Here is a 144,179-nt window from a genome sequence, read left to right on the forward strand (position 1 = left end):
CAAAACCCGAGGGCTTTGGATGTCTTCTCTGGGGTTCCTAAGCAACCTTGAGCTCCTGAGAGCGTGTAAAGTTACCTTCCAGCTTCTAGCCCAAGCAAGGTGAAGGAGAGGATTTGGAAAGCCTCCCAGGAAGCCCCTTGGTCCCCAGGCCCGCGGTTCAAGCTTTGGCATCCAGAGGCTGGTTGCTCTCTCTCGCACTCGGTGGGATCAGCTCAGGCTTGGAGTTTCGCTTCCTGCGAAGGTTGGCAGACCAGGGCTGGCTTCCAGCAGGGCCCGCGCACACCGAAGGCGAAGGTGGAGCTGCCGCTTGCGCCAAACGCGGAGGGAAAGAGGAGCTGGGCCTGGGGGAACAGGATTTCCTCGCCTCTTGGGCGCTGCCGCTCCGGGCCAGGCCACACAAGGCTCCCTTTGTGGAGGGGCCCTGCTCCTGCGCAGACCCAAGTCAGCGAACAATAGTGCAATGTTGCCGCCCGCCGGGCCCGGCTCTCCTGGCCACACCGCGGCGGCCGAAGGCGAGGAAACCGGGTGGCGCTTTTTTATAGTCACAAATATAAAATCGGGGCTTTCCCCCCTTTCGCTCGCCTCTTGCCCCAACGCCGATAGAAAGCAGATAAATTTATGAAGGGCGAGCTAAGAGAATAATTACAGGGTGAAGGCCGTTAAATTTTATTTCCAGTCCCAAAGGCAAAACCTGCGATTTTATTGCAAACATCTGGAAGGACCGAGAGGTGGGCACGCTGCTGGTTTAAAATAAAAATAGAAGATTTTATTTCGTGAAAACAAAAAAACATCATTAAAGACCTTTTGCCCCCACGGACTTTTATTTTTTAAAAGTGTGAGGGGGGTGGTTGAATCGTCAACGACGCACGACGGTCCCGCAGCTCTCAGGCGACCTGAACCAATCGGGCGACTGGAGATGCGGTCTACCAGAGTGGGCCCACGTCGTCGGCTGAACGGGCCTTGGGCTGGCGATTCCAGAAACCTACTCCCTCCCACTATGCCTGAGGGTCCCAGACCACGTTTGCCTACCGGTTTTATGCTCTTTTGTTGTTGGGGCGCTCCAGTTTGGGAAAAGAAGTGAAAAAAAAATGGGGGATGTTGCCTTCACATTCCAAGAAGATTTCGATCACAGCGATAATAAAGCCTCAAATGTGACCAGTCCCCGACCAATTTAGGACCTCTTCAGTCCCAGGTCCTGGAAACGGAGGCACTGGCCTGTTAATGGACTTGCCTAAGGTCACACAGTTTGGGGCCAAACCAAGCCTGGTCCTAGGCTCCGCTTCAATTTGGAGACCCGATTGTTTCTTCCCACCCCATAGTCGCCTCATAATGTTTTATACCTCCCATGATGGCCGAATTCATTACAATTCCCTTGCCCCCACAGGGTGTCCTGCCCACGCGTTTAGGAGCAGCCTAACACATCCTGCTGGTCAACTATTTTTAACTTTGTCTTCAATTACTCAATCAGAACTCCAATAGCAAAGCCTGCTGGTGGCTCACCTTAATATTGAGGCATTATCAGTGGTGGAATTTAAGGTGGTATTTTGGTGTGGGGTGATGGGGGGAAAAGACAGATATATGCAGGATGTGGGGTTTCCTATTTTGAGTTGTTTCTATGACTCTTGCCCTGATGATACAGAACTTTAAAAAAATCAGAATATATAGTCATGGCCAGTTTTAGGTGAGCAATCATTGTGCTGCCCTTTCTTTCCTGTGTTTTCTGCTGCTAGCATTAGGCCTGGGCTTCCATTCCTTCTGTCTATGCAGGGGGTCAGTGATACCCGGTGATCTCAGACTTTCCAGGTGCTCAACACCTAGTCTTGTTCTTTAGCATCCCTCGGGGGCTGGGGTGAGCCCTTGCCAATCAGTTTCAGGTCTAAAAAAGACTTGAAGTGAGCTCAACACCTACAGGATCCACAGAGGGCATAAGGTTGGTGCTTGTAGCTGGGAAACTTGGAGAGTGCCTAGACTATTAGCTTCATCTGGGGACTCCACTCATCCCTAAGGGTTAAAAGAGAAAGATACTAGGGTAAGGAGAGGATATTTTGAAAACTCTGTGAGTAATCAATAGAATAATAACAGACTACATTTTTATCTTCTTACATTTAATCCCTGCAACCTTCTTCCTATCCCCAACTGTATACTATCATACACTTGAGCCATACATATTGAACCATCCCTCTTAATCTCCTCCAGACCTTACTCTCCATCATCACAGAGTTATACACTAAGGAGTGTGTGTGTGTGTGGGGGGGGGAATCTTACATAACCCCTATACAGTGTCAGAATTTCACCTTCCCATTTACCTACAGGAAATCCCTATGTTCATGATTCTTTTAAGCCAGTATGTCTTCACTTGGGTCAGTTTTTGTGGCCTAACCTGAAATTGCAGGATATGTTGGAATGGGAGCAACACAAGTTCAACCTAAATAGAGGAGTGTAGGAATTCTTCCAGAACTCTGAGGTGCTTATGCTCTGGGTTAGGGTACTCAGGCAGACCAATGAAGGCACTGTTGTTCTTTGTATGTTTCTGGAACATTATGTCCAGGAACCCTTATATGTAGGTTCAGGCCTCCAGACTTGCCTTTTTGTTGGTGGGTAACCAAACTTTGTGCTTCTCTCTCTCTCTCTCTCATTGTTGTGGGCTCAGGGAAGAATGTGTGACCTGTGGTCTTTTTCTCAATCCAATTCAGGCCTGTGAGAAAGTAAGAAGGGGAGAAGCTGCCAGAAAAGTGGGGAGGGTGTGGTTTGAAGAAAGACCCAGGGAAGTTGAGAGGGCTGCTCTAGCCATTTCTCACCTGGCCTGGTCCAGGCAGGCTCTAATCTGGGCATTTGCCAGGCCAACAGTGGATCAGGAGTCCAGAGTGAGGCTGGAGCCTCTGGGGAAAGGAACTGCACATTTCTGGCCTTTCTTGTCTCCAGTAGTTTTGCTAAAGCCAGGTAATAGTGAAAGCAGTCACTTTTGGGGACAGCTAGTGCAAACAATTCAAGTGGTGATGGAGGTTGGAGACCCTGCACCCCCCCCCCCCACCTCCCAGGTTGCCAGAGTCTGCAAGTAGAGTGGCAGAAGTCATTAAGGGCTCAGTGCATGGTTTCCAGACTTCCTGGGTTCTTTCTCCTGGGGGATCTCCAAGTTTAAAACTCAGTTTCTTGGGGGAGGCCAGGCCTTGCTGGATCTCACTCATCCAGTGCTTTTCTTCCTCTGTAGTCGTAGTCATCGTAGTTGTCCTCATCATCATCATCTTGCATTTGCTGTTCTTCCAGCTTTCTCTCATTAAGGTTGGAGCCCAATTTGAGGGAGAACCCCAAGTATCCTTTTGCTTTCCTCCAAAGAGGCCCAAGTCAGAGTCACCACACTCCAGCTGCTAGCACCAGAGCACTTATTATAATAATAGCAAATACTATATTTCCCCCTGGCCCTTGACAGTAAGGTGGTGAATATGGCGTTTCAGAGGCCCCTTGGGTCGTCTTTTCTCGCCCCAAGGTCGGAGGAAATGTGGGAGCTGGTTCTCCGGGTCCTCTAACACACCGTGGATCCTCCACGTGGCCTAAACTTGTAGGTTTTCCGAACCTGCTCAAGGCCTGGCTGTTGGCGGTACTTACTTGCTTGTCCTCTTAATCCGTCGCCTGCCCCAAGGACCAGACTCTTTTTGGCTTCTTTGAGCGGGGATGGAACCGTGCGTCCTGACTGGAAGGCGAAGCTGTGTCCAGGCCGCCGCCAGCGAAACCGGAGACGTTTTTCCAGCTTGGCAGGACCAATTTCTCGGCCCTGAGCTTGCTGCGCACAAAACTGCGCTCGGGGTCTACTGCCACCCGCGACCAGTTGTAGAATGTGGGTGGGAATGTGGGAAACAGGAGTGTTTGGTAAGGGCCAGGAGTGTTGGATTTTAAATTCTGTAGCTATTCCCGATGAGAGTATAGTCCTAAGAGGTTAAAAAATAAAGGAGAAGGAAAATGATAAGCGGGGCGGAGAGCCAGGCTCTGGAGGTGACCCAATATGCAGAAAATTTTTGAAAAAGTGCCTCCTTAATTATTAAAGTTCCTAGCTGTCCTTGCCCGGCACCCCTCCGTGGGTTCTCTGGACTAAGAGTCCGGAATAGGCGAAGCGCAGCCCAGCGTCTGCGCTGCAGGGAAAGCGAGTATTTTCTGCATGTGGGCCCAGCGGAGAGATGCTTTCAGAGCGCGGTAAGCCAAACGCTCCACTGCGGGTCTCCAGCTCTCAGGGTGCTTGTGGATCCTCCTCCACCAGGTAGAGCTGGAAAGAAGAAACAGTGTTTGAATTTTCAGTTACAAGACCCTGGATAGTAACGGCACTTTTTTGTTTGTTTCGTTTTGCCTTAACCAGAGTCGCTCAGGAAACGTTAAATAGGAGCTTAGGAACCTGTGTGACGAAAACTGGGCAGAATCGGCAGGTCCGAAAGCACCTGGGGCGATTATTATATTATAACAAGAATTTTCTAGCGTTTTTTTGGACAGGTTAACATTTTGTTAGAGCTACACAAATTCAGATCTGCAACTAAAATGATTCTGGGCTTGGAGTATCTGTGAGATCCAGCAGATTTGAGAGGAAAATGTGCGGATTTGGTATTTGCAGGAATTTGTAACGGCGCAGATCAGACCTCAACTTCCAGTTCCCCTTCCCCCATCAAGTAACCTACGTGGACCGGACCGGGAAACCAGGGGTTAAAGCCGGCCCAGAAGCGTCCAGCCGACGACCCGCACGCAGCCTTGGCCCGAGCCTCAGTCTCTCCCCTTCCCTCATTGGCTCAAGCTCTCAGGGTTTCTCCTGTTCCTTTCTCGCTATTGGTTGGGGGCTGGCTTTTTCCCCCCTCAGTCTTTTTCTTCCTTCCCCCTCCCTCTCCCTCACCCCTCGGACTGGAGCGCACTGCCTGCCCCCAGTTCCTTGGGAAGGGAGGAATTTAGGAGAGGGAAAAAAAAAAAAAAAAACTTTCCCAGAAGTTTGGATCAGAGGAAGGACGGGAAGACGGAGAGGGGAAGAGGGAGAGGGAGGAGAGAAAGGGAGAGGGAGGAGAAAGAGAGGGAGAGAATTAAAAAAAAAAAAAAAATGAAGTCCAGTCGGCACAGCCTGTGAGCGCCTGCCCGGGTGGGTGGGAAGCAGGACTCCCGCGCTCATGCAGCTAGCGGGCGGCGCTCCGGGCGCTAGTTCCTAGAGGCTGGGGCAGCTGGGGGCGCGGATCCGATCCGGCGGCGAAGGGCGGGGGAGGACGCAGGGGGAGGGTACGGAGCCGCAGCTTCAGCCTCGGCCAGCTTTGCCGCCGCCTCTCTCGGGCCGGGCCCGGCGGGCGCTCGGAGCGTGAGGGCGCGGGCTGCTCCCTCAGTAGCGGGGGCGAGCAGAGGCCGGGGTGCGGGCGGCTAAAATGAGTGAAAGGAGAAGATCTGCAGTAGCCCTGAGCTCGCGAGCACATGCCTTCTCCGTTGAAGCCTTGATCGGCTCAAATAAAAAGCGGAAACTGCGAGACTGGGAGGAGAAGGGGCTGGACCTGTCCATGGAGGCGCTGAGCCCCACAGGCCCACTCGGAGACTCTGAGGACTCGGCGGCACAGGGCCTGGAGCCCCACCCGGGTGAGTGCGTCGGGCCAGAGTGCGCGAGGCGGGCAGAGAGGGGACGCCGAACAGCGTCCGCGGGTGTGGACTGAGGCCTCGCCGCTGACGCCCTGCCTGGCTCCAACACGGGTTTCTTTTCCTTGGAGCAAATGCTTTGAGCTTCCCTAAATTCGCCCGAACCAATTTGGGAGACTGGCCCGAGCCTTACATTTCGCCAGCTTCAAGCCAAGGAAACCTACTGACCCGCATCCCCTTCTAGAGGGGAGCTCAGAGTTTGGGTTGCCCTAAACGGAAGGGACCGCAGGCCCCTGGGTTAGGAAGTGCGGGGTCTAAGGCGATAGCGAGAGACGGAGGAGCCGGGGCTGGCTTTGGAACGCTCTGGAGGACTGGCGCGTGGTTCCCGGCACCGATACTTCAGTCTTTCTCCGGAAATGCCCATTTTAGCTTTCGGTCTCAGTCCTCACTCTTCTTCCAACTTTTAGATAGTGGAATGTAATGATATTTCTACCACGTTTGGAAACTGGAATGGATGTTAGACCCTCTTGTCCTGAGCTTGGATCAAATTCCACGGCCCATATCTGTGTAATTTGGCGGGGGGGGGGGATTCGATTAATTGGTGTCTCGATTTATGCGTATCCTATGCCTATAATGCACAGAGAACACGTAAAATGCAGGGCGGATGTCGATGTCTGATTTTTGCAGAACCCTAGAAAAGGGAAAAACAACTTAATGTTTTGTGTTAAGTGCCAAGATTTCAACTGTGCAAAACAGCCTGGGGGAACAGCTGTTGTCAGAAGAACTTCGTGCGCACGCAAACAGAACGCTCGCGGCTTGGTTTAGCGGTTTCAGAAAATTCCCAGCCCAGACTTCTATGACCATGCTGGAGGTGCTCTCGCTGACCAGCCGGGGCTGGGGAAATAGACTCAGGTCCATGTGCTGGCAAGAGCAGGGTAACGGGTCGGCGGCCCGCACAGTGGTAGGAGAGGCTATGGTCTCTGGAGCTTGGGGATCCCAGCCGAAACTCTGGCCAAACTCGAGGAGGGACAGCTGTCGCTTACATTTTCTCTTTATGCAGTGACAGTTCAATTTCCATGCTCCTGAGGCTAATAATAACGCGATTAGCAAGTGACCTGCAGAGACTGGGTTTTATGAATTCTGCGTGTTCTTGCGGCCCGTTACGGAATTTGGGTTTAGTGCTGGGGAATTATTTTTATTAGTCGATGAAAAGAAAATTAAAAGGAGATTTATTCCATCCATCCAAGTCTTTCTCTGTATTTGGATGCGGGTACAGGTCCATGCTGCGTGAATGATTCAGGAAGGAACAGCGTGGCTAATGTGTTTCCCTTCGATGGCCAGACCCAATTTCCTCACCTAATTTATCTGTTGTCAACATCTCACTAGGGCCTTCGTATCATTAGTGGAAGTTTTTGCAGGCCTTATACAATTTGCGATTGAGGAGGTTCTCTTTGATTTTCCCAATAAGTGGAAAAAGCAGACGTTATTTAACTGTGTACGGCAGCTGCCCTGTTCCGGGAGACTTCACTCTTGGAAGTCTGCAGGTCGCTGAGTCTGTCTAGGGTCTTATGTTCAAAAGGGACAATATGTGGGGTCATAATAAGGGACTGAGTTCATAGTTTCTTTTTCCGGCTCTCCTCACCTGGAAAGGAGGAGAGGAAAGTGAGGGGATCTGGGCAAAGAGAGAGGGGCAAGAACATTGGGAATTGGTTTTCAAAATTCTGTTCTATAGCTCCTGCCCTGTGGGGTTGGGGTTGGGTGGGGTGGAAGACCTAATATAGAACTAACTTTATGTAACAGAGTTCAGCCGGTCAGTTCCCTTACTCTATTACCTTTTTTTAAAAAAAAAAAAAAGATAAACATTTTGATTACAGAAAACAAAATATATTTAGGGGCAAGGGTCCAGGAGAAGGAAGAAACTGAAATCAGGAACACTTTTGCTGGCTTTCTGCAAAAAAAGAAAGCGATAGTCTGGCGATAGCTTGGTTAGGTTGGTTGAAGGCGGAGGAGATCCCCAAGTTGGAGCCCTGGCAATGGCTAAGGCTTTCTTACAGTGATCTGTATGAAAAAAAAAGTAGGATGAGGAAAGATCTTTAGGACTAAGGGCGTCATGGTGTCCTTGAGATGAGGCTGTTCAGGAGCAGGGGAGGCAGAGCTGCCAGGCTCTGGATTCAGACCAGGGATTGGGATCTTTTTCAGACCTTTGCTTTCTCCTCTAATATAGCGCCCTAACAGACACACAGGGCCACATTTAAAGATGTTTATATGAAAGAGTGGTGTATCCGACCCATTCTGTCCATGCCCTGCTGGACCTCACAATTCTGTTCAATTTGTTCCTCCAGGGCAGGGAGGTTGCTGTGAGGCTCACAGGCCTTAGGCCCATAGCAAGCTAGGAGCAGGGGGAAAAAATAAAATAAAACCAAAACAGACAGTGGGGATAAGGAAGGACCGCTGCCCCCTGAGCACACGGACAACCGCCTAGTGTAACTGCGTTTATCATTCTCATCTCCACACTCTTTTGACTGGTACCACCGTTTTCAGTCCTCCCTTCCGGAGCCTGAAAATCCCCAGGATCCTCAGACAACCCGAGGCTCAGATTGTAATGCTTAACTTTAATTCAAAGACGTGGCCTTCTGCTTTTTCACAGCCCCTTTTTCTTTCCGCGTCTGGACAGAGCTGGCTTTAGTTGGCGCCTGAGCACCCGCAGCCTGGGGCGCCAACCTGTAGCAGCGGGGGACCAGCCCGGCTTGCTGTAGGCACTCACCGTTCAGAGGACACAGTATGTATTTCAAAGATTTCCACCGAGTCTGGTGGCACCCCCCCCAAATTCCGAGGCCCGCCAGCTTGGGAGGGGGCTTATGAGGTACTCTTACTGTCATACCCACACCCACCCTCGCTGTCTTTTGGAGAAACCTCCGGGACTCAGCCACTACTGGCTGGAGAGGGTCTCAAGTACCATTTCGGAGGAATCTGGCTCTCGAGCCTACTCGCCCCCGCCTCTCGCTAAGCAACAGGAAACTTTCGAGCCAGGATCGGACAGAACAGCTGCTGTGACTGCGGCCTTAGAAGTGTATTTCGGGCTCGCGGAGGCGCCATCTGCGCCGGGGACCCCATCCCCAGCTCCACCCAGCCTCCCCAACTCTGGCTTGGGCCTTTCTCGCCTGAATCCTCAGCCGTGCGGCCGAGTCCGGGTCTCCTGCGGAGCGAAATAATTCAAACCTTCTGCGGAAGTATTTTCCCCTTCTGAGCTTGCAGGCCAAAACCTTGCAGCCGTGGCGCTATGTAGGCCTGAAGAGGTGGCAGCACACAGGGGTGAACACGCATAGACAGGCACCCTCAGTGACACGCAGGGGGGATTGGCACTTTGTGCCCAGGTGCACACGCGCAGGCTCCTGCATTTTCTCCTGTACCCACCCGCCCCTACGCTACAGAAAGGAGGCAGAAAAACAAAACAAAACAAGCTGAAGTCTATGCTGCCTCAAGGCACTTTCTTCTTCTGAGTTCCCGAGATCAACTGGTCACGTGAATTAATCTGCTAGTTTATATGTTGGTTCAGAGTAACATTCTGAGATTTTAATCCTGACATTACTTCTTTACCTACCCGACTTCCGACGGGGAAACTGGGTGAAACGGGGGAAGCGACTCTCAATCGATTAAGTAAGGATAATGAAAAGTGTTGGTTACAAGAAGCCAGTAGGGAAAACGTGTAGTGCCGGCATCAGTCAGGATACCCGGGGGCTCAAACTGCAGGGACAAGGTGTGTGGCACACTAGGCTATAGGCTTAGCCTTTGTCTAGGGTAGGGGCCGGGGCAAGGAACCATAGTAGTTCTCTGTGCTGCGTGTGCCTTTGCATGCAAGCAGGCTTCCAGGCTGCAGGGCCCCAAACCGCCAGTGAGTCAAGAAAGTGCCTGATGGACTTCTCCAAGGTTTTGGCCTGTTAGGTCAGAATGGCCTTCCGCAGAGGGCACCCATTTGGTAAGCGACTTTGTGTAAGGGAGGAGGTACCGTCTGAATTGGTCATCCATAGGTGAGGATGAGTGTTCGCGGGGGCGGGGGGGGGGGCATGGCTGTTAAGCGCCTTCTTCGAGTGCTGGTCAGACCCTGGCTAAAGAAGACCAGGGCTAGAGTAGAGCGGGGCTGGGCCAGAGCACGGCGAGGGCTCCCGGCCGTGGAGGGCAGGTTATGGAGACCTTCTGTGAGAAACTCCGGCCCTGGAACCGTGGCACCGTAGAAACCAGCAGAAAAAGGGAAGAAATTCTAAGCCGGCTCCATCTCTTAAGAAATGATGACAGTAAACCGCTGGAGGACAGGGAATCCGGGAAAACCCGGGTGCCCACACTTTGGGCTGTGATCCGGAGGAAGGTGAACTCTACTGTGGTTTGCACCTTCTGAGCTTCGTCCTTGCTTCAGAAGCTAGCAGGTTAGGCTCAGGGATAACCCAGGGGCGTGCGGGGGAAGGGTCTCTCGCTCAGCGGAGCCCCTCACCTGCCTCTGCCGCCCACTTAGCATTTCGGAGAGCTCCCTTACTCCTCCTGGAGTACCTAAAGCGAGGCAAAGGCTTTCATGAGCGGATCAGCACACAGTTTCCCCGGCACTTCAATTCTGAAGTTAATTCTTTCACCTCTCCACCCTCCAGCCAACGCTGTTTCTCATTGAACACTTGGTGGGAGTTCCCGGCTGGCCGCTTTGGGTTTACTGATTTTATACAAGGGATTTCCAGAAAGAAAAGTTCACGGAGCGATGTTTATGCAGGAAGGAAGGAAGTTTCTTAAAGTGGATTTTGGACTGTAATTGTATTAACACTGATCCAATGCTGTTTTTCTGACACACCCTCTTCCCTATACTAATTATTTTAAAGTTATAAAATTTTAAATTATGAAATTTAGTTAAAGCATTTTTAATAAATACATAGTAAGAGGATCCAGTGAAGAATGACAAGAAGTGAGGGTCAAAACTAAACTAAAAATATCGGGTATTGATGGTCTCTATAATTTCCTTTGTATGTGTGAACATAAATCGAATACAAGCAAGTCTCCTTAAACTGAGCCACAATGAGAAAAAGACAAATATGCTTTGGTTCAGAAGACATAAACATGATGTTTATACAAGCCTCTACTAGGGTGTTCATTACTATTACAAAAGAGCAGAATATTCCAAATCCATCATAATCGTTCTATTGACAAAAATTTATCATTATATATGATTAAAAAAACCCTTTTCATTTCCTGATTATGGGCTCTGATGAAACTTTATTATGTTGGAGAAAAAAACCAATTACCTTTTATATCTGTGAGTGAATTCTCAGGGTGGCTTCAGATGAAAGAAAGAAAGAAGGAAGGAAAGAAAAAAGGAAGGGAAGGAAGCAGGCCTGACTTGTGCAAATTCCACAGGGATAAAGAGCAGAGTGGCCTGATGTTTTCCTTCCTAGAAACGCAGAAATCTATTTGATGGTCATTCTGGAAGTATAGCTGATTATTGATTTCTTACTCTCAAAAGACTTAATACAGAGAATATTTAAGCAGTTTTCCCATCTGAGGCTTAAGTTTTGACCTTTTAGGATGCTTTTCACAAAAGGGAAAAGTAGAAAACTGGTGGAATGTGGGATCTCTTTTCCTTATTTCCTTCACCAGCGTGGTTTATTTTTGGCTTTCCTTTGGCTAGATTTTAGTAAGCCTGGAGTGCATGATTGTGATGCACAGGGGTCTGCATTGGGAACAGCAATTAGCAAATTTATAAATCAGAGTCTGTTTACACTTCTTTCCAGAAGGATAATCATTAGTTAATTTAAGTGAGGCCCATGCTCTGAGTATCCCCATGGAAAATGAGACTTGGTAGGGAGGACCCGCTGTGAAATGGTAAGAGGTGGGGAATTTAAGCAACTGGTGAGGACTAATCAACACTTACTTTGTGTCATTAATGGCTTCACTTTGAGAAAGTATATTTTGCTGACTACAAACTGGTGATGAACTTTTGATACCAAAAGTGAAAACAAGCATCGCATCCTCTACTTTTTTATTTTACATTAAAAAAACCATTCAGTGTCTAATTTTGTCCTTTAGAAAGAATTGTATAAAAAGTGTGTTTATATATAAATTTGTGCATGTGAACACCATAATACCACCAGAATGCTTTATCTACAAAATGCCCCCTTTGAGTGGAATATAGATAACATTTCAGAAACAAGAAACTACTGTGTGTGTGTGTGTGTGTGTGTGTGTGTGTGCGTGCGCACGCGCGTGTAGCCAATTTAACAAATTGAGAACACATAAAATTTGGGAGGCCAAAAGTTTTGTCACCTTTGGGTATTACTTGAAAATCCTAGAGAACCCCAGCTTTGAAACTTCTCAACACTATTTTTATTTAACTCTGAATTTCGCTGATGACTTTGACTAAAATCTCAGAGAAAACACCAGAAAATGAGCCTGGACAGGGACAGTTAAACTTTTTCTAATTGAAAATGAACAGGGACAGTGGAAATTTTTCTAACTAAATTAGGCATTTAATTTTGTGAATAACGCCATCTTTATTTTGGATAGACAAAATGCTGGTTTTAATTCTGAAGAGTAATTTCGTGTTCTGTCATGCAAAAAGGTAAACGGAATAGCTAAGAGAAATCTGGACAATAATTACGTGTATGGAAATAACCAGAGAAACATTACGATCTGGGGAAAGTAGTTTAAAAGCATAAGAAATACTATTCCCACTTATTTTATATTTTCTACAATATAGTCGCTGAGGCTCAAATGAGCTGTTTCCAGAAAGTTGCTGTATTCTTTAGGATTAAAAAACAAAGCAAAAACAAACTCAATAATTATCTCTGTAGTTTCCTTTCAAAAATTAGAGGTGCCTATTAGATACCCAGCCCGAGCCCTAGAATTTTAACGCCCACTTCTCCACTGTGTGCACTGATTTTCTTAATCCCACCATCGCTGCCTTCTCTACGGTCCGCAGCCAGGAACTCGGTTACCACCTCAGATAGGGTCTCAGAAAACAGCTACCCCCTTACTTTCTCCTCCCAAATTTCCTCCGCACACATTGAAAACGTCCTTCTCCTCCGCCCCCGTTCAAAAAGTTTGCAGATGATATTTCACCGCGGAAGGAACTGGGATTGCATCCCTTCCTGCTAACCCGTCCCTGGGAAAACAGGGCAGTTTGGGTGACCTTCACCAAGTCCAAGCTGGGCGATGGCAGCGTCTGCCCCGCGCTCTGCTCCCGCCCAGGCCTCCAGGCGCCTAGGGGCACGGGTGGGGACGGCCGGTGGGGTGGCCCGGCTGCGGGCCTGGGTGCGCCGGCCGCGAGGTCCTGCTCTGGGTCCTGGAGCGCGGCTCCCCGCCTGCCGGTCCCGGCCGTGAGCGCCGGAGACTGCGGTGAAGCCTTTGAAATCAGGGAGAATGGAATCCTGAGGGATGGTCTGTGCTCCTCTAACTCTAATTACATCCTGGGGAAATGTGGGGATGCTGGGGTAACCGGGAAGCCTTGGTAAAAGACATCGCCCCCCAAACAGACCCCCGAAAAAGAACAAATCCAAAAAAAAAAAAAAAAAAATCCCTAAACGGAACCCAAGGATCTTACACCTCAGCCCTGAGGGGAGTTTTGAGTTTTGCTTTCATCAGGCTAAACAAATTTCCGAGGAATCAAACTGACTTCAAACATTAGCAATTAGAAACCAAGAATCCCTCGGCCTGCCGAACTTTTAATCCCTAACCATTTCCAAATGGGTAATTCTAGGGTCAGTGAATATCATAGCCAGTCAGTTAAAAGGTAAGTCATTCTGCCATTCCGGTGGGACCCAGAGGATCCGCGGTTGCCTAAGAGGATCCTTAAAGGTAGAAATGCCCCAGTCGAAACTGGGAATCACCCACTGAGACAGAGGGAGGGTAAATGTCCCACTGTCCTTCATGCTGTTCTTGGAGACTAAAAACAAGGAAGTTATTATTTTCTTTAAAGAGAAACCACCAACTCTACAAAGTAGAATAAGTGACTACTAGTCACTGAGAAATGTCTTAGGTTCTGTAAGAAGCCAGCGCGAAGGATCTTCTCTCTGGACCTCAGATTAGTGGGGAGAGGCAAGCCCTATGCTAGGCACCCTCCTGGCTCCAAAGCCTCAGTCTCATCACTATGCAGGTCCCAGAATTGTAAACCTAGGGATTAAGTGACTTGTGGGGTTCTGAGCTTCCATTCTTGCTCCTGAAAAAAAAATGACTGATTTTCACAGTAGGGAGGGGCAATCAGCTGTGCCAATAAGCCATTGTGAGCATAGAAATGCTTTGCCTTGCTTCCAATAGTTTCCTCAAGTCAGAAGCTTAATTAATAATATGGTCTTTCTTTTTTTTGACCACGAACAGGGCAGAGGCTATATCTATTTACTATTTAGAAAAATGGTTTAGTTAGAAAAGTAAAGGTGTAAACAAGATTGAATAGGAATATTGAATGGTAAAACATTTCAGAAACCTTAGTTGCTTATGTGAATAACTATGAGTCTCTACTGCAAAACTTTCAACACAGACTCTTGTATTCTATGTCATATCTGTGTATTATGGTAGAAGTCTGCATTAGTTTAAATAAGGAGTCCTAGATTCTTATCACTTAGCACTTAGTAAAGTGCTAACTTTACCATTAATGTTGGAATCAAGGATATAAAGGCAGACATATTAATTTTGAAAAAAATGCTTTAAAATTGTTTCATAGCCACTATTCTTGGTTTGTGAGATGAGAGGGCTGGTCTTAAATGAAAACTGAGGCCCCTTTTTTATAAAATTCTTTTAACTTTTATTTTGATTATGTTAACTTTTGTTTTGTTTTTGAGTATTTTTACATATTCTCCCAGTGCACCTTGGCCATTACTTGACCCATTCCTTACTCTTTTGGAATGAGGAAAGTTTTATTGTGGTTGTAGAAAGTAATAGCAATAGCAACACAAAGCCAAAACAAAACAAAACAAAAACAACTTTTTTTTTTTTAGCTAAAATTAAGAGCTTTCATAAAGATCTTGAAAAAGATTTATATTAATATCACATGTTCAGAAAGTCCTGGATCAGTGATTTGCAGACTGTTGGTTTTGATGTAACCTATTGTCACCCACGTGAATGATGCTAAAAGCATTCTATAGCATGAGTGAATTGAAAGGAAATATAAGTTATTCATGTTTTGAACATTTTTTTGGTCCTTCCCATAAATAACTGTAAAAACTGTGTATTTGAAAAATGAGCATTAAAAAAAACACAACAACTTTGCAATTAGTGAAATTGATTTAATGGACCAAAAAGACAAATTGGTTACCCTCTATTACTATTGTAGACTGATGGAAGGCACTAGTAACTATTTTCCATGTCTAGTCTGCTAAGCCGAGATCTTGATCTGGCAGAGATGTGAGAATGCTAAAAGGATGACTTAGTAACAGGCAAAACGCTTGTCAACAAGATAGATCAGAAGACAGCTTAGCATTCAAGACCTCTATTCATAGCAGCTGAACTTGAGGGCAGGGTCAGATGCAAGACTGAGCCCAGCACACACCTAGGAGTGGGTCTCATGTTTCTGTCTTGTGAGGTTTCATTTCCTTACAGACTTCTGCAGCTGGGTTCAAACCCCAATGATGTCTCCCCACCCTCATTTGCTGATCCCATTTGGCAAAGCCCCTGCGCAGACCTCTGTAATCATGGAGTGTGTGGAGTTACTGGTTGCTTTCTCACTACTATTCTGTAAACTGCTGTAGGTCTGAGACCTAGTTGTCATTGCCTTGTTGTTTTAGAACTTAGTACAAGTGGCTGGCACACAGAAAGCATTTAATTAATAATAAAATATGATAATGATAATAGTACCATATGAAAATAACAAATAGCAACATTCATTGAACCTGTGCTATGTGCCAGCCATTGTGCTAAGCTTATTTTATATATGCACATATGCATTCTAATTAATAATATGTAGCAATTATATATAGTCAAACATTTTTGAAATACTCTTATAATATCATTTCTGTTTGGTGAAATGAGTGCATCAGTTATACAGTATGGTATTACAAACTCAGATTCTTGAGGTCAGTCTGCTTGTGTCTGAGCCCCAGTTCTAACACTTAATGGTCATATGACCTTGGGCAGGTTAATCCCCTTTAACTCCAGCTTCTGTAGCTTTGACATGGAATAATGAATGTGTTCATCAAATGGTAGACATGAGGATCAAATGAGATAGCATGCATATATATAAGAATAAAGGATTTAGCTCGTACCTGTTTTTTCTATCAGCTGGATTAATGATTACTCATCTTAGTGACCAGTTTGGATAAGAAATGTTTCCAAATTGTAATCTATAAGGAAACACTGCCCCTTTCCCTGTTCTTTGGCTTTAAGTGAGGGTTTGGGATTTGGAATGGCATCCTCATTCTGTTTATAAGATATGGTTAGAAGCAGTACTGAATTTGAGTACGTGTGGCTAATAAAGTGAAATAGAATGGAGAGCTGTTGCTATTCAAGTTGCAGTGAGGCAAAGAGCCAGAGCCTGAGTGGGCATCTAAGGGAGGGATGGTGTCCAAGGGTGGGGATCTGTGGCTAGCACATAGTAGGAGGAAGGGTTGGGCTGAAAATGGGGTTGGGGAGACTTCACTGACTCCCCAGGGACTGGCAATTCATGCGTTTCTAAGTACTGTTGATCTTTTAAAACTCAGTCCTCAATAAGAGGACTGAGGGGCCTTCTCGGTTGCAGGGACGTGGGATAATAGAAGCAGGTTTCTCTTTGATTAGTTTCTGATATTTCTACCTGAAGCTCAGAAATTCTCCAAAGGTCAGGTTTTGCCTAATAGGAAATAGAAAGATTCATTCTTTGTTTGTAAAGCCATATTCTGACGGAACCCCAGGATTCTGGACAAACTGAACCAGCTGTATCAACTGAGTCTGTAGTAAAGGATTCATGCATGTTCCGAGAGAGAGAGAGAGAGAGAGAGAGAGAGAGAGAGAGAGAGAGAGAGAGAAAGAGAGAGAAGGAAATAAATTAAGGAAAAACCTATAACTAAGCTGAAGAACTAAGGACAGAAGAGACTGGGGAAATCTTTTTAAAGAGAAACAGCAGATGTCCCAGTCTTGTGATAGAACTCACATCTGGCTGACTTGATTTGCCTACTTTTCTTCCTTCCAGAAAAAAGAAGCCTGAATTTGATTATTTATTATTATTATTATTATTATTATTATTATTATTAATTTAAAAACTTGTTACACCCTAGACTTTGTTTGTATTTTTTTTCTGGTAGCAGAGGGATAAGGTATCTCCCTCAGCAAAGAGGAAGAGAGAAGGAATCCTTCTCTTAGCCTCCTTGAAGCAGCCCCCTGCCCTTCACCACAAGCTCTCAGACCCCGACTCTCCACTGAAGGAAGCCACTCTTTCTTATAGGAATTGAGGTGTCAGGACAGATGTCCCTATACTGTCCCAATCTTATAAGTATCATCTTAGCTGAGAGTGTCCAAAACTCCAAACAAGCTTTTATGGACTGAGGGCACACTCTACGCCAGGTCCTGTGCTGGTGGTCTTATTCACATTCTCATTATATCCACTCAGTGGTGCTTGGGGGAAGTAATTGTTTCCCCATTTTACAGAGGAGGAAATTGATGTTCAATGAAATAACTTACTCACAGTCACCTAGCTCTGGTTCATTTTAAGTGATCCACCAGAATTAAAACAGCCTTGTGTGCCTACAGGGTGTGTGTGTGTGTGTGTGTGTGTGTGTGTGTATCTCTCTCTCTCTCTCTCTCTCTCTCTCTCTCTCTCTCTCTATATATATATATATATATATATATATATGTATGTTTGTGGGGGTACTGGGGATTGAACAAGGGGTACTTTAGCACTGAGCTACATCTCCATCCCTTTTTATTTTATATTTTGAGACAGGGTCTCACTAAATTGCCCAGGCTGGCCTTAGGCTTTGTGTTTCCTGCCTTAGCCTCTCTAGTCATGGGGATTACAGGTGTGTGCCACTGTGCCTAGCTCAGGGTAATAGTAACCATTTGAGTAGATTGCCTACCTGAAGATGACTCTTAAGTGCTCCAGGATGAATGCTTTGTGGAAGAAAATTCATGCTTTCTGCCTGTGCTGTCCCCAGCAGAAATTGTTCAATCATAAATGAGAGCTAATTTACAGTTTGTAGATCTCCCCACTTCTCCTTGTTATTGTTAGTCCTTATATCCCTAAAGTGATGTCTCCATATCTGCTAGTAGAGGGCACCCTGTGGCAGCAGTACACGGTTGAGTTTCCATGCCATGATGTTTGGAATGGGACATACACAGCCTTCCCAATGTGACTTGCATTTCTTTGACTTTAATGTTCAGAATTCTCAGTGTCTGAAGGGCAGTGGCTACATATTGAATTTGATCTAAAATCTCTCCATCCTAAATCCCCTTGTGCAGTGAAATTCAGGGGAAACTTTAACTGCTCTGTTTTACCCATTCCCTCCTCCATTCACAACGGGATGGATGGAATCTCATTGGTAATTGATTCAAAATGGAACAGCTTAGAAACATATCAGTTGCAGTGACTGGCAATTCGTGCATTTCTAAGTACTGTTGATTTTTTCAAACTCAGCAATCACAGCTGAAATCCCTTTGCCATGGATTGAATTTACAAAGGAAGAGATTCTGATTTCCACAGTGGCTTCTTTTTAATGCCTGAGGATTAGAAAACCGCCTTGAGGACCCACGGCAAGTACACCCGCTCTTAGAGTCACGGCTTTAACTTTAACCTCTGAGTGACTGCTCTGATTCATTTATTTTTTTTTTAACAGCTCTATTTAGAGCAGTCTTGTTTGGTATGGGATCAGTTATTTGCAGAAATCTCATTCCAACAAACACTTAAACTCTGTACTCCATTTTTCTTCTACCACTGAAAGATACCAGCAGTGAGTTTCAGAGAACTTAACAGCGGGTTTCTTTTCTTTTCTTTTTTTTTTTTTCCACCTGTTCACTGTCTTTCCATCACTTTTCCTCCCACTCCAAGCAACCTTCCTCTCTTAGGAAGTCTGATGTCTCCAGAAGGGATTTGGAGAAAATCTACACTCCCTACCCCGCAGATTTCCATGTGTGGACTTTTACCATTAATGCATTTCTTGGCTGTTAATTGTACAGTCTGCTGAATGCTTGTCTGTTGTGTCCAATGTTAGAAAATTGGCTTTTAGAAGCTAAAAGGAGAAAGATATAAAGTCCATCTCTGTTTTAAAGCTTTGCTTTCTCCTACTGCCAGCCCCACTCTGTGCAAGCAAGTGATTGATAGGATTTGATACACTCTTGCAGCAATAGAAGCATATGAATCTCTAAGCCTATTTCCTTTCCCAAGGAACTTATATGGAGCCAAACTCTTGAAATATAGAGTGTGGCAGAGGATGAGATCAATGCTGCAATCTTGAATGTTTTACTGGATCTCATCCATGAGATCTGTCCAATTAGAAATGTAGATTCTTTAAGAAGTGCAGCCAGTCAGGTCTTGGTGATTTCATTTTTTTTTTTTTTCTTCAGAGTTCAGAGCAGTAGTTGCATGACCAGCATTAATCCTTGGGAACATTAGATTCCATATGGTGCAACTGTGCATTACCCAGATTAGACTGTGACATCACAGAGATTTAAGGCATCTCTGTGATATTCAGACTGGGTGGTAGGTACTGCAGGAGGCACTCCCAACAGACACAGGCCAATCTGCTGAAGGGGGTGAGCAAATAGCCAAGTCTTGGTAAGTGTGCATGTGTGTGTGTGTGTACGTGTAGGGAAGGGCTGGGGGATGATGAAGGGTGTTATGGAGAGCTGGGTGTAACGGCTCCCCAGCCTGCGTGGGTGAATTGGTTCCGGATGTTAACATTTTTTCCTTGGGGCTTGACTACATTCTTCTTTTTCTTAGCCTGTCTGTTTTTCCTGCCCAAATTGTTAGGCCTCCACAGCTGTGGGGCTCATTGGTGGTGAATACTGAGTGGAAATATCTGCTTTATTCCACAGGCAAGTTTTGGGCACATGTATAGGTATAGACTCTTGGGGGGGGGTTCACTCAGCATCTTTTCTGGATTTTGAGGTCCTGAGGTCATTTGATGGCCTCTGTGGGGAGATGTGTACGAAATTGTTCTAGGAAGCAAATGGCTCTTTATATCCTAGAAGCAGAAGAAAAGATTTCCACTAGCTGGTGTGGAAATCCCAAACAGTGGAGGCAGTGGTGTGTGGTGGGGAAATGTGGGCTTTGGGTTTAGGGGGACTTGACTTGAGCACATGGTTCTGACAGTGTGACCTTGGGCAAGCCACTTAGCGGCTCTGTGCCTCCGTGGTGTACTAAAATGAGGGTAGTAACACCTGCTTCAGGACTCTTTGAGAATTAAGTGAGATAAATGTAAAATGCTGGGAACAGTGCCTGATGCAAGCAAAGTGCTCCCCATATTGTCATCTGTTTACCTTGCTCCTAATCATGCTTTTGGTAAGCTGAGGAAACTCAGAAACCCCTCCGGGTATTTATGAGAAACCATCTGGAGAGTGTTGGGCACAGGACTGCTCCCAGCTCCCCTTCTTTCCCTATCTGCCCTGCTGCTCTATCCGTGGCTCTCCTTCCTCACAGGCCCTCTTCCTCCGTTGCCACCCTCTCCTGCTGCTTCTGGAGCTTTCCTCCTCCTACTGTACCCCCTAAAATGCTGAAGAAAGTCCATCCTATTTTTCAAGACCCCTCCTAAGCACTCAATGTGACAGGAATATTCCAGATGGAGAAGGATAGGTGGATGTAAATGTTAATTGACATGATGTCCAAATAAAATGTGACAGCTTCAGAGAAGTATGTGCCCATGCAGATTTCACGCGTTGGAGTGTTACCATAATGGAGGAAAGTTCTTGGATGCTGCCAAATTTATCTTCACTGGGAGTCTGCTCTAGGGAGCTCCTTTATGAGGGGCTTCTCTGTGTCACCACGATGCCAGGGTGCTGGCTTGCAGGATTTTATGATCACAAGGGAGTCCTGGCTGGGTAATCTGCAACTTCCAAATGTGTATACAAATGCCAGGGTCTCCCTTAGGCTGCCAATATTAGAAAACTCTTAATGGGAAGGTCTTTTCTGAGCAAGGCTCTTCTCCTGTTTTGGTCTTCATAGAATAACTGCAAGCTTCCCACTACCAGCAATCTGCTCTTTCTTTGGCAATATACACACCTGTTAAATATTATTTTTGTCCTGTTAGATTGGCCTTAACATTTAAAACTATTTAATAATCAATGCTGATACCTACGGAGGCATTGGTTTGGGTGTTCTTTGTTCTGTGGCCATCTTCCTTCACATGTTAATCCATACACATGCAGTGCTTTCCATTGATCTTTTCAACGTTTTAGCATTGGTTCTTAGACATGTCAGTTAATTTCTCTATACCCTGAAGTCCCCATCTATAATTGGGATGAGAACACTGGATTTGAATAAGGAAGAAAGATTATCTAATTGTACTATTAGAAGGAATTTTTGTAGAGAGAAATTGCCGAATACTCTGCATGGCATTTGTTCTGGAGCTTTTGCCTGATGAGGTATCAGCATTTAGAATTAGTTTAATTAAAAAATTTAATTTAATTTAATATCAGCATTTAGAATTAGTTTAATTAGCACAATTAGGTTTGTGGGAGTATCTTTGTCCCATCTTTCCCTATTTTTTCAGACCTTGTAGCCACAGCAGCTTGTTTTCTGCCCGGCAAAGAAGAGAAAGAAGTAGAATAAAAGGAAATCTGAAAATCCCCAGTGTTAAACAGAAGTGTAAAAAATATCTCTAAATGAAAGACAGATTGCATATGTTTGCTTGAGAAGCAGAGTTGGGTTAAACTCAAACAGAATGATAGAAATTCTTTTTTTTTTTTTTCTTCCCATGAGTAGTAGGGGATATGTGAGTGAACTGACAGGAGGTCCCAGTTCAGGGCCTAGCTCCTCGATTGGGGGAAGGTAGGTTATTGGGAGAAAAAAGGAGAAAACTCCCCTGAAGCTCAAGGCTATCTTTGAGCAGGCTGAGGGGCTGAGGTGTGTGAGGCAGCTCTGAAAATGCATTTCAGAAACAGCACAGTCATAGAGAGTAAGGGGTGGGGATACACAGAGCGCCAGGTACTTTTTTTGTCCTCATCAAATACTGGGTCTGACTCAGATGGTCAAGGAAGAAAATAGTCTTGGATTTCTATTTCCTTTTGTCCTTTACATCTTCTGACCTAACTCACTGCTGCCTGTAGCTGAAACTTGCTATCGAAGAGTTCTCCAAACTTGCCTTTGGACTTTTAGCTACTGTGCCCACATTGGTGGTGGATTGTTGGGGGCTGATCCAGTGTCACTGTGGATTCTGCAGGGCTGGTGGCTCTCAAGTCATGGTTCTAAACATTGCAGAGTGGAGATAACCTTTGGGAGCCAAACTCCCCCAGCCTGACAGATCTGGGGGAGCTGATGCCTTAAGCTCCAAGCATGGGAAAAGAGTCTCTCTGCATTTTACATGTAAACAAGTAGGATGGCTGAGTCTTTCTCTAGTTGAGAGCCTTTGATCCTAAATTGTAAGAATATGTCTTCAAGATGCATCTCAAATGTCTTGATATCTTTTGAGAGCGCACCACTACAAAATGGCACTTAGTCTGGATCTCCTTTAAAAGGGAACTGTGACTAAGAATCTCAACCCAAGGAGAGGGGCACATTATTACTCCTCAAGGTCTAGCCGGAAACCCTAGAAGATCCCATTTGCCCATCTCTGAAGCAGAGTATTTTACATGCCAGAGCACATTGCAAGTACAATAGATGGTTCATAAAGATTTGAAAGTTCCTATTCATTCATCAGCATTCTGATTCTTCATTAAATTATAGGCTTCCTTTCAGGTTTCTCCTGGTTCAGAAAGTCAGGCTTGACCCCCACAAGGAGTAACACTAGAAGGTCCCTGCCTTGGGTTCCCGATAATAACCATACAGACTGAGACCCACTTTTCCCTGTTTCACAAAGATGTGGACCCTATTGAATAAGGGGGAAGATGGGATGAATCTGAGCTATCAGATTTTGAGAGAGGTCTGTCTTTTGAGCTGCATGATGTACAGAGAGTGAGTACATTTGCTCAGGGAATTGGTGCAGATACTTAGAGGAGAGAGATGTTCTGTACGTTGTGCCAGTTGCCTTACATGACTTGCTGAGGGGCCTCTCTTTAACCTAGATCTTTTCCATAGTCTGTGATAGATGATTATTGATTAGGACATTAGAGCCATTCTTTCTATCACAGGAAAAACTAAAAACTGACTTCCCAATCCCACTTACATTTGTACTTTCCAAAAGAGCTTGAAGTGCCTGGTACTCAAGATAGAGTTTTGAGACCTGATGTATTTATCTGAAAAGTAGTCAAGGCAAACAGGGAAGCTCTGTGTGCTTACTGCAGACTACGATCCAATATCCACCCCCTGTGCATATCTTCAGGTGGCAATAGTAGCACCAATATGCTGTTTTAGGAGCCCAAACCAGAACCACAAGACCCTCAAACTAGTTTCTATGCTAAGAGCTTTAGGGTCTTTTCTTCTTTACCCCCAAATATTGGCTAAACAGCCTACCTACCTATGAGTGTGAGATATTATCAGCACCAACTCTTCTGATATGCTTAGCACAGTATTTATAAAGATATCTGTATTTTATTTTCATCTGTGGGACTATGTTTAGGTACTACTGTATCTATTTTTGAAGTATATGCATTTTTACACAACGTATACATAGAATTTTTGGATGACAAAATTATTTTTCATTGCACAAGAATATTTCTTTTTTTTTTTTTTTTAAGGTCATCTAGAGTGAAATGCTCTTCAGGATAAAAAAACTTTTTTTTTTAATTGATAAAATGAACTCAAATGCCTGTTTAGGTAAAGCCAGATTTTTATACACCAAATTTGTTAGAAGCTGTGTTACGTTGAGTTTCATATTTTAGTTCAGGCTTGAAAATTGACTAATTTTGAATACTTGATGACTTGAATTTCACCTCCTGCTTTGCCAAGATCATATATTTAGTGAATTTTCAGTGTATTTCATATACTTAGTGAATTTTCAGTGTATTTCTGCTTGAAAATAAAATTGTCTACTCTCTTTCTTTGTTACTGGAGATTAAATCCAGGGTCTATTGTTTGTTGGTTTGTTTTGGTACTGGGGATTGAACCTAGGGGCACTTAACCACTGAGTCACATCCCCAGCTCTTTTTTATATTTTATTTAGAGACAGGGTCTCACTAAATTGCGTAAGTTCTTGATAAGTTGCTGAAGCTGGCCTTGAACTCACAATCCTCCTACCTTAGCTTCCAGAGCTCCTTGGATTACAGATATATGCCACTGTGCCCAGCTGAATCCAGGGCCTTGAACATGCCATTGAGCTGCATCCCAGCCCTTCGTGAAATGCGAAATACTTTTTAGAGGTGAACTTCTAAAACATTATTAAGTTGCGGTCAAGGAAAAGTCCCTACTTCCATTTTCATAGTACAATGTTAAATGGGAAGGCTCTTAAGAGGAAAAATTTCAGATACCTACTAGAAGCAGGAAGCTGACAATATATGTAAATCTTTTGCCTTCCAAGTCCTAGCTTCCTCTGTGTAAATGGAGAGTGCAGCATGCCATGAGTTCTCTCAGTGGTAGTGGGGAATAGTATTGCATGACAGAGATGGGCTCTGTTTCTTATTGCTCTCTTTTAGACAATTAAAATAAAAAACGTTTTATTATGAAAATTTCTAAACATGCAAGTACCATGAATCCTTATGAACCCATTATCTACCTTCAATGCCATCAATATTTTTGCCATGTTTGCCTCCAATCTCTCTTCTTTTTTCTTTATTTTTTTAATTCATGCATTTTAATCATATGTAATAGTGGGTTTTGTTATGCCATATTCATATGTGCATATAACATCGTGTGATCAATCCCATTCTCCAGTTCCTTCCCGCCTCTCTCTCTTCCCCCTCATCTGTTTGCTCTACTCTACTGATCTCCCTTCCATTATTATTATTATTATAATTTGTAAATTATAATTACCTAGAAAGGCAGGATTTATTGCAGAATATCCATAAATGGACATTTGTTGGAGCATTTTAAAGTGAACCTCAGTTATCATGAAATTTCATCACTAAATATTTCAGTACTTGAGTAGACTTCAAAAAAAAAAAGGTCATTTTCTGACTGAATCATAATACCATCATCCCACATAACATAGTTGGTACTAATTTCTTGATAACTATCTTAGTCCATGCTCGAATTTCCCTGATTTGTTCAGAAACTGTCAAGCACTGGGGCCACCAACTCTTCTGTTCTGATCTGCTTATGCAGTTCTTTTAAGGAGACCATTTAGGTGATGAGGGTCTATGTTAGTCTCACCACCAAACCTACCTGAAGTTACCTGAAGTGTGTGTTGCAGCACAGTTTTGGGGTCCTCATTTGTGCAGTATCCTTTGAGGAGATCTGGATGGGGAGGAAGGATTGAAGTCTTTCTTTTAGAAAAGTTCTTAGGTGATTTTGTTGAGCAGCAAGTTTTGGAAACCAGTATTCTGTGCCTATCCCTTCTTAGGGGTGCCTTGGGGACAAGGGACTGGAAAGTGCATGATCCGGAGTGCTCTGGAATCTGTATTTTTGAAGCTATGGTAACCGTTCTGTCAGCGCCCAAACAAATGTCAAAACTGAGAACATTCATTACTGTGGCAAGGTCAAAAACTTACTTTTTTGTTTTAATAAGAATGATTTGTGGCTATTGAAATAATGTGAGGCAGTGAGTAATATCTGATTACAGACTCCCTAGGCAAATGAGGCTCAGGATGTTTTTCTGGTTGTGGCAAATACAACTTGTAATTTTTCTAGAGGTCATGGAAAATGAGACTCCTTTAGGGTTTTAACATTGACAATTGAATACTATTCTGGAAGTGAATTAAATGAGAATGAAATCTAATTGTGTGCAGATTAACTCAGGGAACTCTGCCCCATGTTTGCAACTGTAGAATATTTAGACCTGAATGAAACACCAAATTGAATACCACACGAGTCTACAAGTGAAGCATTTTGGTTAACCTTTTCTTTTGTCTGCATAGTTCTCACAATTTTGTCACAAAGCTTCGACAATTTTATCTTCCCCCTCATCCTTGGTGCATAGAGGCGGTGGATGAGCTGTTGTTTGACAGAATACAATTGGTCAGGCACACAGAGGACCTAAAACTTGAGCTTGATGGTGCTGAACACATTATTTTAACTCATTTCAGTTGAATAATTTTCTAATAATGCTGCCACTTATAGGTCATTTTTATAATTCTAATACCCTATGAAATCTGAAATAACCTCAAATTATTGAGTCATGCTGGTCCTTCAGTTCTGGAATTATTCAATTAGATGCTTGGCTAAGTTGAAACAATGCTTAACAAACATGTTGATTAATATCTAGCTGCACAAAATTACTAAATAATTTTCAGATTCCATCAAGCAATAACTGTGTCCTCTGATGAACAGCTGTTATTAGTCTGTGTACCTCGATATTTGGTGAGTCTGTATATGGAGGTCAATATTACAGGGATCATGGGTCAGCCCTTTTTTCTTCTGGAGAACTTTGCTTGTACCTCTAATAGAATACTGCGGTGATGACATTGGAGTGTGACTATGTATTTGTCTATCCCCTTTACTGACTTTGTCTTTCCTACACATCAGGAGTCTGTCTTCTTTACCTGTGAATCTCTAGTTCTCACATTCCCCTTGGCTTGCAATAAACAATACATATGTGTGGCAATAAATGAATCAATCATATTTTGGGGTTTTGTTTTGTGTTGGGGTATCATATATACTGTTTTGATTGAACCAACTGAAAGGAAAATTTAGACAAACTGTTGTCTTTCTTCCAAAAAGATCATTTGTGTAATGCCACTAATATCACATTTGTATAGCAATTTATTTTCTCAAAGTACCGTTTGTCCCAGGATGGATAATCATACTAAGAATCATGTTCACACCCATAAAAAAAATGAAGCCACTAGTCATTTTATCTTAGATGTCGGAAAACAAATGAAGACTTGTCCAAACTGGCAGTCAGGTATGAACAGAGCTCTGGGGTAGATCTGTTGCTTCCCCATTAAGATGCCCAGCCTTGGTGTGTCCTCTTTCCTTACCATGACTCGTGGGTGTGGGAGGTTGAATGATGTGCTGGGGGAAGTCAGAATACCACTTTATTCTCTGAGAACCTCTGAAAGTGCAATAGGTTTTCTTCTAGTTTGGTAGGGGTCAAATTCAGGGCTGCAGCCATGTCATTACCTGCAGCCATGTAGTAATGACATGCAGAGTTTTGTTCACTTTTGTTCACTCTCAGTGACCATTAGGTTACCTCCTTCAGGGGATGAACCTCTGGCTGTCTTTACACCATTGGATTGCTATTTGCTTGTCAAGTGTATTCATAGGTTTTCTCTGAAAATCTGAATCAAAGCTTGAAATCACAAGATCAGTTTTATTCTTCTTTCCTATTTTTAGTTTTTATTTTTGATACTTAGGCCCAGAGCCTCCTGCATGAGTATTTTACCACTGAGCTATACCCTCAGCTCTTTTTATCTTATTTTGAGACAAGAGCTTGGTAATTTTCTCAGACTGTCCTTGAACTTGCCATGGTCCTGCCTCAGCCTTCTGAGTAGCTTGGATTCTAGATGTGCAGCACCACTGTGCCTGGCTGGTTCTATTCTTTCTTTTTCCTTTTCAAATACTAAAAGTCCCACCTCTGTGCCTTAGAAGATCATGTTGGCCTGTAGGTCTCCATTCTCTAATAAGCTGTGATAGGTCTTACGTATTCAGTTCTTTTCCTTATAAATTTTTAAAAATTCAGATAATTTGTACACATGTTAAAAAATTCAAACAGCCCAAAAAAAGAACTCACGGAAAAACATTAAGTGAAAATTAGTCTCCCATTCTGAGTCTCCTAGTTTATGGTCCTGGGATGACCAGTTACCAGTTTCTTTCGCATTATTCCAGGTGTATGCATCTCAGTCATTATATGAATGATGTATATGAAAAATTATATCCACACTCACATACATGTATATATACAATTTTTTTAAAGTGAAAACACAAATTGTGGCATGATATGTATAGTACTTTTATGGTTTAGTTTTGAGCTATTTAATTGGAAAGCCATACTTTAAACTTCTCTTCCCCATGTTTTAAAGGTCACAATGCATTACCTTTTGTTGGTCAATCATAATTTTTATCAATGTTATTTTAATGAGCTTTTAGGTTGTTTTCAATCCTTTGTTTCTTTACGTAAAGTTCCATGATTATTTTGAGTACTCTTGTTGTGGCATTTATAGAGTAAATTCTAGAAGTAGAGTTAAAGTTATCGAATTTAAAATTTTGATGGGAATTCCAGATTACCCTCCTCAAAGGGTATTCAATTTACACTTCCATCCATGGTGTGTGACGGACTATTTTCCTATCTGCTTGCCAATTATATATTAGAAAACATTTTCATCTTTGCTAACTAATATCCGTATCTTTGAAAAATGCTTACAAGTTGATTTTATCATAAATTTTCTGCTTTCTCACCAACTTTCCCATTTTCTTCCCCTAGATATTGAGTTTATAGAACTGTAAGACTATTCCTTCTCCCCTTCAAATAGGCACAGGGTTTGTTTAATCTCAAATTTCCCTGCTCCTCCATTTATTAACAATCATTACTTTAACTTATTCTTTTAGAATCCTGGGGTGCAAGTCTTCATTGCCAGAAGCCGTCAAGGTGTTGGGTAAATAAGAAATGGCAGCAAACATTTCTTATTAGCGAGGGAGAGAATAAAGGGCATGTCACTCAGAGTTTTTGGGTGCAACTTTGGTTCAATTATCTTCAGATGTTTAAAATCAAGGCTGTTTCCAGACCATTTCAAAGAATGGCAGGGCTGCCTGCTGAGACCTGTGTGAAATGAACACCCCGTTACAACTAATTAGTGTTACTGTTTTCCTTGCAGTTGGGGGTGAGAGGAAATATATGAAGGGTGTTTATCCCTTCCTGTAGTAGGAAAGAATTGGAAAAGCCTGGAGGGGACCCAGACAATGACTCCCACTGGCTGTTCCCACCCTACTCTGAAGAATGGCTGTAAGCAGTTATGAGCCTCATTGTGTGTTCCACCGAGTGCTTCAGCCTGCTTTGACCCATGTTCAAGTGCATCAGATTGTTTTTTGAATCCTGAGGCAAATAACCATTTGATTAAATTCCACAATTATTTACTGCTTACTTATAATATGTAGATGACTAAGGAATAGTCCCTGTTCTAAGAACTTTGAAACCTAGGTGCAAAAGATAATTGAGTAGGTCTTTAGAGCTGCTTCAGATTTTGAGGGCAAAATCTGGTGGTAAGAGCTTAGGCTGAGCTTGAATTGGGACTCTGTTCCTTACTAGCTCTGAAAATTCGGTTGCTTGACTTCTCTTGACCACAATTTCCTTATCTACAGAGATTTGTTCTCAAAAAATTATACAAAGTCACACACGGTTAACAATCCATTAATTTTAGTAAATATTATACGATTGGGGCTGCTCCTTAGGACAATTTCTGTGAGGGTAGTAAGATGCTAAAGCATGGAATGGGGGAAGGTAATAAATAGGTGGATCCTGGGGTGCAAGTCTTCATTGCCAGAGGCTGTCAAGGTGTTGGGTAAATAAGAAATGGCAGCAAACATTTCTTATTAACGAGGGAGAGATTAAAGGGCATGTGGCTCAGAGTTTTTGGGTGCAACTTTGGTTCAATTATCTTCAGATGCTTAAAATTAATGCTGGGGCTGGGGTTGTAGCTCAGTGGTAGAGCGCTTGCCTCCCATGGGTGAGGTCCTGGGTTCGATCTTCAGCACCACATAGAAATAAATAAATAAAGAAATCGTGTCCATCTGCAACTAAAAAATATTTTTAAAAAATAAATAAAATCAAGGCTGTTTCCAGGCCATTCAAATAATGGCTTAGTTCAGTTAGGTCTCTTGGCAGTGATGAACAAACCAGGAAGTCTTGGAAGCTGAATATTTATACGCTTATTTCTTCCCCTCTATTTCATTTATCAGTTGCTGCACTCAAATGACTTAAAATAGTGGAACACAACAACCATTTTATTTGTTCCTGCTTCTGTGGGTCAGGCGTTCAGAGCACATCATGCATCTTGCTGCATGATGTCTGGAGCTTTAGCTGGGGTATCTCAAGGGCTGGCTGAGAGGACGTAATGGGAAAATGTCTGTAGTCTCAGTTTTGGCTGCTGGAGGGTCTCCTCTGTTCTCCCTGTTCTTCCCTGTTGCTAGCTTGGGCTTCCTTATTGCATGGCAACTGGGCTTTGAGGGTATGTGTTCTAAGAGGAGAAGCTTTACTGTGCAAATACGTATCAAGCCTTGCATCATGTTTACAGAAACCTTCTTGGCTAAATCAAGTCTCATGACCAAACCCAGGGTCAGCATGGGAGAGATCTGCACAAGTAGAGTTCCTTCCTAAGGAACTTCCTTATGGACTGAAAGGGGAGGATTGATTCAATGAAAGAGTCCTTTAATTGCATGATTAATAAGAACTTAGATAAAATAACACTCTAAATCTTTCACCTTTCAGGGATATATTTTTTTTCACCTCATGAAAACACAATTTATATTTTTCTTCATCTCTTTAAGTTAATATTATGGCTGGGGTCTTCCTTCAAGGATGTGAAGTCCCCTCATGGCTTATTTCCTTGACTTAGACATATATTCTCTGTGGTTTCCCCCCACCCCCAGCAAATATTTAGCCTCCACAACATAAATCTTCAAAAGACTTTCAAAGATTCGACCATTTAGTGTCAAATGCAAATATTTAAACTTTTAAAAGAACTTGATTCTTATCTCTACTTTCCAGATAGCTCATCTTCCTGAGAAGTACTCCCTTAAAAGTCTTATTTTTTTCTTTTTTTCTGGAAAGTCTTGGGTTTGCTTGTTTGTTTGTTTTGTTTTGTTCTGGGGATGGAACTCAGAGGCATTTTACTATGACACTACATCCCCAGCATTATTTATTTATTTATTCAAAATAAATTAAAAAAAAATATTTTGAGCTAGGATCTTGCTAACTTGCCCAGGCTGGCTTTGAACTTGAGCTCGCTCCTCCTGCCTCGGCTATCTTAGCCACTGGTATTTGCAGGTGTGTGTGTGTGTGTGTACCCCCATGCTCAGCTGGAAAGCTTTAATCTTAATGGAGTGAAAGGATTGATATGAACTAGTTCTGCTTTTGAGATCTCTCCCATTCATGAAACAACCAAATTTATGTATCGCAAATTTATACACGTAACTGACACAATCGTTAGTGTTTCTGATTCATATTTCTCTAGAGATTGACACTGGCATCAACTTTACAGATTCTCTTTGAAGTAGGAATAGATATTGTGCTACCAAGGAGCAAATGAGCTGAGGAAACTGGAGAGGGGGAATAGAGAAATATCTAAAAACCCAGAGGTTGTCTGTTATGGGCCGTCAAAACTTCAGTTTAGACTTGGGACCCTTTTTGTGAGCGATGCATCAGTATTTCACAGCTGATTGGAGGTAGCGACATATCTCATGACAATTCATGGAGCTTCATCAGTTCTCTCATCTGTCTAGAAGATTTTGAGGCCTTGGGTCAAAGCTTCGTTGTCATTTGAATACACTGGGAAGGACTGGGCGTTGCTCTGGCCACAGAGACTACAATGGCAGCCTGGTTCATGTTTGTAGGGAGTGATGATAGTCATCCTTCTCATACCATCTGAATTGTCATTGTGTAGTGCTGGGGGTGGGGGTGGGGTGGGGGGGTGGGGTGACGAATAACTTGTGTACCTTGATACAGCAGAAATGGGAGCCGTTTATTGTAGGATCTGAGCGATATTTATACATTTTACACAGCTTATCTTAATTAGCATAAAATAGATACAGCAGTCAACCAATAAGGAATCTCCACACTTAATGGCTCGCTTTTGTTACTTCACAAACCACTCCCTCTGGCATTTTGCCAGGCACCATGCAGACTTGTTTACAGACCTTAACATTTCTTTGGCAAAATAACAGGTGCCAATCTGACTTGTTTACAGACCTTAACATTTCCCCCTTTTGTTTGATTTAAATAACGACAGTGTTTTTTACAGAAACACCATAAATAACCTGCTAGAAACAGAAAGGGAGGATACAAAATGTTACAATACCAAGCCAATTGATGGCTCCATGCAAGAAGCCTTTGGAAAAATTATACCAGCAATGACACCATTAGCAAAGATACCGAGTTACAATTTGTTGTAGATTACAGTTTGTTGTCTCAGTCCAGATAAAGCAGTGTCTCAATAGATTAACTCACAGTCCAGGTAAATCATAGTCCAGGTAAGTTCTGCAGGCAGCTAGCTTAAGTTGTAGCAGCAGAAACAGCAACAGCTCTGAAGTCTCCTCGGGTTCTCAGCTGAAGTTTCCTCAGGTTTTCAGCAACATTGTAAATTCTTTCACCTTTGTGTTCACCGGCACTGGGACTAAGGCAGGAACTCTGGATGGCTAAAGAAAATCCTGTAGCATTCTACTAAGAAAACAACCTTCTGAACAATTTAGTACATTATTTCAAGGTTTTTTTTACATTTGAAATAAGCCTTAATAGTGCTCATTACTCATCAGCCTCCAGGTGTGGGAGACCCATTGTAGTTACTGGCCTTGTAAATGATCAAACTTCAGGGATGCCAGTAGCGTCTTCTGTCAGCTGTAGCATCCCAGGCAGCCCCAGACGGCCCTGGGGAGAGTCCCAGATGCAAACTGCTTCTGGGCACAGGGAGCAAATGCTTGCAAGACTGTGCCTCCAGGTCAGGTCTAGATTTGGGCTCACAGTGGCGATCCGCTCCCCTGGGCAGGGGGGCGGGGAAGAGCCCGCAACTGCCGCTTGGAAAATTCTTGCTGCGCCCTGATCAGCTTGGGCAGGTGGCAGCCGCCTTGTCGTTTCACGCACCCTCCGATAACGAAAAGCATTCAGTAATAGCCTTTTGCTGTAACTTTTTTCCTGATAATCCTCCTTCTTCTGAACTTTCTTTTTCTTTCTGACTAGAGTTTCTGGGCTTTTATCAACACATGCCCTAACTATTCTTGGTTCCACTGGGGTGCCTTCTTCCCTTATCAATTTACTTCTCACCCCTTCCATATTTTCATCACAAAGACAATACAATACACTGAGACAAAACAAGACACAAACATACTGCATCAATCTTCTCCATTTTCTCGAAATGGCCATTTTTTCTCTCGCCCTATTTGCCTAGGGACGAGAAGATTGCTCCCGTCCTATCTATGGACGGGCAGCTTTTTTTGTCACTTACCCCCGAGTGTCCCGGGGCTCCCTATAACGGGCCACCATCTGCCGGGGGGGTGACGAATAACTTGTGTACCTTGATACAGCAGGAATGGGAGCCGTTTATTGTAGGACCTGAGCGATATTTATACATTCCACACAGCTTATCTTAATTAGCATAAAATAGATACAGCAGTCAACCAATAAGAAATCTCCACACTTAATGGCTCGCTTTTGTTACTTCACAAACCACTCCCTCTGGCATTTTGCCAGGCACCATGCAGACTTGTTTACAGACCTTAACATTTCTTTGGCAAAATAACAGGTGCCAATCTGACTTGTTTACAGACCTTAACAGGGTAGTGAGGGTGTGTGTGTACTATTTGGAATGGCGGAAACTCAAGGCTGCTTCTACACTTTACCTTGAAAAGCTACAGTCAATTTCTATTCATCTGAAATTGGAGAAATAATTGTAAGCTTACAGAGCTCAAATTTTTGGCCAATACTGGAGAGCAATATTTAAACTCTACATAATCTTCTTTACAGTTCTGAAAAACAAAAATTAACGTACCTTCTTTAGAACTCTGGCATCAAAGAAGAAAAGGTTTGGTGCTGTGGCACACATTGGTAATCCTAGTGATTTGGGAGGCTGTGGCAGGAGGATCTCAAGTTTAAGTCCAACCTGGGAAATTTAGCAAGACCCTGTATCAAAATAAAAAAATTTTAAAAAGGCCTGGAGGTATAATTCAGTGGTAGAGTGCCCCTGGGTTCAATCCCCAGTACCTAAAAAATTTTTTTATTTAGTAAGATTCAAGTTTACTGTATTAGACCTTTTTGAAAATTGGCATATCTTCATGATATAAATGTTAAACACATCTTATTCCTTATAGTGCTGAAAAAAGGGAAGTAGCCCATACTGAAAATGTGGTCTTCTGAACTTTACAAGTTAGATTTTCAGAGAGCCAGAGCTGGTGCCCTTTGCTTCAGCACAGGTCCATTAGTCTGCTGTGATAGTGGGAGTGAGTCTTAGCTCCTGGACTATACATACCTGGTCAGGGATTGAGCCACAACCATCCTTGCATTTCCCCCTCCAAGCTCAGCCAAGATTCTCCAGAGATGTTCACAGAGGTGACTCATCTTAACGTGACAAAGCCAGAATTAGATAGGAGACTTAGAACAAATCACTTGACTTTCCTAGGCCTCGAGATTCTTACATGTCAAATAAAGGGAGCTAGTGAGATGAAACTTTCGGTCCTTGTTAAGTCTCTATAGCCACGTTCTGCTTCAGAGAGTCAGAGGGAGGGCGCAGAAATCTGAATTTTAAGTAGTAACTGGGGCATTCTTCTGATTGCTCTCTTCCCCGCATGCACTTTGAATAATGAGCCTTTACCACCGGGAAGAGAGCTGCCTCATCCCAACTAGTGCTGTGCAGACATGAGGCTGATCTGCAGCTCAGCAGTCCCCTCCGTTTCAGTGGAGGGAATGAATCACACTTTCATCACAAATGAGTGTAATAAGGCTACACAATACTAGATCCTGAGCAGCACAGGATGGAAAAATGCAATCCCTGCTCTCAAGAAGACAGATGCATAATCAAATAAAGGTATTATAGGTTGATGGGTACCGCAGCAGGATATGGACAGAATCTGGGAGCGCAGAGTCTGGTCTAGGAAAGGGGAACTAAAAAGTCATTTTTAGTTTCCTGATTCCTACCAGGTTTCTCTGCAGTGGTGCCTGGATGAAGAAAGACACTCCAATCCCTGGGAGCCCTGTTGTTCTTTCAGCCCAGGAACCCCCCACCCGCTTCTCACCAGCCTTGCCTGCTATTGCTGCCTGCAAGATCTCCAGCTATGGCTGCCCAGGGTTGATGACAGCAGAAGTAACAAATTGCTCCTCTCTCACACCAAGAGGATAGGTTGGACCACATCCAGGATGATTAAATTGCACTTCCAGCTATGACTGTGTTGACCAGACCTCGGTCACTGCCCTCGCTCCTCCCTTCCAAGCAACGAGCAGCAAACATTCGGGATGATTGAGTCAGAGTGGCCACTTGTCCCTATTTCCTCACACCCTCTCAACTTCAGAACACGAAGCCCCGATCCTGAGGGAACCTGCCGGCTCACTCAACAGCCTGCTTGGGAGACTGTGTCATCTCCTATAAATGACAACCTTGTGCTTTCTGCCCTGGCATGCCTTCCCCACAGTGCTTCCCCTCCTTCTCCAACGTGGCCTTCTGGTCACCCTACCCTGTTGTGCAAACTTTGGCACTACTTGGGACTGGCTCCCTCTTCTGGGGTCCTGGGAAGCTAGTAGCTGTGGACATCAAAGCCTGGAGAAGCTCAGTTACTGAGTCTGGCCTCCCAAGTCTCCATCACCCCAGAGGTTAGATGTTGGCACTGGTGGTAAAGATGAAATGCAATGTAGTGGAGAGTTGCAGGTGTTCTGTAGGTCTGCTCTGCAGGCAGTTGTTTCCATTCAGTTGCAAAAATGTACAGAGCTCTTGAAACCAGAGCTTCATGGTGTGAATCAGATGAAACCTGAACTGAGCGGAAGGTGGCAGGTTTTCCAGTGCAAGCCTAGCGGGCCTACATTGGTGGAAAGTCACGTCAGGCCCATAAACACAGGGAGATGGAGAGGCCGCCAAAAGCAGAGGCAGAAATAGCTGGGGGTCCCTTATCCTGCCTCAGTCACACCACCAGCCTCTGCCAGACACAGTTCTCCCTTGCTCAGACCTTCCCCCTTCCTTTTCTTTGTTTCTCTCTCCAAGGTTTGTTTTTCTCCATGGATTCTTCAGCTTCCCTACAGGGCTTCAGTTGTCTTGCCAGTCTCCAGATTGCTGGACCTTTTCTTGGAATGCAGGAGAGATTCAGAGAAGCTGGTCACTAGATTCAGAGAGGCTGGTCTCCATCAAGGGCTTCTTTTCTCAGAGAAGCCACAGGAAACATGCTCCCTTATTCCATTCCCATGCAATATATTCCAGGTGTCTGTACGAGGAGGAGGAATTGGCTCCCAACTCCAATTTTAATCAGGGTGTTTTTGGATGTGTCGAGTTTATTGCAGATATTTGTGCTTATTCTGGTTTTTCAGGCAGATTTCATCCCTTTCTTATTCAGTCTCTATATATGCTCATTGCTTACTGAACTGAGTTCATCCACTACCTAATAATGATGAATTAAGGGGCTGGAATAGGACTGACATTGTTCTGGAAAACAAAGCTATTTTGCTAGTGCTCAGCATGTTAAGGTGATTTTAGGAGATGTGCAAACTCAAGAGTAATGAAACAGGTGCTGTGTGGCAGTAACTCCAGGGAGGGCTCAGCTCAACTTGGCAGGGATATTGTGTTTTTTTTTTTTTTCCAGTTACAGAGACTGGAGCCCCTACAGTGCTGACAGAGGTCAGGTACTGGAAATATCAAGGACCATCATCTCTCATGCACCAGCCCAAGACACCTCGTACATTTCATGTTCAGATGCAGAAACACTGAACACCTGGCAGAACACAGCCTTCTGTCTTCCAAAGGAATGCTGACGTCTCTCTCACAGATGTCTATAAATACAAACTCTTATTTGTCTGAAAGCTTTCTGGCAGAGGAGCAGAGTGCATCCTCCGAAGCCTAGCATTCAGAGTTGGGGAGGATTTGGTGAGGTAATGTGGGAAGCTTCTAGCATAGATCCTGGTGCAGAAGAGGTATTTAATTGTTGACCTTCCCCTCTCTCTTCCACAATCCCTTTTCTTACTTATTCCCACCTTCTGCCACAACTTGTGACCAGAACATTAATTTAATTTATCTATCTATCTATCTATCCATCCATCCATCTATTTATCTATCTATCTATCTATTATCTTTTTTTTGAGAGAGAGAGAGAGAGAGAGAGAGAGAGAGAGAGACAGAGAGAGAGAGAGTGTTTTAATATTTATTTTTAGTTATCGGCAGACACAACATCTTTGTTTGTATGTGGTGCTGAGGATCGAACCCGGGCCGCACACACGCCAGGGAGCGCGCTACCGCTTGAGCCACGTCCCCAGCCCTATCTATCTATTATCTATCTCATCTAATTTATCATCTATTGGAAGATGTTATACCATTTAATGACTGGTTGGGCTTCTCTCCATGGCAGAAACTTCCTATTAACTAGCATTTAAAATACTGGGACACTAATCATGATGTTCTATTCATCCCTTACTCATCTGCCCTCTTGATTACTATTCCAGCCTATATCTTTGATTCTCCAAATATGAGACAGCTATTTAATATTTTCTTTCTGTAGAACCAGGCAATTGGAAAGCAGAGTAGGTATTATGGGCCAAATGGAGTTGGATGGGTTTTTGTGAACACTTCAGCATGGCCTAACAGGATAAGACATTGGTAAACTGCAGGCCCAGAGACCATAGAGATTTGGGTACTTCTCTGTGAGAGATGGGACTGGTGGGCATATGTAAAGATATTAGGGTGTGTATGATTGAAGCCCTTGTGTGTGTTTCCTAGGGCAAGGGCAGAAACAGGGTGAAGCAAAACTCACTTCATTAATTAAGGAAAATGATATTTTAATGCAATCCTTAAAAAATTTAAATTAGAGGCTGGGGATGTGGCTCAGTGGTAGAGTGCTTACTTAGCATGTGTGAGGCACTGGATCCCATTATCAGCACCACATAAAAAATAATAAATAAAATAAAGGTATTGTGTTCATCTACAACTAAAAAATAAAAAAAAAATGTTAAAAAATCCACGATAAACAAATATCAAAATATAAGAGTGACATTAGAGCTTGAGGTAAAAGAAGAAATAAGTAATACTGATCCTATCTGTGTTAGCTTTCTCAGGCTATAACAAAATATAATAGACTAGGTAGCTTCAACAACAGAAACTCATAATTTTGGAGGCTTAAAGTCCCAGACCAAGGTCTAACAGGAGCCTGGTGAAGGCTCCTTTTCTGATTTGCAGACACAACCCTCTGGTTGTGTTCTCACATGGTAGAAATAGAAATAAACTCTTTGGTGTCTTTTCTTATAAGGGCACTAATTCCATTGGACCACATCCCATCCTCATGACTTCATCTAACCTGATTACCTCCCCAAAGTTCTGTTCCCCCAAATTGTCACATTGAGAGGTTAGGGATTGACCAAAGAATTTTGAGGAGACAAACACATTCAAGTCACAACACTGACTTTATTTAATATTTTGACAGTTTTGTTCATCACACATTTTCATATTTGACTTTAAAATTATTGCATTAAAATATCTTGATTACTGAATTTTATACACCACGCCAGTGTCTCAGTAATTTCACTCCACTCTTGGCTCTTCCCTAAGAAAACCCCAACTGCTAGACTTGGGGTGGGGACTGTGGATTAAGCCATCGCTCTGAGCTAAAAGGGCAAGGTCTGACCCCTCACTGGATTGGTCCAAAACTCCCCACGTTTTTCACTTCTTTTTTATTCTTTGCTTCATTTCAAGTGCATGGTTGCAATGTCCACACAATTAGTTTCATTGTTCTATAGGAATTTACCTTTTATCCACCACTGTAATAGTTGGGCAAATATAATAGTCAATAGCCAAGTCTAAGTTCTTAAAATTTCTCATATGAATAGAGGTAGGAAGGAACCAGAGAACCTAAATTTTCAGTTTTGTTAAGCAAGTGTTGTTGTGAATTCTGAAATTTTGGAGTGTTTGTGTATTTAATCTAATTTTAAAGACTTTCAAAGTTTTTAAGTTTCCAGATGATGTGGTTATGGTTTCAAAAATATTTTTGATGTTTTTCCAAAATGATTAGACATTTTCAAAAATTCATCTCATCCATACTCTGTATTTAAATTTTATTATTTGTCCTAATATTCATTACTAATATTCTTTTTTCCTGATCCAAGATCTAATCCAATGTTAATTGGATATTAATAGTAATCTTAATTCCTTTAGGACTGCTATAACTTAAACTCTGTGAACTGGGTAGATTATAAACAGGAATTTATTTCCTACAATTCCAAAGGCTAGAAAAGTCCAAGATCAAGGTACCGCAGATTCAGTATCTGGTAAACACTATTTCTTGTTCCATATCCGGGGCCTTCTCGTGGGTCCCCAGGTGGTAGAAGGGGCAGGACAGCTCTCTGGGGCCTCTTTTATAAAGGCGCTGATCCTATTCATGAGGGATCTGCCCTCATGACCTCATCACCTGCCAGGAATCCCACTTCTTAACACCATCATGTTGGCACTTAGGTTTCGACATATGCATCTTCAGGGGACATTCAGACCATAGATGACGCAATGTGTTAGATTTTCAAGTTTCTTTAGCCTCCTTTAATCTGAAAGAGTTCTGTGACCTTTCTTTGACTTTATTGATCATATTATTTATTTATTTGGTATTGGGGATTGAACCCAGAGGTGCTTTACCACAGAGCTACATTCCCAGCCTCTTTTTTTTTTTTTTTTTTTTGAGACAGGATCTTGCTACGTTGATGAAGATCTCACTAAATTGCCAGCAGCGCTGGCCATGAACTTGTGATCTTCTTGCCTCATCTTCCCAAGATGCTAGGATTACAGTCATGTGCCACCCCACCTGGTGATCGAGTTATAGTTTGAAGGGCAGAGACCAGTTATTTTGTAGACTGTCCCTTAATTTTTTTTTTTTTCCTGATGTTTTCTCATGTTTAGATTCTGGGTAGAAATATCTGAGCAGTATGTGAGGTGTCTTTAGTGCCCCATATCAAAGACTTGCATTGCTGGTTTATCCCAAATTCGATTATCTTAATTTGATAACTTAATTAAGCAGTGTCAACCAGTTCTCTCCACTGTAAAGGTAGTTTGTTATTGAAATTGATAAATAAGGAGGATATTTTTGGGAAATATTTTGATACCATGTAAACATCTTGTTCCTAATCATAGTGTCCACTGGTGTTTTTTGTCCCCATCATTCTGTCTATATTTATTAGTTGATCTTCCACTGTAAGGAACAGTCATTCCTTTGTATTTATTTCTTTGGAGTGGACTAAATGCGTTTCTATTTTACTTAACAGATTGTAGTCTGTCTTCTTTATTTTGATGCTCAAATTACCCCTGACTTGGTGGGAATCCTTTCAAATGACCCCCATTGTGCTCATTTGTGACACCAACATTCTTTGAGCACTTCCTCACCTTTTGGGGCCACAAAATATTCCAGGCTCACTTTTAATTTTTCAAAAATAATATTATTACATAGACCGTTTTCTTTTTATGGGAAGTTATTCAAGCAAAGAATGGGATTTGGGCAGTTGCTTGTCTGGATTCATCCGTCATGTTCACTGTACTAGGCAGCATATTCTCTATAAGAGGCCATCGGGATCCACCTTGAAGAGGCATCATCAGTGGGCCTTCTTGGAATCTGTTGTTTTGCTTTGGTTTTGTATCACAATCGTGGGTGTGATTCACACAGTTGTGTTCATGTATCACTTTAAAATTGTTGGTTTATTTGGGTGTGTTTGTTAAGAATTGCAATAAATTCCCAGAATACGCTTCTGTTGGTTTTGGGCTCAGCCTTTGTTGATTGTATAAAGGGTAAAAATGGATCTCTGCTCCTAGAAAGTTTACATTCTGGTAGGAAAGACAAGAAGAGCCTATAAGATGACAATGGCAAATCCCATCCGAGAATATATAGCTCTAAACCATATTATATGGGTGCCAACAGCAAGTCTATAACAGTTCTGAGGAGGAGGTTTTGCATGGAGAAGGCAGGCAAGATGCACAGCCATAACCATTAGGATGAGGGGTCTTTGTAGACCTAGGATGAATTCTGTGCCCATTGCTTTGTTGGAAGGATGAACTGTTTGGTAGATGACCTTTTATAACTGTACTATAAATATTTATGGGACACTCTTAGGGAAGAGTGGGCTAGCGTAACTAAGCCTTGGGTTCACTAAATTGCTGTCGACAAACAGTTCTTGGAACTTAGAACAGGGTCATGGATTAAATCAGAGGAGCATGACCCTGAGCCATTCTCTGACTTTTTTCACTCCCTCATGGCCCTAGAGCAGGGAGCTCTTACCTCTGGGTGGACAGCTGTGTTTCCAGAACCTAGCAGAAAGAGTATCGTGTAGCAGCAAAGCATGCCAGGATGTTTTTCTGGTCCAACAGTTTTATATTTCCACACTGTCTACACACTATATTGTAAATGCCTTGGGGGCAGGGCCCTGAATTATACTGACATTCCCCATTGTATGTGCTTAGTAAATTATTCATTGATTTTTTCTGGAACAGCCCCAACTGCTTTGGGGTGTGAGAGATGGGAGATAGAGTGAGATTTGTTGACTCATGTAAATATGAAGTTTTTGCTGTTTTAGGTTAACCTCATAGCCCTGGGGTAGGTCTGCACTTTCCTTTATAGAATCAAAATCACTATAGCAATTCCAGATTTGCCTTTTCCTAAACAAAAAAAAAAATTTAAAAAAATATTCTCCCTATTTAAAAGACAGATAGCCATTTAAAAGAATGGGTCTTCTATATATTAAAAGAATCCCTTTTAGGGGATGGGGTTGTGGCTTGGTGGTAGAGTGCGTGCCTAGCATGTGTAAGGCACTGGGTTCAATCCTTAGCACCATACGAAACATAAGCAAATAATACAAAGGCATGCCGTTAAAAAAGTCTCTTTTAAATATAAATAAAACTACAGCCTAGATGATCTTGCATCATGAGCTACAGGCAAACAGGCCATTTCTGACAACCATCACCCCTTGCTACCCATGAAAACGGACTCTGGAAAGATGTCCTACACTCTGGGCCTGATAAAACCTGAAGCTACATATCGTGTAATTCTTTCAACCAAGAAGGTGCTAGGACTCTGCCTCTTTATGATGGTGTAGGTTCTGGTGCGACTTGAGGCTGTCCTGAATAAGGACCTATGAGATCATGCAGTGAACCCGGCTGAGGTGCCCATGTACATTAATTATGGAAACCCAACAGTTGGATTAGGAAATCCCCCAACCTGAAATGAATATCAGCTTGAGTTTTTAATCCCAGAAATATTTCCTGTTTTTGAGATTTGCTGGTAGGTCATGCTTGCCTTAAGTTAAAGGGTCAGATTTTCCTGTAAGCACTTGAGCTCCCTTGCTATTTTGGGTACTCACCTCTCCACACACACATATGCTTAATCAGGAGCTGGAGCACAGTGAATTTCATCGACTTTGTTCTGAGCCTGCGGTAGAATCTCTTCCTGGGCCAAGTGAGTGCTCCATGAGTTTGCCCCTTCCTATGATCACGATGTAAGGCTCGAGTTGTATATAATTCCCCCATCATGTTAACAGGCTTTCTTCCAAGTGAGGACAAAATCTGGCTCATAGATGACAGCTCTGCCCCTGGGATCTCTTAGGGACAAGCTGGTGCTTTTAGAACTGCCTTGTGCCTTGATCTTAATTTATCTGTTGTATTCAATATCATTGGAAGCCAGGAAAAGGCCAAATACCTGACCTCCGTTCCAGGACTGTGATATTGCACCCACTCCAAACTCCCTTTGATCCTTGCTTTGGCAAGCGAAGCCAGGGAACTCCTTAGCTTTCCTTGGTCCCCAAAGCTTCATCTGACTTTGTCAGTTGTGATATTTAGTCTTCCTATTACAGTTTGATTTGATTGCAGGTTGAGGCTTTGACAGCCCATTGGAAAGTAGCTGATCAGAGCGATGCTCTTCCAAGTGTCCGTGTGAGAATTCGTGTTCCTTCCAGTAACTGCCTGAATGGTGACAAGTTTTGAGAACCTTGGCCTCATTTGGTCTTTCTGATTATGAGAACTTAGAAGGATGAATAGAGGTCACTATTGACAGCTTACAGTACTCACCTTGGGTCCACTCCCACTCCAAATACAGACAACCCCGTGATCCTGTTAATGTTAGACTATTTAGAACTACCTATCTCCTGAAATAATGTCTGCCTTTGAAGGGAGCAAGAAAATATTCATCGGTGTTTATCGAGAAATTTCATGTAATAGAGTATTGTTGACTTTCTTGAGTCAAGACCAATAGATTAAAAAAAAAAGAATAATAATAAGAAGAAGCTAAAAACTTTAAACGATCCTGTGTATAAAGTGTTCTGCATAGGAAGGCATGGGTTTCAGGTAATTCCTATAGTGTAAACTTACCCATAAGCACATGACCTTTCTTTCATCTCCACTTGAAATCATATGAGTCACGAAACAATGAGACTTCATTTTAAAAGTAGAATTTAGGGTAAGTCATCTTTACCTCTCTTTCTAGTTGGAGTGAAGCTCTGAGTGTCATGAAGTGTGGGGGACAGAAAGTTGGGAATTAATGAAACGGCAGAGATCCGTGTTTCTACTGGGCCTGTACAGCCCCAAGACTATTTTGTATCTCCTTATTTTTATATTCTATTTTATATTTATACTACATTTTGTGTTTTATATTTGGTTGGCTGACTAAATCAGGTGTTATAGAGAGTTGAAATAAAGGGGCGCATTGAGAGTGAATTAAAGTCCAGTGACTCATTTATGAGGGGAAGGTTTATAGGACAACCAAAATCTCACTAGTCTGAAAAATATCTTTAGAATATAAGACTAAATATGAATTTAGTCTTATAATCAAATCTCAAAGAGAATACCTTTAGTTAACCATACGTTTTTTTCCAGAAACCAATTCTTGGCAATGTGGAAAAATGTCAGCATTGAATCTATATATTAAAAAGAAAAAAGAAAGAAATGCCTTCTTTTGTAACTACTTTCCCTATTTATACACTGCTATAAGAGGTCTGAACTGAGGGAGGATCTAAATATGAAATGCACCATTTTTTTTTCAAGTGCTAAAGTTGTTTGGTGGAGGACACAGTCTTTTCTTGGTGGTTTCTTACACCTCATTTTCTGAGACAGCAGAATTTCGAGTAAAAGAACTGTTTGATTTCTGTCTTTTGTGGGTCCTGGTGCAGGATTTTGACCATGGAATGAAGTCCTTATTAGATTTCTGAGTCAAAGAGGAGCAATTATTCTATTTGCTGAGCCTCTTCTGGTTGGCCTGCTTGGGATGTTGAGCCAGACTTCATGTGGGTGCCCAGTCTGGTCATTGTGGGTGTGTAGAGAAGTACATTAAGGCAGACTGTCCAGGAGAAAGGGGTTAAATACCAGGAACTGATGGCTGATCCAGGACTACAAAGGGTCTTCTAAAAAGAGTGGGTCTGAGGCCACAGGTCTTAGCAGCACTCTGTGTGGGAGGAGAACTCATACCTAAAAGAATGGGGAATTGAGAATCTTAGTTTCTATCTGAAAACATAGCTGATTTTATCACAGAAAGTTATTTTTTAAAAAAATTTCACTCCTGTCATACACTTGTTTCATCTTCCACTGCAGCCCTACATTTCTGAGGCACCAAGAACCACATTCTGGTCTCTGACCTGGATGTGGGCAGGGTCCTCTCACATTTGCAGTGGGGGAAGGCCCCGGCCAGAGACATACCTTCTCATGGCTGGAGATGGGCAGAAGCAGCAAGCCCCCTCTGGGGACACGGGCCGCTGACCTCGAGCGGTTGACTTTTGGAGGACACCAGTGCAGGTTGTCAGGGGTGGGAGCAGGAAGCAATTTCAGCCCAGGTTAACCATGACCTTTAGGTTTTGCCACCTGGAATCAGGAACAATGGAGTGTTGCAACTTAGTCCACTGAGTGGAAGCAGAAAATAGCACCTGTGGTTGTAGCAAGTGAACTTTAAGGACTGCCAAGGAGAGCTCAAGAGCTGTGTGGAGACCCTGCCAGCCAGAGCAGGAGGACTAGGGCCTGGGATTCCATAGATCCTGCCCTGGGCCCAGAGCCAACGCCGGTTATTATTGTTACTCAGACCCCCACCCCCACGCACCCACCCACCCACCCAGTGGCCTTTCTCCAGCTGGGAGAAGGAGGTGGCACAGGTTACTCCTGTTCCTTAGCTGTCCCTGTTCCCTTCTCAGGAGAATTGCACATTAGCTGTTGTGTGTTTGTGAAACTCCACAGAGCTGAATGGAGGACTACTCTAAGAATTTAGAATACCAAGCAATTGGGGCGGTGGGGGGGGGATCTCCTACTGTAGAGAGGTAAACTTCTTCCCTATTATTTTATTATCCTGACAGTTGGAGTTGGAACATTTCAAGTCTCGGGTGAGCAGAATCTTTTCTTTCTTGTTGAGGAAATTTGTTCCAAACTTGGTGTTTGATGACATTGTAGATATAGTCATAGTTTTATAATTTCTAATTATTTGTTTTCTAGAGTGTTATGTTTTTTTTTAAACTTTTTTTTTTAGTTGTAGATGGACACAATCTCTTTGTTTTATTTATTTACTTTTTTTTATGTGGTGCTGAGGATTGAACCCAGTGCCTCGTGCACGCAAGGCACGCACTCAACCACTGAGCTACAACCCCAGACCAAGTGTTCTGTTCTTATTGCATATTACCACTCGGCTTTTGAATTGGGTAATGATTCTATTTGTTCTTCAGAGTTTAAACTTTTGCAGTATAAAGGTGGCTCACGTGAGTTGTGTTTTGGGGGACAGTAGGTGCCAGTACCTTTTCAGAGTGCCACAGGAATGTGCTGGACTTTTCTATCCTCGCTGCCTAATTTGGCAGGGAACCAAGAACACACCCTGATCTTCAGTACAAACCGACTGCTTCCCAGTGAGGAATATGAAGCATATTGTGTTGCTATACCAGCGAGCATGGAGTAAAAAAGACTTAAAAATAAGTCTTTATTTTTCTTATTTTCCTTGACCATCGTCTTTGAACTCTGGCATTCTGAGTAATATTTTTCCTGTTGCCGAAGGGTGAGGAGAGGCCCATCTTTATCAAGGCATGAGTATAGATAATCATTTAATAACAAAATAGCAACAACACAACCATGTTCGAGGTCCTGCAGTGCAGGCCCGTGCCACTCGCACAGGTTTCTCTGAGAAGGCAGCCATCTGGCCCTGAATTTGGAGTTTGGCCTGTGAGAAGGTGTCTACATATTTTCTTCTGCTGATATTGGCAAATACTTCAATGGTGCAACATATCTCTTGTCCTCATTTAAGCTGTATTGAAGACCAAAGCGAGGCCACATCCTGTGGGCTTCTGCCACGAAGGTGTCTGAGGAAGGGGTCGTCTTCATGCCGGTGCTGGCTCTTCATTAGCTGGCTTCAGCTTGGGTCCTTCTCCTCAATCCTTTCTTTGTCCCCGCCCAGGGAAATCAGACCTGGCCCTTCTCTGACGAAGCCTCGAATCAGCAGATATGAATGACTAGATGTCAAGACTGTCAGATCGTTACCCTGAAGGGGACTCTCCGTCTCCCAAGAGCAGTCCTGTAAAATTGTGAGGTTGTAACATTTCTTCCTTCATCCTCCCTATTCACTCCTCTGAGTTATACCATCTGGCCATAATTTTATCAAAGCTAAAAGCAAAGTATTTATTTATTTATTAAAATCTTTATTTCATCACTATAACTATAAGATTAGCTCTTTTAATTTTTTTAAAGAGGGGGGGGGAAGGAGAGGGAGAGAGAGAGAGAAAGAATTTTTAATATTTATTTTTTAGTTATCGGCGGACACAACATCTCTGTTTGTATGTGGTGCTGAGGATCGAACCTGGGCCGCACTCATGCCAGGCGAGTGCGCTACCGCTTGAGCCACATCCCCAGCCCCAAAGCAAAGTATTTATTGTGCACTCATACTGGGACTGTTTTTTCAAGCCAGTCATTGGAAGGTAGATGTATTTATTTTGTAATGATGCTGGGGATGGAAGAACCTAGGGACTTGCTCACGCTAGGCAAGTGCTCCCCCACTAATAGAATATTTTAAATCCAGATTTATCTTGAGGAATGGGGATTAGGAGTGTCTTGAAGAATATGGGTTGGATGATGGTTACAAAAATTGGTCACATAAAAGAAGTTTAAGGCCATTCGTGCCTTGTTTTGAGACTTGTGAAACTCACTGAGAGATCTGAAGACAGTGTGAGTTGTGGATCACAAGTTCAGAGCGTCTGTGTTTCCCTCCCATCTCCTCCAGTTCTCAGGGTCCCGGCAGGCTAGACCACCTTGAGCCACTGACCCAGTGCTGAAGAGGCAGGAGACAGCAGCTGCTTCTGTTAGCCTCAGACTTGAGGGCCTCGGCGAAGGGCCTCACGGCCAGGTTGCTGCCAAGGCCTTTGGCTTTCTTGAATGACTTGTTCCCACACTGATGTTTCAAGGCTGGGTGCTCCCCAGCTGGAGCCCTGAAAATGCTTGCATGGCATCTCTAGAGAAGGAAACTCACTTGAAAGAAACTCCCATAAAGTAAATCACCAGGACTGGATGGTTTTCATCCAAGAGTTGGGGAGGAAATGAAGTGTGAAATAGCACAGATACTGATGAAGACATTAGTTCTCCATTAAAACCACAACTGTGTCAGAGCAGAAATTTGCTAACATGATGACCTTATTGCTGGAGGAGAAAGATTAGTGGCTTCTCTGAGTCCCCTGGAAAACCTGGACCACTTGGAAAGAATAATATAAAGTACTACAGACACTACCATAATATTATGTCTTTACTCCCTGAAATCTGGTAAGAGGAACACCATGACAATTCAGGTATAGCAGCATTTTGATAGAAACCTGAGAAAGAATAGGATAGGGAATAGTCAACACATATGCTGCTATTCCTTCCTTCTCTGTTCATGGCAGACATCACTAATCAATCTAGAACTTTCCCCTCTAAGCTTGGATTGGGCCTCATTCTTCTCGGTTTTGTACTTTCAACTTCCACCATCAAATGATCAGAAACGACATCTATATTGAATCACATTTGCCCTCCCTGCCTAAGATGATATCGTTTATGGACTGCATTGGCTCATAACTAAATTACAAATAATGATAGGAAGGAAGTCTTCATACTTAGCTTAAGAACATGACAAGAAACATGTCACATTCTTTCTTCTTCCAAGGATTGAGTTAGAAGAACACCTGTCTCTAGAAATAAATAGTTTTGAGAGAACTGCATCCGCTTATGTCATCCCAATCCAAACCACCGTGGGGGTCTTTCTGGAGAGAAGGGAAATCAATCACTCTTGAGACAACAAGCAGCATTTTTCAGAAGATCCTTTTAAGAAATGAGAACCGGTGGTAACTTCTCTCACTAAGCAGACTCTGTGGGGCGAAGAAGAAGTGCTAAGACCCCAAAGAGAAAATACACGGGAATATTGGACCCGGAAAAACCTGAGTGACTTTATGGAAAATGAACCCGAGGTTCAGCGGGATAGAGTTTCCTTTCACACTAGGGGAGCAGAACGCCAGCTCTGCTCCGGCCTGGAATCCCATGGGCTTGTCCACGGAGCGCTTTGCCACTGCGTTGAGCAAAGCCTCCTATCACTTTTCGTGAGTAAAGCAGTTTGGTTAATTATAACCAAATTTTCCTGCTGCCTAGTGACCTCTCTATAAATGGGTACATCACAGAACTAATATCTTCAAACGAATTGCAGTCTGACCATTTGAAGAAATGTCTGCCTGCTCTCATTGGATAATGGGCTATTTTTCTTAATCAGTGATTAGTTTCGATATTTATTGATTAACAGAAAATCAAAATACATTAAAACCACTGGGGAGATGGCCAGATGCTGTGATTCAGAGGCCAAAGGAACAATGATAAGACAGGGTCTGTGGGTCAGCAGACCTGGCTACTAGTCCACACTCCACCACAAGATAACCCTTGACCTGGCTTAGTTACATCTTGCCGAACCATAGGCCAAGGGGAAAAAAAAAAACAAAAACATTCGGGAGGCCATTGTGTCTATATCTTTGATTCACAGGAGCAAGCAATGATCATTTTCATTTTAAAGACCAAACAATAGTTGCCCAGCAAGAGGAAATGAAGTAGCCAATCTGAGGGAGGTGTGGATGAGTGAGAGGAGAGAATCAGGCTCCCAGGGAACAGGACTTCTCACTTCACCACTTTGTTTCTCTGTTTCCTCATCTTTAATGGGCACTGCATGGATTCAGCACCATCTTTGGAGCCCGCAGAGAAAGTGCTGTGGGTTAAAAATGGGTCACTTGTAATGCTGATGACTTACATTTCTAAAGCACTTTATAGTTGACAAAGTGCTTTCCTCTGCATTATCTTACTCTGCTGGTGACTCATCCAGTTGGGTAGGCAGTGGGATTCCTTATCCACTGTTCACAAATGGGTCTACAGAGCCTCCTAAATGGCTTCTTCGGGGTGAAATGATGCTACAGAGAGTTAGAACCAGAGCTCACACTCTTGCTTTCAGATTTTGAATCGGGGTCTTTCCCCCATAGAATGACAAATAATGCAGAGTTGAGTCTATTTGTCATTCACATTAATGACAGCAGCGTGTCTTCAGAGTCACAGGGGGGGATAAAAATAGACATTTAGCTGCGAGGGCAGGGAGGTTCTCACAGCAAACAAACTGAGCTCACCAAAGTGTTCTCTCCCTTGGCAGACCAGGTCGCCGTGGCCTTTAGGAAAGGCTTGGTGTGGGCAACCTCGCTGACTGGCTGTGCTCTGCGCTCGGCTTTCCCGGGGGAGCTGCTTCTCTGCCCCAGTGCCAGATGCAGGCTCGGCCTCAGAGGACACAGGGCGAGGGATGTCTTCTGTGGGATGTGGACTACCGACAGACAGCACTCCCCAGGGAGAAGACTGGACTGTGTGTTCCCTGGACAGAAAACTTGCTGTGGTTTTAGCCTACATAGGAAGAAATGGCCTGGTGGGTGGAGGGTTTCTGTGCCACTAGTGTTTTTCTGAGACCAAGTGGGAAGGAGAGTGAGAGTAAAAGCAGCCAGGCTAAAGGAGAAACCCCATTTGTTATTATATATAAAAAATATATAATTTATAATCCATTGACTTCCCCAAAAGATGGGATGTGGGAATCATTCACCCTATTTCTATGCACATGTATGTATGGCTATCATAAAGATAAATTGGAAATAAGGAGACATGCAGAGAAAAAGAGGTGATCTCATGTGACTATTTAACAGTCACCGTCGCACAGGAAAACACAACCACTTCATTTTCACCAGGGAGAAAAAAAATGCATTTTTTATTAAGATGCACTGTCATATTATTTATGAAAAAAATAAATAAATATGGCTAAATAGTATGCTTCTCTTCGAGAACGCCATAACTCCGATGATGCATCCTCTTCCCAGAAAAATACAAGCTCTTACAAGTGACCATTTTAGGTGACACAGACCCTAAAGCTATCCATTGATTTTTAGGTTAACAACCTCTTGACTTAAATTAGAAATACTTATATAGAATAATTTTTCCTTTCAATAAATTCACTGCATCTGTTTCAGGTGATTGTGGTTAAATGCAGGTGGGGTGTCAGTGTCACAAAACATTCTGGTTTCTGTGAAATAATCTCACCTATTTAACATTTGTATTTTAAATATGAACCCATTTATAATTTTAACTTAGTCCTTTATTGCTTTTTTCAAAAGATTCTATAGAGTGTGTACTTCATTCTAGTTTGTATGATGACACTTGTGTAATACTCAGTATAAAAAGGAAAATCTGCTTCAGTGTTGGATCAATTTTGATTATACGTAGAATATAGTATATAAAGTAATACTTTAATATATACAACAGCTCATATGCCATCAATAAGATCTCATCCTCAGACTTGTGAATACTTGGAAAAAATTACTTCCACATGTTCCTAAAACTACTTAAAATATTTGACTGGTTGGTGGTCCATTGATTCTGAATATCTGACCTGTCAAAACGCCATCTTTAAACTTCAGTGATGCATAGAGACTTGGAATTAGCCAGGGCTGAATTTATTACAGAACAAAGGGAGGTGATGATTAACACACCCATCTGAGCAGTAGGGGGGAAAATAATCCTTGAATGGATTAGATGCCATGATCCTAAAACCACATTCTCTGAGTGTTGGGTCTTTGCCCAGAAATGGGAAGAGTCCAAACACTGATGCCTTTTAAATGACAGGGTGTCTCTATGGGACTCTGCTCAGGGACACTGGGACAGAGAGGTAGGGGTCAATCTTTCTTTCTCCTGTGACCTATCAGAGTTGGGAACCTGTGTGCAGAAACCCTTGAAACCGACAGCCCACCTGATTAGTGTTATACAGTTATCAGTATGCCTGTCTAGGTGGAGATTCTATTAAAGTATAAATAGATGAGACTTAGGTTTTTGTTTTTAACTGCTAATCAGAAATAGCTTGTCATTTTTTTCGGGGGGGGGGGACTCTCCTAGACTACTTTTAAGACTGCCTTTGAGGCTGCCAAGAAGATGAAGTAAATTATTATCACCATCTCATAAAGTGAAACCATGGACAGGATCTCTTTATTCACTGATAATGTCTGCTAGATTCTGAGCACCCCCAGAATGTATTTCTAGGGAAGTTTATCTTTGCAAGAAGAGTCCATGAACGCAACCCTGAACACATTTTCTGAATGATTTCCCCAGTATTCTCTGTTTCCCTGTCATGTGTTGTCAGCTGTATAAAAACTGTGGATTTAAAAAAACCATAGCATGATATAATAGTATTGATAGAGATTGATTCTGAGAATAGGTCTGCAGCAGAAGGCTAGCCTCGGGAGAAGAAAATAGATCATCAGAAGAAAGTCATTTTGACCCTCATTCCCTGGGAGGAGGAGTACTTGAATCACAAGCCCCGGTGCTCAGGAAATCTCCTGTCACTCTGAGATGGGCTGGAACAGGGTGCCATGTCTGAAGCTTCTAAATACAGTTCAGGCTGGGTCATCCTGCCAGATGCTGAACTGGCGCCACCTCGGGAATCGAAGTGGGAACTCTGACAGTGCTTAAATGCCATGGCCCCTGGGCTCAAAGTCTTCCGAGGCCGGGATGGGGAGAGGCAGTGCAGGGCCTTATGGGGAGGAGGGTAGGAGCAGCTTTGGCAGGGAACCCCCTGCTGCCTCGGTGACACCACCACTCCTTCTGAGGGCAACAGACACCCAAGAACACACCAGCTATTTTAGAAGCTGTCAGCTTCTGAATTGCTGACACACTTGGAGGACACTGTGTCTCCAAGGGTCATCCTGACCCGTCAAGGTAGGTAGGCCTGGGGGGAAGAACAGAGGCATGCTCTAGCCAAGGTGTTGACTTGGGAGCAGGTGGATTCAAGTGACCTGGTGAAGATGAAGGGAGTTAGAGATGGGAGTTAGGAATAACATGTTGACTTTGAAATTCCTAAACCAGCCTTCTACCTACAGAAGCACTTTCTACCTCACCCCACCCTGTCCTTGGCCAGCGGAAAAATCTACCCTGGCTTTACCTGGGGTTAGGATCCTTTGATGACTCATTCCCTTTTGGAAAAGGTTTTAGAAAGAAAAAAAAAAAAAAAACCAACAAGAGACATTCAAGAGGCAGAGTTTTACTGGAGGGTCTGGGACCATAGGATGTAAGGGTGGAATTCTAAATTTTGCAAGTGTCTTCAGCCGTTTGGGTGAGTTGTAAATTAAAAGAGAATTCTATTAATATCATTAATCCAGAGTATTTCTTTCACTCGTAGGGCTTACCCTGTGTCCTCGGAGTAGCCTCCTTTCTTCTGTGAAAGCATTTGATTTTAGGGTTTCCTGAGGGTGATGTGTGATGGTGGATGAGTTTCTAGTTTTGGGGGTAAAGAAAGACTTTGGGGGCCTTATTTTCTCTCAGATGTTTCTGGGTGGTGGTGCTCAGCGCGATAGCTTGTCTGAGTCTCAGTAATCTCACTGGTAAAAAATAGGGTTATACCACCCAATTCTTGGGCCTCCCCTTTCTGGCCCCTGGGAGCCTCACCTAAGCTCTGGATCTTTTCTGCCTCCCTAGTGTGTACTTCCCTCTCTCGAGGCAGGGAGTGAGTGCTCTGGACAACATAGCTGAGCTGGAGTCAGGGCACCCTACAGCCTCCCTGTTCCTTTTGGCCTCTCTGCCTCCCTAGAGAAGTGTTCTTGGATTGCTTCTTCAGCCTTAGACACTCTCCTTGCTTCTCTGTTCAAGGCTAGAGTTTGCCTCCCTGGCCACTTTCTTTAATGAAGATCCAACACAAGTCTTTCCTCAGCAGTCTGCCTCCATCTTTCTTCTTTCTAGACCTTCTCAAGCAGTGCAAACCAGGAGATAATCCCTTAAAAGTTCACACAAAACAGGCTTTCTTATGTGGGCATTTTCATTGTGTGTGTGTGTGGTTTTTTTTTTCTTTCTTTTTTTTTGTTGTATTCTTTTTGGCTTTTGCTCCTTCTGCCTTTTTACCATGTCTACTAATGCTATTCAATTTTAATGTGTTTTTTTCCCCCATTAAGCCCTGAATTATTTTTATTCTTTTTGCTTTGTGACATTTTCCCATTTCCCATTTTATATTTTCTTTATTGGGACATGTTTTTCTTCATTTAAAAGGACACACACTTTCTTTCTTCTTTTCAGAGATGAGTAGGAAAATTGATTGGAAAAAAAATGTAAATCTTACGGTCACCTCCCTTTCTAAACTATGGAAAGAATTAAATGTATTCCTATGCTGTGCAGGGACTTTCTTGAGAAGCATCAGTATCTCTTGGTTATTATTAGTCCCATTTTAGATGAGGAAAGTGGCTCGAAAAGGTAAGTTGCAGGGTAGTGAGTCCGTATGATTCTGAAGATGGTCCATGCTCTTTCCCATACCCCCGGCATCTCTGGAAATGCCATTTCACTGCAGACAGCAGGGATAGTCAAAGTGTCGGGGCCTGGGGTGCAGCAGCTGTTTATCAGGAGTCCCTGTGAACCTGGAGGAGGGCATCTCTTCTCTGCTTTTCCCTCAGCATCACTAGCTCTAGCATTTGTAGAAGGGGTTGATCTTCTATCCATTTTATCCTCCTGACTAAGGCACCTTTTGCTTCTCAGGTGAGTGTGGAGGTGAGTCTATGTGTTTCCTAGGTGCTTGATCATGACGGATACTAATTAAAGTGACTGAACTCACTGCACTTCATTTGAAGACCCCAAAAGCTTTCAGGTCAGACCTTGCCTTTTAGTGTAACAGAAATCATAGTCATGGAAAGAAGAGCTGGTAGGATTCCAACAGTTCACGTTATGAAGTCAGGAGGCAGCCCTGGGATTTAATAGGGATTTCACTGGGAAAATGGTACATAATTAAGACACTTCTTTACTAGGGTCTTATTTGTCTCCTGGAGGAAGATTGGAAGAACAGCATTGAGGATTGTTCATGTGGCACCAGCTACCCTCCCAGCTCTTCTCCACCTGTGTTGTTAAACATACATTTTATTCATTCAACAAAATAACATTTTATTGAGTGTGTAATAGGTGCCAGACACAGTTCCAGGTGCTAATGGTGGGACAATGCAGATGTGATCTGGGTATATAATATGTTGCCGTTCTCTAAACACATGCTTCTGCCACAGCATTCTTTTTTCCTGGAAGATCCTTCTCCTCTTTTCCCATCTCTGTCTTTGCATTTCAGACATCTCTTCCTTATGCCCACAAAAGACTTCTGGAATGGAAGAGGTTCCCCTCACCTATAAACACCATGGCATTTTGTTCCTATTTCTCTGAGATAACAGTATATGAAAAGTAGTATTGATATATTCAAATCTTTTTTTCTATCTACACAGTGTTTGTGTAAATACACAAATACACACATCTTGTTGCAATTCATAAAAGTTTCACAAAGTTGGTATCCTTATTTTACAAATGATAAAACTGAAGCTTAAAGAGGGCGAGTGACTTGCTCAAGATTAGGCAGTTGGAAAGAGAAGAGATGAACCGTAGACCTTCATCTTTTGGATACCAAGCTCTCGTGTGCTAGGTGTCATGCTGAGTTTTGACTTTTCTACTTTTAGTATATTTTGTAAGCACCTACTGGCATAGGTCATATCTTCTTCAATTTGGTGCCCCTCACAGCACCTGTGCATTGCCAAACCGAGGCTAGATCCTCAATCATCGTGAACTGTTGGAATCCTACCAGCTTTTTTCCATGACTGTGATTTGTGTTACACTAATAGGCAAGGTCTGCCCTGAAAGCTTTTGAGGTCTTCAAATGAAGTGCAGTGAGTTCAGTCACTTTAATGAGTATCCGTCATGATCAAGCACCTAGGAAACACACAGACTCACCTCCACGCTCAGCATGAGTTTACTTACTGTTGTTTTAATAGGAGCATTCTAACAAGGTGTAGGGTAAGAGCTTTCAGGGCCTTTGGAGGAAAGCCTGCTTTTCACTTGTTGAACAAATAAATGATTGACTGAATGAAAGAACTCAGCAGGTCACTGAGGAGGTTATTGTAGGTGTTAGCTATATACTGCTCATATTCACCAAACAGACTAGTTCTCTGTTTGTATGTCAGGGTGGGTGCATTTTAAACTTGGTGTAGCTGGAGGTCTCCTGAGTGTCATTTAAAGGGCATTGTATATTCCTGGCTCTGCTCACATGTCTATCCTACTCACATGCTTGAAATTACCACCTCCAAGGACACTGTCTCCAGGAGTCATAGTTAAATTATTCTTGTTGCTTAGCAATTGACTGTTTAGTTCTTCCCCTTTAGTACATCAGCATGAATTTACTTACTGTTGTTTAATAGGAACATTCTAACAAGGTACCGGGTAAGAGCTTCTAGGGCCTTTTGGGGAAAGCCTGCTTTTCACTTCACAAAAATTAAAAGGCCCTGATGGCAGTTGTAATAGGGTGCCATGGCAGTGGCTGGTGGTGGGAGTGGTGGTGGGAGGTTGGAAGTCCAGGTTGCAAAGAGCTAAATAAGCACTGGCTTGGGGATGAGCCAATGTGTCACTTTGCCCAGGAAAAATGCCAAGCCCCTCAAGGAGGGGCTGTGTTGACAGTTGGTAGCTTAAAACCAACTGGTCAATTTTAAAGGCCACCCCGTTGATCAGAATCAACTTTTGGAAGGCCTCCGGTCCAAGAGGTATTTAGGTTGGCTCTATAGCCATGTGGCTGATGGCCCATTTTGATTATTTCATTTATGTGTTGTTGTGCATTAATCAGGAATATTTTTTTTTTAAACCAAAAAAATGGGTCTCACAATTCTTAACTTTATGGGAAACTATAAAAAAATATTTGAAATCAAGACTATTTTAGATAAAATCCATAGCTCATATTTGTCTTATTTTTGTTGTTGTTTCCCTGACTTTGGCATAGGAACTTCTATGTTAATTTGACACTTTTCTGTTTGTAAAGTTCTTTGACATACATTATAATCAGCTGAATACTCTTCAAACATACACATTCACTAAAGACCATTAAAAACTTTTAGGCCTTGAACTTTGGTCTGAGTTAAGCCTCTAAACAAATTTTGCACAAAATAGGAACTGACTCAAAGGCCCTGTCCTGTCTTTCATTGCTGTCATCAAACATTTCTCAAAGCCCAAATATTTTCCAAGGACTGTACCTTTTTATCTTATTTGGTTTATTGATCTAGGCTAAAGAAAAAGGGCAATTTGACATCAACAGTGATCTTCAGTGTCACATTTGGATACTTGACCCAGGTTGGACTAGGGATAGAAGGTAAAATACAACAAAAGAAGCCTTTTACACTTACACTTAGGTATTAAATAATGTCAGGTTGGTGAAGGGAATTAAATCATTCCCCGACATAACTGCCCTGGTACTGAGAAAGGAAAATCCACCCCCCGCCCTTGGTTTGGATTTGCTCCTCCCCCCAAAGAACTGACAATGTTTTTGTTTGCATAGAGCTGTCTTCCTAGCAGTCTGCAAGCGCACAGCTATTTAGTGCTAGCTCTGAAAGCCAGCCACAGTCCACAGTGGGAAGAACATCAACGCCAGTGTGAACTAACTGGCATCCCTCTCTAACTTCTCCTGCTCACATAATGAGGGAAGTCTTCTGGTCATGCCATGCCTCTGCCTACACGTTTGAAAAGTGGCAGCATTAATGCCTACTTCATGGGGTTTCTGAGAAATTTATGTAAAACCATAAATAAAAGGTCTAATAGAATATCCATTATATCTTTTCCTTTTTTTTTTTTTTGGTAAATTCCCTCCACCTTCAAAGCATTCTGGAATGTGAGAGGTGAAACTTTTAGTGTCAGTGAAACTTTGCCTGTTCACCCAAAGAAAAAATAATAATAATCATCACTGCTTCACTTTATTCCAAAGCTTCTTTAAAAGGCTTAGTTCTCAGGGCTGGGGTTGTGGCTCAGCGGTAGAGTGCTGGCCTAGCACGTGCGAGGCCCTGGGTTCGATCTTCAGCGCTACATAAAAATAAATAAAGATATTGTGTCCAACTACAACTAAAAATAGATATTAAAAAAAAAAGGCTTAGATCTCAGAGATGACTTCAAGTCCTTGCTGTGTTCTATGCATCACTGAGAGAGGTGCTGGTGCTGGTTGTTAGTTAGAGAATGCTTTAGGCAGCTAAAGAGATATGAGCTCTTAGTCTCCTTAATTGGCTTATTGGCATGGGAATTGCTGGCTTCAGGTTACCAACCCCCTTTCTCCCAAATAGAACTTGGAGGGCACGGAGAGCTCAAAGACTCCATTCCATTACTGAAGTCATCTACACAGGCTTATTTGAATGTTTGCTATTATCGTAATTTTAGTTTAATCCAACTTGGGTTATAGTTCATTCCCTTGAAGCTCTGGACTGAGTATCAAATTTGGGCTCAGTCCGTACTCAGGATAGTGCCAAATGCTCTGCTCCGGCCATATTTAGAATTACTCTATGAAGTTTCATCACCAGCTTTCACTAAGCTATCTGATAATTTGTGCTGCAGAGGTCCTCTGGAAATAGGATTCCACTTGTACTTGATACCAAGAGTGCTGCTTGTGTATAAGATTCTGAGGTTTTCCCTGATGTGAATGGAAGACCTGAGGTGGCCATGGAATTTTGGGATTGGGAACGTTGAAATTTAGGAACTAGACCAAGGAATGACTCTCCTACAAAATCAAATAGAAGATACCACTCAATATGGTCAGGCATCAGCACTTGGCAGAAGGGAAAAAAAAAAAACCAGATAAAGTGTTTAGATTAAAATTTCAGTTGAGTCTTTCTCCTTTTAGTTGTTTAAATTATCTTTTTCCTTGGGGGAATAGATAAGAGTTGGTGTTCAGTCCTACAGAAGTGGCATTGTGCATCTAATCTCAGAAAATTCTACATCTGCTATTGTCTTCTAGCACCCCTCTGCCATACTGAAACCAGGCTATGGTATTTCATTCACACAGAAGATGTGGCAAAGCATCAGGCTTGGCTTATGGAATTCAGAGTCTGGGTGGCAGAACCATCATCACGATAATATAAGATAAAATCTGAGTTTGTGGAGAATTGAATATTCTGACATCCAGGATTCTCCAAACTCAATTTGGCCAGGAATTATTTGTTCCCTGGTGTCCCAAGAGCCTAAAAGAATGAGTAGAAAACAGTAAATGTTCCATAAATAGTTGTTGAGTTGAGTTGAACCTGATTTTCCACCTTAATCTCTAATTTTCTTTTCTTCCTTTTTTTTTTTTTTTACATATTATAAACTTTGGCCATATCAGTTAGCTTATCAGTCTCTAAAAATGCCAAATCCTTGTTGATGTTTTTTATGCTTACTACATAAAATTCTTTCCCCATCATTCCTTGTTCATTGATACTGAACCTTATATTTCAACTTCATACTCAAATGTCACCTCATGAAGTCTCCTCTGTTCTCTTGTAATTGTTATTTCCTTTTCAAAGCATCTTAACATTATTTTTTCCCACCTTTGTTGGAGCAGCTAGCATCATTAGTCTTTTTAAGTAGGTCCTTCCTACCATGTGAGCTCCCCTTAAGGGCAAGAACTTGGTTTAACTGTCTTGAACCATTAGTATATAACCTGGTCTATAAAAAGTTGAATGTCTGGTGAAATAAAAATGTAATTAAATATAGTCCCATGTGTCTGAAATCCTTAGACAGTAGAACTGATGTAATCTAAACTTTGGCATAAATGATGTTTTATAAAGTCTTAGCACAGTGCCTGACATATAGTAGGAGCTCAATAGATGTTACCTACTAACATTTGGGGATAGTTCTTGTGAGCTCATATTCATCTCACTGTTCAAAGCCAATTACATGGTTATCAACAGAATCATTAGATTGTGTTTTGTTATAGCTACAAATATAATTTTTAAAGCTGGATCATGTCTTAGACCCTCAGCTTCTAACATTAAAGATAAGGAAACAGAGGTGAAATGAATCAAAGAGACTTGCAAGTTTCCCACTCCTGGTGAATAGCAGAGGCACAGAACTAAATATGCTTTGTTCACTGTATTCTTGAATGATTCTTCAAAATTATCTGTTAAGTGCAGATGCACATCAGTTGGCTGACTATAAAAATGTGCTAAAAAATATCTCCAATCTTGATAATAACTGTTCATTAAAATCAAGGGTAGGCAATTTAGGCATTTGTATGTATGATAACCAAATCAATTTATTGTGGTTGGTTTGCTGTTGTTAGACTTGGTGGTCTCTAAGCTGCACTACTAATCCATCCATTAAACATTAGAGTTGAAAGGGCCTTTATAGCACCTCTAATTAAATGTGCATGTGCTGTGCTATAAAGATTAAGGAAATTGGGAACCAGAATAGTTATGTGACTCAGCCAAGATCAAACATGTTTAAACCGTTTCAGTTGTGGGGATGGTTAAAATAGTTGAGAAGTGTTAGCAGAATTGCCAGCTGCTTTGGCCAGGGTCAAACCTAGTTTGAGCTCAGGGACATCTGATCATTTAATTAGGAAGCAGAAGGCCCGTGTTCTACCCTGTTAGCTTTCAATTTCTCTTGGTTTAATTTCTTCATCTACAAAATGGACATAAACATATGTGCTTTCTACCTCGTCATTTGGAAGGATGTATTACATGTATAAAATATAAATTCAGAAACTACTTTGTCACTACTATTATTTATGAATAAACTCAATTGTTTATGAACTTCATCTTACAGTATCCATTTTATCAGTGGGATAGAAAGTGAGCAGTGCTATGAACTGATACAAGAATTTTGGGGGTGGGGAATGGAACTATGTTGGTTTGACCTTACAAATCACACGATGTTACCGGCTCACTATAGGTTTCCTAAGATTCTCCTTTAACTTTTTTGTGAAATGTCACTTTACCGTTTATGTTCCTGATTTACTGAAACTCCCCATGGTGAAATGTTATTCATAAAAGGCATCTGATGGCCAACAAAGTTTTCTGGGTCATTCAAATGAGTTCTTCATGCTTATTTTCTGAATAAGGACTCTGAAAATTGCCGGAAATAAAATAACTTGAAAGAGCAAAGGTCCTTTTTTTTTTTTAAATCTCTAAGACTTCAAGGGATTGTTTTTGAACGAATGACATGATTTTATTAAGAAAACCAACCATGTATTTCTTATATTCATCACTTAGGTAACTGGATTACACATTTTAATTTAATAACTAAATTTATAAATTTGCTTAGCATAAGACATAACTAGGATTCAGAAATGCGTTCATCCAAAGGATTAAACTTTTTGTTATTGATTTTTTCTGGGTGCATTAGACTTATACATAATAGTGATACTCATTGATATATCCACACATGTTCATAGCCTAATTCAGTCTGCTTCATTCACTGTACCCCCCTTTCCTTCCCTTCTCCCTCCTCTGAACTCCTTAATCTACTTTAGTGTCTCTCTTCTATTTTCATGAGGTCTCTTTTCTTTTTTCTATTTAGCTTCCAGTTATGAGAGAAAACTTATGACCCTTGACTTTCTGAGTCTGGCTTATCTCACTTAGCATGATATTCTCTAGTTCCATCCATTTTCCTGCACATGACATCATTTCTTTCTTCTTTGTGGATGAGTAAAACTCATAGTGTATATTTACCACATTTTATTTTATCTATTCATCTGTTGACAGCCACCTAGGTTGGTTCCATAATTTGACTATTGTAAATTCTGCTGTTCTAATCATGAGAAATTTGTGTATTGCTGTATCACACTAACTTTAATTCTTTTGGATAAATACTGAGGAGTGGTATAGCTGGGTCATTTGGTGGTTCCATTCTTAGTCTTTCAAGGAACTTCCATTTTGATCTCCATAGGGGAAGTTTTAATTTGCCTTTGTACCAACAGCTTATAAGTGTTCCAAAGGATTAAACTTTATGTTTACCAAGCCTATTGATCTTGATTCTGAGATTATTGTTTTAAGAGTATTAGAGGGCAGCATATCACACAGGTAATCGTAACTCTTCTAGAAATTTAAATAAACTATACATTAGTTATTTAATATAATATAATAATATTATATTATTCAAATTATGATATATAATAAACAACTGGGATTGGAAAACTTCATGGCATATTCAAATTATTGCAAAGGTGGCTGGTTCCTACTATCTGTAATAACAGTCACTAGTTCTACTTTGTGATAGTGAGAATTTTGGAGTGCAGAGTATTTCCAGGGGTGTAAATAGCTGACTCTGTAAATTCTCACCACACTGCCTTTGCTTGCATAGATTTTTTTTTTCATTTCCTTACTAGTACCCATGGATTATCAGGACTGTTCCAATCTCCTCAAATTCCTGTTGTTTTTTTTTTCCTTCTGGATTTCTACAAGATATTTGAGATAATATATAATGTTGTGGAAAACTGTATGATAGTCATTTGTGTTATTTTCTGATTATTTATGAATATACCCAGCCTCCACCTCTATTGTAAATACTTTGAAATGGAGTCCCGTTGTGGACTTGGTGTTTCAGAATCTAGCACAGTGCTGGGCACATAGTAAGCACTCAATAAACACATAATTAATCAACACTAACTAGGAAACTTCTCAAGGGCTGAAATTCTGTTTCTAATTATCTATATGGTACCTCATCTAGAGCCATATGCTCACAGGTGCTTATTGATTGGTTTGATTGAAACTGTAAACCCTTAGGCATAGCCACTCACTTCTTTAATCCCTATGATAATGTGAATCTGTTTCCCTAGTCTTTTTCCTTATTTAACCTGTCTTGCCCAAACAGGTTTAAATTTGATGCTTCTAATTGAGGTTTCCTGGGTAATCACTTGCATTTCCTAATTTACTTTCTTCAAATCATCAGAGAGAGAAGAGAGATTCAAAAAGTTTTCAGTTCAGTTCTTCTCATTGCACAATGAGGAAATAGGACCTTTGTGGTTAATCGACTTATTTAAGGTTATTTGTTAATCCTTTAATGTTAAATTTTGAGTCTCCTTTTATTCCAGATGACATAATGAGGTAAGAGTTAAGTCTCCTATTTCCTAATTCTCTAGTGACAGTCCCTATTTCAATCACAGCCTCAACTAGACTACCATTAAATATTTACGACTTGGCTCAGTGATTTCTTTCCTCCCTTCCCCCTTTCTAAACATACATTAGAGAAATCATCTCTAAAACTTCTGCTGGGCTCTACCTAGGGTGTCTACTTCCAACCTTTCAATCATGGTATAACTCTATGGTGAGGAGATTTTGTAATTCTTTGCTCCAAATAGAGGTTAAGATTTTTTATTTTAAAAAAACTTGTTTTGAGAGGTTTATAACAATTCATAATATTTATGGTAAATGAAGAGTTCTTGGGATATTACAGAAACAAAATGGGATTTGGAAATCCACTTCTTAGGGAATCTGAATTACTATGTTTTGCTGAGAGTGTAATGATACGGAGTCAGGCTAAGGTGGAGATTTGTCACTCAGAAGCAGCTCTTACCTTAGATAAGTAGCTGTACTTTTCTCTGCTTTAAAGAGACCAAAAATAGCTCCTGGTTTGGTCCTGAGATACAAAATTATATGCTCAGACATATAGAACCTAATTATAAAACTTTATAGATTTTTAATTTTTTTTGGAGAGGATATGAGCTGGACTAGTGATTATGGATAAGCCAAAGTTTGGGATAAGAAACTTATTTTCTAGGAGGTATGATTCCATTCTACAGCTCTCTGAAGGTATGTAGAAGTGACAGATGAGGAACTGGGGAGGATGGATGGAACTGACACTTTGTTCCCTGTGGACACTGACAAGACTGTGAGAGGATGCTGCCTAAGTTTGACAGAGAAAAAAATCCAGGGTTGGAAATAAAGACAAAGAACCCATGGGACATGTTGTTCACAGGTGTAGAGACCTGTTGCAGTTGAGTAAGGGTGGTAGCGAGATGGGTGGGCATTTTGGACCTTCTTTCTTCCATTTTACTGGTCAAAGACTGACCTGTGAGAAGCTCTGAATCTTGACAGCATTACAAAGTCACTTCTTGTCAATTCTTACACAGACATTGCTCACAAGAAGGCAGATGAATGGCCAGCAAGCACATGAAAAAATGTTCAGTATCACTAATCCTCCAGGAAAAGCAAATGAAAATCACAATCCCATATCACCTCACTCTAGTAAGAATGTCTGTGATTAAAATAGACACTGGGAAATTGTGGATGAGAATGTGGAAGAAAGAAAACACTTGAGTGCTCTCAGTGGGAGAGTAAATTAGTACAAACCTTATGGGAAACAACGAAAAATAAACTTAAAACTGAACTCTTATGTGATCCGGCAATTGTACTACTGGCTATATATCTAAAGGAAATGAAATTAGTATGTCAAAGAGACATCTACACTTTTGTGTTTGTTGCAGCACTGTTTCCAAGAGCCAAGACATGGAAACAACCTATGTTCATCAACTGATGAGTAGATAAAGAAAATGCTGTGCATATGTCCAATGGAATACTATTCAGCCAAGAAAAGAATGAAAGTCTGTCATTTGTGTCAACATGCATGAAACTGGAGATCATTATGTTACGTGAAATAAACCAGGCACAGAAAGACAAGTACCACATGCTCTCACTCAGAGTTCATATCTAAAAAATTCAGTCCTACAAAAATTGAGAGTATGGTTGCCAGAGGCTGGGCCGAGTAGGAGAAGGAAGGAATGGGAAAGGTGGATCCATGGACACTCAGTTATGTTTATATGGAAGCAAGAAGATTTGGTGCCCTGTCACACAGTAGAACTAATGTACTGCACATTTCAGAAAACTAGACATAAGAATTCTGAGTTTTCGCCACCAAGAAATGATAAGTGCTTGAGAAGACAGATATGTCTAACCTGATCTAAACATTACAAATGTATACAAACATTGACACGTCATATTACCCCCACTGAAATATACAATTTTTATGTCTTTATAGATCAGTCAAAAATAAATTTAATTGAAAAAAGAAAAACAAAGTAACCTAGCAAAAGTGATAAATATTTAAGAAGATGAAAATGGTAAACGGTCTGGTTTAATCATTGTATATTGTACGCATATATCAGATTACCAACACTATCCCATAATTTGTACACTTATCATGTCAATTTTTTAAAAGTTAAAAGAAAAAGAAGTCCTTTGTCAGAGTTATATGCTTTTTTTGAAAAATCCAAACTTTACTCATCAATATTTACTTACGGAGGGAATGTTCGGTATTGAGGCTGTGTTATAGAAACAGGTTCTCAGGCTTGGTTTGCAGTACCGTTTGACCTGATAAGACTGAATTAGCTAATTTCAATTTGGAAAACCTTAGAACTTAGAATTCTTGGCATCCAGTTCCTAAGAGAAAAATGTATAAATTCCTGAGGAATCTTCTCTGGTACATCTGACTTCAGCCTTCTCCATCTTTCTGCCTCCTGTCTCCCCCCCTCCACCTCCACAGACACACACACACACGCACACACACACACACACACACACACACACACACACTTCTCTTCATGAGAACAGAAGACACAGGACAGGACCATCTGGCCCAGCAGGCCAGCTTTTTATTTGGTTTCTCTGAATCCCACCTTCCTGTTTGGATCAACCCTCCCCTCACCCATACTTCAGAAACTAATCAAGGTGTCTCCTGAACTCATTTATTCCTTTTGTTTCAACTGCCTTCTCGAGTAACTTTTTCCATATGCTTATATCCTTGCCTCACAACAGAGATTTTTTTCCCATCAAGAATGGCCTGATTGGGTTCCTAGGAAAAAACCATTTACTCAAATATGTGACAAAGTGCTTCTAAAGAGCCCAAACAACTTTTCATTACTTTTGATGACCAGGGCATCCGTGAGTGGAGGAAAAATTGCTGGGTTTCGATGGTCTGGGACACTGAGTGGTGGGAAATGAAAGCACACACGTCGTCTGTAGCCTTGGATCTTTTCTACCTCAAGTGAAATTGTCTAATCTAGGTCTGGAGATTCAACCTCTCGTTGATATTTTCCTTTAATTTGGAATATTTTTTTTTTTTTTTGGTCACCCCAGTTTGGCCTCATTCCCTTCCACACAGTGACATTAGTACTCCTTATACGGCTTGTGGTGGACCAATTTTCTTCAGCTGTTGCTAAAACTTACTAAAATGCCAGATGTCATGTTGGAAACACGAAACCTGAAAGAAGGTCGTAAATCACAAAAACAAACCATAAAAAAAAAATAATAAAATACCCCGAGTGCCGTGCTCTGGAGCTCCCAGCTTCAAATCTCCTTTTGTTCACCCCTCTCCACAGCGTCCCCCCCTCCACCGTGTTTCAGGGCCAAGGGTGGGGGCAGCTCAGCAGTTTCTCACCTAAGGCTTGATGGTTTATTTTGCAGATTCCGAGCAGAGCACTGGTTCAGACTCAGAGGTGCTCACCGAGCGAACCTCCTGCTCCTTCAGCACTCACGCTGACCTGGCCTCAGGTGCTGCAGGCCCTGTGCCTGCTGCCATGTCCTCCATGGAAGAGATCCAGGTGGAGCTGCAATGCGCTGACCTCTGGAAGAGGTTCCATGACATTGGGACAGAAATGATCATCACCAAAGCCGGGAGGTAAGGATGAGTTTCTTTGGACGGAGAACCAAATCCTCAGACTCCACATATTTGTAGTAGTGTCAGTTAAGCGAGTGCAACTTGCACCCCATTTTCGACCTTGGGACACTTGGTAATGTTGTCCTGTTGCATTTACTGTGATTTGCTATCTTCCTCCAAGTACCCAAATAGAAATCACCTCTGTTCTCCCAAACATTTTCCACCTACAATGGACATCAGCTAATTCTGTGGACCCATGGTACCCATGGCCAAAAGACCGATTACCAAGGTCAGTGTTTACTCTCACATCCAAAGTTTGCAAGAAGTCTGCTCCCCAAACAATACCTTACATCTTATAAAGTCATTTAAAACAATCAGATGCTTGTGTAAGAATTGTGTGCGGTGTATGGTCTAAGCCCTGCTGGTTGATCCATTGCACTTTGTTGTTGGTTTAAGATTATGAAATTTGAATGGTGATCTGTGGAATCTCTTGCAAAACTGTTTACCTAAAGTGATACAATCTACAAAAAGCTCCTCTTGAAAGAGATACTTTTAGTTGAACTACTCCTTTATTGACATCTTTCAATTCTCCACTGTTAGGTATTTGTTTTGTGCTGGATACTCAACATATATTATGTCCTTTAAACACCACAGAAATCCTATGAGGTAGGACATAATCATCCCATGTATGGACAAGGATGCAAAGACTGGAGGAGGTTAATTCACTAAACTAAGGTACAGAGAGAGTAAGAGATAGTTCCAAAAGTCTACATAAATTGATGTGGCTCCAAAGCAATGGTGTTATCGACTTATAACTCTGAGCTGTTTTTTCTTACATTTTATTTTTTAGTTATAGTTAGACACAATACCTTTATTTTATTTATTTATTTTTATCTGATGCTTTGGATCAAACTCAGGGCCTCACACGTGCTAGGTGAGTGCTCTACCGCTGAGCCGCAGTTCCAGCCCCGTAGCTCTGAACTATTAAGAAATGGTTGTGGTTCTCCCCTCTTGGATTCAGAATGAAAATGATTTAGATAAAATTAAAATTGGAATAAGTTTTTGAGAGTATAGAAGTAGCTAATTGAGATAAATCAAAACGAATTATGCTACTTTTATATTTTTGGAGTCAGTATACATGGACTCACATGTCATGGGAACAAAAAAAAAGATCCACCCCACTGTTTGCATGAACATGGTTATATAAAATAAAATATAAATAAAATAAAATGTAAAATTAAATATAAAAATAAAATGAAAGGATATTTTGATTTGACCCAGTTCACCCACATGCATTTAGGGGAATCCTCTCAATATAATAAACATCATTAAACACGAGGTTAGAATGAATCTGAAACCTTGTTCATTTTCTCTCTCTTCTGGAACCCTCTTCTTTAAATTTTAGTAGTGAACAAAATCATCAAAAGTCTTCTTAGGTGGAGCAACTTTGAAGAATCATTCTCAATGCCATCTCTTTCTTGTTACCTGGGAATTAGTGTTCTCCTCTTCCATATTTCGTGGTGTTCAGGTTTGAGAGAAAACAAAGCAATCCAAGGAAAAAAGTTTTTATTTGAAAGTTTTAGTGTTTTGATTTTTGGCAAGAAGGTTGCTTTAGAGAGAGGCGAGGCAGACTATTGTATTCTTTGTTTTTTCTTTTTGGTCTAGAAGCTTTCCTAGGTGTTAGTTGGTGCTTTCACTTTGCTGATGGGTCCGTGTTTTCTAGTTGCTCTTGTCCTGAGCGCACTCTCTCACCCCTACACTTCAGTGAATTCAGTTCATTTGAGCACCTACTTGACAACTCTTTGGTAGCTGATTTCACCATTTCTTCTGCACATTTCTGTTTTTAAAAATTCACCTCAATACCTGGATATACCCACATATTCCCTAGCACATACACGGCTTATTCCTAACTCCTGTTGAAATCTTTTATTTTTATTTTAGTATTTGAATCTGGTGTGTGTTGTTGTAAAGTGTCTTGAGGACACTTTACCACTGAGTTACACCCCCAGTCCTTTTAATTTTTTTCCTATTTTTGAAACAGGGTCTCCCTAAGTTTCCCAGGCTGACTTTGAACTTGTGATTCTCTTGCCTTATCCTCCCAAGTAGCTGGGATTACTGGTGTGCACTACTGTGCCTGGCCTTTGTTTCTGTACTGGGTTGCCTCAGCTATTGCTGCATGTAACTCTCAGTTCAGATTATTCTGGACAACTCAGAAACATACCAAAAAGGCTTTCTCTTCTGTGAATTTTCTTCATCCCTTCTTATCGCCCTAGTCAATTTGTTTCTTCTCACTTCATTTTCCTTCCTATGTAGTATCCTTTTTAATTTTAATTCCAACTTGCATTTACTTGTTTATTTTAGTTATATATGATTCTTTGTCCTTTTTACCACTCAGATCTGAGTCACCACCCATTTCCCACACCCAAATGAATCCTGTTGATTTAGAGTCTCTGCAGTCTATAGAACCCCCCATTGTTGAATATACCAACGCAATCCATGTAGTCAGCACCATGGACAGAGGTGCTTCTAGGGATTATTGGGTTGAGAAGACAAAAATGAGTGACCTAAACTTAAGCCATAAAATTAACACCAAACACAACTCCTTTTGTGAAATATGAAAGATTAATATTTCTCCAGAGTATTCCGACTCCACTTGATATTCTGTGCTAAAATGCCAAAAGGAAAAACAATGCTTGCCAAGTTGTTAAGGGAATTCAACTTTAGTCACAGAATTTTAAACAGGGAGGCACTTTAGAGATGATCTCATCCCTTTGCTTTGTTTTATAGGTGACAGGGCTAGAGACTTATTCAGAGTCACACAGCTCATTCATTTTAGAGCTTGGATACTGGGAAGGGACGGGTAGCTTCTGCATTCAAAGTTGCATGACTGTTCCAGACAAAGCAGGTATTAAAGACATTAAACCCCTTTTCTTGAAGTCATCAAGATAAAAGCAAAATCAGTTTCTTTCAGTGTAATACAACCTCTGTAGGTGACTTAGAGGAACCACATTTCCTTACCTCAGGTAGTAGGTGAGAGGACTTTGTCTCTAACCCTGGAGAGATGCTGTCCAATCATACATACATACAGGGCAATTGTGAGCCACTGTTACTGAGGAGGGAATTACTGATCTGTATTTAAATGTGTTAACCAAGTTTTTCAGATTTTTGGAAAGAGTTAATGTGGATCAAACTGTCTACTGTGAATGTTAGATTCGGTCATTGAGTAGCCAGCCATCACATTTTAATAGCCCACCACAAATCTAAAATATAAAGCTTTCTATAAGGGTAGGGGAAGAAAAATCTAAAATGATTTAACAACAGAAGCTTCTGAAAAGTAATAAAGTGGGAAAGAAGGAATGGTTATATGTTATATTTTGCAACTATTTAAGAATTAGCCATCATCCTTATTGAAGGTGTGTGATCCCTTTTGTATCCCTCAAATATCATGATATCATTGACTCACTGACAGTGGACGTTTGCTCCTGGATTGTTTTTCCTGGATAGGTACAGAATGTGTGACTTGCACAGAGAGCATATCCTGTAATCGACCAGCATACATTTGGAAGATGGCTGTCTGAGGTCAGAGTATGGTCTATGGCCGTGAAATGGAGCAAAGCCAATTAGGCCATATGTGGATCAAGCTTGTGACCTTGACCTCATTAGCACTGTGCTTTGCCCAGCTCGACTAACTAGCCCCAGATGGTTTAGCTTAATGCAGCATTCTGTGTACAAGTTCCCTACAGCATATTCAAGGCAATCCAAATTTTTGAACTGAGCACTTTTTATGTCTGGCTCGATGCAAAAGAGCTTGGTGTTTTTCTTCTTTCTTATGGATAAAGAATGGTGAACTTTATTCTAGACTTGTTGAAACCCAATACCTCTTTTGGTCTGCTCACTCTCCTCCTCTCCTCAATTATGAGAGAAGTTGTAAAGTGCCATATCCTGACCTCACTGGCTTTGGCAAGTTTAACAAGCCATTGTGGTAGAAACAAGGTAGTGCCCAGAGGCCACTAGAATTCATTTGGTATTTGCTCCTTATTCCACAGGGTCCTTCCTCTGACACACACGTTGACAGCCTGAGAACTTGCAGAAATGTTCCTACAGTTTTATGAATTGAAAGGAACTTTGGTGGACTTTTTTTTTTTTTTTTTTGCAGGGGGAGGACTGATAGCACCTTCACTTTTTCTCATTTCTTTTTTGAGATTATTTTTAGAGTGATGATTTAAAAATAAACTCAGTCTGTCAAACATATTTTACAATCACCTACAATAAATTTTCAAAAGTCCCCTGGATAATAAGAAGTAGGTAAATTATCGTGTTTATCTTTGTGACAATTATAGCTAATAGGAAATGTTGTTTGGAGACATGCTTATACCCTTTCCCCCAAACACATATATTACATTAAAGATTAATTAAAAATATAAAGCAGATATAGGGCATGGCAGAACCTCTTGAGTGAATGAATGAATCGTCAAATAAGGCAATTTAAACTAAGAAGAGATGTTGTTTCAGCAGTATTGGTCTCCACCATATTTCATAGTGATCATTTTCAGAGCGAAAAACAAATCAATCTTTAAAACTTAAGAGTAGGTTAGACTTTTACTCCTGGTACTTCCCCCCCCCCACTCTGAAGAGCTTATTTCCTGTTCCTTTTCACAGGAGGATGTTTCCTGCCATGAGAGTGAAAATCACTGGCCTGGATCCACACCAGCAGTACTACATAGCAATGGACATTGTACCTGTGGACAATAAAAGATACAGGTAGGAATGGTGGGAATTGCCGGCATGCCAAGACAGTTCTTTAAACTCAATAGGTGAAACATTTTAACAGGGCACACTGCACAGGGAACAAGGATATGCCAATGGCTTGTGGCAGAGTATCAGGCAGGAAGTGGTAACTAGAGGTAGGACATAAGAAACAGGGCTCAGTAATAGCTTGGTCTTGAGTCCTTTCTAGGTCTCCAGGCAGGAAAGGAATTTATAGTGTCTCTTAGGGCAGCAAAAGTTTAAATGTTATCTTGAGCCTAAAATGAATCTAGTTAACATTGACATTGATTAAAATCTCCAATCATTTGATTTGTGAAATGCTAAATGAGTTGGATTGAATTATTTTGGAGAATGGAAGGGGACATGGGCCAGTGTAGCATATTCAATCACACATCTAATATATGGAGAATGGAAGGGGACATGGGCCAGTGTAGCATATACAATCACACGTCTAATATATGGAGAATTGGGTAAGACTTCAAGAAGAACATCTTGTTAGTGAGAATTATTGTCCTTAATATGGCTGTAGGTTTGCTAGATAGTGTTCTCTCAGTGCCACTAAAACCCATCATCATCTCCATGTCTCCTGGATGACTTCTATGCAGTTCTTATTAAAAAAAAAAAAAAGCTGCCAAGCTTCTTTAGCATTTTAGAAAGCTAGGCATGGTGGTGCATGCCTGTAATCCCAGCTACTCAGGAGACTGTGGCAGGAGGATCACGCGTTAGAGGCTAGCCTTGCAATTTAATGAGAACCTGTCTCAAAATGCAAAATAAATAAAGGACTGGGGATGTAGTTCAGTGGTAAAGCACCTCTGGATTCAATCCCCAGTACCAAGAAAAAAAAATCCTAGTCAAATCATTAAATCATAGCTTATTTTTAAATATCCAAAGCTGGAAAACTTGGCCCCAAACCTATGAATTTGAAGGCCAGGATAGGGGAAGAGAACTGGTCAAGAGACACAAGGCCTGGATTGCAGGACTTAAAAGAGAAGATGCTTCTGGTATGTTTTAAAGGATCTTGGAGGTTGTAATCTGCACTGAGTGCCTCTGTGTGCCAAGGTCCAGGTCTCACATGGTCCTTTGGAACTGAGAAGCAAGGAAGAACCAGATCCCTGGAGATGGCTTTTCAGTACCACGGGGAAGCCAATGGGGTCTAGAAAACTGATCTCTTCTACTGTCAACAACATTTTGGGGTTCAGTGGTGTTTATGGGAAAATAATGTGAAAGATGATCAATCTCAAAATGAGGCTCCCAATAGATTTTGGTGGTATTTGTAGGAATGGTTGCACAGAGGACCTCCGTTCTCCTAGAAACACTCAGAATTCAGGCTCTTAGCAAGGAAATGGTTAATGAGGAGAGACTTAGAGGGCATCTACACATGGCTGCCTTTTATAGAACAATATGGAAGATGTTTTTAATAAGGAACAAAATCCCGAACAAGTGGCCAAGGGATTATATGGTTTGCATTTGGAAGGTGAAAGGTTGCAGTAAAATACCTCTTCCCCAGCTAGACACGCGGGCTCAGGATGCCTGTGCGCACACAGGGGTGCACGGCAAGGAGAGGGAGAAGAAAGGAAAAGGACTGTGAGAACGATTTCCCCACCAGAGCTGTAGCTTTGATCGTTGACCACAACATTTCTCGACCCTCCTCCGCTCTGTTCCCTTGTCCATTTCCATGTTGGTCCCATTTCCCCCGGTTACCTACCTGCCTTTCTCTTTTTCTCATTTATATTCTCTACCTCATTCCTGTTACTTCTCCATTCTTGTCATCTCTTTGTCCTCGTTCCTATCTCTATTCCCCCCCTCCCCCAGGCCCATCCCTCTCTGCATCTGTCTCTAAACTCTCCTCTCTCCCTCTCTGTCTCAGATACGTGTATCACAGCTCCAAGTGGATGGTGGCTGGCAATGCGGATTCCCCTGTGCCTCCCAGGGTTTACATACACCCGGATTCTCTTGCTTCTGGAGACACCTGGATGAGACAGGTGGTCAGTTTCGACAAACTCAAGCTGACCAACAATGAGTTGGATGATCAAGGACATGTGAGTTAAAGAATTGTATCTTCCTCTGCCTCCCTCTTTCCCTTTCTGCTTTAGAGCTGACTAACTCCAGGCTTTATCAAGTAGATACAAGAAGAATCATTCTGTCACGTTAAGTCATTTTAAGCAAGTGGGCACAAAAGTTTTTATTTTTTTTTTAAATTCAGTTAAATTTCATTTATTACGAATCTAACATTTAGCAAACATCTGCTACGCATCAGCTTGTGTTTATCAGACAAAGTCCTTTTGCTCCGGGGACAAGGAAGCAAGACAGAAACACAAGACAAATTAAACAATGGCAGAAGAAATCACAACATTCAGTAGAATAACTCACGGGGAAATAAACTAAGAGAAACAAGTGAATGACAGTTTTGGCTGATTTGTTAAGAAATTTGTGAATTTACAAGAGAACACCAAGTCTCAAGGTTTTGCAGATACAATTGGAGGAACTGATGTTATTAATTTATCTCTGGCAAGGAAACATATACTGAATTTTCACTCATTGCAAGAATCCATACTGGGGGCTATGGCAAGATTGAAGAAGCTAAAACCATGGCTCCTATCTTCAAGGAAATGATGGATTTCTGAAGGAGTAAGAACACACACCATTCATACTCACATGACATAAAAGAATGTCCAAAAATTCAGTAATGAGTACAAATAATAGCATATAGGATTTAAAGATAGCATGAACCCATGCTGAAAATGTGTAACTGGAGGGAACAGCCTGTCACACAGGAGAGGTTCTGAGACCTGTTAGTCGACTTGTTGTGCTCTGGTGCTAGAACAGTCATTCAGCATTTTTCCAATTAAAGCAAACAAATTGCATCTACCATCCATGGTAGGGATGCTTTGCTGCATGTTTCCACTCAATGCTCTCTATTGACTCAGTCCTTTCTACAGTGGGTGAGTACATTGATTTCCAGTTTCTGTACATCTCGCCCCCAATCTGTATCCTTTCCATAATGCTCCCATCTTGGGTTTATTTTGCATGAGAACTTTTCGATAGAGGGACCTTGAAACCAAACCTAGCGTAATGTGTCCTTTTCTCATTTCAGATCATTCTGCACTCTATGCACAAATACCAGCCTCGAGTTCATGTGATTCGCAAGGACTTCAGCAGCGACCTTTCGCCCACCAAGCCTGTCCCTGTGGGGGATGGGGTGAAAACATTCAACTTCCCCGAGACTGTGTTCACCACAGTCACAGCGTATCAGAACCAGCAGGTAAGAGGCTGCCCTTGAGTGTCTCTGCTTTTAAAGGAGCTTATTCTTCCTTTTGGTCAGAAATGCTTAGTTCTTCTCCCACAGCAGTGAGTAGACAGAATGAGAAACGCTAGACTTCAGTGCACAAAAGGCACCGGGGGTGACGATACAGCAGTGCCTGTAGACAGCAGGTGTATTTTCATTTAGACCAGAGACATTTTTTGTTTTTTTGTACTGGGGATTGAACTCAGGGGCACTTGACCACTGACCCACATTCCCTGCCCTATTTTGTATTTTATTTAGAGACAGGGTCTCCCTGAGTTGCTTAGTGCCTTGCCTTTACTGAGGCTGGCTTTGAACTCATGATCCTCCTGTCTTAGCCTTCCAAAGCACTGGGATTACAAGGCGTGTGCCGTCATGCCCGGCCAGAGACACTGTTCTTGACCAAGAGGATCAAACCTCCTGAGATATCCTCACGTCTCTCTGTACTTGTACCTGTGCTCATGACCACTTCCACATCCTGTCAAGCAACCCTCATCGTTTGGAATTCCTTTGTAATTCCTTCCCTCGTATCTGAAGTTTTCCGTGTATTGCTTCTACCAGTCTACATCAGTCATCGAGCCCATCAAACTATTTAAGACTCACCACTTCCATTTACACTTGAGGATTAAATTTACCTCCATATGATCACCAGCCACATCCTAAGATCTCTTTTAAGTTTTATGTCTGCAATACGCTAATTCATCCTATGAATATTTATTGAGGCGTTACTATGTTTCAGCCTTAGTAGAGAAATAGAGCTGATCAAGATGATTCTTTCCCTTAAGAAGAATTTTCAGTTGAGTGAAAGTTTATAAATACACAATGATGATACAGTGGAATAATTTTTAATGACAGACATGTGGAAGGGATGTTTCTTGGTTTGGGGAATAAGGAACTTTTCTCGGAATTGTGACACTTTTTCTGAAATTGACACACACTTAGGAACTAGCCAGATTAATGCAGGAGACGTGTGGATGGGGGAGGAGCAGAGGAAGTCACGTCTGGAATTACTGTGGGCTTCTAAACATTGTTCTTCTTTTGAAGAGAATGTGGCTGGAGGGATTTAAAAGTGGTCTTACTTTATGAAATTCTCTACAAGTTGCATGTGAAACCTATTTTTGTAAATCACATTTTATCTTTTGGCATATTGTCTAATTAAAAGGATCCTGTAGTGAATCCTTTTCTGAGGCACAGAGATTTTTGTTTATCTTGCTTATGAATCAGCATATTTTTATTTGGTGCCTGCTCAAAGCAAAATGAACTTATACTATTATAATTAATATCATTTGTTTTGGATACTTTGTTTTGTGCTCAAAGCAAGTAAGGAAAACATTTATATAGTAGTTATTTATTAAATACTATGTGCTAGGCAGGTGATGGTGAGTTATGTGATCTTTGGCTCAGATAGCAAGAAAATTTCTGCCTTTTCTGGTTTAACTGTCCAATATTCCTTAGATTTCTTTACCCTCAGAGGAATCTGATACATGATAATTCCTTAGTCTAGTAAAGGTCCAATACTCTATGAATGTCAGACTTTCTCAGGAGGCATAAAGTATTTTCAACTTCAGATGGTCCTTGTGGTGCCACATTTGATCCAAGGTAGAAGAGCTTTAGTTTATTTTGTGTATGATTCATAAATTATTAAACACATCCTCAGACACTTTAGATGGTGGAATTTCAGAGGCCATAGGACGGCCATACAGGAAACTTTAATAATCCAGATTTTTCAAGCTCTGATACAAGACAAAGCAGCAACATAGATATGGCTTTTGTAATAACAGGAACCTTGGGATTAGCCCTGGCTCAGAAGAGGGGGAATAAGAGTCTGAGTACTTTGAGCCAGGTACAGTGGTGCATGTCTGTAATCCCAGCGACTTGGGAGCCTGAGGCGGGTGGATGGCAAATTCAAAGACAGCCTCAGCAACGGCGAGGCACTAAGCAACTCAATGAGATCCTGTCTCTAAATAAACTACAGAATAAGGCTGGGGTGTAGCTCAGTGGTCTAGTACCCCTGAGTTAAGTCCCCAGTTCTCCCTACCTCTCCAAAAAAAGAGTCTAAATACTTTGAGTAACTGATTGAATTTTTCCAGGATAACCCCAGCTACTGTTTTAATCATTAGTTTCTCATGAGGGTAGTGATGTAGCAATAAATATTCCATCTTTAGGACTTAGTCTGTAGAACAACTAAAACCCTGAAGAGTGGACATTGTATCACTTCAAGGAGGTCAGTTCTAGAGGTCAGGGGAGGCACTATTGCAAACAAGCTAAAAGTCGGAAATTACAGCTTTTTTCGACAATGAAAGAGGACCAAACGTGGGGACTTGAAATCCCTTTCCCTTCCTGCACTTTCTCTTGGTGTAGGCCTTTAGCATCTGAGTTCATTCCACACAGATGAATATTTTGCCTCCATCTGGGCTGAGGTGGGGGCAGAATGCCATGTAATCTGGCAGCAGATAAACCTGGTTTGATTTCTGACCTTTCCCGTGACAAATTGTGTGACCCTAAGTAAGTTCCTCAGACCCCTTTCACTTGTGTTTCCTGGCCTGAAAATGTGCCTGCCTCATAGAGGCATCAGGACTAGATGAAGGAATGTGCATAAATTCACCCACAGAGACCTAGCAAACAATTAGTGGTAGTCAGCCTGCATTGCTCGGTGACTGGGGCTACCTAGGAGCGAGACAGAGTGGCCGATAGAGGTGAGTTTAAAGAGTGAACTGCTCATTAAGACAGAAAATGGGTTGTTGGGAATTGGAGGAGCTACGTTGGCTCTAGAAGGGATTATGATCAATAGGTTAACTGGTTTGGTCTCTCTGTCCTCATGTCCTATTGATGAATTCATGATGTGCTGACATTCAAAATAGATGAGTCAAACTCAACTCTGCTCATTTTGAGATCAAGATAACAGCTTTCGCCTGTTCAACAAGCCCCAGTCCCTGGATAAATCAACAAGCACGATTGTTTAACATTCCCTTTGGCTGCGTAGATATGATTTAATATAATACATTGCCTTCTAATAAAAAAAATAACCACAGGTTTTTCCCCCTAGGAAAACTGAGGCCTGTATTCTATAGGTTGGAGCCATTACCTAACAGTAAATTTCAGACTTGTACTAAAGACCTTGGGAGCAGAAATTGTTCTCTTTTGTGAGCTGAATTCACTGATTGCTGTGTTTTTATTCCCTTTGACATTATAGAATGTTTGCTTTGCCCATTTCTTTTTAAGGGAAGGGTTAGGAGCTCTATTGAGAGTGAAGAGAATGAAAGCCAGCGGTAGGTCCTCAGTGTCTGAAGGAACTTGTTTGGAGGAACTCAGGGAAGGAAGGACAGCAGAGGGAATGGAACTGAAATAACTGAAATGTCTCCAACCTTCCTAAGGAAAAGCTGTATCTTGTTCCAGAGACGGCAACGTACTAGACAGCAATTGGAGACCTGGGCTTTGTTCCTGAAATTTTCACTAGCTCTCTGTGTCATTCTGAGCAAGTTATATAACTGTGTGTCTCTCTAGTCTTCCAATTCTTCTAGGATAAGGAGTTGGCCTATGATTTCCAAAGTCCCTGATAACTCTGGAATTTTAATTTCTTCTTTTTTTTTTCTGCATGATTTTTAATGAGGATCAGAAGCAATTTGTCACCATCAAACTGAGGCCAAAACACCTGTTTTTCAAATGTTGAAAATTATTAGAATTCTGTAAACATTCATTTTTCTAAACATTCATGTCTATAAACAATTTAAGAAACTCCTACAATATTCTGGACCAATACATTCTTAGCAACTCCTCATTTGAAGAGGTAGGAACATCTGTTTTGCTTCTGATAAAATGTTCCCAATTCTTCTATTCATTTTTGGCCCTTCCAATCCTTCCTGTCATTAAAGTCTCTGTTTTGGATGACTTTCTATTTCTATTTTTTATATATATATATATATTTTTTTCCTAATCTCATTGCTTCTGCTCTTTTCTGGTCCTGCACTCCCCATACCTTTGGTTTCCAACATCGCTTCCAATCAGGTCGCCTGGACTGCAAGCAGAATGTCTCAAGAACCATTCATACATCATTGCTAGATGGATCTTGCTAAAGCACAGCACTGATTGCATCATTTATCTATGAAAAATTGTCCATGACCCCTTAGGGTCTGGGCAGTAAAGTCCAGGATCTCAAGTCTTTTCATGAATGTCCTCTGTACCTAGCCATAAACTTAATTTCTAGGTTCATTTCCATTTCTTTCATCACTTATCTGTAGGAGTTTGATTTTTACTGTTGAACGTTGTAGGTGCTTTGCTTCTCCATGTAGTTTTCTCTCCCAGGCATGTTCTTCCCCATCATCGTCATCTATCTGGATTCTTTCTGCTCTGGAAGTTTGTTGAAAACGCCATCCCCTGCAACCTCTACTTTTTTCAGCTGCCCATGAGCTCTGCCTCCTTAGAACTGCTGGGGCACTGTCCTCTCTCATGGGCCCCTTATCACATTACAGTGTTACTATGAGAACCTTAGTATGTATGTGTCCAATCTTCCTCTCAATTTTGACCTTTTGAAGATGAATGTACCTTTTCCGAAAAATATGGTGTGTGATATGGTAGAGAATACTAATTGGGAGTTTAGAGAGTTGCATTTCTAGACCCAACTCTGCAGCTGACGGACAGTACAGTACAGCCGTTGACAAATCACTCTACCTTGAGATTCTCATTCACAAATTGATGGTTTGGTCTGAATCAGTGTCTGTTTATGGAGAAGTTTTTTATGGTACCCTGTAAAATGAGAAAAATAAAGTCAATATAGAGATCTTTTATAGATGTAAATATTCAATTTAAAAGGACTAATCATTATTCTGTTTTCTGATATAGAATGTCATCTGTTTTATGAAATAGCAGGACAGTAGAGAGATGTTAATTTCTTTATATGGTAGAATAAAAAAAATTGGGATATAAATGTTGAAGCCTCAAATGTTGGGGAGGGATTAGAATTGGCCTGTGAAGTTCTAAAGCCCAGAACTATAAATTAAGATGAAGGATTCTGGCATGTCCATAATTCTAAGATACTTGCATCTGTCTCAGAGCACATGGCACTGATACATCCTTTGCAAATGACTGTATACCTGAGTGAATGATTAGCTAACATGCCACCACTGCTGGTTTCTGTACACACCTGCACTTCTGCTTCTTTGGATATGAAGTGTGAATGAAGTGTTTTGATTTTCATGGCTATTTTATGCTTTTCCATCCTATCTTCATATCCTTGCTGCCTAACCTGTAGATCCCAGGGTTTCTAGAATTCTGAAGTTGTTATTTACTATTATTTGCTCTCATGATGCCAACTCAATAAGTCTGTGGAAGGGGGAAAGGTATACCATGTCCAGAATCTCATTGTGGAGAGTAGGTTGGTAGAGTGGGAATAAAAGTAACTTAATACCCTCTGCTTTTTCTTGGAAGACACGGATACTGTGTGTCCTTATGGATTCAGTGGGGGAATTTCCATTGCAGTCTTTGTCTTCTCTATGGGAAAAGACTGCTCAACGTTCATTTTTTCCTTTTCCCAAACAGGAAACTAGATTTCAAAAAGACGTAGCCCCGTTTTCCCCAGGTTACAGTCTTATTTCTTGATGAGAATTGGCTACATGAACCAGATTGGAATTCTGAAACCACCGCCAGGTTTGTGGAGGCAGATCCTATAGGATTTCTGAGTCATTCATTATATCCTGTACTCTAGAGCCAGTTTTGCTTTACCTTTCCAGTTAAATCAATGCAGATTTTTTTTTTCGTAAAAGCTAAGGTTTTTTTTATTATTATTATTTTTTCCCTCTGATGGAAAACCGATCAAGCAGTATGGGAAAAAAATAAGAAAAACTCAGAGATTGCTAATAAGGAAAGGCCCTTTTAGCCTCAGTTCTGTAAAATCATATGCAGGTTATTCAAGGTTCACTTTCTTTGGAGACTGTGCTGTTTAAGTCTGCTCTGTGCACTGTGAGAGAAACCTTATTTATTAACTGCTTCCATGTTGCTATGTAAAAATGTCAGTGACAATGATTAAAATTAGTGGTAGCAAGTCAACACCCACCCCCACTTTGCACCAGTCTTCAATAACTCAGAAGAAACAAATCAGTATGAAAGTTTATGAAAAGAAAATCAGTGGGGGAAATAAAACCCTGCTTCACAGCCTCTCTATCTTCTGTCTTCTCTTTATCACTGGACCACGTCTGGACACTACAGCTGTAGAATAGTGTTAGCTGCATGAGAGTTGATAGACTTTGTTCTGATTGGAAGGACATTGAACATTTCTATCTGTAATGCCTGTAGTGAAAGGAAGTAAAACTAAGAGAGTTGTTAGGTCTAGACTCTCTAAATCAAGGCTTCAAGACTGCTGATCCCTGCTTCCCACTTAGTCATTCATTCACTCAGTATTTATTGAATAAATATCTATTGAGGAACAGTATGTGCCATAGTAGGTTCTGCTTAATAAATTGGAATCTAAAATAGATATGGGTCCTACTTTCAGTCCAAAGGAGAGAGAGTGAGTAAATATGTAAATTAAAAAAAGAAGTATATGATTACCAATTGGGTCAAGAGCAAAGATGGAATTAGAGAAGGTGCACTTAAGCTGGGTGTGGTGGTGCATGCCTGTAATCCCAGCAACTCAGGAGGTTGAGACAGGAGGGTTGCAGATTTGAGGCACAGATTCGAGGCCAGCCTTAACAAATTAGTGAGGCTATAAGTAACTTAGTGAGATCCTGTCTCAAAATAAAAAAAAATAAAAAGGATTGGGGATGTGGCTTAGTGGCTAGGCATCCCTGGATTCAATCCTTAGTACCAAAAAGAAAAAGAAAAAAAAATTGCACTTAAAAAGGTAAAAAGATGAACAGGTATCCTATTTTGGAGGTGGATGATCGGAAGCCGTCTCTTGGGACATAATGTTTAGATTGAGACTTAGAGCCCCGAGTCAGTTATCTGAAAAGTAGAGTGTATGGATAGAGCAAGGGTGAACGCCTCATGCAGGGAAAGAGCTCAGCACATTCCAGTGCTGAGAGTAGCTCACTTTGGCTGGAGCCTTTGGACCAAGGCATAGGAATGGGGTGGTGTTGGAGAGTGGGCTGGAGGCCACCTCTATAAGGAGCTTGCACTGAATTCTGCATAGTGGTTGGCCCCGAGAGAACGTCATAATCCAGGTATGCATTAGCAGAGATCACCTGGGCTGCTGCATAGAGAAGAGATTGGACACAACAAGAGGGAAAGAAAGGAGATCAGTTTTGAGGTCATTCAGAGTAGCTCAGTCAGGAGATGATAAGTATAGGAAAGTACAGATAAAACAGTCATATTTGGGTCTAATTGTTAAGTGTAATTGTGAAGTAGGATTAAAAATTAACTAGTCAAATGTGCTCTCTTTCTGGGTATAGAAAAATATATAGAACATATGTAGCTATATAAAATAATACATATGTATACATACACGTATACATTTCTGTAGCTGCCTCTTATAAAAATCCCTGGATCATATATTAGGGTAAGGGACAGTGTAACTTTATACTTCTTCTTTGGGTCAATATCTCTTCGGGTAGCTTGAGTCATTTTGGGTGTTTTTAGTTTTTGTTATTTTGCCCCTTCTCTGCTGTATTCCATGACCTCTAGTTGTATGGTGCATGCACAGGCTAGAGGCAACAGATTTCTGTATCATTTTCATAGTTTCTTTGGTCCCTGGGCTATTCACTAGGTTCACTGTCCTCCGCTGTGGGGTACCTGGTCTGATCTTCCTTGGTTCCCTGATGCCAATAAGTTCTGCTGCTAAGAGATTGCTGAGACTGAACTTTGTATTTTTGCCTTGGTCAGGGCCTCATGGGTCTCCCTTGCTAGCTCAGCCTCACCTCAGGTCTTACCCAGGCCCTGTGTTTGACTGCTATTGAGGCTGTAGCACATCTGTGTCAGGGCCAGCCACCCCTAAGTGTATATGGAGGTCACTCTGCCAGTTTCCCAAGTCTCTTGGAGTTGAGAGCTAAGGCACATGACGTCTAACTGCTTGCTTTCTCCTTTCTGTCTTCTTTTATCTCATATTCCACTATGGTATGGGAAGGGAGGATTTTATTTTATTTTTTTGGTCCTAGGGATTGAACCCAGGACCTCAAACACACTAGGCTAGGATTCTACCATTGAGTATATTTCCAGCCCTTTTTATTATAATATTTAAAATTTTGAGACAGCGTCTTGCTAAGTTGCCCAAGCTGGCCTTGAACTTGTGATCTACCTGCCTCAACTTCATCAGTAGTTGAGATTATGGGTGTTCACCACTGCACCCAGTTCAGAGGGAAAGGATTTTTTAACTTCCTTTTCTACCTGATAAGAATTCACCTTTTATTATATCCTTGCCTTCCACCGGACAGCAAGCCTTACGGCTCAGCTGTCATTTGCATCTTTCTGTGCTGTGGAAGACTCTCACCAGATCTGAGTCAACTGGGCTGCCTCTTGATCTGGGAATCATGGGACGAAACTAAGGATTATTGAGGTTTAAGAATACGTTGATTTAGTTCTCCAAAACACGTCCCCTGTTTCCCTTTGTACACATAGCCAAAGTCTTTAGCACCAGCATTAACTGGGATCATAATTTGGTTTATATAACTAAAATCAGTCTCTTCTGCCGGTTGAGTAATCTGAATGCTTGAGCATTAAAGTAGTAAAGGGCTTTTCATGCTGTGACCTCAAGCGAGCTTCTGGAGCCTTCTCTTTCATTGCTTCTCTTCCCATAGCCAAGGCTCTGGTTAAATGGGACACTTCGGTGTCTCTTGACTATGTGCACTTCTTTCCCACTTTGACACTCTGACTGGTATTTGGCCTTTCTTATGAAATGCTTCTCTTTTTCATCTTCTTGCATTTTTTGTTGTTGTTAAAATCCTATGCATTTTTTCAGGGTCTGGTTCATCTACTGTCTCTCAATGAGACTTCAGTGCCCTTCAACTTGGCGTGATTGTGACTTCCTCTGAGCTGTCAGGGCACTTTGCTTCATTGGGAACCTGATGGACTTCTGTTTTACATCATCTCTATTTGCATACATGCCTGCTCTTTTCTTTTCCATGGGGAAAGGGATGACACAACTCTGCTCCCCATAAAACTCTCTAAATCTCCCATTAAAAGCTTTGCAACAAGGACAGAAGTGTTATGTTCCCCAACATTTGATGGTATTTGTCTATTAAATTTCCATGCAGACCCCTTGGCCTGGGCTCCAGCGAGCTGTGGGAATTAGGTTTTCAACCATTTCTCGCTGCCCCATGAAATAAGAATGTCGTTTTATTTACGGGGTCTGTGGAGGCCCCCAAAACGTGGCAGCACAATCATATATCAGAAACCCCTATCATAAATGAGTTGGACAGAATAAGCCAACTTGAAAGAGAAAATAAAATATTATAACCCCAACTTGAAAAGAAAATATGGTGTGTGGTTTATTGCTGTGGATTATGGAAGGAAGAAAGAACTGATTTTAAGTCAAACACAGAAAAGCAGTGACACTCTTTAAACTCAATACAGTATTCACATGGCAGACACTGGACTTTAGAAAGCCAAACCTTCAGGCTCCTGCTCTGGTCTATAAAATAGATGTAAAAATTGCTTTGGCTACATTATTAGTGCTACGTTATTAGTGTGCCCTTCTAGAAGCAAGGAACGCTGAGGGAGAAAAATAACCTTGAAGCCAGCATGTTTCTTTCAAGTCAGAGTCTGTTGCTCAGAATCTCACATTGCATTTGAATGACTTTTAAAGGCTGTGGCTTTGGGAAATTCCACTCTGACAAAGTGAGCTAGAAGAGGGACCAGGAGAGAGTCACAGCACAGGAGACGACTGTCGTGGTCTTAGTGATAAGTTCTGCAGTTTTCAGAAAAGTGAAGATGGTCTTAGATAATGAGATTTTCTTCTTTCTAGAATTACCCTGCATTGAGAGTGCCTTCCTGTCTCCCCACAGCTTCCTAAGCTCCCACCCCTATGGCTTGGATGTAGTAAGACATTAACATCTGGTTCAGACACAAAGGTTTCAAAATGCATCCTATAGCCGAGGCTGAAAGTAAAAAACACTAGGGTGCATATGGAATATGTTGGTCAGGCTTGTTCTAGGCCAGAGGCAGGAGGGTGATATATGCGATCATGGCAGGGGTTGTTGGAACTAAGAAGGGTGCACTGGGGCACAAACTAGGCGGCCCTAGGGCCTGTGCAACCTAGGTGATGCAAGTGGATGTGCCAGCTTGGCTCAGCCTAAGCAGCTTCTCTATTTCTTCTGATTTGCTTATGAGTCATTGCTGAGATGAGCTGCGTCCTGCCCCACTCAAACATTTACAGATTTCTCCTTTGTAGTAAAAGCCTAGCAAAAGTCTAACCACTGTCTTTTTTTTTTTTTTTTTTTGTCTATTTGTTTTGTTTTGTTTTACATGAACATTTCAGGTCATTAAATGAACAATTCCTGGTGGTAAGAAAAACACAACTTTAGGGAAATGGGAACTGTAGTAGTCTATCTTTTGTATCTACCAGGCTGAGGTCGATCATCTGGTGGTCTGATTCATTCATTATTTAGTCACTTGCACAACATTCATTCAACATGTATTTTGAAAGTGCCTCTGTATGTCAGGTATCATAGACCTGACCATTGCCCAGTTTTTCATTTCAAGGTCTATCTAGGCAAGTGATTTATCACCATTTTGGGGCAAGGAAGGTGAGTAGGAGAGATTTTACAGTCACATACGGGGCAAACCTTGGATTTGAGAGAAACTAGTCACACATCTGCATGCCAGGCCCAAGTCCTATATCAAACTTCAATTTAAATCTCAAACTAAAAAGAAACTAAATAAAAGCAACAGCTGTTATTAATAGAACAATTTTTTTGTTAATTTTCTGGGAGTAGCACAAAAAAGAAATCACTTAATTTCAAAACAAATGCATATCTGTTTGTTTTTTCAGATCACCAGATTAAAAATTGACAGGAACCCTTTTGCTAAAGGATTCAGAGATTCTGGGAGAAACAGGTAAGAAAAACTGGGAAGACACTCAGTGATGTTCTTTTTCTGTATGGCACAACTTTCCCCATACCTCCCTGGGGACTAATGGCTCCTGATGGTTTGAAATTGCCGGTGTGCCCCCCACCCCGCCCCTGCAAAGAGAAGTTGACAGCTGATCCAAGGACGGAAAAATCTGCCCCCTATAGGTGCATCTCCAAATTCCCTGTGAACACCATCCCCATCACCAGATTCAATCTCTCATGCTGTCCTCTTCCCAATCATATTTGGTAATTCAGTTTCTTAAAACAGGGTATATGGTAATTGGTTATCAAAAAGTTCCTATTTTTTTCTCTCTGATAAGTATCTATAAGTGCTTATAGCACTTGCAGTGATAGCTTCTATGTTTTGCATGATCAGGAAACGAGGAGTTGTGGACAAATAAAAAATTACAGAAAATTACTACCTTTATGAGCTAACGTTTATAAAAATATATTAATCATTGTACTCCAAGAAATCGTCCCCAAATACATAACTGTTTCCTGCTTTAGAATGAAGAGTTTCTTTGGAAGCAACAACGTAACATAAATTTTAGTAAAGGCACCTCTTCATACACAGGGCAGTGTTGTACTTAGGAAATACTACCATATTTCTTTGTTTTTGTTTCTAATAAACACATGATGAATTCCCAGTACTTTGGGGAAGTTTCAAAAATGGAAGCTAAGCAAATCTTAAAAACCCACTTCAAACTGAGACCAGTAGAATGCTACTTGATTGTAAAACTCAAGACTCTTGGCATTTTTTCCTTTAAAAAATACATTTACAACACATGAATGTTTACTTATTCATTTTAATCTATAATATGCATAAATTCAAGCTTTAAGAAGTTCCATTCCACAACTGTGGGATGGGATTGTTCACCAATAATTTTCAAGAAATGTTTATTCTTTTAAGACAGTGTGGGAAGAGAATGTGAAACTCTAGCACAACAATAGGGATTTATCCCACAAATCATATACATTTGGGGGGTTGGGTGGTAACATCGTCCTACTGTTTGTAAAGGAACAAGCTGTTCTTCCAGTTCAAGAACGGAACCCTGAATTCCCTGGTTTTCTCCTTCTAGTCCTACTATGCTCCTGGCATTTTATCCCTGGTGGCAATTACCTGCATTTAGAAGGTGGAATAAAATACCAAGTGATATTTTTGGCATCGGGTCAGGGTGGGGTGGAGAAGAGAGGTTCTAAAACATGGCCTTGCTTGATGTCCTGCCCTGTCAGTGTGACTAGGTTGTTATCTGGTGACACTCCTAGAAATTGCTGATGTTCGTAGTAGTCCTGTTGAAACTGGACTTAGAGACTGTGTTTTTTTTTTTTTTCCTGACTGCTCATTCTTCTTTCTTCTCTCTAAATTCTTCCTATCGTACTTTTCCTATGCAAAGTTAAGATTAGTTAGCCATGGAAAATAAGGAGAGAGCTGAAATGGCTAAGGAAGCCACATCTATGTAAGGTTATTCCATTAGAAAATTCCATCTGATTTAGACAACACCATATCAGCAAATGTGACATGTATGTCTCTCATAGTGCGTAGGCTTTGCAACAACTCTTTAATGGTCAGACGTCTTTCATAATTTGCCGGCATTTCTTTACATCTGGATGACAGATTGTCAGAAGTTATCTTTGGTATTCTCTCTGCCAGAGTTCTTGAATAAACCAGAAACTTATATTTAGAACACATTATGAAATATGTAGCTCATTATATAGTCATGCACCACATAATGACGTTTTTCGTCAAGGACAGATTGCTCATACGATAGGCTATACCACATAAGGTAGGTGTGTGGTAGGCTACACCATCCTGGTTTGTGTAAGGACACTATAATGTTCACACAAGTACTAAATTGCCTAAGGGTGCATTCCTCAGAATGCGCTCCTGTCAGCAATGCACGACTATATTATAGCTCAGATTTATGTTAAAAATCAGTCATGGTGATCATTTCCTTTACAAAATGATTTATGCAAGCACTTCTTACCAAACTCTCATATATTCAAAACACATTTAGATTTCTGTAAAATTTTATTTACCTCAAAATTCGTAAGGTCACATTCTTTGAATAGAGAATCCACTTAAACTTCCAGTTTTCTGATAACAACATCGAGTAATATGTTCTAGGTCAAGCAATTCATTAGTGGTAGACACACTAGAACTCAGGCCTGTGGGCCTCCAGCCAAATGCTTTCCTGTTTCATGAGCTTTCATTTAAAACAATACAAAGGCCTCTATTTTCAAAGGTAAGCCATTGCAGAGTGAATACCTATTGTTTCCTTTCCTTCCTCTTCCTCCCCACTAGCTTAGATTCTATGTCCAGGTCACCAAAGGCTATTTCCTGTGGCCTCTTTTCCAAGGCTCTGCAGTCTGGGCTCACTGAAGACCTAGATAGTGATGAGGAGGTAAAAAAAGCAGAAGCTGGGCTTTCATGGAAGGTTCTAGACCTGCCTGGATGGTGATTCTTGGGGTAGGACATTCATGGTTGGTGGGCCTCATGTGGCCAGGGCATTTATAATCTTTAGCTAGGACTCCATGAATGGATTTCAAGTGAATTGAATTTCTGTGAATTCTAAGATATGGCATGTAAAACTGTGTGTGGATGAGCAGATACACATTTTTCTGATGGAGAATTCTATAGTTTCCTTCAGATTTTCAGGAAGGTTCATCATACACAGCTCTCTGTCTCCATTCTCCAGGCCAAACCTACCTGACGTTAGTTATTCAGCTATTTCTTTTTCATTCCTTCTGTATCTTTATTTTCTTCTAGGCACTTAGAAAATTACTTTTTGTTTTTTCTTTTTCTTTTTCTTCCACTGGAGTCCTTGTTTTTCAGAGAATTCGGCCACTTTTTCTAAGGTTGGTTGATTCCTAAAGCTAATATTTTCCTATTAATGTTCACCTTACCCTTGAAAATTGCCCTCTAAATGTACTTTGATGATTGTTTTTTGTCTATATTGTGTAGGTATCAAGAAATATATATATATATGTCAGTTGTTGGCCAGTGTTAAGAGAAATATAAATCAGTTAAGAGGTAGGATGGGCATGGGAGCCGCTTCTGTAGGGCACCCAGTGATAGTCTCTGTGATAGGGTGTTATGACTGATGCTCGGGAAGTATCCAGGTATGTACCTAATTCCAGGTAGAGAAAATAGCAACTGCAGAGACAGGCATATGCTAGGTGTGTTTGCATGACCTAGAGGAGACTCTGTGGCTAGAGCATATGGGTCCCTGCTCAAGAACATGTCTGAGCAGCATGGAAACAGGAGGTACAAAGGTATGATGAAGTAGGCCATGTTGACCAGCATTAGACCTGTGCACCAGGAAACAGGCACACTTCCACCTGGAGAATAAGACCATTGCATGTTATAGGATTTCCCACTGGCCAGGAGGTACTGATAGCATCTTAGCAAAGCGCTAAAGTCCTTCTGGCTCCTCACTGGGCTAGAAGGGACCTTGACTCATCATTTGCCCTCCTCAGGCAGACGGTTGTTTGTCTATCCTGCCTAGTGGGCTGTTTTACTGTATGAGGAAAACAGAATCATGGATCCTCATGAGCCTAGTTCAGTGCTTCATTTATTTTTTTCTGGTAGTGTGAAAAGTTTTCATTATGTCTCATCAAAATCTGAACACTACACAAAAACAATGAAATCCTGTCATTTGTGCAAACATGGATGGAGCTGGTCATTATGTTAAGTGAAATAAGCCAGACACAGAAAGACAAGTACTGCATGTTCTCACTTACGGGAGCTGAAAGTTGATTTTATAGAAACAAAGAATAGAACCCTGGTCTCTAGAGGTTGGGAAGGGTAGAGGGGAACCAGGTTAGAGGCAGGTTGGGTAATGGGTACCAAAATGCAGTTACATAAAAAGAGTAAGTTGGAATGTTCTCTAGCACTGTAGTGTGACTAGAGTCCACAAAAATTTAAATATTTTAAAAAGTATTAGAAGAGAGGGGAGAGGAGTTTAAGCTTCCCAATTCAAAGAAATGAAACATGTATGAGCTGGGGATATAGTTCAGTGGTAGAGCACCTGTCTAGCATGTTTGTGTTTGAGATGTTGGGTGGTTTGATCCCTAGCACTGCCAAAATAAAAGAAAAAAAAAGAAAGAAAGAAATGGAAATGGTGTGTGGTGTGTGTTTAAGAAAATGGAAATGCTAATTTCCCTAAGCAGATTAATTGCATATATGTTCAAATTATCACAATGTGTACCACATAAAAATCTGTCAATTTAAAAAAAAAAAGAAAACCCTGCAAGCTACTTTAAGTACTATAATAATCACATCAGTTAATTGAGAATTAAAACTTATGTTTTCTGGACCCTTTATTTATGTTTTCTCTAATCTTCAAAACAATCTGTGTCTTGCAAATAAGAAAAATGAATCGCAGAGAGATTAAGCAGCTTTCCTACCGTCACACGGTAAAGGTTGGAGCAGGAATTAAAACGAAATCTGCCTGAGTTTGAAGCCTGTGCACTTTGTGCTTTATCATGCTATCAGTTTACACTTGACATTTTATTTTCAATAGATATGGAGAACATAATCCTTCCTCCACCAAACTCTTCATTTACTTGAAAACACTACTCAAGTCACTCAGAATCACCTCTTTCCCAATAAAGCAACCTGTATATTCTCAGTCTGTCTCTGAACTGTACCCTACGACTTCACCTATTACTTGTAGGCTCTGTAAACAAGGATTCCCTGGTGAAGCACGGGAAGCCAGCCTGCCCTTCTCCATCAGGTGAGGCTGTGATAGAATGATGCTGAAGTCAGAAGTCTCACAATAGGGCAAGGATGAATGGTGAAACGTAGAGGCTGTTTTCCTCTTTCAGCACTCTGAGAAGCTCGATTAAAATAAGCTAGAAATTAAAATAAACTTGTTAGGGCAAGTAAAGGGCTTTTGTATTTTCCTCTTGAAAAAAGTTCAAAATTACCTGATAATCACCAGCTGCCCAGTGATTTAATTTGCGCTGACTGCTTGCAGGATCTGATGGCAAGAATTCCTAATGCCATTTTGCAGATGGGAAAGATTGATGCGCAAGGATATAGAGAATTGTTTGCAAATCTCCTGGGAACTGTTGGTTCTGTGCCAGCATCAGGACCCAGTTTACCACCTTCCAGCCAATGCCTCATCTGTTGCCTTTCTTGTGCTAACAGCTATTATAAATCTAAGATCTTCCCCATGCATTTTAGACATCAAGTGACTCATACCAAGGGGCATGGCTTGATGAGTTGCATATAAATGTACCCAAAACATACGGATTACATTTCCTTTAAAAACACATGGGCTTAAAAATTAGGGGGGGGAAAGTGCTTGGCCAATGTTTTCTGGTTTTGCAGAACACAAAACATTTGTGGAATACTTTGGAGTTACAGGGTTTGCCAAACCTCAAACCAAAACACGTTCAGGTTTGTCGATCTCAATCCATCCCAGCGTGATCCAGAGGCTGGGGAAGGGAGGCGTGTGAGGGGAAAGATGGCAGGATGCAGCCACCCACTGCACTTTCTTCAGATGCCTCATGAGGGTCTCCTGGGCCTGGAGCCTCTCACACTCAATGCCATCAGAGTGCAGCCCGGCTGACAGCTGTGTCCTCTGAAGCACAGAGAAGAGTGTCGAGGGAGCTGTGGCTAAGGACACTAGCTGCCATTCTTCATATTTTAATATAAAGAGGTCTCTAGGGAGAAGTGTCCTGGTTTCCAGTCCCTGTCTTCTTCCTTTCCTGGGAACCAGTGACTAATCTGGTTGTTTGGGAGGAGGACTCCTCAGGATCTGCTCGTCTGCTGACAGCACGCATCCCAAGCTGTCCTGTTGGGTGGCGAGCCTAGCAGAGGAGGCCGGCAGCGGGAGGGAGTCGCACCTTTCAGGGGAGCTCTGGCCTGCTCACGATCTGCGCGGTCCCCAGACAATTACACCAGCAGTAAAATTGGTATTTTGGGGTTCATTGTGTTAGGTGCCTATGTGTTTCCCAGAATTGATTCTGAACTTGGAGGAAGACAAGAGGGAATAGTCACTGGACTGTCCAGAATCCCAGTAGGAGCTCCAGGGAGCACACATGGTCAGCCCAGTGGGGCCACCATCATCAAAGCCTTTCATTGTTCTCTCTGCTTCTTTAGGAAGTGTCTGGCACATGCTTCGGTGTGAGAAGCCCTCCACCCTTCAGGCTGTACTTACAGTGCTGCTCCCTTCCATGCCACGTAATTATGCCCCTGATGAGAAGTCTTCCTCAAGAGCCTCTGTGTGTGTCTCTGTGTGTATGAGGATGTGTATATAAGGATATGTGTATGTGTATATGTTTGTGTGGTGTGTGTGTGTGAGAGAGAGGGGAGGGAGGGGGAGAGAGAGAGAAGGAGAAAGTGTGGGTTCATGTTGTGAGGACAATAATAATAATAGCTAGTTATTCCTTTTGGAGTAGAGACACTGACAGATTTTGTTTCTAAGAATTTTCTCTTCAATGGGAGGGAGATTGTGTTTCTTTGTAAGCTGTTCCACTTCTAGATTTCTCAAAAACTGTTTGTCCTAAATCTGATTTTGAGTAGGGGGTCAACATATGTTCATTTTCATTCAGGCCTCAGGGTGCAATATCCAGAGTTACCTCTGGGAGACCTCTGCTACCAGGAAGAGATGGTAACACCTTCCTAGTTCTGGTTTCAGAAAATAGATTCCTTTAGCTTCAGATTATGTTTTGTCTTATGGTCTGTGTTCCTGGGCTTCATCCCCTGCTGGAATGTAAGCTCTTGGAAGGCCGGGACTGTACCTTTTCAAGTTTATGCTCATAAATTTCTCCCACAGTGCCTTGTGTATAGGATGAAATAATTGTTCATCATTCAAAATAGTGTTGCTGAGTGGCAGAGAAATTTAGAACCGGGGACACTAGCTTGAGAAAGCCTTGTCCCAACCAAGAGCAAATTAAGGAGAGCAGCATCTGGGAGCTAGTTTTGGACATCCAATGAGAAGGGAAGATAGAGTGAATCATATAAACATTATCAGTTAGTCTGAAAGGCTAACAGTGATTTGGATTTAAATCTGAGGCTGGTTTCTTCTGTAAGACACTAACCTGGCCTGATTGTTGCTTAGACACCCTTGAGATCATCTGATCTGACTCCAGAGAGCAGGGGCATGGCTGAGCTTCCTGGCTCTCTGCAGCAGGGCATCCACCCATTTTCAGTTTCTGTGAGCCTCAGAAAAGAAGTTCCCAGAAGCTGGGCTAAAGCAAAATGAGTTTTTTTTTTTTTTTTTTTTTTTTTTGAGAAAGGTTGCCCAGTAGGGAACTGTGAGGTATTATGCTTATGGTGCGGGGGGGGGGGGGCACCCCCTTGCTGAGAACACGAAAGGGAAGGTAGGGGTCAGGAAGCTGAAGAGAAGCAAACCTCTTTGCAGGGTCTCACCATTGAGAAACAGCCTTGGGAGGGACATCTACCCACAGGGCTGGGGAGCCAGCATTGCTCAGCTAGAGGGCGCAACAGCTGCAGAGACCCTGCCTATTAAAGGGGGAACCAAAGGAGCAGAGGGCAAGAGGACACTGTGGGTCATCTAGACATGTCTGATGGGAGAGCGGTGTCTCTTTCAGGGGTGGCTGCCAAGATTTTACAGAAAACCCAAGTCAGCTTGGGAAATTTTATTTAATTCCCAGGGACTTCCTCCAAAGCAAACACATACACAGAAAGGAGAGGATCAAAGTTATGATCTGTCTGGGGAGCAAGGGGCCCTATGAACTTACAAGTGCGATGAGTGGGTTCTTCCCTGCCAGTGCCCTTCATCATACCTTTAACCTTGGGTTGTATTTGAACTCCCAGCCTCTATTCCAGCTGCAAGGAGAGCTGTTCCATCTAGCATGTTTGGGTGTTCATGTTGATGTTTGCAAGTCTGAGAAGTCACTAATGTTATTTCCATGACAGATCACAGGCAGAATGGCCCATTTTTTTTTATTAGTTCATTTTAGTTACACCTATTTTAGGGTTCATTCTGACATACTTGTGCAAGCATGGAATATAATTTGCTCTGATTCAGTCTTCAGTATTTCTCCTTTCCCTCTCCTTCTATGTGTTCCTGTTCCCTTTTCTCTCCTCTACCGATTTTCTTCTATTTATAGCATTTTTTTAAAAAAAAATTAGGGCCGGTTGATATTACATGGAGGTGAGATTCACTGTGGTATAGGCATATCTATACATAGGAAAGTATGATCGGATTCATAGAATGGCCCATCTATTGCCCAGGAAAATACCAGAGCTTTTGGGGAGGGTGTGTTTTCTCTGGAGTCCACTAACGGAGGCCTGAACAATTGAGTTTCGTAACCCGGGAACTGTCAGAAAGGAGCCAGGGACAAGTCCTGTCTTGTGGGAGGTTGTTCTATATGGATAAGTAATTTTAATGGGTTGCCCCCCACTGAAGAAACAATAAGCATGAGGTCCAAGAGGAAATCTGAGTGTGAGCTCATTCTCAGAATGTTTCCAGCCAACACTGCTGTTTGCTGGGAACATGGCCGGAGGCAGTCCTTCATGATGCCTTGAGTCCCAATACATAGCATTTCAGGGAATGAGGATCATTCACTGCCTGGAGAGTAGATGTGTCTGTTGAAAGTGGGTGTTTGGTCAAATTAATACTTAACTCCAGGGAAGGACTTATTCTCTAATGGTGATGGTGAAAATATTGGGGAATAAGGGATTTTTCTAGGATTCTCACTTAAGCAGCTTAAGCCTTGGTTATGAAATGAAGAACCACTGCTCTTGACACAGACAGGAGTGCCCTGTCATAGGCCCAGCTGCTTCTTCCAACATCCAATAGAAAGAGGAGTGTGACAATGAGGAATTAAAGCACATAATGTTAGCAGAAAGGAAAAGAAGTGTAAAGGAAAAATTAGCTAGAAAATCTTAGGGCCTGTTCATTTTTGCTTAGATGTGAAACCATTTTTTCTTGGAGAGGAGGGGGGCAAAGGATGCAGGATGGACCCTAGGTAACATCTGGTAGGACAGTTGTCTGTTATAAACAAGTAACTCAAATCTACACCTTCATCTATTGAGCTAAACGTAGGAAACCGCTATATTTATTGATCAAAAATAGCAAAATAACAGCAATTTCATAGAACTGAACTTCATTTATTTCTAGCCATTCAAATCATAAGTATACAAACAAGAGCAATAATTACTGCACATAGTACCTGAAGTCCAAATTGTTCATTTTTACCACCGCATTGAAGTGTAGCATTTCCCCTGGGGAGATTTGCCTGTGGTAAAACTGAATATGGTGAAGACTGGCTATCCGTATTTGCAAATCCAGCCAGGCCCAGCATCCAGAGAAGGATTTCGCACTCCTCTTTAGGCACAGCTTGCCAGTCAGCAGAATCCATGCCCTCATCCATCTCTGGCTCCCTGTTGCTCTTGAAGGTTCGCATAGCAAACCTAGAGCCAATAAGCTGTCCACTTGCCCTTTTCCAACACACACAATGTCCCAAGTGTGTCCCTCCTGTTGAATTTCTGTTTTCATTTGTTCTCTCTGGAGCCATTGGCTATATTTTTCCAGCCAATCTCATCCTGCTCTTTCCTGGCAATCTCACTAGCCCCTGTAGATTCTGCATACTTTTTTTGTTGTCCCTGGCGTGGGTGGCTTCTGCTGTTTAGCAGATCTATGGAAGTCATCAGTGCTGGACTCCTTCTCAAGCGCCACTGCATCTAAAGTTCAAGGTAGCTGGCCCTGTGCTGGATTTTGGCAGCAGTAGCCAGCTGATCTCCTCCCGTTCACCCAGGCCATAGCTGTTCATCATGTCCCCTGGCTTGTGGTCTTTTAGCAAGTACTTAACATTTTTCTCTGCCTTATTATTTGTTCTCTCTCCCTTTTCATGAACCTTTTGCACCATTGTCCTCTTGGCCATGTGGCTTTGCCAGGGAAAGTTGGCAATTGTTTTATTATCTATGGCTCTTGTCCAGGGATGGTGTCATTCAGCAGAGTGACGTCTCTTTAATGGCTAACATATTGAAGTCTGAAATATCTGCAAGATAATGAGGCCTACAGGGGCTTGAAGGATAGCTTTCGGTTCTTTGAGGAGAGATGAGAAAAGGAATTAGGTAACAAATGGTTCTGAATTCCAGTGGAGTAAGACGTATTCTGCTCTTACAGGCCACCACCTGAGCGTAATGATTTAGATTTGTTTTGCTGGAGTTAGACCAGTAGTCCTCAGTCTTTCACTATGTTTTCTTCCTTGTTTGGGTATAGATTGTCTTTAATCAATCTGTGCTTATTAGGAGAAAATATTATCATGATCTCTATATTATAGATAGGGAGCCTTTGGCATGAAGAGGTTATATAACTTGGCCAAGGTTGCACGAATAACAAGCAGGGTTGCAATTTGAATCCAGGCAGTTTAGCTCCAGAGCCAGTGCGCTTAACTGTGATGCTAATCCGCCCCTCATGTGATTTTAGTATTACCAAATCCAAGTAGGAACGTTCCAGTCAGCTTAGTATCATTATGGATTTTGGTCACACTTCTTAAGGCAGTGAAAACTCTTCTTGGACTGTCATTACTACCGATTCAAACTCTACATCTCTCAGTGTGTGTGTGTGTGTGTGTGTGTGTGTGTGTGTGTTGGGAGTGGGCAGAAATTCCAAAGTGGGACTCACTCTGTGATGAACAATTTTAATTCATCTCCAAGCATCTTTCCATTGGCTACTTCTTCTTCCAACCTATTGGAGGAGGCACATTGATGACAACTACTTGTTAGTGCAAATATACTCATTGTATCAACTGAAACTAGGATTGGAATGAACGTTTGATTTTTATTCAATTTGCAGAACTCTACTGGGAAGTATTTTAGAATATTCCTGGACAAGAAGTATATTGAATAATCAAGATATTATTGATGTTGGAGCTGACTCCAAATCTAGTGAAAGAGAAGGAAGTGTGGAAGGTTTGACCTCATCTCCTCAATGGAGCAAGGACAGTCTAAGAATGTTGGGTCATAATAATAATAAGACCAGAAACAATAGTATATCCTGGTTCTGAGTCTTTTCAAATACTGGAACAGTATGAGAAAGGAAAGGAGGCACACCACCATCCACGAGATGAAATCTAAACACCTAACATGGAATAAATGCCTATGGTATCTATGTCATTTCACACCCTGAACTTCCATCACCTTGACTTATTTTAAGTTTCCAGAACACTCCTTCTCTTCCATGCCTCTAAGTCATTGCACATACTGTTTCTTAGTAGAGAAAGCCCTTAATGCCTCATGTCTGAATGGAAGGCTGTTGAGTACATTTTATAAATAAGGTTAAATAACTGGTTCCTTTGTGGAATCTTCCTTAAGTTTTCCAGGTATATTAAGTACTACTTGCTTGAGGTGCCATGATATCTATGTATCTCCAGTGTATCACATAGCTCAGAAATTAGTCATTTATCCATTGTTCTCTTTTTATTGAACAAGATACTCCTAAAGGGTATCAATTGAGGTCTCATCGTGTAACAAGCATTGTGTTAGACATTGGGGCATGGAAAATCATGCCCCTAAGAGCGAAGACGCTTTATATCTCCTGAACTTAGCACATATTTTTCTCCCTGATCAAATAACTCCTTTATGATCTCAAAACTTCTGTCACATTAAGTTACCCTTAGCCTTTGAGAGATGACCAATGGTCTTATCAACCCATTGCATATGTTCCCTTTATCACCAGCAAGTAGTATGAAGCATAGTTAAAGATGAGCCAGAGAGGACTAAAGAGAAAATAAATGGAAGAAACAATAAAAAGAAATTCCCTACCTCAAGACATGTAGAAAGCAGAAACTATGCATCAGAGTCTACTGAATGTTTTCATAATTGTTGTTTTAATTTTCAAACATCTGCTGAACTTTGGAGGGTTAATCCTGCCTGCCATTTAAAAAAAAAATGAGATTGGAAGGATATTTCCTTAACAATCTGGTTATTTTTCCAGATCAGTTGATCTTGAGCTATCAATAATTTGTGAGAGAGCTCTTTGGCTTGCTTTTCCTCCTTCCTTCCCCTCCTCTTTTTTTTTTTTTTTTTTTTTTTTAGCACATTCTCTTGGTTGACCAGCAAACACACTGACAGGTCTAAATAGAAAAGTCCTGGAAAGAAGAGACGAAGAAAGGGAGTTTGGACGTGGCTTGTGTTGTCACTGGAGCAAGTGGCACACAGGGGAAAATGAGCAAGAGAGGGACATTTGCCAATTTGACCATCTCTGATTGGAAATCTTGGAGACGATATCTGTTGGTGTGCAACAGACCCAAAGAGACCCATTGTGGGGCATGTGTCAATGAAACCATGGTTGCTTAAGGCAGCTTTTCTTCATCTCTGAGGCAATGAATTCACTTAAAAAATGAAAATGAAAAATTTTATAAAACTAATATAAAATTATGGAGAGTAAGTAAATAATGTACCACAGGATAAACTTGGAATAGACATTCAAAGGACTTAAGATATTAACAAGTAGTTGGCAAGGTCTCTTATAAGAGACCATGAAGGATAGAAATGACTGGCCTCTGGTAGGGGACTCAGACTCTATTGAAGGTCAAATGCTCCATCACTGATCAGAAGAAATCAAAGGAAAATGGAACCCTCTCTGAGACCTAGGTAAATAAAGGCACAATCAATCATAATTAGCTATAGAAACAATTCCCCAAATCTCCAACTCTAGAGGATTCCTTTCATTGTCAGAAACTTTATTTTGTACCAAGTTGTTTTCCTAAGTTTTAGGTTTAGGAAAAAAATGAATGCTAGTAAAAATTAATGCAATGATTACTCTGTTATAAGACATCTATTCCTCTACTTCCTAATTCAATTCATATCAATTGAGATCTCATCGTGTAACAGGCATTGGGTTAGACATTGGGGCATGGAGAATTATGGATCCAAAGCCTAAGGTGCATACTTGCTAGTGGTGGAGAGAGGGGAATTTTGTAATCTTTCCATAACACTATACCAGTATAAAATTAGTGACTTCTAATAATTAGATCTGTCCAATGAAGCTCGATAAAGTTTGAGAACGAATAAAAAAATATGACACACAGAAAACAAATAGGATTAATTTTTTAAAAAAGAAATATACTTTAAGTACATAAACAGATTGAGTAATATAAATCTGTGACATCTATATCATCCTACGTAGGATAAAGCATATCACAGGATAATTTATGCTATCTCCTTTAGGTATAAATCTGTAAGAGATGGAGCCATAGTGGATTACCAAGGTATGGCTAGTAATGTTGTGGTCTTAGCCATTATTTGGGGAAAATCAGAACCCCTATCTAATTAAGTCTACCACCCAAATAATCCTTGTGTGACAGACCCTTTGATGGACCATGGATGTGTTCATATGAGGCATGTTATATATTGCATTCTTAAGCTAAGGAAGGTCTCATGGGTGAGGATGTGGCAGGCAGACTTTGTGTAGAAATGTGTACTTCTATCATTCACCCATTGATATGGACCTAGAGGGTGATTCTAACTAAATGTCAGAAAGAACTTTCTAACAGATCTAATAAAACACTGAATATTTATATGCCAACAGAGTCTGGATGACAGGATGATGTCATAGGAGAATGTAGATGATACCTGAGACCCTTCTCAAATTTTAAATCTGGTCCTAGAGCTCTGTTTTCAATTGGATTTTAGATTTGGATATACAGATACATGGGCACTATTTTATAGTATAAAGCTGATTATAGTATAAAGTTGCCTCAGCCTTTTGGGCTATTATGAAAATGAATCCAAAGTTCATTTTCTGTTTTTTTCAATGAATACAATATTGGCAGTATATTAGTGTATTATTGCCATTTCACAATCTTCTAGCACTCGATTATGAAATGAGAAGGGATTGTTGTTTGTCCTTGAGCTAATATTTTGTCCTCATCACTGGTACATGCTCCTGGAAAGAATGGAATAAAACCTCTGCCATTTGAGTGAGCCTCCTGAGTCACTAAAGGGAATCCTAAGATGTTCTGGTGGATCGCCAGCATTCCACAACAAAGCAGTAAGGTCTAAGCCTGGCCTATCTATTTCTTCTGTCCACCAAGGCTCAGCATGGCTTTATCTGACTATCCCCTTATTATTCTGAACTCCCTGATTGCCTGGGCTCTTTCTCCCCACAAATAGTTTCATGTACTGTATTCAGCATTAACTTAGAGCGACTATGAGGAGATGTCTTCTATTCCTACTTCTAACAGATTAACAGCTAATAAACACCATGCGACACTCTCTCCTCTGAACCTCTTCTTAAAATACAGAGTTTGGTTTGCCAACCTTGGTGTATTTAAAGCCTCCGAGATTCCAGGGAAGACTTTAGAAAGTTAGCTGTGCAAGTAAGGCCTGTTCAGAGAGGACATTTTCCAACACAAAGAACCCATCCGTGTGTCAGCAGCTCGTGTGAGAAGAACCTCGGGGGATACTCTGGTCATTCATAAGGAAAGGATAGTTGTTCTCACTTCAAATAAAATGTCTCACTTTATTCTTGGCGTGTAAGACTGAAGAGAACCTGTGAATGTATTATCAATGGAGTGGAAGCCTATCTGCTCCCAGGAAGGTGCGTGATGCTGCCTTCCAGTGACTTTGCAACAAGAAGACTCAGCCAATGCTCTTCTCCACTTCCCTTCTCCTCCACCCCCATAGTCCCCCGCTTCCTCTCCCTCCACCTATATAGACATGACACAGTTTCAAAGAAAAGTCAGGAATCAGATGCTGCGTTCAAAGCTTTAAACAGAGCCTCAACCAGTGACTGTGTTTGGGGGGATATGGAGTATCAGCAAGAATATGTTGAAATCATCCTGGATAATTATCTGGGGACCATGTATATCAACATCTCATAAAAGATGACAGAGACACAATTCATCGAAGGGTAAAGCAGACAGTGTGCACATAGTCCGGTTGATAGTTTATCTAGTACCACTGAACCAAAACCGTCGAGGAGTTTAACTGTAAAATATTGGTTATTTCCTAAAGTCTGGCAGTTTGTAAGTCTCAAAGACCGGCTGAATGTAATTCCAGCAGCTCAGGAGGCTAAGAGTGGAGGATAGCAGGTTCAAAGCATCAGGAATTTAGCAAGGCCCTAAGCAACTTAGTGAGGCCCTATCTCAAAATAAAAAATAAAAGGGGGTGGAGATTGGGCTGAGGTTATGGCTCGGTGGTAGAGCGCTTGCCTAGCATATATGAGGCACTGGGTTTGATTCTCAGCGTCACGTATAAGTTAATAAATAAGTAAAAAATAAAAGGTCCATCAACAATTAAAACATATTAAAAAAAGGTGGGGTGGAGATGTGGCTCAGTGGTGAAGTGCTCCTGGGTTCAATACTTGGTACCACAAACAAATACTAGCTGAATCATTAGGTTATAGAAATGCAGAGTGACATATTTGGAGACTAGTCTTTGTCTTGGTCTTTTGGCCTGAGGTATAACTTCTGGGACCATGCCCTTTCTTTGCCTGTAGGTAGGTATCTTTTGTTGAAATGGAATCTTGAGTGTATTTGATCACATACTCTCCTTTTATTTGTTGTCAGGGCTCATCTCTGTTGATTTAAGAATTCTTAGAAGCTACAAGAGTTTGAGAGTCTCATTGACTGTTTACACACCTGGGTGTGGAGTTGACGATGGCATTGTCCTGAGCTAGAGAAGCAGTCAGTGCTACTTTCTGCTCAGCTGTACTCATGATATTAGTGACCTTGACCTTTATCACTCAATACGCTCTTTTCATACACAACAAACTTCCTTTGAAGAAGGCTCGGAGTAGAATTTTATCATGGTTATAAAGTTGCCTGCAAGTAATCTGAATGATTAGGTTAATTTGTTCTTCCTTCTACAGTCTTAGCAGTGCCTATACCTCCTGCCTTTTCATACTGATTTGTCCTCATGGCGATGTCTCAGTGCCTATAAAATGCCACCTGCCAAACAAACCACCTCCGGATCTTTAGAAAGTCAGTGTATTTCTCGGGATCACTCACCACTTTATTTCCTGACTTTTCCTTCTGCAGAACTGGACTTGAAGCCATCATGGAAACCTATGCTTTCTGGAGACCTCCGGTGCGCACACTCACTTTTGAGGATTTCACTACCATGCAAAAACAGCAAGGTAAAGCCCTTGGGCAGGGCGTCTGCCTGCACCGGTGACAGGGTTGGGGGGTGGGGCCTGAGCTGAGTGTAGCACATCTGGCCCCAGGCCAAGACATGGGTCACACCAATTCTCCTGGAACAAAGAGATCTCAGTAGCTCCATAAATAACCCAAGCATCACCACCAGCTTGTGCAAACAAGCTTGTTCTAGAGGCAGCGCTTCATCTGGCATTCGGAATTCTTTTCTCCCTTCCTAAAAGCACGTCTGTGTATTGATGATTACGATGGTGATGGATCATTGTGGAGTATTACTAGGCGTGCACATAGGCCTTGGCATTTGAAGAGACCGTCATCATCATAATGACATTTTTTCCTCGTGGAAGCTTCAGCAGCTTTCTTATTTTTAAGTTTTTTGGTTTTTTTTTTTTTTTTTTTTTTTAGATACAAAAAGCCTTCCCTCCAGACAATGGGAATATATCCTGTCAGAGCTAACAGTAAAAAGCAGGATGCTTCAAGCCCATCTGAACCTTGCAATGTTGTGCTCTTGTGCTTTGCTTGTCTGAATTAACACTCTTCTCCAGTTGGTGGGCTAAGTGGACTCTGGCCCACTGACTTTGTGTTTTTTATCCAATTTCTAATATTTCCTCCCGTGTAGTGCAGGCTGGGAAATGCTGGCTATGTCTCTAGAAGGTTCCTTGGTGGACTTCTACTCCTTTTCTTGGTCTACTCCTCTTCCTAGGGCTACCCATCTTGGTACCTGAGTGACAGTTTCTCAGGGTGTAAGATGGTGTATGAATGTCCTTCTCCAGCTTCCCCCTGCCCAAAATTGACACTGATCGACATGTACAGACCAAGCTCATTCGGTGGCTGCCACTAATAGAGCCCAACTTTTGAAGGTGGAGTTCTTCCATTAGGGAGGCCGTTCTAGGACTTGATAATACATTATATTGAATTCTCTTCTCAGCAGGGCCCCTTGCCCTTTGCGCACACCGAACCAGGTTTGTCACCAACATCACTGAAATCTCTTATGTTTTACGATGAGTTTAGTAATTTCAATCATGAACTCAGGAGTCAGGACATTTTAGGGTCTTTCCACTCACTATTCCTCCCTAGCTTTGGGACCTTGGTCAGGTCCCTCAAGATTTCTGATGTCCCATTTTTTCTCTTCTGCATTATATAGATGAATATGCTAGAATGCTTATTGAGAATTAAATGGGATAATGAATTTAAAATCATCTGAAGCACTCAATACTTGCTGGTTACCCATTGTCACCTCATCAGCATCACCATCTTCATCCCCCCTTATATCATTGGACAAGCATTCCTAACCGGGATGGAGAATAAGGTCTTTTTGATGATAACTCATTCAAAGCATGATTAGGCTGTCTGTCTTCATCAGGATCTGGTGAGGTTAGCAATCCAGAGTTTTCATCTCTTTTTTTAATAGATGGGGAGGAACAGAAACCTTTTATATGAATTCACCTTCTTCCCCAAAGACTGTGATCAGAAGCAGTGTCAATTATTATTATTTACTCCTGCTTTGAGCCCTTCTGGCCCCTACGAGGCATAGGTTTTATTGGGGTTAGGGAGGCCTGGGTCCTCACCTTGGATGGTCTTCTCTATCAAACTTTGGCAGTTTTCTTTCTCTCTGAGTACCAGTGCACTCACCCACAAATGAGGGATGATTATTTTGGGGAGGCAATTTATATCAAGTTGCTATATCAAGTTGATATCAATTTATATCAAATGGAAGTGTGTTGTCCAAAGACCCCTACTTCAATCTTTTTCTGACATGGTTAGTTACTTATTTGCCTTCACTTTACCATTGACTTTCTAAGCTCTAGCTAAGCAGAGTTTGGATTGTGGAGAAAGCAGACAAGGTTGGCAGAGGTAATTGTCAGTTGCCAAGAGCAGGCATCAACGGTGACAGTTCTGTTTACTGCTGTGTCTCCAAGATATGCCACAGGGCCTGGAACCCAGGAGGTGCCTAACAAATGTAAATAAGATCACTTGGCGACTCCCTGGCTCAGGTGGGCAGCATCGCTGTCAGCCTGTGCCTTGTATGTATGTGGTGTGGATATGATGTGCTCACTGGGGGTGGCCACCTGCATTGCAACAGCCTGTGAGGCTGTGGGGCAGATGCAGGCACAGGAAACCTGCATGGATGCTTAGGTATGCAGTACAGCAGGTGTCATGGTACTTCTATTGAACATCAGCATGAAGGCTTATTATTGACACTTTAATAGCAATTGGTTTAGGGGAAACTGAACTATCAAAGCACAATTTCACAACTATCTCAGTGACCCCTTTTTTATTGGGGGGAACAAGCTTGAATTATGAGATACATGTGGTAGGGGAATGAGGCTAAAGGAAAAGCCAGTTTACTGAATTGTTTCTATTCAAGAGTTGATGAAATTTTCTATTAAGTGGTTTAATTGGAATATATTTCTGAATATATAATGAACTTGATCCAGATTCTTCTTATTAAAAACTATTGTGGTTTGGTTTCCTTTTGTTAACAGACTGTAAAAAACCCATTCTCTCCTGCCCTAAGAACTGAGAGTTCCAGTAGCTCTGGACAGGATCACTTTAAAAATGCATAAAGGAGACGTAGACATCTATGCTGAACTGCTGTGTGTCTTGGAAGGAGTAGAAAGTGATGTTGTCAGCAGAAGCTTCAGTGCACACTGTCCTGTGTAATTCCCTTTTAGTGAGGGGAGAGTTGACAATGTTGGCTACACACCTAAGATCCCAGTAGTGACTGACTCACCCAGGTCAGCTTCAAACACACAAATGTCTGTCATGTCAAATAGTAGACCTAGGACAGTTTTGTCCTCCTACTGGTAGAGACTGCATCAATCTTTCTACTTAGGTGAGGTTCAACATGCTTTATTCTCCCTGCCCTGGCTGTCATTTTTATTTTTCTTTCATTAAGACTCATACGCTGGTAAAATTTCAAGAAAAACACTCTGATGAATTCATCCGTAGTTTTGCAGAAACTCAAATTCTTCTATTTAAAAGACATATCGAATAGAATGTTCTGAATTGTCGTTTTTTCTTATTGGGAAAAGAATTCACAGGATTCATTGTCTTCGGCCTTTGACACAAAAAAGAAACCCAGGCATTTTTAGTGGTCTAGTACTATCCTCAGTTAAGAGATTTCAGAAAAGCGGAAACCAATAATATGCCTCATTTGTTTTACAGGGCAGTTTCCACTCCTCCAGGCCACATTATTCTTATTCCCTAGAACTTTAATTTTCCATAAGAGTTTAGTTTACTCTTCTTATTGATGGTTTATTGTTCAATAACTTGGGCATTAGCTCTAAGTTATTGAAAAGTTCTGAATTCCAGTTTTTAAATGAAGTCTATGGTATGGTCTTATCTTCAGGTGTCTTCATTTAGAACCAGCCAGGTATTTATGTGTTCAGAGAGTCTGGAGATAGAAATTCTCTTTCAGGGATGACTTCTGCTTGAGTGCTGATAGTAGCAGGTAGGAAGTGAATTAACGATGTAAGCGATGTAAGCGATGCGTGGGAAAGGTGACCGAGGCAATACAGACACAGAGAGGAGAAGAATAAGAGCCCAGGTCCATTAGAATCAAGTATAATGTGATCCTGTTGTTCCTCTGGACATTCTTGAATAAAGTGTGCCTCAGGTTGCTCTTATATATGATGGAGCCATTTGCATGGGCCAAACTGAGAGAGCTTTTATGAGAAGTGACTTCAGTGATCTGGTAACTATGTACTATAAGGAATGATTCGGATGACCCAGAAGCTGGCAATTTATTTCCCTACGTGGAAAAATGAGGAGCCTTCCGTTTCAGAAGGCCTCCCTTCTGCTAAGATTTCAACAGCGTTACGTGTTTCAGTGTTTGTCAGGCAATTTTAAAGCTTTAGAATTATGAGGTCTGCAGTGGTGACTGAATTTTCATCTGTTTGATTTGCATTAGTTAGAGTTGGTCAGGGAGAGGGGTCAAACAGTGAGCAAGTCACATTAGTAAAATATTGAGAAAACAAAATTCAATGGAAGTCAGCCTTTGAACTGTAAAGTCACTGTAATGATTCAAATATAGTCCATTTATACAGACCTTGCTTATCTCTAAGATGAAGAATAATGCTTGTCTATCTAGTTTTCAATTGTGTATTCACACAGAATTTTTTAAAGCACTCCTTCCCCATGTCCACTAAACTCTGTTTTAATGGGTCTCAAAATTCTGTGACAGATTTTTTTTTTTTTTTGGTCAAGTTGTTTCCAAACTACTTACTTTAAAAACGAGTAACTTAAAACTGCCACCTCCATACATTGGTCCACAAATGGTCTTCTTTCCTTCTGAAGGTTTTGTGATGTGTTGTTATCATTAGCCAGCCTTTTACTAATTAAACTTAAATGACCAGTTGAGATAAACGGTTCTAAGCTGTTCTTCCACGGCTGATTAAGACTAGGGTGACAGGTGGTAGGGGTAATATTCATTTAGCCTTCTGAGCTTTCTGGGCAGACTTGGTCACCTTGCCAGTTCCAGCAGTTTTGTCCGTGCTTTGATGACACCCATAACAACTGTCTCATATCACGAATAACAAAATGACCCAGAGTGGGAGAGTAAGGGAAGCTCTCAGCGCACATGGGCTTGCCTGAAGCCACCCTCCCACCACCCGCTGGTCATCCTGGCAGCATCAGCAGATTTCAAGAATTTAGGGCCATCTTCTAGCTTCTTACCAGAATGGCAATCAATCTTTTCCCTCAGCTCGGTAAACCTGCAAGCCATGTGAGCTGTGTGACAGACCAGTCCAAGGACATAGCCAGCACTGATTTGGTCTAGATGGTTTCATAGAGCCCTCTTTTGTGTGTGTGTATATGGTATAGAAGAACATTTTGATTTTGTAGCATGGTTTACACTGTAAGAATGAGATGCTCCACCCGGGAGGTAGAGACCATCTCAATTCAACCCTCTGAAATAACAGTACAGTTTGAGCATTCCTCATCCGCAAATCCAGAATCAGAGATGCTCCAAAATCTAAAACTGCTTGAGTCGCTAACATGACCCTCACAAGTGGAAAATTCCATAATGTGAGACTTTGTTTTATGCACAGAATTACTAAAAAAGATTACATGAAATTACCTTTAGGCTCTATGTGTAAAGTGTATATGAAACAAAAATGAATTTTAGGTTTAGGTCCCATCCCCAACATATCTTATTATGTATATGAAAATATTTCAAAATCTGGAAATATTTAAAATCTAAAACACTCTGGTCTCCAGCATTTTAGTTAAGGGCAACTCAACCTGTAATTGGTAACATTGTATGTTTTCCCCCCTAATGTCCCTAATGCTCAATGTGTCCAGAACTAAGTCTGCCATCCACCTCATAAACCTGGCACCCTCCCACCATCCGCTGGTCATTCTGTATATTTTTTTCCCTGTCCTACCTTCTATGAACCACCATTACCAAGCTCTCTAACCCCATTTCTGCCATCCCACTCTGAGCTGCTGTCATCTCTCATCTAAATGACCATGACATCCCCCAAGCCTCTATCTTTTCCTCTGAGCCGTTCTCCACATCTCTTCCTATCACCCCCTTACTCCAATTGCTGAGAACTTTCAATGGTCACAGTTTACATTCTCTATAGAAGACATATCCCTGGCAAAGCCCACTAGACCTCGAGTGTTCTGTCTTTTCTGCTTCCACTCTAACATAGAGGTGGGGGCAATGAGAATTAGATAAGTTAGTGCCTTAGATAAGAGAGTGCTTACAAAAGCACCCGGAGTTACTAAGCATCAATGAGTGGTCCATTTCATTATCTGTGGCTGATCTAGTTATAGCCTATGCCACTTTTCAAGCAGGCTGTGCTTTTACCTGCCACAACTTGTTCCTTTGCCTGAGAGTCTCCCTCCCATCCCCTGGCCTTTTTAGTGCTATCTATTTTTGAGAACTCAGCTTAAACCTCACTTGCTGGGGAAATTTCTCTGCTATCTGTAATAAGCTGAATCCTCTTTTAGAGTGTGCTCTGGTTTATTTTGGGTCGTTCTTTGGTTAATGTCTTTCATTCACATTTTTCTCACCAATTTTTCCCCACATGATTATTACATTTCTGGGTCCAAGCATAATGATGCACACCTGTAATCCCAATGACCCAAGAGACTGAGGCAGGAGGATCACGAGTTCAAAGCCAGCCTCAGCAATTTAGTGAGATCCTATCTCAAAATAAAAAATAAAAAGGGGAATGTGGCTCAGTGGTTAAGCATCCTGGGGCACAATCCCAGGTACTGGGAAAAAAAATTCTGGGTGCAGGCATGATATCTGGCTCATATTTGGTACTCAAAGAGTTGTGGAAGGAGTGAGTGAACTCAACTCTGCTGGGTGCTATATTAATTGAATAGTGTCAATGTGTTTGGCAAGAATTCACTAACTTAAGCTAAAATTCAAAAAGAAAAGAGATTAGGAAAAAAAGGAACAATAAAGGTATAAACTAAGAAGAAAACAATCTTGGTTAAAAAATAGTGAAGGAAGTGTCCAAGACATCCTAAGTAGAAATAACAGGAGAACTAGTTGGGGTCAATCATTTAGGGTCTTGACTGTCTATGTGTGTGTGTGTGTGTGTGTGTGTGTGTGTGTGTGTGTGTGTCTGTCATGGAAAGTATGTAAAATGACCTTGAAATTGAGTCACTTTTTTGTCTATTATTAGGATTTCTTATGCTGTCATAGCCAATGTTAAGCGTTTGGGTGACAGAATTAATGTCAAGAATAGAAAATTAAGGGGAAGGAGAGAAGTTATAGGAGAGAAGAGTCTGGCTCCTAGAAACAAGTAATAACATGGAAATTTATCCTTTACTATCCCAGATGGGGTTTTATCTTACTATTTTTCATTGTTTTTTTTTTTTTCTGGGGAGGGAGCACAACAAAATAAACCCCAAAGGAAACTGTATATGAGAGTCCCCATATTACAATCTGGAAATGATCAATTTAAAGATGCAAAAGTCAGCAGGTTTGGTATTCTGGATTTTCGTGGTTGCATTCATCTTGTATTTGTGGTACATAAAGATATCCTAGGTTGTTGTCCTTGTGTGGGATCACTGCTAAACATGTATTCTTTTGGGTTGTTTTGCCTTTTAGCCTTGAATTTTGGAGCAAGTTAATGTCAGATATGAATTTTAATGTACCTCCTTACTTTAGTCCAGGGGTAAAATAGGATGGAGAGGAATGGGGAGTGGAGCTTGATCCTGGAACAACTGAGAGTCTGAAGCCATTTATGGCATTGTATTATGGAATTATGTTTATGGCATTACATTTGAGGTGAATTAAGGCCTCAGAGGATAGTGGGAAAGACACACTAATTTGTGCTTTTTCAATTTCTTTCGCTTTGCTTGACCTGTGAAGAGATGGGGCCGTGGAACAGCCTGTTTTCATCCGGGGTTGAGAAGAGAGAGGATTCACAGAGGAGCTAGAATTGGTACAGCCTTTAGGAATATGGCTCAATTGTCTCTTACCCCAGTGCTCTGTCATTCACAGCACTAGGACCGGGACTCCTTCAGCCTGTCAGGGAAGGGTGTGTAGCTCTGTGAGCCCAGGAGGCTCAGCGCTAAGGTTGGAGGTCAACACCCAGAGTCATCCCCACTGGCGCCCACTGCCTCAAGATTTCTTTCTCCTTTCTTTACTCCTTGTCTCATAAAGGAGAATACGTATTGCCTGCATGTCAAGTACTATTGTGAGCACTTTGTAATGTGTATTCTTTCATTTTTTTTTCCCCCTTGAATGTGAAGCTGAAGGCTAACTTGCTAAGGTCCCAAAGCCAGTAAGATAGCTAGGACGGGAACCAGGTTTGTCTGGCTCTATGCAGCATGTTTGATCACAAAATAAATTCATGTCAAGACTCCTAGAGCATCCAGAACCTGGCAGATACAGGGGAGAGGAAGGTGACAGGCAGACTATGCTAAACGGGAAAGGGAGGCAAGCTTTTCTTTGAGAGGCAGCTCTGACCCCTTCTGTCTGGCACTTCTTGGCCTAGCTTCGCTGCACTGAGAGGTCTTCACTCATTCAAGTGTTGAAATGCAAAGGGGGTGGTCTGCCTCTTTAAGTTTATTTAGCACTTGGCTGGGACTCCCAACTTGTTTAACAGTTGGCAGGTTGTTAGATCATAAGACAATAAAGACTTCTCAGTATCTCAGTTTTCTATTTTGCAAAATGGATACCATAGTCTTCTCTCTCTCTCTCTCTCTCTCTCTCTCTCTCTCTCTGTCTCTGTCTCTGTCTCTTTGAACTGTGAAAAATAATCATTGTCTGTATTGAGGACTTGTGTGCATAAGAACATTTTTTTTTCAAAGTGGATGGAAGCAATGTGACCTTCTCTTGAACAGGCTTGCTTCCCCCCACACCTGCCCCTTTAAACACTAGTTCTTATGGAGGCTCCCACCCCCTAAAGCTCAGCAGGCCACCAAATCTCATTTCCAGTGAATGTCATTTAAAAGCCAAAGCAAGCTGACTACAAACTTTTTAACATGTGCCTCTCATCTGCTCAGCAGAAATCCCTGTAACTTGTTAATAGTTCCCTTCTTATTTTTTTGTAGTGAAACCAATCGAGGCCTTAAATCAGTACCATTCGTTCCATCTTGGGCCATCTGAGAAAACCATTTAGAGTTGTAGCAAGTCCTGTGCTCCACCGTGCACTTCCTGCCGCAGGGCTAGGGCCAGGGCCTGATGGAGCATACCTATAGCAGGACAGGACAGTGTGCTGAACAGGTGGTCTCCTCGGGGGCCACATAAACACCAGATCAGGGAGAGCAGGACAGGCTTTCAAAGAAAAGACACCAGATTCCTATCTCGTAAAACACAAATCTCTTTACAGCCGGAGTCAAGTTTCTCCATTTGTGCCACAGCACTTATTTCAGTGAAGTTTATGGTGTTTAGGGTAGGAAAGGAGAAAGATGGATAGGATGCCTCAAAGAGAAGAACATGAATTTCTGAGCTTTCTGTAAGGCACAGTGGACTAAGGTATTTGGCTGTTCCAGAACAGGAAGCAGGCGATGTTCTTCCTCCTCCTCCTAGAATTTCCCCTTTCCAGAACTCCTTCATCATATCAAAATGATTCCTTATAAAGCACTTGCGGTTGACTACTCATGCTTTACATTACTTTAAACCTCAGGCACAGTGACAGTGCTGACAAGGACAGAAACTGAGTTTAAGTCCTCTTTTCCCAACTGAGAATGAAGAGGCAGAATGTGTTGCTTGTGGTCCGGAGCAGGGAGGTCAGTGATTCTGGAATCAGGTGTGAGCTTTTCCCACCATGGCTAGCTACAGGCTGTATTTAAAATGTTGGTCTTTTCTGTTACTGTGGAGTAAAAACCATTTTACTTCTGTGAAAAGGTAATTTGTTTATGTTTGTAATTTGTTTATTTCTGTAAAAGGAACTTGAGAACCAGAAACGAGGTATAAAAATTTCCTGAAGTGACTTTAAAGTCAACAATTGATGGGGTGAACTCTGAATCCTACTGGATCTTGAAAGTTCATGAGGAAAATTCTTTTGACTAAGGAAGAGATGATATTAGTTGGGCTTTATAAAAAATTGGTCCTGGATAAACTTTAGATAGGGCAAAGGAGAGGGAGGGCAAGGGAGGAGAAATGGGGTAGGAAACATGATGGAATGAGACAGACATCATCATCCTCAGTACACGGATGGAAACGTGAATAGTGTGACTCTATTTTGTGTACAACCAGAGACAAGAAAAATTGTGCTCTATTTGTGTAATATGAATTGAATTGCATTCTGCTGTCATATATAGCAAATTAGAATAAATAAAATTAAAAGAGGAAAAAATCATAAAACAGAAAAAATATTGGTCTTAGAAAAAATTATTAACAAGAACCAAATTTGTACATCAACAACTAATATTATATACCTGTGGATATAGGCGAAGTGTTTTTTTCCATCCCTCTAAAAATTAAATTCAAATTCCTCTTTGAGGCATTTGATTCTTTATCCATACATCTGGGATCTCTTTCTCCTTCCCTAGAACACTGTGGGTGGTTTCTCTATAATGCAGTATCTCTGGAATCCTCCTATTTTCTTTGCAATTTTCTTGCTGATAAAAACATTTTTTTTCCTGCTCCTTTCTACCTAAAATGCCCTTTATCTTTGTATTGTGCTTAGTCCCAATAAGAGTTGTAGGTGACCTAAAGGGTATAGCACCCCTTGGAGACCATAGTAGGTGAGAAGCTATTGTGGGACAGTACCATAATGGCAGGAGGGAAGGAATTAGACTAAGGGAGATCCCACAGGCAGACAAAGCAGATGCTCACTCTGGAATTCAGTGAAGGGCTCAACAGGTCCAGCATGCACCACCATTTTTAAATTCCATTAGGAGAGACAGGAAGTGGATGTTGCACTCTGCACCTTCTTGACCCTAGAAAAGAGAAGGCTTGTAAAGGTCATTTGGGGCCTTCTTAATCTGAACACATTTGAAATAGGTTGGAATGAATCAACTAGTCATCCAGATCTCATATCCACTTGTCCTAAGATCGACACTTTCAAAATACAGATTCAAAGACTTTTAGAAGTGGAAGGATCCGGAGGTCCTTTAAGACGAAGTGTGGATTCTGGACTTGAGAACTCATTAGGAATGCAAATTTTCAGACCCTGCCTGAGATCCACAGAATTAGAGACTTTGGAAGAGAGTCAGTAATCTGTATTTTAATTAGCCCTCTAGCTGATTCTCATGCATATATTCAAGCTACAGAATTACTACTTTTGGTCCTATGAACTGAAGAATCCAGGTTGTATCATGAGTTCCTAATTCTGGCTGAACATTAGAATAAATTGAGGAGGTTTTGATATGACAGTCCCATGCCCCCCAAACCTTCCTTTAGTTGGTCTGAGTTGGAATCCTGGAGCATCATCATTTTTGAGATGGCAGGTTCTCTCAGCTGGAGAGCCACTGATCTAAGTTAATTCCTTATTCCTAGATGAATAAACGGAAACCTATAGAGGGTAAGTGAGGTGTCCAGCATCATATGGGTAGTTAGTGTGGCAGAGCTTTGAGTAGAGGCTCATTATCTCCTGACTTTCACATCAGCTTAAGGACTGTTTGGCCTCTTGTCCCAATAAATATCAAGATTCCAAGGACTCTGATTACAGATCTGTTGCAGTCTCTAACACGGAATAGGCTCCTATGAAGGAAGACCGGCAGAGCCTCTGGACCATAATGATTTTCTTGTGGATTAGCCTGTTTTATTATAACTTAGCTCATATAATTATGCTCATATGTCTTTCATAAGACAGAACTTTAATCTCATGCCTCAAGTCTGACCACCTGGTCTCTCTATTCTGCCCTCCCAAGCCTCGGTTCTGATACAGCATCCTGTTCCAGCACCTGGTTTCCACTGAGATTAGAGTCCTGCATTAGTATGCTATATTTTGAGCTGAAAGACTAAAGATAGAAAAGTAGGAAACAATCACTGGTTAAAATAGGCATTTCCATTGAGAATGGGAAAAGTTGAACTAGTGGATTTTGATGAGGATCACTAGAGGTCTTATTAAAAAGTGAATTTTATAGTAAGAAATGGAAAAATGGATATTGGAAATCTTATTATAATTGAATAAATAAGACTAAGGCTTTTACAGAAAAATAAAGAGTTTAGTGTTCTTTTGTGTCATCCTCTTTATCCTCTCTTTAGCAGAGTGTGTGCCTTTGGGTGTGTGTTTATGGTGGAATCACTGGGTATGGACTTTGACTGAAAATAAAGATGTGGGTCTATAGAAATCAGCCCATCTCGGGTATTTCAAAGCACCCTTGGGTGGCTCGCATTTGGCCCAGGGAAACCCATCTTAAAATACTCAATGGTATTTATGTTTTATTTTTCAGGAGGCAGCACAGGTACTTCCCCAACCACCTCCAGCACTGGGACACCATCCCCATCGGCTTCTTCTCATCTTTTATCTCCATCCTGTTCTCCTCCAACTTTTCACTTGGCCCCCAACACTTTCAACGTGGGCTGTCGGGAGAGCCAGCTGTGTAATCTAAACCTCTCTGATTATCCACCTTGTGCCCGAAGCAACATGGCTGCCTTGCAGAGCTACCCAGGGCTGAGTGACAGTGGCTACAACAGGCTCCAGAGTGGAACTGCTTCGGCCGCTCAGCCCTCTGAAACCTTCATGCCTCAGAGGACTCCATCCCTCATCTCAGGAATACCAACTCCTCCCTCGTTGCCCAGCAACAGCAAGATGGAAGCCTACGGTGGCCAGCTGGGGTCCTTCCCCACTTCCCAGTTTCAGTATGTGATGCAGGCAGGCAATGCAGCCTCCAGCTCCTCATCACCACACATGTTTGGGGGTAGCCACATGCAGCAGAGCTCCTACAATGCCTTTTCTCTCCACAACCCCTACAACCTGTATGGATACAATTTCCCCACCTCCCCTAGGCTAGCTGCAAGCCCAGAAAAACTGAGCGCCTCTCAAAGCACTTTACTCTGCTCTTCTCCCTCCAATGGGGCTTTTGGAGAGAGGCAGTACCTGCCCACAGGGATGGAGCACAGCATGCACATGATTAGCCCTTCACCTAATAATCAGCAGGCACCCAACACTTGTGATGGCCGGCAGTATGGGGCAGTCCCAGGTTCCTCCTCCCAGATGTCTGTACACATGGTTTAGAGGTCAGTCCAAACACCATGGAGCCTACGGGAGTCAAGCCCCCAGAGTCTCCGTGGGCAGATCCTCCTCTTTGGGAGCCCAGTGCCTTTGGAAAACAGGAACTGTGTATTTTTTTTTTTTCCTGGAGGGGGAAAACACATACCCAAGAACAACAAGAGACACTTTTGAGCCACTGAAGAATACTTGCAGTGAATCATCCACAGCTCAGTGGCCATTCTCCTGCCTTCCCAAACCTTAGTTTTATAAAGCATCGTCTATGCCAGAGTGGCTTTTGAAGAGACTGAATAATCGTTTTATAATAATGTTAAGAGAGATGCTAGCATGTAGCAGCCATGGAAAGTTACACACACACACACACACACACACACACCCAGACCTACCTATACCTACTTACATGCATACATACATGCACATATACAAACTTACACATACACAAATCACCCTGCACACTGACTCTGAACTGGGTGAACTCTGTGGATGGAGGCCCAGAGTGGGTGCTTTCACCAAGAATTTGTCTATGTACAACACTAGATGGACTGGGCCAGAAGTAGCCATCAGCCTTTCTTGCCTGCAGCTTAACCTGCTTCTGGAAAGAACGGTGTATCCTGGAATCCCTCTCTGCCTATGAAGGTGGAAAGACATCTGAACTACGACCGGACTTGGCTTCCTTAAATTGCTTTTAAACTTGGGCTCTCTCCCCAGAGTGTGCTGTCCTTGATATTCCCAGTGGTGCGGTAAAAAGGGAGTGAGAGCTTCTGAAAGAGAGAGAGAGAGAGAGAGAGAGAGAGAGAGAGAGAGAAGCAGAAAATGGAGAGCAAGACAGAGAGAGAGAAGGTGTGAGCAATGAGAAGAGTTTCACCAAGGAAATGCGCTAGAGTTTGTTTCCCCGCTACAGGATATAGAAGGCATCACGGTGTTACTGAGGAATAAATCTCTCTGGGACACTGTGCATGGTCAGGGCACCAGTGAGAGGGGCCCAGGCAAGGAATGCACCTCCATCCCACGTTCTGACCACTGTGATCCAGAAGAGAGAAGCAGCACATGGCAATTGCTGATCCCACAGCATGCAGCCTGGCAGAGTGGGGAAAGAGAAGAAATGTGAAGAAGGAAGAATTTTATAATTCCCCAGGTGATATCAAGAGTAGAGGCAGCAAATAGAGGCCTGGCCTCCACATGCCTCCACAGCCTGAGCTGGACCGCCAGACCACTGGCCCCCATGGCAGAGAAACTCTGTCACGTTCCAGGGAATTACAGATGGGTCTTCTACCTGTTTCCACCTGCCTGTAGATCTCCATTTTTGTCAAATAGTTCATTGCATTTTGAAGTTTGGGGTTTTTTCTTTCATCTTTCCTTTTCCCTTCAGATCCTTTAATGCTAAGAAAACAAGTGAAGCTTGGTACAAGCTAAAATTTTTAAATGGTGTGGAAATGCAAATAATGCCAAGTAAAATAATACAGATAATATTAAGATTTTTGGTTTTGAGGTGTTGTAGATAAATGTATTTATATGCCTAGTGGGGAATCCAATATTGAATATTAAAAAAGGGGGCAATAAAAGGGTGTGTAAAATATGTATGAAGAAAAGGTGTATAAAAATTTGCCCTTATGCACGGAACTGTTTCTAAGTGCCAAGCACAGAATGCCGCTAAATAAAATCTTTGCAATTTTTTTTGGAGTGTTTGTTTTTACAGAAAAATGAAATAACAGGCTTGCGTTTTCATATATACTACCCTCTGTGATCTTCATACAGACTCCAGAAAGTAAATATCATTATCCTCATTTTACAATCAGTAACTGATCTGCGGAGAGATTGAGCAAATTATCCAGGACCATACAATCCATCAGACAGGGAACTAAGACATAAAGCCAGGTCTTCTGACTTTAATGGGATTTTTTTTTCTTTCATTTCAGCTGCAGAAAATCATGTGAGTATAATAATAATCCTTATTGTTGCTCTGTGCCAGACACCATACAATGGGTTTTACATAATCATCTCGTCCTCCAACAATTCCGTGAGATGGGTATTACTTAATCATCATTTTGTAGATCTGGAAGCAAGCTTTTAAACACTGGCTGATGACCTCAGATAACAAGTGATGGAGCTGGAAGTCTGACCTTCAGGTCTGTGCAATTAGCACCACGTCATTTAGCCAGGGCTCCAACAGTCCTGGAAAGGATGTGGGTGATCAGGAAAGGAGACATGACCTAAGGGGTTGAGGCAAGAATCCCTCTGAGATTGGAGTTTGCTTGATATGTTTAATTGTAAATTGAACAAATCACTATGGCATGGGAGAAGTGGTTTTGAGCTTTCATGCACCAAGTGATAATTTATAAAAAACTAATAAAGTGTTTGGGCTATGCCATTTACAAGTACTTTCACATATTTTCTTTAAGGCTCACAATAACCATGAAGGGTAAACAGGGCAGCAGGAAGCATTGTTTGTATATGGGGAAGTAGGACCATAAAGAGTGTGACCTGACCATACTTAGGTGTATGGGGAGCAACAGAATGAGGACATGAAATCTTCTGCTCTTGCCCTACCCCAGACTATTTGCTGGTGAACAGCTGTATTGGTTTCTCACTGATTCATTTTATCAGAATTAATTTGAGGGGCTCAGGTTCCCAACTACCACACTCTTTCATTAGAAATGAAGCTGAATTGGGGAAGCAAACACTTTACTTAATCATTCTTTTGATTTTTGCAAATAACTTCAACAATGCCAGTTAATACTATCAACCTTTAGGTCATTGCCAACATAGTCGAGACGATGAATTACCAACTGGTTACCTGCATGTATTTCAGGCTGTCTGGGTATGATGGGTTTCAAAACTTAAAAAGACACTCTTATTAGAAAGCCTTGTATTATTCTTTGGCATAAAAGTAGACCAAAACCAACTATTTCTTTTTGATGTATTGGCATACTTAACATTGCCATTTGGCTTAATGCCCTTTGAGGTTTCAGATAATAATCATGACATGGCAAGCAACTCACTTGGCATAGAAATCTCCAAATTGTCATTCAATAATAGAAACAATAATTTAAGCAATTATGTAGAATATTAAATACAGAATACTTCTGTAATTAGTATTTATTAGAATAAGCCCAGTCAACTACATCTGAATTACAGTATATACTTCCATCTGTACCTGAGGAAGTAATTTTTTTCAACAAACTGAATAAAGAGTTGTCAGGAATATGTTCTTCCAATTCCTTTTAGTGAAATAGTGAAAATTCCTGGTAATAGGCACAGCGATTACATTCAAAGGGCTATTTATTAGAAGGATTGTGCCACTACAGGTTGAGATGCACCATCCTTGCTTGTGTTTCCTTGGGAAAGTCGTTCTCATTCATGTGTGCGTCCTCAGTGCTCAGGACAGTTCATGGCCTCTTTACGGAGCCTCAGTACAAATTTACTCTTATTGTTGAATTTGTTGATCAAATCCATTTTTCTAGGTCAGCGCAAAATGATTGGCTGAATTTTTATTCTCCCCAAATTAAAGGGATCTAAACTAAGACTTATTGTTCTTCATAAGGTATTCTATTATAAATTAATGTACATTTAACTTAGTAGCTAAAAGGCATCATACATAATGAAGGATAAAAAAAAACAAACATACATGCCACGATTTCTTTCCTGAACAGGCTCACTTTTCAGGCAGTCGGGTTCCTCTCTGGCAAACGTTATGAAAGCCTCTGGTCATTCAGGGAGGATGCTCAGGGTAAGAAGGTGAGGCTGAGGTTATTTTTTTCTTAAGGAGGTAGAATTTGAATTGAGCTTTAAAAGATGTTCAGAGTTTTTTTGTAGATGCAAGGAATTGGTGGGTTTCATAATGAAATAACTTTAAAAGGCAGTTAAATAACTTTTGAGGGGAAAAGATAGCATTTCGATAAAAATGAGCAATTTAATCAAGTTGGACACATTCAGAAACTTCTAGCAGACTACAGATTAACATCTTCCTCTATGAAATATTTTCTCATTAGTGGAAGTGTTGAGGGCTGAAATTCAAGAGAAAGACTGCTTGGTCAATGTCAAATGTTTGATTCATGGCTTAGTACTTTGACAATCTCAGAGAAACCCTACTGTACTGGTTGCATTCAATAAGTTATTGGGAGAATTGTCTTCTCAAGGAAACCCAGGAGCAAAGATATGTTTCATAAAAGCATTTTTTTCTTGCTTATGGTCATCAATAAATAAAGAAAGATTTTATCTCAACATCCATGACCAACTTCATTCCTTAATATGGTACAATTAAATAAATATTTATTTGATGTCTGCTTTGCATCAAGTGCTTCTCTAAGCACTGAGAAGACATCAGGGATCAGATAAGCTCATGCCTTCAAGGGGCTCATGTCCTGGTGGGAGGCTGACATCAGATACACTGGCAAGTAATTGAATAACGTAATTTCAGATTGCAATAATTATTTTGAGGAAATTAAAATAATAGAATAATAGAGAGTGACTGGGGAATGGGGATGAAGGCCCACATAGGTAGGATTTACTAGAGGGCTGCTCTACTTGGTGACGTTTGTGCTAGGACACATACACACGATACCTTAAAATTTGCTCACTTGAAGACATGCTGAGGGGGTCATATCCTCACTGGAAGAGAGGCTCTGCTCATTTTGCCTTAGCGGAGGCCAAGCGTTTTTGTCTTTACAATGGCTTTATAGCATCAATACTTATTTACCAAAGGCTTCCATGTTTGGGCCATTTAGAGACTCCTAATTTCTGAATCTATCTTCTGTATGGCCCCAATAAAGTCATATTTTTCATGACTTCCTTAACAGGGGTTGAGAGGCATTCCTTCTATTTGTGGCAAAAGACTAAAAGTAATGATCAAATAGCAACAATCAGATTAATAATGAAAACTAATAAATAAAAAGATTAAATATGGTTTGGTATTCTACAACTTTCTCAGAACTGTTCTATGTAATATTGGGTTATATGGAATGGGATTTCTACCTGGAAAGAGATTTCAGCCTGCTTGGGGAGTAGAGATAGGTTCATATGGAACAGTGAGCAATCATAGTATTAAATCCATGGTAAAGACCATATATGCTGCAGAATTTCAGAAGGAAACTAATTTTTATTGAGTGTTTATTACATATTACACATTGTGCAAGGCAGTATCCCACAGTCCTTGCAATCAACCTATGGGATTTGTATCTCGATCCCTATCTTATAGAGGGGAAAACTGAAACTCACAGGGGTTCGTAATGTGCACAAAATCACCGAACTTGAAAGTCACACTGTATTTTTTAAAAAACGAGATTTATAGGAACTAAAATCAAGAGAGATGGGTTTGGGGAAAAGGTTAGACGTGAATGGAACTCTGAAGGATTGGTGGAAACTGTATACGCTGAGGAGAGAGGAGGGTGGTCTGGTGTGAGGGTGGGGGGCAGTGCAGTCCAGCCACATCTCTGTATGGGTCATTGAGCTGTGGCTGCAGACCGAGGGTGAAAACATTCACTGTCCCAAGTCATATGTCATGATATTCTCCCTGCTGCTTCTGGCACCACGACTCTGGATTTCCTTTGCCTATGTGAGGTGTCCTGGCCCTGTAACTTGGGAAACTCAGGATTTCCGCTCGTGTCTCAGTGGGAACATCAACCTAGAAAGGACCGGTGGGGGCTGGGAGGTGGTGGAGCATCAAGTGACTTCCCCCAACACCTCCACCCCACTCCCTAGCCAGGCCCCAGGGATAGCTCAGCTGCCACAGTCCTTGGGTTGGACTCTGCTCAGAGCCCCTTGCTTTCTCCAGCCAGGCACACAGTGCCACGTGGGATGGTGAAAGGGGACCTTGCTGCTTAAATCCGAGAAAACATTCATCATGTTTTCCTTCTTAGCTCATTTTACTACCCGTAGCACTCATCTTTTATGGGCCAGCCTAACGGCGTTTCCCACTTTAGATGCTTCCTACTCACACGTTCTGCTTTTATTAGACTTTATTGCAAGCCCTGCAGGGGCACAGAAAACCAAAGGGGTTTTGAGTCATTTTTCGGTATTTTTCACCCAGTGAAGCCAAAGTGGACAAAGAGGGCTGCCAAAGGATTGCCATAATCAACCTCCAGCAGTTAGGGAAAGTGTTCTGACTCCATGACAAAGGCCCTTGGAGTTCTCCTGGTCTCGTTGTACTCATAACCTTCCCCAACACGCTGGCAGGCAAAGCCCCTCCTAAACTGTCTCCAGGGGACTTAATAGATAAACCAAAATCTTAGCAAATTAATGTTCATTTTTCCTTCATCTCATAATCATTGGGGTTACTGGCTCTTCTCCACAGTGATTCAGGAAACCAGGCTCTTTCCATTTTATGGTTTCACCGTCTTCAACACATAGCTTAGCACCTCTCCATTCAGGTAGCAGACGGGGAAAGAATGAAAAGTTGAACTTGATATGTATTTATGTATTTGAACTTGATTATAAGCCAAGACTGGAATTGGTTATATGATTTCTCCCCTAGTCTAATGGTCAGGACTCAAATGACCACACCAAAGTGCAAGGAAAATGAGAAATAGAATCTTGCTGAGGGTTTGGGCAAAAGGGAAACATATTATTTTTAGGCAATAGGGAGTCTCTGCCAGCCTATGAGCCATCTAGCCTGAGTCAATCTAATCCTTTTTTTTCCCTATAAACCCAGCAGGCAAAGGTAAGTCTTAATTCTAGACCCAGCTTCTCAGCTGCTTTGCAAAATAATCTGGAGCAACCAAGTTCACCACGCTGGAGTTTAGTTCATCTGTAAATATATTTTTCGGTAGGAGTTCCTTCCCATTCTCTTAAAACAAGCCCTTGAGGATTCATGAATTGCAGAATGAGCTTTCCTCAAGTCATAGAAGCTACAAAAACAAGAAATACTTATCCTGTGCTTAGTATATGCCAGTGAAATGCTTTACATAGATGGTCTTCTTTAATTCCCAGCAATCGCTTTACAAAATTGATATAATTGGTTTTATGATACTTCATTATATGTGAAAGAAAAAATGCAGGGAGGCTAAGAATCTATCCGTATGTCATACTCAGTCTGATTTAGAGCTTGCACTGTTAATTAATATAAAATATTTATTTACTAAGAAAAATGCTGAGAATGCTATAGATAAGTCATGTTCTCTTCCTTAAAAAGTATATAGTAAACAAAAAATTTAAAAAGCATATAATATAATAGAATCACCTCTCATTTGGTTTCATCCAGAAAAAGCCCAAGTACGACACCCAACGGAGGCTATTTCTAGTGCAGGATCATCCTCTACTCAGCTTGTAGTTTTTGCAGGTCTTCAGAGGATACTTCCTATCCTAAGGCAGAAGCATGAAATGCTGGTCACGTGGTGTCATTGGAAATCCCCAAAGGTCCAATCTGTTTGGGATCCATATTCTCTCATGGCTTCTCAACTGGGTTTCTGGAAGAGGAAACTCACCAAATTACTCCCTGTGTGAGAAACCAATATTTCAGATCCCCTCACCACTTAGTTTTATTTTCAGGGAAAAATTAGCTATACCTTCATCCTGAATGATTCCCAGAAACAGGTGGGTTAAACTGGCCCACGTTCCATTTTCCATTTCCATAGCCTACTGGTCTGGGGAGGGTTTCATGCTTCATCAATAGAACCTTTCCCTAAATGCTGGTTTGGGTTCTTTGCAACATGAGCTTACCTATATCTTCTTGTAAACACTCTCCACAACCCACCCTAACAAAGCCTCATTCTCCTGAAACATGGTCAGGGAAGGACTCCCTTCACTGTTCAGAATTGAAGGCCCAGAAAAATAACCAGCGTGGAGGTGAGACGATCCAGAGCTGGAGAAACTGTTAAGACGGGAGTCTAAGGTGGGAGCATCCTTGAGTGCATGGATTGACACAGAGGATGATGTGGTCCATTTGTCAAACTGAGAGTGGTTTTATGTTGTTCATGACGCTCAGCACAACCTTTTGGGAAGGTTAGAGGAAGATTCTCTGGAGGATGTGGTATATAGAACAAATAAAGAGTCTGTCCAAGTGGCTTGTAAATTCCTTGTCTCCTACAAAGTGAAAACATGGGGAAGTCATCTTCCCCCAACAAGACTTGGTAAAAAAAGAAAAAAAAAGAAAAAAAAAAAAAGGTAACCTTTGAGAATTAAACTAATCAGTTTCTCTGCAGTGACTACTCTAGCTGAATGTATGTCCTGTCTGTCATCCCAAGCCATACTTAATAATTCATGACAAAGTAATACGGGCAACTGAAAGAGTTTTTGGAACAGAATTAATTCCCCAGCCTGGAAATCATTTTCACCCTAACCCATTCAATTAAACCTTCAGCAGTGGCTCATCAACTTGTACTCAACACCAATTTTGTACAGAGATAGTTAAGTTTTGGTAATAATAAATAAGCGAGAACCAGTCCGTACAATTTAGGAGATTACAATCTAATGCAGAGACAGATCAGGAATAGAAAGAACAGTTGGAGTCAGGAAATGCTATAAGAGATGCACACATGGAATCTATGGGAGCAGCTGGGTCAACCTAGAGTTCAGGTCAGGGTTTCTGGAAATGATGACAGACAGTTGAAGGCAAGATTGCTTAACCAAGACATAGAATAAACTGAAGCCAGTGATTATAATTAGGGCGACCTGTAATAATGCTCCAAGGAAATGCAGAAGCCCTCTGCCATCTGGTGCAGTATGGCTGTGGAATTTTGGAAATTTCATATCAAATGAAATAGCTCCACAATATTAGGAACTAAAAACCCTTGACCTCAGATTAGTCGTCTAAGGATCTAAGGACAATCAGATATGTGAAAATTTGGTTTGATAAAAAGTGCTGTGCAGCTAAAGGGACTACAAGAAACAATAACATGGTGACATGCAGGGCATTCATTATCTGGCCATATTCTTATATCCATAATTGTCCCAGAAAAGATTGCAGGAGTCTGAACAGAACTTCAGTCTCTCTTGTATATCTGGAGAGCAGTACCATGTATGACCGCGTCATCTCCACCCTGGAACCTGATGACGGGAATGTGTGCAGACACTTAACCCACCTCAGAAAAGCCAAGCACAGAGTGAAAAGGTCACTTGTGGACTGGTGGAAAGGTGTGAGATGCATGGGGACAGCCAAATCACAGAAGAGTTACCTCTGCGGGGGCCAAGTCAAGCAAGATTCAACAGGGGCTGTCTTGCTTGTTCAGGCATTTCATAAACCTACACTGGAGGGTGCTAGCAGGACCCATGGATCCAAAATTATGAGTTATTTAACTTGGCCTCTGGCATGACTAGCTCTTTTGTGACTTGGCTGTTCTTGGGGATGTCACACCTTGATTCTATTGGGTTTTACCAAAGAATATTTTTTTAGGTGCATTTTATACTTTCAATGACATAATCCTTGCTGTTTGGAGAAATAATTAAAGAAGAACCAGTAGTCGGGGATACGTTCATTTCAGCTCATTATCTCCTGGAAAATGCTGCTTGGCAAAAAGTTGTACTACAGGAAACATGAATTCCAGTGGGTTCTGCTGTTGCAAACATAAACTATCATTTTTCTCTCACTGCGTTAAGCAGTAGGCCCCAATGGGAACTAGGTAACATTAAGGAGCAGTTAGGAAGATGGTAGAGTAACCTAAATAAGCAACTACTTTTGTCTTCAGCTCTCCTAGATACTCACCACCAGAAATCAAAGGACACATTTTGTAGAATTTTTAAGCCTGAAGTCTGTCGTCTGTTGAAGGGAGCATAGATTTCATAGACTGACCGAGCACAAAATGGAGTGGTGCTGTGATTAGAGATCAGGAAGTTGGCTTGAGGTCAAAATCCAGAAATTTGTAACAATGGGAAATGAGCAAAACTCCTCTAGGGTCTGGAAGCAGTTGACTCTCCAGGAGTTTGGTCTCCTCTGTTTTATAGGTCAGGAGATGACAGAATGAAATGCTCTCTTATTTGATTTCCATTGACTTCCCCCTGGAAGCAGAAATTTTATTAGCATGCTTTGCCTCTAAAGAAGCTACAGTCTTTGGGTTGAATCCAGTGCTTTTCCTGCTACACCATGGAAGGCAACATGCAGGGAAAGAGGCCTTGAACTATTTTTAAAAGGGCTGGATTTGAGCCTTTGCTTCCATCGCTCATTAGCTGCAAGATAGAAATCATGATCAACCTCCCATATTGTTAAAGATTAGGTTAAGATGAAATCAAAGTCCTAATCCCAGTGAGGGTGATATAATATGAACTTGATAAATGATAGTTGTGCTTGTGTTTGTCAAAGTGTCTTCTTGAGGTCGGGGGGAAACAACCTTGTCAGCCAAAGCTGATTCAAAGAAGGCATGATTAGAGTAGCATGATGACCTGCTCCATTTAACTGACCTGGAGAATCTGTAAACTAGGGAGAAACTTGATTAGGCCAGATTGCAATTGGTGGGAATATCTCACTGGCGACTGGGAAAGGCAGGGATGTTAGCATGAGCTTTCACTGGGTCATTCATGGGCAGATAATGGCAAGGGTGGGTTAAAAGAGTTGTAAATTCAAGTCCCAACTCTGCCACCAACCAGTAGTTATAGGATTTTTGGGCCTTTCTGAGCATCCATTTCCCATCTTTAAAATAGAGACATCTCAGGAGGTGATTTCTAAGGTCTTTGCCATCTCTAATATTCCATGAAAGATAGTCAAGTCTTCCCATGATTTTTGGGGTGATTCTTTGGAGTAGATTTGGTTTAAAGAAATAAGTAAAAGGGAAGATAAGTAAAAGTTAACTTGAACACTTAGGTATCTCATCAATTCCCAAGCACTTCCAAATGCTTTTTTTTGTTTGTTTGTTTTTAATTTTTAATTTTTTCTATTTAGTTGTACATGAAAGCAGGAGGCATTTAAATTCATGATGCACAAATGGAGTGCAACATTTCTATTCTCTGGTTGTACACAGTGTAGAGATGAACCATTTGTGCAATCAAACATGTACCTAGGGTAAGGATGTCCATCTCATTCCACCATCTTTCCTATCCTCATAACCTCTCCCCAGCCTCCACTTTGCCCAATCCAAAGTTCCTCCATTCTTCCCATGCCCCTTCCATCATAGATCAGCATTCACTAATCAGAGAAAACATTCGGCCTTTAGTTTTGGGGGATTGGCTTACTTTACTTAGCATAATATTCTCCAACTCCATTCATTTACCTGCAAATGCCATAGTTTTATTCTCTTTTAACACTGAGTAATATTCCATTGTGTATATATACCATGGTTTCTTTATCCATTCATCTATTGAAGGGCATCTAGGTTGGTTCCACAGTTTAGCTATTGTGAATTCAGCTGCTATAAACATTGTTGTGTCCATCCCATTCATTGTTTCTTGATTTTAATTCTTGTGCCAATGGAGTCTAATTAAGGAAGTTGGGGCCTAACCCCACATGATGAAGATTAAGGCCTACTTTTTCTTCTATCAGACGCAGGTTCTCTGGCTTTATTTCTTAGTTCTTGATGCGTTTTGATTTGAGTTTTGTGCATGGTGAGATATAGGGGTTTAATTTCATTTTGTTGCATATGGATTTCCAGTTTTCCCAGTATCATTTGTTGAAGAAGCTATCTTTTCTCCAATGCATGCTTTTGACACGTTGTCTAATATAAGATAATTGTAATTTTGTGGGTTAATCTTTGTGTCTTCTATTCTGTACCATTGGGATGGACTCAAACTAAAAAGTTTCTTCTCAGCAAAAGAAACAATCTGTGAGTTGAGCAAATCTTTACCCCTCACACATCAGATAGAGCACTAATCTCTAGGGTATATAAAGAACTCAAAAAGTTAAACACCAAAAAACCAAAACAAAACAAATAACCCAATCAATAAATGGGCCGAGGACTTGAACAGACACTTCTCAGAAGATGATATAAAATAAATCAAATATATAAAAAAAGTTTGTTTATCATTGCTAGCAATTAGAGAAATGCAAATCAAAACTACTCTAAGATTTTATCTCATTTCAGTCAGAATGGCAGTTATTATGCATGCAAACAACAATAAGTGTTGATGAGGATGTGAGAAAAAGGTACACTCATACACTGCTGGTGGGACTGCAAACTGGTGCAGCCAATATAGAAAGCAGTATGGAGATTTCTTGGAAAATTGGGAATGGAACCACCATTTGACCCAGCTATCTCTCTCCTTGGCCTATACCTAACTCTCTCCTTGGCCTATACCCAAAGGACTTAAAAACAGCATACTACAGGGACACAGTCACATCACAATGCACAGCCACAATTCACAATTGCTAAACTGTGGAACTAACTAGATGCCCTTCAGTAGATGAATGGATAAAAAAATGTGGCATATATACACAATGGAATATTACTCAGCAATAAAAAGAGAATAAAAACATGTTGTTTGCAGGTAAATGGATAGAATTAGAGAAGATAATGCTAAGTGAAGTTAGTCAATCCCCCCAAAACAAATGCTGAATGTTTTCTCTGATATAAGGGGGGTGACTCATAGTGGGGTAGGGAGAGGGAGTATGGGAGGAATAGACAAACTCTAGATAGGACAGAGGGGTTGCAGGGGAAGGGAGGGGGCATGGGGTTAGAAATAATGGTGGAATGTGATGGATATCATTATCCAAAGTACATGTATGAAGACATGAATTGGTGTGAATATACTTTGAATACAACCAGAGATATAAAAAAATGGTACTGTATATGTGTAATAAGAATTTTAATGCATTCCGCTGTCATATATGAATGAAAAAATAATTAAAAAAACATTGTTGTGCCTATGTCACTATAATATGCTGGTGTTAAGTCCTTTGGATATAGAGTGAGGAGTGGGATAGCTGGGTCAAATGGTAGTTCCATTCCCATTGTTCTGAGGAAGCTCCAAACTGCTTCCTAAAGTGGTTGCACCAATTTTCAGTCCCACCAGCAATGTATGAGTGTGCCTTTTCCCCCACATCCTCTCCAACACTTATTATTGCTCATATTCTTGATAACTGCCATTCTGACTGATGTGAGATGAAATCTTAGTTTTGATTTGCATTTCTCTAATTACTAAAGATATTGAACAATTTTTCATAAAGCTTTTTAATTCATTCTTACTGAAAGAAGATCTTTTTTTTTCATAGCCATAAAACTCTGAGAAATATAAAATCCCAAAGGAAGTATTTACCTTTGAGCAATTGATAGTGCAGCTCTTGTACTTGAAGTAAGAATGTAGTTCTCTCATTAGTTGGCATTTGGTCCCTCTGAATTGTTAGTTTCTTCATCTGTAAAATAGGAATAACTGTCTTCTTTCACTTATGGAGAAAGAAGGTGCCGATTACTTGGATTTGAAAAGTAGTTAGAAACTGTACATACTATAGGCTCTCCTAGTGCATTATGATACTTAAGGACAAGGGTTTTTCTTTTATCTTCTTGATAAAAGTATTGGAGTCATAGCAGGTGAAAGTAAAACACCAATATATGTTCAATAAAAATAAAGAATTTTCCCTGACATACTATTATCAATTGTTTGGCATGTGTCTTTCCAGGGTTTTTATCTAAACCCATAGGCTCGATATATATCACACTGACACATGTTTACATAGGTTTTTAGTTTTCTTTCTTTCTTTTCTTACTTATTTTTAACCAAAAGTAATAATGTCATCCATATTATTCTAGGGATAGTCTTTCTAAAATTAATTTTATTTATTCCACAGCTAGATAGCTATTACTCTATAGTATAGATATAGCATATGCAGCATAATTTTTTCCAGTTCTCTGAAGATAAGCATTTGAGTTGTATTTATTTATTTTTATTACTAGGTGTTAAACCCATGGGTGCTTTACCTTTGAGCTATATCTCCAGTCCTTTCATATATACTTCCCAATATAAATGATGAAACAAAATTTTAAATATATATTTGATGACCTGTTGATATTAAATCTTAATCAAGCCTAGCCCTAGATCTTTATGGATCAAATCTACTGGAAACTTAGGTTGGATTCCAAAGATAGATTTGGCTCTTAGTGACTTATCAAGATTTCTTCAGTCCTCCCATAATCCTAAAATGAACAAGGCTTATTCAACAGCTGCCACCAACCCCCGTTTCCCCAAATGGATAATCTTGTGAGCTTCAGCCGATTTGACCATGAATACATTGGATGCTGCGTCCACGATCCTCCCCTTTTCTTCCACAGATGCACAGGACAGGGGTGGGTTTCTCCCTGCCTTTCACCATACATAGACAATTTGAGCAATGGCTTTCTTGACATCTGTTTCATCAGGTTCTTAATCTCAGGACCATTAGTAATTGACACCATAAATAAGATCACAGGTGAGTGGCTGGAATCTTGGGATGGGCCAGGAATTTGACCTGCAGATTCTGGGGGATCTGATAAGAGCAGTCTTGTGGTAAACTAATATCTGATGCAAAAAAAAAAAAAAAAAAAGTGACTCTAGCACATAGCTGAGTGCACACGCAGGTTTCCCAATCTAGAGGCACTCCATAAATAAGATAAAGTTTCCTGACCTATTGCTAAGATTATTTGTAGCCATGGCTACATCATGCTGTAGTTACAAGTCCATTCTGTCACTAGGAGAGTGAGGATTCAGACTTCAGTCTGCAGGCCAGAGATTGTTTGTTGCCTGGTGGTGTATTGTAAGTAAACATGTATATTATTAGCTATTTTAAAAATAATGTAAAAAAATTAAAAATTGGGAGATTATGCATAAAAGCCAGGATATCTAGCATCCCAAAGCAAAAGAAGATTTGGTGACTGTGAGGTCACTGTTCCATGGGGAGCCACTTGGGGCTGCCCTCTTCAGCATGGTCATGAGCTCTCTAGTCTGACAGAGTCTTCATCTGGTTTGCTACACCAACATTTGTGTTTGTAACTTCTAGTTTGGAAATAATGATAATTACAACTTAGAAATTCTGTTGCTGCTTATTGTTAAGTAGAAGAGGTAACCACACACATGATTTCTTCTTTCATTTACAGGGGGCAAAATTGTCAAGATTAATATTTATTTGATGAAAGTAACAGAAAACATTTATCCTAGCAGAATATTTATCCTTATCCTACAGAAAAAAAAAAAAAAACCAAAAACCCGAGGTCCAGAAAGTTTAAGTAAACTAATCCAATCTACCAAGGCTTTGGTAAAGTCAGTATTCGGACCCAGGCAGTCTTTCTCTAGAAACTGTATCTCAGTTCTTTGGTCCCATCCAAAGATGAACACTCCTCCAAGGAAAGGGAGTGTTCATCAGCTAATCTCAAAGCATAGTTAGCTGACAGCAATGTCTTCTGCTTGTGAATCTACAAGGGTACTGATTGAGCCTGCAGGAGGGTAGGCAAAGCTATGAAATACATCCTCTAGTCTGAGGTAAGGACTCTGCAGAAAGAAGGACATGGGGGAGAATCCTTATGTTTAGGAGAATGAGACTCAAAGGACAGCATGATAGAATAAAAATAATCTTCAGATAAAGAAACAGATTGCATATTTTTTGGGGGAGGGGGTACCAGGGATTGGATTCAGGGGCACTAGACCACTGAATCACATTTGCAGCCCTATTTTGTAATTTATTTAGAGATAACATCTCACTGAGTTGCTTAGGGCCTTATTAAGTTGCTGAGGCTGGCTTTGAACTCAGGATCCTCCTGCCTCCAAGCCAATGAGATTACAAGTATGTACCACTGCTCCTGGCAGATTGCATATTCTGAGGACTCAAAGGAGCAAAGATTCATCAATCTGACCAAGGGCATTTTAAGCTCATTATAAACAGAGAGACTGAGGTCAGCATGAAAATACAAGGTAAGTTGAAGCTTGTGAAAACACTAAAAAGCTTCTTTTGCAAGAACATGCTTAGTTACTTTGCAAATGCTTATAAAGTCTAACAGACAGAGTGGGGAGCCACAATCTCTTTCTCACATGTTTTCATTTTCCATTTTCTTCTTCAAGAAGAAGTGTCTTAATACTAAAAGTGTAGAATAGACAAAATTTAAAAGGAATTGAAGCCTGAGATAGGCAAGTAGATAGTAGGAGAGTTGGGTTTTTTTAAAAAATAATTAATTAATTTTAATTAGGTATATATGACAGCAGAATGTATTTTGCCTCTTTGTACACAGTTGCAGCACAACTTTTCATTTCTCTGGTTGTACATGATGTAGTGTCACACCACATATGCAGTCATACATGTACCCAGGGTAACGATGTCCATCTCATTCCACCATTTCTCCTGCCCCTATGCTCCCACCCTCCCCTTTGCCCAATTTTCTCCATTTTTCTCATTCCCACCCCACCCATTATGGATCAGCATCCACTTATCAGAGAGAACATTTGGCCTTTGGTTTTTTTTGGAATAGGCTTACTTCACTTACCATGATATTCTTGGACTCCATCAATTTATCTGAAAATGCCATAATTTCATTCTCTTTTAATGCTGAGTAATATTCCATTGTGTATATTTACCACAGTTTCTTTATCCATTCATCTATTGAAGGGCATCTAGGTTGGTTCCACAGTTGAGCTATTGTGAGTTGAGCTGCTATAAACATTGATGTGGCTGCATTACTAAAATATGCTGATTTTAAGTCCTTTGGATATAGAGTGAAGAGTGAGATAGCTGGGTCAAATGGTGGTTCCATTCTCATTTTTCTGAGGAATCTTCACACTGTTTCCAAATGTGGTTGCACCAATTTGCAGTCCCACCAACAATGTATGAGTGTGCCTTTCCCCCCATGTCCTTGCCAACATTTTTTGTTGTCTGTGTTCTTGATAACTGCCATTCTGACTGGCATGAGATAAAATCTTACACTAGTTTTGATTTGCATTTCTCTAATTACTAGAGATGTTGAACGTTTTTTCATATATTTGTTGATCGAATGTAGATCTTCATCTGAGAAGTGTCTGTTCAGCACCTTAGCCCATTTATTGATTAGGTTGTTTGTGTTTTTGGTGTTAAGATTTTCGAGTTCTTTATATATCCTGGGTTTAGTGCTGTATCTGATATGCATGTGGCAAAAGTTTGGTCCCAAAATGTAGGCTCTCTCTTCACCTCACTGATTGTTTCTTTTTCTGAGAAAAAACTTTTTAGTTTTAGTTCATCCCATTTATTAATTCTTGATTTTATTTCTTGCATTTTAGGAGTCTTGTTAAGGAAGTCAGAGCCTAATCCGATGTGATTAAGATTTGGGCCTACTTTTCCTTCTATTAGACTCAAGGTCTTTGGACTAATTCTTAGGTCCTTGATCTGCTTTGAGTTGAGTTTTGCACATGGTGAGAGAAAGAGATTTAGTTTCAGTTTACTGCATATGGATTTCCAGTTCTCCCAGCATCATTTGTTGAAGAGGCTATCTTTTGTCCAATATATGTTTTTTGTGTCTTTGTCTAGTATGAGATAACTGTACTCATGTGAGTTTGTGTCTGTGTCTTCTCTTCTGTAACACTGGTCTATCTGTCCATTTTGGTGCCAATACCATGCCATTTTTGTTACTGTAGCTTTGTAGTACAGTTTAAGGTCTGGTATTGTGATGCCTCTTGCTTCACTCTTCTTGCTAAGGATTGCATTGGCTATTCTGGGTCTCTTATTTTTCCAAATGAATTTCATGATTGCTTTTACTATTTCTATGAGGAATGACGATGGGATTTTAATTGGAATTCCATTGAATCTGCATAGCACTTTTGGTAGTATGGCTATTTTAACAATATTAATTTTGCCTATCCAAGAGCACGGCAGCTCTTTCCATCTTCTAAAGTCTTCTTTAATTTCTTTCTTTAATGCTCTGTAGTTTTCATTGTAGAGGTCTTTTTACTCTTTTGTTGATTCCCAAGTATGTTATTTTTTTTCATTATTATTTTTAGGCAATTGTGAATGGGGTAGTTTTCCTAATTTCTCTTTCAGAGGATTCACCACTGATGTATAGAAATGCATTTGATTTATGGGTATTGATTTTATATCCAGCTACTTTGCTGAACTCATTTAGTAATTCTAGAAGTTTTTTGGATCCTCTAAGTATAGAATCATGTTGTTAGCAAATAATAATAGTTTGAGTTCTTCTTTTCCTATTTGTATTCCTTTAATTTATTTCATCTAATTGCTCTGACTAGAGTTTCAAGGACTATGTCAAATAGAAGTAGTGAAAGAGGGCATCCCTGTCTTGTTCCAGGTTTTAGAGGGGATGCTTCCAGTATTTTTTCATTTAGAATGATGTTGGTCTTGGGTTTAGCATAGATAGCTTTTACAACGTTGAGGTATGTTTCTACTATCCCTAGTTTTTCTAGTGTTTTGAACATGAAAGGGTGCTGTGTTTTGTCAAATGTTTTCTCTGCAGCAATTGATATAGTCATATGTTTCTTATCTGTAAGTCTATTGATGTGATGGATTATGTTTATTGATTTCTGTATCTCTTTCTTGAATTAATATTTTGCTACCTGTATTAGCTCCCTTATCTGTTTATTGGTGTCATTAATGGTTTCCTATATTTGCTCTCTTATCTCTTTTTGGAGTGATCAGTTTTTGCCTGTATTTGCTCATTTAGGTCATTCTTTAATTCACAGATCATTTTAATTATGTATATTCTGAACTCCTTCTCTGACATTTCATCAACTATGCTGTCCATGGATTCTGTTATTATAGTGTCCTGGTTTGTTTGGGGCACTTTCTTCCCTTTTTTTTTTTCCCTGTTGTCTATGTGTCTTCCTTTCTTGCAGTGCAGATCTGAGGCGTTACATTTTCTACTCTATAATCTTGTCGTATCCATGCAGATTATCTGTACCTCACCTTGGTATTGGGCTTTCAAACCCTGCTGGTGTCCCTTGATGGCTGCTACTGCAACTAATGATGGTGGTGGCAATAGCAGAGGTAACTTGAGATAGCGGTGGGAATGTCCCAAGATGGATGCGACCTCTTTCAGAGATGGGGCTGAAAGGGTGGACCTTACACTGACTTTGGGATGACTGTTCCGAGATGCAGTTGCTTCTAGGCCCTGTCTGTTGTCACCAGGTGGAGGCTACTGTGCGAGGAAGGCTATGGCCATGGCTGCAGTGTTCCAAAATGGGGGTGAGTTAGGCCTGGGCTCCCAGGTGGGCAGGGAGTGGGAGCTGACCTGGGCCTACCCTGGGCCCTGGGCTCCCACAAGGGTTGGCAGGGGTGGTCCTAGGCCTGGACCTGAATCCGGTGTAGGTTGGCAAGTCAGTAGGGGCTTTCGTGGGCCTGGGCCTGGGGTCTGGCTGTGGGTCTGCTGGTTGGTGGGGCAGACCTGGTCCTAACCTGGGCCTGGGCTCCCACATGGGTCAAGAATTCTAGTAAGAAGGTAGCTATGGCTCAGTGGGGAGAATCTAAGTTTTCGAGTTGGAAAGATCTGGTGGACTGCTGACTCAGTTTGACTCTAGCTATGTAATCTTGGTCAATTTTCTTCTCCGCTTCTCAATTTTCATAGCATTTTGATTAGAATTAAGTGAGTTATCTGTGTTAAATGCCTGGCACATAGCAGACCCTGAGCACATAGCTGAGTGGACATTTAAGATTCCCTGCCTGGAGGTGCTCCATGAGTGAGATAAAGTTTCCTGACCTATTGCCAAGATTATTTGTAGTCATGGTTACAGTATTTGGTAGCTGCCATGCTTTTTGTGACTTGGGGCATGAGGTTTCAGATTTCATTAAGTTCAAGTCTTAGATCCAGATGAATCTTATCCTGGAGAAATTTATAGATGAGATGAAGAAACCATTTTTGTTTCCAGTAAAGAAATCATGGTGCTGAGAGGTTCTAGAAAAATTGGAGAAGGAAAAAAAAATGTCATTATTTTGAAAGAGGAGTTGGGAGAAAGGGTATTTAAACAATGTGGACTTGATGTCAAATCTGGGGAATATTGTGGAGTATATTAATAAACAGATGTTTGGAGAATGTTTAGAAAAGACAGCAACAATTAATAAGAGTTATCCAAGGATTGTTAACAGAAAGTTATTTCACGCAAATCTCATTTTCTTTTTGGTCAGAATTACTTAATTAACTGGTTAGGAGAATGCTATGAATTAGCGAATCACACTATTAATGTGACACTTGACAAAGATTTCAAACCATTTTGTGAATAAGTTGGTGAGATCTGGATTGAATGACAATACAGTTCAAGCTTACAGAATTCAAAGATTGTTAATGGCTAGACTGCTTTAAATTCTTGAGAGGCAATATAATAAAAGTCATATATGACAAACCCACAGCCTATATCACATGGAATGGGTCCTCTAAGATCTGGAACAAGCAAGTATGTCCATTTTTCATCACTTTTTTTTTTTTTTTAACATAGGACTTAAAGTTCTAGCCACAGAAATTAGGCAAGACAAAGAAACAAATGACATCCACATTGGAAAGAAGAAAGTCAAACTGTGCTTGTTTTCAGATGACATGACCTTAAATACAGAAAACCCTCAAGACTCCACCCCAAAACTCTTAGAATTAGTAAGTGAATTCATTAAAGTCGCAAGATGTAAAAGCGACCACAAAAACCCGTGGTGTTTCTATATGCACACAGTAGTGAGTTACCTATAAAAGCAATCAAGAAAACTATCCCAGGTACAATAGCTGCAAAAATTTAAAATACCTACAAATAAATTTAACCAACAAGGTAAAAGATGTCTACAATGAAAACTATAAAGCATCAATTAAATAAATGTAAAGGATATAAAGGAGTGGAAAGATATTCTGTGTTCATGGATTGGAAGAATATCGTGCTGGAATAATTGGGTAAAAGCTTGGATTTTGTGTTTTTTGTGGGATAAAAAAACCATTGTGCCTTTTAAAAATTTTTTGCCATGGGCCTTCACTTTCTCACTTGGCATCATGGATGGAAACAGGCTTCTACAAATTTACCAAGCAAACACAGTAAAATTTCTTTAATTTAGATTAACTGGGCAGGGTGTGTATGTGTGAAATTGTGGAGGTGGTGGTAAAGAGGAAGTATGATATCAGAAAGCTATTCTGAATTAGGTATTAAGAATGAATAAAATAATATTAAAAAAGGAATTTGGTTTATCCTATCATTTTCCACCAGGTTAATTTTACGTCCTTTTATATCTATTTTTAGTGAGTCAGACTGAATTATTGTATGAGTATTTTTTGGGCAACTAAATGAATGCTGCTGAATGAGGTAAATGGTTTTTGTTTTTCTTTCAAGTGAATTAACATCAAACACCCCCAGATCCTTTCTTTCCCCCCCTCTGAATTGGTTTAGTCCATCTTTCTTAATCTGTATTAGAAAAGCAAATTAGATTTCAGAACCTTGTTTTAAGCATTTGAATCTCTGAATCAGGGACATTTGAGTTAATGAGAAACATATATTAGAAATCATTTTTGTTCCTGAAGGCGAATCTTTGAGGAGTTTGCATGAATACCTTATGTAGGCGTAAAAAAACAAAGTGAAATTGGATGTACCTTAAGAACATTTCTTTATTTGGATAGACTCTTAACTGGGCTACTTTCTTGCTCTTTCCTTCCTTCCCTTTTCCTCTGTCTACCATCTGCTTACTCTTGATTGCTTAGGGTTGCTTATGCTTTTTCGTGATCTTCCCTTCTCGCGCTCATAAATGTTGGCAGTGATTATGTGTCCTGCCCTCGAGAGCCCCATGAAAGCTCGGGAGGAAGTGCATGGGCAAAGGCATTGAGCCACCAGAATAACAATTTGCTGAAGTGACTAACATTTTCTGTGATTCAGTTGGAGGACTTTATTGGTGTTGTGTGGACCCAGTTCTACTGGGGGAGGGCAGAAGGTATGGGCTGGCCCTCCAGCTCTGCCTCTTATGAACTGTGAAAAGTTGTGCAAGTGGCCAAGAATTTCTAACTCTCAATTGCCAACAACAAGGTCTCCTTCCTTATCTTCACTTGCTTCCCCCAAATGTCAAATGGATCAACAGGGCAATGGGACTGAAAGTCTTTGGCAGCAGGAAGTAACTTTATTCCTCTCTCAACTTCACTTTCCTCTTTCTTTCTTTCCCCCTTGTTTTCTTTAAAATTTATTTCAAGGGCTATGACAGCCAAAGGATACTTAACCTTTGCAGAATTTCCCTTGAACCACCTTTAATGTATTACTGAAAGGAGGTTGTGGAAAGGGTTATGTCCTTTTGAATGAATAAATCTCTTCTCTCCTGGGCTCCAAAATTCCAGTAGAGTTGGGTTGAGCAGTGTGCACACTCTGTCAGAGCCAGGCAGAACTGCCAGTTTGAGATCTTCTGCTTTTGAGAAGGCAATTGCTCAAGAATAATTCCCTAATAGAAGATAGACTGCTAGGGAAGGAGTTGGGGACAGAGCACAGAGGAAGGGTGGGGGAGGCAGTAGAGCATCCTGGAGACGACAGATACAATCAAAGCATAGTACATGCATGTATAGAAATGTCAGTGAGATCCAATAGTTTATGCAGTTGACATAATTGAAAAATTATAATAACAAGAAAAAAACAATTTCCGTCACACTACAGGAGGATGCTGTGTTCGTTGAATTTCTTGCAAATCAAAGGTGGCTCTGGTTTGGTCGCCAAGCAGTGTGAAGTTTGGTGTGGTAGTCATGAAGATGAGCTTTATGGTCCTCTGAATTCAGGGAGAATAATTGGTCTGGAACCTAAAAGGGCTCCTTTATGTCGAGAGCACACCTACAGAGAGCAGCTCTAGCTAAAGCTCAAAAGGCTGCTCAGGCAATGCCTTCTTGGGAGATGTGGGACTACGGTGAGGGCTGATTCTAGAAGACTCAAGGAGATGGCACAGCAGTCCAGCATATATTCACCCAATTTTCCCTCACTTCCTGGTCTGCCTAGAGTCCTTTCTGTCCTCGCTTTTGCATAGACCTTTCCTCTAATAAATCTTTGTGCACTGAACACCAGCTTGACTTCTGCTTTTCATAGAACCCAGAATAACGCACTAGGCAGACCATTTATATCTCTCAGATTTAATTTCTGTATCTTGCAGAAAGTAGGTGTGGAAAGAAGCTAGAAAAGAAGAGAGAAACAAATTTATTCAGTATCTGTATGTTCTGGGCAAGCCACATACATTATTTCATAAAATTATCTCGTCAACTTTAATGTGGCAGGTTGCTGTGCTATTTTACAAAGAAGAAAGCTGAGGATTAAAGAAATTAAATACCTGGCCGAAGGTTAGATAACTTCAGAACCTGCTTTGGAAATCAGTTCTTACTTATCATCAGGATTTTGCCTTCTCTACTAATTTTCCCTGCTTTTCTGTCTGCTTTATTGAGGATCAGATGAGATAAGAAATGTGAAAACACTTTGAAAATGTGATACTCCAAAGTCAGAGGTAGTTCTTTTTGTTGGTTGCAATCAGGATCACTACATACGAATACAGGACCAGAACAAAATGAAACTGTAAAGGCTCCTTGTTCAAATTTATTGCAAATTTTAAGACGACGTTGAACCAACTGTGAGGTCATCTGAGTGTGAGACCCATGCAGCCAGCCCTGGTAACAACAGAATTGTTGACACAGGGGTAATTAAATTGAACTTGAAGGAAATTTTCTAGAAGTATAAGTTTAAAAATTTAATTGTTCAGAAAACAATAATAAAAAAAGAAATCCCTAGCTCTCGGAGACTCTCAGTGCCACAGAAATGATCTGACTTTCTGTAATAGTCATCATACATGTCAAACAAAAACAGGAATTTCTTTGCTAAACAGAGCCAATAATGTTTATGAGAACACAAGGGGCAAAAGGCAGGATATGCCTGTAGCAATTCTTACCAGCTCTAGGGCTTTTGGTGACATCCGGGGACCTCTGCTCCAAGTTTTGGCCCACGGAAAAGCACATGCCTTCCCCACTGAGCTTTATAAAGCAATGTCTGTTAAATTAGTTCTGGGCTCAGTTCTCGGGGCAGCTTGCTCTCTTCCAGGCATAATGCTGTCCTCAAGTATGGGGAAATACTAATCTTGGCCCAGCAGAAGCCCACACCCACTTCACTTGACCAGATGGGTGGCACCACGGTTCTGTGCAGGCTTCAGATCCAGGCAGCCTCATTAAGATTGCCTGGGTGTAGTATCGTCATGGCACTTTGAGCCAGTATGGTTCCTCCAGTGGCTGGGGGCATCCTGGGTTGGATCAAATATCCGTTGGACTGGAAAAACCTACAGGAGCCTCTTTGTAAGGCAGTGTGAGGCGTATTTGCACAATATCCTGACCCTCGGTAGGGCTAGCTTCCAGTGAGCATACGGATCCTCTTAGATTGGGCAGGGAAATCCATCAGCATTGTCCTCATTGCTGCTTGGGTCTGACCTTCTGCTTTGAGCTTTTGACATGGTTAATAAGAACTACTCTATCATTCCAAGGCACAAAAGCTGGTGACAACCTGAAGGGAGATGGTCATGAATCTTCGAGCTATGGAATGGCAGGGGCCTCGGCCGTCCACCCTGGTGCCTTTGGGCGATCTAGCCCCAGCCTCATCCCTCACCACTTCCTCATTTGTCCTTAATGCTAACTAATACCATAATGTTTTACCCCTTATTAACTTTCGTGGAGATCGTTTAATCAGCCTGCAAAGCCCTCGTCTACTTTGTTCAAGGGAGGAACTCCTGTCTCTCTCAGACGCTGCTCAGAAATGTCAATAGCTTGCTCCATTCCTCTGGCCTCTGGTAAGGAGCTAGAAATCTGTTCCCGGGGTCACCAACCACCATGGGGGAACGGAAACAGAACAGTATGTAGAAGACTCGTTCATGTTCAGTTCTATCCAGGCTTAAACTATCTCATTCCTTGTTAGACCACATCAGATAAATGTATCAGATCACATTCTCTGACTTTTAATGAAGAAATGCGGTTGGGACCAACATAGATAATTTGCCAGTGGTGCTATCCACCCTTCAGATGGTCAAGGGCTTCTCTCTGAGGCATCTTTTTGAAATTTGGTGTCTGAGAGAAGCAACACATTGGGTCTCCAATGCTTCAGGGAAGCATTTTTCCAAACTTGTTTTCTGAGAAACCATTAATAATAATTATTAAAAGTCAGAGGATGTGGCTTATTGAATATTGGGAATCAAGCAACATTAAACAGATGTATTTATTCAGGGTCTTCCCAGAGACCTTAGTTTTCTAACATAAACTGTGACTTTCTAAGAGAAAAAATGCGTGAGATTTTCAAACTTATTACCTAAGGAAACATTGCTCTGGGTATCTTCTGGTGCTATTGTTTAAAAGACCTCCTTTTAGAAAACTGGGTATCGGGTGTCCTTATGATTTGTCATCCAAGTACAATTTTGAAAGAAGGAGGCACCAAACTAGAAGTGACTCAGATAAACTGGGGACAGCTGGTCACCCTACTTAGAAGAGATAGCCTTCTGGTGGAATGGGAGACGATTGGAGAACGAGGAATTTTAGGAGGAAGGTGACATTGATAGAGACTGTTGCTGGGGATGCAGGGGATACCAGTAGGTAATCCACCCTTGACTTAGGAATGTCAGTGAACCATGGGGGAGGAGGATTGGGAAGGCTCATTGGTGGAACTGCAGACAGTAGCCACCAGCAATATGGATGAGAAATGCATTGCCATCCTCAGGCACAGCCTTTCTGTCATACTACTGACCTTACCCAAGCCCTATATTTCAGCAGAGTAATGTGCTCACCAGTGGCATCAGGTCTCAGTGTGAGTGCCCATGACCCCTACTTGTAAAATGGCCAATTGCAAAAACAAACAAATAGCTTCAAGCACCCTGGGGAAAGAGGATGCCATTTCACTTAGGATTTGCCAAATAAAACAGACTAGGAAAAAAACAAAATAAATAGCTTTCTTGGGCCTAACAAGAAATGGCAAGTGTTTCTAATTCAGGCTCTGAGCCTCCTTTGTCTGATGCGCTATTAGAATCTGGTCTTGCTGAAGTTGTTGCTCTCTGCCCAGCCAACTGGACCTGCTTTATAGTTGACGTAGGTGTCCTGGGCTTCATCTGGATGGCTGCATGTAGACCGTGTAACATAGTGTCCATTTTCTCCTATGTATATCACATGTATAAGTCTGCTTTTTTTTGGGGGGGGGAGGACATTTATTTACTTATTTATTTTAATTAATTTTATTTTTTACAATACATGACAGTGGAGTGTATTATAACTCTTATTAACACATAGAGCACAATTTTTCATATCTCTGTTTGTATATAAAATATGTTCACACCAATTTGTGTCTTCGTACATGTTCTTTGGATGATGATGTTCCATCACATTCCACCATCATTGCTAACCCCCTGCCTCCTCACTTCCCCTCCCACTCCTCTGCCCTATCTAGAATTCATCTATTCCTCCCACGCTCCCTCTCCCTACCTCACTGTGAGTCAGCCTCCTTACATAAGAGAAAACATTCAGCATTTGTCGTTTTGGGTTTGGCTAACTTCACTTAGCATTATCTTCTCCAACTCCATCCATTTACCTGCAAATGCCATGATTCTATTCTCTTTTATTGCTGAATAATATTCCATTGTGTATATGTGCCACATTTTTTTTTTTAAATCCATTAGTCTACTGAAGGGCATCGTGGAACCAACCTAAGTCTGCTTTTTGTTATGTAACTAAATATCTGAGTCAAGCTAGCTTTATAAAGAAAAGAGATTTATTTATCTCACAGTTTTGGGGGCTGAAAATCCAAATAACACAGACCCAAGTCTGACAAGGGATCCTGGGAGATGGCAGGACTGAAAGAACCTGTGGGAGGTAAAATAGAAAGCCGAGGGGTGAAAGTCCTGCATTCCCTTCTGAGTGCACGCCTCCACTGATGTTAGGGTCTCCCACTAGGTCCCACCTCTCATAGATTCCACACCATCATTGTCACACTGAAGACCAAGCTTCCAACACATTAATTTTGGTATGTGCGTTGGGGGCAGGGACACATTTAAACATACCCAAACCATATCAGCACTCAGTTTTTCAAATCACTCAGCTAAGGTCTTCTGCTCATTTTCCCAGACTCCCAATCCTAGGCCCTCAACCAGAAGAAGACTAGCAGAAGACCATCCCACTCTCTCCGCCTGCCTGGGTTAAAAGTGGCAAGCTCTGTGCCATCATTAATTCATTATTTAAACACACACACACACACACACACACACACACACACACACACACACATTTGGTAGAAGCTTTTGAGCAGGAAGTGACTAACACAATTAAGATTTTTTTTTCTGAATTTACAAATAATTTCTTCATCACAGAAGGAAGACTATTGAAACAATAGTTTGGGGGACACAGAACTCAGCTGGAAGGATTTTTCTGGAATCTCTCCATTTCTAACAGATGGAGAGATTCCAGATCTTTTGGTATTTAGCGTGTTCTTCTGTTTCTCTCAAAATTAGGGAGATCCAGGCATGGTGACACATGCCTGTAATCCCAGGAGGATCGTGAGTTTGAGGTTACTCTCAGCAACTTAGTGAGGCCCTGAACAACTTAGTGAGATTCTGTCTCAAAATAAAAAAATAAAAAGGGATGGGGATGAAGCTCAGTGGTGAAGCACCCCTGGGTTCAATCTGAAGTAAGAAAAACTAAAACAAAACAAAACAAAAGCTGGAGAGAAAGGCTCAGGTTGGCAGTAACTTATAGCCTGTAACTAGGACTTAAGGTCAGGAGAGGGAACAAGAGGGATGTATATAAATTATCAATACTTTAAGCTGATAAGAGCAGATACTACACTTGATCTCAGCCCAAAGGCCACCAAGCAATAGGTTATTAGTCCTTTGAAAAACACTTTCATAATTATCCAATGTGAACCTCACAGCAATATATTTTTTTTTTTTTTAGATTTGGAAATTTAGGGGTTTGCGTTCCCATGTACATCACTGTGAGGTTCGGCGTGATTTAGTATTTCTGCTGAGGGCCATGATGGTGGTTAAAGATAGATCCAGGGCAAGAACCCAAGTCTCCTAATTTTTAGTCCAGAGTGCATTGTACCTCAACATGCTCCCTTCTAGACTGTAGTATTTTAGGGGTTTGAGGTATGGCAGGCCTCACCCCTCGATGCTGAGAAAAGGTGTCTTCATGGAGAGAGGTTTGCTGGCCCCATGAAAGGACTAGATTAGCCACTTGTACTGGGCAGAATAGTGTCCCCTCAAATTCATGTCCTTCCTGGAACCTCAGAATGTGACTTTGTTTGGAAATAGGGTCTTTGCAGATGTAATTAGTTAAGATGTCACACTAGATTCAATATGACTGGGGTCCTTTTGAGAACAGGAGAAGAGACACACTGAGAAGAATGAGAGATGCCAACAGAAGCAGGGATTGGAGTGATGCACTTGTAAGTCAAGAAACTGCAAAGATTTGCTGACCACCACCACTAGGATTGTTGCATGGGACAAATTCTCCCTCAGAGCCCTCCAGAAGGAACCAGCCCTTATGGCTTCTTGACTTCAGACCTCTGGCTTCTAGAATTGCACAAATAAAATTCTCTTTAAGCCACCTGATTTGTTGTACTTCCTTATAGCAGCCCAAGAAAACTGATAGAGCGTATTCTGGAATAGCACTTCCCAATAGAAATAATACATGATTTACATATATGATTTAGGATAATTTAGTAGCTGCATTTAAAAAAGGATAAATTAATTGAGGAATATATTTTTACCTGATATAAAAATACATTTTAAACATGTTTTCCATGTAAAATTAATAGGACTTCATTTTACAATATTTTTTTCACACTACATCTTTGAATCTGATGTGTCTTTTACAGTTAGCACATTTGTAGCACATTTTCAATCCACACCAGCCATTGCAAGTCCTCAGTAGTCAGGTTACCAGTGCCTTCCATGTTGGATAACAAAGCCTTGGACTTCTTTCTCCCTAGGTCATGTTGATGTGCACGGCATTGCTTCAGTGAGGTGAGGAGAGGGAGCAAGAAGGAAGGCTTTTTCCTCTGTCTGCCCTATTGATTTGTCCTGAACACAAAACCCATCAAATACCCTTGACTTCTTATAAGGGAGCAACCCATGAGCACATCTCAGCTGGATGGAAGAGAGTAGAAATCCCTTTCCAAACTTCCTGCTTCCTCAACATATTTCCAAAATCTGTCCTAGAACTTTGTCTTTGGCCGGCTGAATCTCACTTTAGTTTTCTTCCAGGAGCAAGATAGCTCCTTAGCTGACCCTGAATCCACCTGAGGCACGATTTAAGAACACGTTCCTCTCACCCTTCCTTCCACTGCTGTTGGGAGTAAGACAGCAGGTCTGGGTCTGGATCTGACACTGACAGATTCTCATGCCGATTCCAAAGAGATGCCCAAGACCAAATGTTACAAAGACAAACCATATGGGAGCCCCAGCTCTCTGGGCCATTAATAGGAATTTTTGAACGACTGTGATGGATGGCGCAGCTCTTACAAGTCCAAGATCAATGAAAATGCATCTTGATCTTTTGAACTCATGCGTTTTATCTTGGATCCTTTTCCTGTACAACGAGACCCATTTCTGTGATGCCTGAAGGCATCTGGGGCCCCTCCGATGGATTTGCCATCTATACCCTTGCCAGGCATCCCGTCAGTGGGATGGAGGAGGGCCATGAAAACCAGAATTTTTATCATAAGGCTAAATGCCAAGCCAGACCTTTAGAGGTGGTAATTCCACATCCTGCCTAGAGAAGGACCAGGGGCCAGACTGAGAGGCCTACTCACCTTGGTAATAGACCAGGGGGGTGATAATATACAGTCGTGTTCTTGGGTTTGTTTCTGTGTCTCCCTTTATCTGGGCGTAAAAAGACTTCCTTCTCTCTTTCCCCCTCACTGTATCAAGGTAGTGAAGAAAGGCTTGGTAGAGAAATTGCCTTTCTTTGAAGTCTTGAATTCTTCCCCAAATTTGTGGGCCGCTCTCCTAAGAATACGTGCATGAATTCAATTTTGTATGCAGTTTCAAGGCGTTCACACACCTTTGGAACCCGTCCAGAGACCTTATATTAAGGACAATTGGTGCAGAGCAACTTTTTTGGGCTTAAAGTGAGGTAGTCAGATTGAAGTGGACACTGTACCATTTATTTGAAGAGTCAGGAAACTATCGTTTTCTTGTTTTATCATATCTCAGGGAGCTACCATGTTTTAGGAAAATAGGTTCCTTGGTTAAATGAGGCTAGGATGAGGCTAGGAACTAGTGTACTCATTTATTTCCTCTCTACTCTCACTTTGGAATTTGTGATGCAAAATAGCATACTGAATGCTCTAAGAAGTTTTTTTTTCTGTTGTTATTGTTTTAATTTCTGTCCTGGGGATTGAACCCAATCCCTTGTGCATACTAGTACTAGCCAAGCACTCTACCACTGAGAAGTGTTGAAGAAATCCCACATTTATTTAACCAGAGAATCTTATTTTTGCATAATACGCCAAACATCCCATAGAATATACTTACTGGCTGCTCTTAAATGTAGACCAATGTGTAAATCATTCTGCATCTTGTTTCCTCCCATGGAAATCACAGGGTTCGACTTTTCTCTCCACTTTGAACTATAGTATGTAGACTGCCTCCTCTTGCCCTATTCTGGATAGCGTAGCCATCAAAGCACATAGCTGCACGTGGGTAGGTAAGGTCACAAACGAGGGGAGTGGAATGTCAGGAGACTTCATGCACACACACGAAGCTTTGCTAGAGAGGACACCCTTCTCATAGCCCACAGAGTTAACAATGTCCCCAGGACTTGTGTAGCAGGGTGATAATGGAGTGCAGACTTGGATCTCAGAGGGGCTCACTGGTCTTTGCCCATTCTTTGGCTTGCTTTTTGAAGAAGACTGCACTACTACAAAAATCTAACCTCATTTAATGTTCCACAGTTATAGCAAAATAAAGGACTTGACAGGGCTGAATGTCTGGCAGAATACCCCAAGTTCTCCTTCAAGGGTTCTGACTTGGACAATTGCCAAACTTGTTTTCTCTTCTTTTTCTTTTTTTAAAGAAATTTTATTTGGTTAATTGCTATATCCTGGGTATTTTGTAGGAAACTTTATCCATCTGTTTCTGATTCTTTCACACTTATCAAGTGTTTAGTAAGACCTTTGGTATAGCCAACCAGCCTTCACAACCATTCCACAAACCTTTTAAACCTATTTACTTTGAAGCAGGAAGTTGCTATTCTGCCAAGAAAACAAGGATGTTGG

The 144,179-nt window shown here is 41.3% G+C and overlaps 1 protein-coding gene and 1 pseudogene across 2 annotated transcripts; one reads left to right on the top strand and one right to left on the bottom strand.

Annotated features, from left to right (window-relative positions):
- Nucleotides 1–5,259: 5,259 nt before the first annotated feature.
- Tbx15 (T-box transcription factor 15) lies at nt 5,260–114,851 on the top strand. Of its 2 annotated transcripts, none has more exons than XM_076862811.1 (8): nt 5,260–5,583; nt 65,268–65,481; nt 70,120–70,221; nt 72,095–72,266; nt 73,322–73,489; nt 84,426–84,490; nt 100,471–100,568; nt 112,399–114,851. In XM_076862811.1, the coding sequence occupies exons 1-8, from the start codon at nt 5,379–5,381 to the stop codon at nt 113,181–113,183; spliced, it is 1,809 nt and encodes a 602-aa protein (XP_076718926.1). In that variant the 5' UTR covers nt 5,260–5,378; the 3' UTR covers nt 113,184–114,851. The 2 variants fall into 2 exon arrangements, with proteins under 2 accessions (XP_076718926.1, XP_076718927.1); XM_076862812.1 differs by lacking the exon at nt 5,260–5,583 and adding an exon at nt 51,734–51,795.
- Nucleotides 114,852–140,667: 25,816 nt separating this feature from the next.
- LOC143405389 (U2 spliceosomal RNA) lies at nt 140,668–140,773 on the bottom strand (annotated as a pseudogene).
- Between the last annotated feature and the right edge of the window lie 3,406 nt (nt 140,774–144,179).

The sequence above is a fragment of the Callospermophilus lateralis genome, chromosome 7 (genome assembly GCF_048772815.1).
Source record: "Callospermophilus lateralis isolate mCalLat2 chromosome 7, mCalLat2.hap1, whole genome shotgun sequence".
NCBI lineage: Eukaryota > Metazoa > Chordata > Mammalia > Rodentia > Sciuridae > Callospermophilus > Callospermophilus lateralis.

Bases quoted from the DNA above. Each gene is read 5' to 3' on its own strand.
- Tbx15 (XM_076862811.1), top strand. From the start codon at position 5,379: ATGAGTGAAAGGAGAAGATCTGCAGTAGCCCTGAGCTCGCGAGCACAT. The intron at 70,222-72,094 runs GTAGGAATGGTG...TCTCTGTCTCAG, and splicing joins GTGGACAATAAAAGATACAG to ATACGTGTATCACAGCTCCA. The intron at 100,569-112,398 runs GTAAAGCCCTTG...TTTATTTTTCAG, and splicing joins TACCATGCAAAAACAGCAAG to GAGGCAGCACAGGTACTTCC.